Source organism: Salarias fasciatus, chromosome 22 (assembly GCF_902148845.1).
Source record: "Salarias fasciatus chromosome 22, fSalaFa1.1, whole genome shotgun sequence".
Lineage (NCBI taxonomy): Eukaryota > Metazoa > Chordata > Actinopteri > Blenniiformes > Blenniidae > Salarias > Salarias fasciatus.
The window spans coordinates 18839226-18958989 of NC_043765.1; the positions used below are offsets into that span (position 1 = coordinate 18839226).

Consider the following 119764-nt stretch of genomic DNA (forward strand, 5'->3'; position numbering starts at 1 on the left):
ATTGAGACCTTTTCTCTTTCTGAACAAAAGCGTACAGTTAAAATACATCAATCCCAGTGAGCTGTGGGAGCGGCGGGTCTGTAATCAGCTGAGGTAAATACCCATTAATAAGGCCGTCGATTGAACTCCTATCAGTATCAAACAGTCACATCACCTCCATGACATGTTTACACACACACTCAGTACTTAGGATTCAATGCTTTTCTTCTGCATTGCGTTGGCTTACATTCATTTAGAGACAAAATTCACTGAATTCAAACCTTGAACCATAATCCTTAGGTTATGGTGGGGTTGGCTGATGGGACTCAACGGTCAAGAAAAACAAGTAAAGATGCATAGATGTGTTTTTATGCAGACTTATTTTGAAGTCAGTTGTCACGTCTGTTGACCTAACACTAAACTTAACCTGAGTATGAACATAATCTGACCTTGGAACCATTTCATTTTCCCCATAGTGTCAGCGTGTTAACATATCTTGCTCCCATTGGGGATAATAAACATGCACTTTAAGCATTTGTCTCACAACCCAGTCTTTCACAGAAACACACAAAGAAAAAAAAAACTCAGCCTGCATGTGGATGATTGACAGTCTCCAGTTGTTGGCAAGGTTGTTGGCAGCTGCTGACGGGAAAGCGCAGCACACACGTGGGAAATTCCTCTCCCTGCCAGGTTCACGTCTGCGGTTCCTTTATTGTCACGTGGGCCATTTCTTGAGTCATTCAAAGGGACAAGTACACTCCACTTCAGTCACAGGTGGACAGATGAGTCTGAAGGAGAGAATGTTAAGTACTTATACAGCCGACCTTGCCCTTTCCTGCAATGCACGGCTGATAATAACATACTCTTAATGTACTTTTTGTCCTCTTGAACATCGTGTCATAGGCAAAGATTGTAATTACCAACTACCATAATATTGATGCCTCAGTAACCAAGCAACATTTAGCAGTGACAAATACCCGGCTTTCACCAGCTAAGTGACATCCACTCACTCCCTGATGCCCTGACTCCCTCCGGAGTGTGTGTGGTGTGTGTGTGTGTGTGTGTGTGTGTGGTGTGTGTGCGCGCACGTGGAGGCGCGTAGGCTGACATGCACTCTCCTTGCAGGGCTTTTTGCATTTGATTGATATCTTCCCTGCAACCTTTAAGCAGCGGCGCAATTGCCGGGTGACCAAATTGTTTCAGGAGGGGCCCATTTGGATGACGGACCATGTCACAGGCTGACAGGTTAAATGGGGGTCTTTGTCTTTGCCGATGAGTGGATTAGACCTTCTTCGCTCACCCGACATCCGTCTGGCTGTTTGTCTCGTAGCCCCCTCCTCCTCCTCTCCTCTCCTCTCCCTCGCTTCCGCTGCCTCATCGTGATTTACTACATCAGGTGTTTCATGTATATCATCAGTACAGGCATGTGGACTTTAATTTGAATTCATTTTTACATCTTTCATACAAATCAAAATAGATTTTGTTTCTAGATTTAGAAAATTACAAGACTAAATTCTATTTTTCAAGCCTCCGGATGACCAAAAGTCGGGTTCAATCCAGAATCATTTAACAGCAGAGCTCAGGTGTCGGGAGGTCCGGCCAGAAAATGGACAAGGTGACCTAATTTACATCCTCGGAAGGTGACGGTCGCTTTAAAAGGCACGCTCTGAGATGGTTCAACATTCTGCAAATAGTACAAAAACATCCACACTCATCTTTGTTTTGTATTTTTAAACACAACCAGAATGACGCGTCCATGAAAACCAGTTAATGAAAGTAATCTTCCCTTATTTGTGACAGCACAGTGCTGGTTTCCAAAGAAAGCACAGCGAATGAAGGGATAACGTAATCAATTTTGGGGTCATAAAATAGTTAAAGATTACATCATTGACACCTGCAGCCATGCTGGTGTACGGCCACTAGGTGGGGCTGTGGAGCTTCAAATTCATCCCCTTCTGCTCAGCCTCAAGAGGGGAAACAACCAAACTAAACAAAGAGCAGCTTTGGTTTGCACTGCTAAGGAGCATCTCTGACTGTTCTTATGTTTCAGGTGTGCGTGACTCAGTGATATCCCCCCCCTATAGAAGCAGACGACTCGTGCACTCGGCATAAATCAGCCTCCGTGCGCGAAGCACTCGCCTCATCCTGTGTTAATTAGTGCTGTTTCTTCTCCCAGACTGTTATTTGGAGTTGAGAAGAGTGTTGATTCGAGTGTTTGCTCACTCACAGGCCTGACTGCGCTCCGCGGAGGCTGATCAAACGTGGATATTTTGGAGGGGGGTTATTCTGACATTTTAATTAGCCGACAACGTTTTCATGATGCTGCAACTATAGGAACCGTCTTCAAAGGGAGGACGCCGTTCAAAGCTTCGGCGTGCTCGACTGAAGTGTCCTTGCACGCGGCTGAATCCCCGCCAGCGCCGGAGCACTCGATCTATAGCACTGCGCTTCCTGTAGAGGGAAGCAGGAGGGAAAAAAACGGAAGCCAATTTCCCTGTGGGTATCCTCAGAGTCTCATACCCCTATGGTTTTCATTATTATTCATGTGACAGTACCAATACCATCGTTTTGCCCTCCTCAGCTGAATTGTGCCATTAAGCTTGACTTGATTTTAGTGTCTCCAGTTAATGAATCAGACATTAGAGACACTTAATGACATCTGTCCATGAGGGGTTTTTAGATTAGCTTCAGTCTTTAGGAATTACCACCAACATATTTTGTTTAGTAATTTAACGGTTTGTTTTTTTTTAATACCTGCAATTTATTTTTTAACGTAGACATTTAGCATAAACTGACACTACATATAATCAAGGGAGCATAACATGCTGGAAATGAGCTTAAAATAATCTAGACTGTGACTGGAGTCGTGATGAAGAGCCAGGGAAGTGTGAAAATTGACGGCTGTGATCAGAAATGAAAATATAAAAGATTTCCCCAAAAAAAACCTGAAGATCCTGGAAATGGAGTTCAAAACACATTACCTTCTGCTGTTTGTGGCTTTTGTGTTGCACAGATGTGTGAAAATGGTCTATCCTGTGCAAGAGAAGTGCAGATTGATTTCGCTCCCTTTGTACTTTTCTATATGTGTGTGTGTGTGTGTGTGTGGTGTGTGTGTTGTGTGTGTGTGTGTGTGTGTGTGTGTGTGTGTGTGTGTGTGCATTAGGTAATCCAAATAAGCTCGTGCTGTTTTTTTTTTATGTGCATTAAACACCTCAGCTCTGAGGTGAGCTCCTCGGGACCTGAGCTGCGAGCTGAAGCCGTGACGAACAGCTTATCCTTTGTTGTGTGCAGGTGTCAGAGAAGGAGACGATCAGCCAATCGGCAGACAGTCCGGTGACTGACTTGGCCGTCAGCAGCTCGCACAACGGTCCCCTCACAGTGGTACAAGTAAGAGAAGCCTCACACGTCTGTGCAGTCAACTGGCTTAGATATAACACATTAACCTAAAAGTCAATGGCTTTACTGTCCTTTACATTAATTTACAGTATGAAGCCACATGTCATTGACATTTGCTCCTCGTCTGTTGTTACGCAGCTCGTTTGCGATCTAGCCGACGCCTTTGAATCCTCAGCTGTTGTTTTCGTGACGAGTATCCGTGTGACGTTATTAGTCATTTCTACTTCTGTGAATATTAAACACCAGTTCCAGAGAGCTGTAAATGCTAAACCCTGTTTCTGTCGATGCAAAAGGAAACTGTGAGACATGAAGCCGACGATAAAACTGCATCGCGACCTAATAAAAAGCACAACAACAAGCAGTTAATTCACCCCCGACTCCATCGTTTCTCCCTCCGCTGCACCAGTCCTCTCAGACACCCAGGACACCAGTCCCCAGCTGTCGGAGGAGATGCTCTCCAGCCAATCAGAGCTCAGGTCCTCCAAGTGTCCTCAGGACCGCGAGCTTCCCAGTATCCCTCCCAACAACGCGCTCATGGGGGACGGACCCCCGGCCTCAGGGGACAGCACTTATGAGGTCAGTGTTTAAAGTCACCTTTCGGCAGCAGAATCATATTTTTTCCGCAGACCGTCGCTTGGATGTGCCCATTAGAGGAGATTAAAGCTCTGACCGCTTCAAAAATCGCCGGTCTGGTTGACTGAGTGATTGATTGTGGGATTGATTGAGCTCAGGGTCAAAATATAGAGAAGGGGATTAGATCAGAAATCCTACAGTTTTTCACAAGTAGCGTTAAAAACGTATTTCTCCCATTTGGAAGCGTTTTGAAAGAAAGCTGTGTCTGTGGCGTCCAGGTGGTGAAGGATGGCGGCGGCGTCGCGCGACGTCAGCGTCGAGGACTCTCTGTACGAGACGGTCAAGGAGCTGAAAGACCCCCCGGCACACCTTGGCCTCCCCAACGGTACCGCCCAGCCCGGCCCCGACGACGAGCCCCCTCGCCACCCGCGCCGCCGCGCTCCTCAACGGCCACCTCAGCCCCGGCACGCCCGAGCGGGGGCCGCTGTGCGCCGGCGTGGAGTACGCCTCCGTGGACCTGAAGAAGAAGAGCCGCCACAGCGTCAACATGGAGGCCAAGCGGCGCTCCGACAACGCCGCCCTCCTTCCGAACAAGCCGGCGGAAGAAGCCGAGGAGGATCTGCCTCCGCCGTGCCGGAGAAGGTTCTGGACGAGAACGACAACCAGCCGGTGGCGATGAATGGGCTGGTGGAGGCCGGGCTGCACAACGGAGAGGTGAGGCTTGTCGTCCATTTTCAGATCAGTTGCCTCTGCAGCATCTGTTTTTTACTTAATTGTTTTTAGTAACTCTTCCTAAATTTGGTAACACAATTTATGAAGGTCCAGTCAGTTTTTCACAATATGTATATAGAGGATGATTATTTTGCGATATGTTGCGTAGCCGTTGGCTTTTCTATTTGGCGGCATTCTGTTTTAGCTGTCGGTGAATTCCAGTAGTGATGGAGGTTTTTAGATGTTGACTATATCAGCGTCCCATTGCCATACAGTGCCATCTAGTGGCTGCCTTATTAAAATTACTTAACCAACAAAAGATGAGTTATTGGAGGAAGCAATGAGGCTCAGGCTTTCTTCAAACTTCCCAAACTTTGAAAATCTTTGGTCCAGGGAAGCTACAAAGAAAAGTAAAAAGTTTATTGTGACTGCTCTTTTGAAATTGAACAGAGCTTTTCAGTTTTTAAATCTTTTTCACAGAAACTTTCCATCCTTAAGGTCATGATCCCCGTCTCTCTCGTTCCCTGTTATCCACATCCTAATAAAAGCCATCTATCCCTCCAATACAGCCGACGCCGGTCATCTAATTCGGCACCGCGGTGTAAAAGAGTCCTCCTTAACGGTGTAGTGGCTTGAGAAAAATACCGAGGGGGACAAAGAAAAAGGGAGATGTGTCTCTCCACCACAATTATCATCTGCTAAGCTGCCATCTCGGCGCTGCTTCAGCGAGAGAGTGGCAGACCGGAGGAAGAAATTTGAGGGTGACAGAGAGACGGTGTGGGAGTGAAGGGGAGGAGACGAGAATGAAAATGGGAAGCAGAGTGAGAAGAGCAGGAGAGAGTAATAGATGAAACGGAGATAAGTGACGGAGAGATGATGGGAGATTGACTCAAAAAAAAAAAAAAAAGAAAATGCTGAAAAGGCTGGGGTAGAAGGAAAGTCAAGAGTGAGAGGCGGCAAGATAGAGCGAAAGAAATGGAGGCGGGGGGGGGGGGACGAGAGGCCCGGCAGCATACAAATGATCATCTGTTACAGAAAAGGAAGCCGGCGACGAGAGGCGGGTGACAAAGGAGCAGCGACATTAGAGAGGGGGAAAGAGGTGACACATAAAGATGTATAGAGGACGGGATGGAAAAAAACAAGAGCAGAAGAGAAGAAGGTGGAAAGAAAGAAAAAGCAGTTGTGTGTCAGAGGCTGAGCGGAGCGGCGGCTCTCAGCAGCACGCTGCCCCTCCACATGTGGAAATCCTTCAGAGCATCACAACAAGCCGCTCCGAGCTGAGAGAGAATTGCATCAGACGAAACAGCACGAAGCGGCAACCGGTCCTCTGCACGCTCCCCTCCCAAGTCTTTCAGCTTGTTTACTTTTAGTTTCCACAGTTTTTATGAACTGAAGATTCTTGCTTTTTGTTAAATTTTTTTTTCCTGACTTTGATCCAGACTAAAAATAATAATCCACTCCAATTTTCTATTTATTTGGTATTTTCCATATCGAAAAGCTCAATGGCTGTTTATTAGTCTATAGAATTGTGGGAAATTATTACATGTTTGCTTCCAGGATGCTTCAGCGCAGCTAATTAGCACTCTAGACAGTGACAAATGTAAACAAGTATACCTGCAAAACATTCATGCGTTAGCTATAGCAGTGTTATTGCCAAACATAGCAATCCCATTGTTATTGTTCTCATAATTACATGATTGTGAACAGCGGCTTCAAAAACAGCTAAAATCAGCAGCCTGAGCAACGGAAATATGACCCATGCTGTAACAAAGCATAAATATTCTTTAATATCCTCTGTCTCTCTGGCCTCTCTCAGCCTCTGTCTACCTCTTCCCTCCTGCCTCCTCTTGTCTTTTCTTCTTCCTTCTCCTCACTCATTCCTCTCCGTCTCTTTGTCTGTGGTGTTGTAGCCAATTAGTTAATCACTGCTTCTCATTTGGACAGCAGGCGAGCGTAGCCTCAGCTGACCCCCATATCCGTGATCAAATCTTGATCGAGTGAGCTCCAGTGTATCTCCACACACACACACACCACACACCACACACACACACACACACACACACACTCGAAAATGTACTCATCTATACCACCACCCGCAAATGTATGCAACCCCATGCCTCTCATTTTTCCCCAGCCACCCTCCATATTACACACATTACACACACACACACACACACACACACACACACACACACACACACACACACACACACACACACACACACACACACACACACACACACACACACACACACACTCAGAACCGCCCTCTGACATGGCTGTGTTTACATACACTCTGCTACCTGGACACCCTGGGGCTGATTTAAGGTTAACCGTGGATGTTCCCGGCTCCCTGTGGTTTGCGCCCATGTATGACCGGGAGTCGTCTGTGATTTGTCTTGTCTGGCCGAGACCGCCTGTGCACGTGTGTGTGTGAGTGTGTGTGTGAGTGTAGTGTGTGCACCAGCTGGCCACCGTCACTCTGACAGTTAGTTTGGCTTCATGATGGATGATACGGGCTATAGAAACTCTCCCTCTCTGCATCCATCCCTCACATCTGCACACACACACACACACACACACACACACACACACACACACACACACACACACACACACACACACACACAGACACTCACACATTGTGCTTGTATGTAAATGTCTGAGAGGAATCCCCTCAGGTAGCGTCTTGGTAAATGCTGTTCTCCTATACGCAGGCAGGCTTTCCTATATGCTAGCATATTACATATTCATCCACCTGGCTTCTCGCTCAGTGCTGCAGCTCCACACACACACACACACACGCACACACACACACACACACACACACACACACACACACACACACACACACACACACACACACACTCCTCCAGCCTCTTTGTGACCTTTTATTGCCAGCCCCTCTGATCCCGTGCAGCTGAACAGTTATTGAACTGTCATAAACAGCAGTAACACTTGTTTGCGTTATTTGCTTGCCTGTCGCCTGCGGGCTTCTTATGAGGAGCAGGAAATGAATCTGACCCGGCCGCTGGGCTGCCGGGACGCACGCCGGGGACACGGTCCAGGGAAACCGCGATATTCGGCGCGTCAGCACTGCCGAGCTGCCCGCGGCTTGAAAGGAGCCAGTATGGCCAGATAGTAACATCTGTTTGTGTTCTGAGTTGCACGCTGCACGTGCCGTCGCCGTTTGGAACCGCGGCGGCGACCTGAGATGAAATGCAGGCGTCGCCGTGACTGACACACTGACACCTGTGCCATCCGTCTTCTGCGGCAGCTGTAATCGGCTTATAGTCATAATAACTGCGTTGTAGGTCACCGTATCTCCCACATGCATGCAAACACATACCCATAATCCTCTTTTGCATACACCTGTCATAATGCTGATCTGTCAGATGTAGCATATTGATGCGAAAACAAACATCCATCCGTACTTTTAGACATATTTTTCCTCAGATCCAGAGAAAGTAAGCAGCGAGCAATCGAGGAGTAGGTTACTGCTTTTTGTTAAGCAACATCTAGTAAATCTATCCATTTCAGATGTTTGTAGGTGGGTCAGTTTCGCAATTTTCCTTGTGGCAGCGCCTTTACAATATATCTATCTTCTGTCAGATTCCCCGGGTTTAATGCTGAGCCAATCCTAGGTACTTCATCGCCTAAAACTTCCTGTAATACTCCCCATACTCCTTCCCATAATCCCTCCAGCGTTAGACACTCCCAGAATATGTGTGTGGTCCGCCTCCTCCTGTCTGCAGAACCTCCAACACCTCCTCTGTTCTGGAACATGCCTCCCTTTTATCTTTGGGGTTATGAAGAATCTGATGATGTTGAACCGCCATATTCCTGACCCATTCTTCCTCTGTCATCTCAATTTCAAGTTCTCATTCCTACTCTTCACCAGAGCTTGATGCGGTGCTGAAATCACTCTGCCTGTCTTCCTTTATATGCATCCATTACTACCTTAATTGCTCCATTCTGCTCTGTGGCCATATCTGTTTTTATTACCCTTATATAATAATCCCTTGGCTGAAATCATTTTTTTTTTCCATCCAAACTTGTCTTTCAAATATTGAAAGCTCAGTATTTCCTCTTTTCTATCATTTTACTTGTTGCTGCAATGCCTTCTCTGGCCCATCCCTTTAAACCAGTGTCTTCTGTCTTTGTCTCTTTTTCTAGTTTCTGTGTCTTTGTTATTGTATTCCAAATATTTAGTGTAAATTTAGCGATTGGGTCTAACTGGGTTTTCCTCTGTCTTACATGTCTGTCTCCTAATATTTTTTGGATCTGCTCGTTTGATATCTTTCCATTTGGCTGCTTAGTTCTCCTGCAGACCTGATCTGAGCTGTAGAGGAATATTCTTTGAGACTTGGGACCGCCGTTCCTCCTTTCTCCCCTGGGAAGTTGTAGTGTCACAGGTGTGATCCTGCACTGCTTGCCTCCCAAAATGAACCTTGATATCTCTGTATCCCGCTCCATAAACTGACTCTGTGGTACAGGTATAGGTAAAACATGAATTAGCAACATGCGACCTTGTTTTCATATTCTAGATGAAGGTACTGCCAAGCCATGTTGGATTTGCAAGAAGCCGGCTTCAACTTTCTGCAATGTCGTTTTAAAACTGCTTTAAAAACACGCTATCGCTGTACTCCCCGTTAGCAGCGGGTGCCTCCGTGACAGTTTGGCAGTCCAGTTTGTGCATAAATGAAAGAGCTTTTGTTGAGCCGACTGATATTTCAGGTGCCGACTGGAGAGAGACGGCGCTTAACCCACTAGCTGTGCGTATCCCTGGTCCTAAGTGATTAAGTGTCGGGATCATAACGCCACCGAGAACATTCCTGCAGGGCTCCAAGCTGCTCTCCTTCACAGTCTGATGCCCTGACCAGTCAACCCCGGAGGAGTGCATGCATCAGAAGCAGTGTATCTATATAATGTGATTACCTCTGATTGGGTGACTGGCTAACTTCGAATTCTGCTTTCATCTGCAATAACACTTGAGCCATTGGTAAAGGGGGCTTCATATTAGATGCGCAAACATGGCGAAGCACGCTGAGAATGCAGCGGCTGAGCCAAGTCACCTACGTCCTTGTTTCATACAAACGCTCCTCCGGGGGCATTCCGCCTAATTGGCTGGCTAATTAAAGCGAAATGAAAAAGGCATCTGCTCGCAGAGTGTATGCCGGATCTATAAAAGTAATCATGTCTCCAAACAAGCCATATCCATAAAGTAATCCGATTGATTTACATGCTTTCAGAAAACGCCAGAGTAACATGGGGATGGCACTGCGTTCAGCTGCAGCCGGACAGATTGATGGATGATCCGTGCGCACCGACTCTTGCATGGAGATGTGTCCTTAAGTGACACCGAGCGCCGTGCCCCTCCGTTTTGAAACATCAGCATTACCCTCCGCACCTCCGGCCAAGGTTTAAATCTCAAATTCTGGCCTTGTACTTCGCCGAAAACAGACACAAAAACACCAAAACACGAAAAGCTGTGTTCTCCTTTCTTTTTCTTTTTTTTTTTCCCCCCTCCTCACATAAACTATTTAGCGAGTGTTGGCAGGAATATTGAGATTCTTGTTAGACTCCTGAGGTGTTTTGTGCTGCTGTCAGATGTGCTTTGTTGATTAATGACTCCCCTCATCGATCACGAGGCAAGGTGGACAGAGGCGGCGCTCAAAAGCGTCCCGCTCTCTGTCACTTCCCATCGACGTCCGCTCAACAATTTTTTTTAATGAATGGGTTATTATATAGAACATTAGTCCCACATGTATCACGGCAGAAACTGCAGATGCTGGGCGTGAGCCTCTCCCACTGCTTGGGGTAGTTCAGAATTTCACCATCGATCAGCCGCCAAGTGTTCACTCACATTCAGGGAGCCTTTCCGCTGGTGTGTATGTTTTTTTGAGAACTTGTCGATAATCTCTCCCGCATGTTTTATTAATACAGCTCGATGAGGAATACAACCAGAGTTTAATAGCATGCCCTCAAAGTCTTTTGAAAAAAGCTGCGTTGCTGCATAAACGGGGAGCCGACCGCAGACGCACGAGGAATCTAGTGTCCCGCAAGCTAAGGGAGAACATGCAAACTCTACACAGTAAAGATGGTCTAGAACCTGATCCAGTGAACGTTTGGCTCGAACTGGTTAACTTGTTGCATTCTTGGTACAGAAACCCTGTGATTCTGCACTCATACCTCAATCTATTGTGTTTTTTCTTCTTCTTTTCTCCTCTAGTTGCACTCCCCCCTGGCTTCTCCACCGGGCTTCAACAACCAGGTTCTGTCAAACAGTGAGGTAAGTGTGTGTGTGTGTGTTAATCTCCCTTATTCCCCAAACTGCAGTTTCCAGTCCCGAGACAGCAGCACTTTACCGTGTGAATGCCAATGCTCCAAACACAGAGAAGATAAAAAAAAATAAATAAATAAAATGAAAGACGGAACAATGGGGGGGGGTTGGCGGAGGCAGTGGAAAATGGTGAAACAGTCATACGATATCAGGCGAAGTGCTCACATGGAAAATCCATGCAGGAATATTCAGTTATGAATACATCAGTGTCTTGACCCTTCGTGTTTTTATTATCACTGCTGCTTTGAGGAGCAGCTTTTTGTCTGAGACATGAAGTAAATGACAATAATAAGCCACGTAGCAGCCGACTGCACAGGGACGCATTTCTGTAATTTCAACGGTATTTTACAGTAATGCGCCTGATGACACACAGTCATTACTGTGAAAGGCAAAGGATTGTGGGAAAATGTATGGTTACTAGGGTAGGAAACTGCTTTCCTGTAAATGTACGGTACTTGCAGCAATAAATGTTCCCATAACAATTCAAAAGGATCAAATCACTTTAAGAATTACATATAAAATGCCAAATATAAGCCCAGTATTTTTTTTTAATAAATTATGTAATTTTCCTGTTATTAGCTCAAAAAGAACATGTCAGCAGGTAACTTACATTAATGTTAATCATCTCATTATTTACCAGATCCAAAGTGTTCAAGAATATTTTTAACTTTTTATGTTTTATTTGTTATGATTTTCTCCTGAGCAACCAGAGTGCAGTGGGTTCAGTGTTTGACCTTGAGTGTAGAGGACCTTGATTCGAGTCCTGGTTGCAGCAAAAAAGGGCGTCTGGTGGGTTTTAACTGTGCTTTGATTTTTAGCATATGCAGGAATGCTGTCCCTTGATTTTATTTTAAAGGTGCATGAATAAGTCCAACAGTGTAGAAATGTAGAAGAATAGTAGAGTAGAGGAAGGTAGGTCCAATTCCCTTTTTTGTCCCATGTTAGAGCTTTTCCGAGCATTACAAGGTTTATATTCATCATTGTGACTAAATGGTGCAAAGCAGAAGCTTGTTATCACCATGGGTGTGAGAGTAAGTGCAGTGACTGCCGCACGTCTTTTATGAATATGTTCACAGTGTTAAAGAAGTGTGTTCATTCGAAAAAAGAAATTAGTTTTATGGCAATCCATGCATCTGAAGCTGCTTGATCTGTAAATGAGGTGGGCATTAAGTTGAAGTCACTGGAAACAGACAGTTCAATAAAACAGGTTTGAATCATTTCACGTCTTTTCTTTCTTGCAGTCGGAGGTGTACTCCACCGTAAACAAAACAAACTGTGACGACGGCGCCAGCGAGGAGGACAAAGAGCACGACTACAGCAGCATCGCCGAGATCAAGGGCCTGGTCCCGGCCTCCTCCTCCAGCGACCTCTACGCCACCGTCCGGGACATCTACGCCCAGCCCGACGACCCCCGGGCGGGAGACGACCCCCCGCCCGACGGCACGGACCCCGGCTACGAAACCATCCGCATCCCAAAGACTGGCAGCCTGGACGACGTGCGCAGGGCGGCGCCCGGAGCCGAGGGCGCGGACTCGGCCAAGACGGAGCCGGACTACGAGAGCGTGGGGGAGCTGGGCCTGAGCCGGGAGACCTCGCGACTCTGAGTCCCTGTCGCTCCCCCATCATGCTCCAGCGCCAACGCTTTTCCGTACAGACACCGCTGCAGCTTTAAACTCGCTATCAAGTGTACTTTGAGCACATGGCTTAGGGGGACAGACAACGCCACAGCATCCATCATCCACGCATGAGCGTCCTCATTACAGCCTGGGTACGGTTTATCATATCTGAACTTGACTGTTTCTAATTTATCAACCAGGGTGAATGTCTTTGGTACTGGTAGGCCTTAAAAACTCTTGATTGTGGACGAACATCAAATAATTAAAACAGGAATAAAGAACTAAATCCCAACAGACACGCAGCGTTTCAAGAGTAAGCTGGAGACATTATCAGTATCGGTTAACAAAAAGAAGATACGGGGAATTCAGTCAGTGCCATATGCTCGTGAAAACGTCACTCGCTCTTGCTCCACATGTGAAGGTAACATCTTTCTTATCCCCTCTTTCTCCCTCTGCAGCTGCTCGTCCTCTCAGCTTCCTCCAGGTGACTCAGTGTCATGTTTTATTGAGGTGTCAGATGATGTATTTCCAGGCTGTTCCTTGTCAGGTTGGCAGCTCCTCCACTGTGCATTCTTCCCTTTGAAATCCCTGTGTGGGTGTGAAAAAAAGAAGGAGAGAAGGAAAAAAAAAAAAAAAAAACTCAACCTGATCTGCGGCCAAATGGTTAGCAGAAACAAAGATAGCGTTTGATAGATGCTGTCAGACGGAGCTGATGGCTCCGTGGCTGCGCGTCCTTTGGCTACGGCGATGCTCGGCACGCGGATGAGCTGAAACGCGCCGCAGGAGGCGCGCAGCCGTCTTCACAACCAAAATGGAGAACACAGGGTGTGAGGGAAGAGTTATCACAGTCTATGAAAGGATCTCTAAGAAGTTTTTACCATCCATGTCAATATTTCTTTTTTTCCTTTTTCGTGGAATTCATATTTATTTGAAGACGCATATCGTTGTGTAATTGTGAAATGTTTCAGGACGTGTCTGTTAGAGAAGAGTAAATAGGATTTTATAAACGTTTCTAGCATTTTTATTGAGATACTAAATGGAAGTGAGTTGTGAGGACAGTTTGGTACGCTTTTCTCATTGTTTAAAAAAAAAAAAAAACTTATGCATACAGGTAGAAGCCAATTCAGAACACCTTTAATGTGACAACAAACCTGCATTTGTTTTGTGTTTGGTTGTATTTTTTATGTTTCTGTTAAGTCTACTTTTGGTACAAAGATCGTCAGTTGGCATTGAAGCACAGTGTTTGATATTACGGTACTGCATTTAAACACAGAGCATCGTCACAATCTAGCTAAATGTCTGCACAATTTCAGCACCTGAAGCTTTTAAGCAGAGAAAACCGTACTTATACGTTTGTAGCCTGTACTGACGACATGCCGACCGAGGCCTGTATATAGTTAGAGCACTATTTTAACCAACTGTTACTTGCTGGAAATTTTCTGTAAGCTTTTACTTATTTGTACAATGTCCAGAGTGGTATAATTAAAAACAAACAAGTGTGTTAGAGCCACTGATGTGCTACGGGAAGCTGAAACCTCGTTGTCGATAAGCTTTTTATATCTTATTGTTGCTCAAAGCATTTAATCTATAACAGGTAGTAAAACAGGAGACAGACATATGGTACATTTCCTTTGGAACATGCATTAAAAGAGAATTGCGGTACTTTTATTTAAGAGGGGGGAAAAAAAAGCTCAAACAAATGTTGTTTTACGATCGCCTTCAAATGAATAGCACCACGGCGTTTTGCTGTAAATATCGTTTTCATTGCTGCATTCTGCACCCCGTTTACAGCAGAGATTGTGTTCATCTGTTTTCCACCCACAGCAGATATTACAGCATCTCCGGCTTCGGTTCGTGTTTCATCCGACGTGCCGGCTTGTTTGTGGTCAACAGACGCAGCCACCTGCGCTGACATCTATTGGAGTCATAATGATAGACATTCAAAGTTATCTGAAAGTGTTGCCACAGTGAAACGGATTTTTAATGGATCCAACCCCCCCCCCCCCTCAGTATTTTAAAATGAGAAGCCGTTTTGAAAAAATAGTGTTAATTTCAGCAAAGAGTCATTATCACGTTATTTAAAACCATGAGCATGGCAGCGCTTTGTCCTCAGCAGTGACGGAATGCACATCACCTGGTGCCGTCACACACATTTGGCGTTCGCAGGGAAACGATGAATGACCTCCAAGGATGATCTGCCAAAGGGGGGGGATGTTTTAGTGCCAAATCTAATCAGGACAACATACCAGACACAGTTAATAGATACTTCCCTAAAATTACTTATCCTCTCAGGCTGCCTATGTCGATCACATAAACACACACACAGATATTCCCCTTCAGGGAGTGGGGGGGGTGTGTGTGTGTTTGCGATGCGGAGACGCTCCCCGGGCTCCACTCCTCCCCTAATGAGACCATTTGTTCCCCCCCTGCGACCAGCAGACAACTCTGTGGTGACACCCGCCTTTGATCAAAGGGCAAAGCCGGTTTTGGCAGTTATGTCTACATCTGTCACTCCCGCTCCGGCTCCCCATTCTCTGCATGTAAATATTTGATGACATGAATTGTTCTATTAAAATATATATGTAATAAATCGTGTCGTTTGTGTGTGTGTGTCCGCGGGGCCTGTCGTGCGGAGGGGTCGTACGCCCCGTGATTTTCTCCAAAACATTACGTCTGACATTAATTAGGTCATTGTTACTGCGATAACATCTTTTATATTTCTCTGCCACTCAGGGTGATAATTACGACAAATGAACCAGCCGGCCTGGTAAATCTGCTTTTATCAGAGAGCGGTGAACTTTCCAATCAGAGGAGACTCGTTCGTCATGTCTGTGTATACGTTAGAGAGCAACAACTTCAGACGCGATGAGATAAACGTCATTTACATGATTCTTTGCCTGTCCGTTTATATGTTTAGTTGCAGCTGTAGTAAATTCAGCTTGAGGTTAAACTGCTGTCAAGTCTTGAAAAAAAACACAACTGAAGAGAAAAAAATGACATATTTTGAGTTGGAGTGAGGAAGATGAGGCTTGCACTAGTTCAAGTCCAGCCTTGGGGGCCGTTATTTGTGGATTTTGCATGTTCTTCCTGTGCAGGGGTTCACTCCAATTACTCCAGTTTCCTCCTACAGAAACATGCATTTCAGATTAATTGGTGACTTTAATTGCCCATAGGTATGAATCTGTGTGTGTGTGTGTCAGGATGTACACTGCCTCCCCCTCTGATTGCCTCCAGCGCCCAATCCTAAGTTAGATAAACAAGTAAAGAAGATACTCCTTTATTCATATACGGTATATGCATCTTGACGTGTTTGTCTGGGGAACAAAAGAGATCCTACTTTTTTCAGTGCAATGCAAAACACTGTTTTCAAGGTTTCCTTTGGAAAACCATAAAATTAGAGGTGAATGAAACAAAACAAATCCACCTGTTTTGAAGTAGTTTCTATATGTTAACATGTAGAATTCTGCAGACTGAATTATTCTCATTACATTAATAAAGCCCCACAAGAGTGAAGTTCGCAAATATTTTCATTTTTTTTATTTGCACTTTGGAAGTCATGAATTTGCTCAGTATATAACTGCAGACGCTCATTCGGAACATATTAATGATCCGCCTGCTCAGCACCGAGGAATGTTCATCCAAAATAAATTCTGACAAAGATATGACACTAATCTGTGTGTGTTTAGTGCAACTGCTACTACTTCAGTCACAGCTGTCATGTGAACATTTGGTTCATGATGGTGTTTGTGTTTGTGGTCATCAGCCGGACCCTCTGCTCAGTGCTGCATTGTTAGATCGATGATTGTGGGCGATAAACAGTTTCTATCAATGCTCATCACAGTCAGTGCAGCTCTGAAAAAATGGCACGCTCCCAATAAATTCAGCTGCATAACCGATAATTTCAGACGCTGTCAGCTCGGCTGCTATTTTGAAACTCTCTCGGTAGAGGAGGAAATAAGTTATGGAAAGGTCGTCATGGAAACAACAATGTTCGGAAAGTGCATTGGACGGCAACTGCATAGATGGCAACTTACGCAGCACAAGTGTGAAAACTGTCAGAAGTTTCAAAGTGATAATCTGAAGTGGAAGCTGAAACTGCTGAACTTGTAGCACTGGCAGACCGGCCTCTCCCTGTGCATCGTGTCATAGTATCACATCTGAAAACGCTTTACAGTCTGACGAGCTGCCACTACTTTCTGGACAGCAACTGGAAACTTGAGTGACTAAACCATGAACACAAAGAGAACAAGCTCATTCTGCACAGAGAGACAGCTCAGATTCAAACCAGAGGCCATCTTAAGGGTAGAGTGCTACTGCTAACCACTACATTTTTGTTTTCCCAAACTTGGGAACAATCCAGTTATGTTTTCAGGTGAGAGAACTATTGTTTATTAGAAAACCTGAGGATAGAGTAATTTTTAAAGTCTTGATTTGAAAGAATTTTGTCATCTCAGGTGCAGGAAGTGTTTTCCACAGGTGTGTAGGAACTAAAAGCTGCTTCGTCTTGTTTCTTCTGACTCAGGGAACTCTTTCATTATCTACTAATAAACCAGAGATGTATTTAGGCCCGAGACCATTCAGACTTTAAAAGATAACAAGTAAGATTCACGTGCAGCTTCATCATGAATTTTTTTATAGTTTTAAAAATTATATATGCAACCAGGAGAGTAAAGGGATTTTCCCTCCCAGGACACAGATTTTCCTGTTTCGTGAGAAAATTAGGAACCTGTTCTTTACACATTCACAAAAGTTGGCCAGAGGATTCCACAGATTTTTTTTTTGGAAACCCAGACCATAGTAATTTAGAAGTCCCAGGGCACCTGAAAAGTAGGCTACATGCCTGCACAACTAGGTTATAGCAGAAAGCTCACTGTCTGGTTGAAGTTTTTTTTTTCTTCTTTCCCTAGCCTAAATTCCCACTTTCCTCTGTCTTCTCACCTCCCTATCCGCCCTCCTCCCTCCCGGTTTCTCTCCATCCTTGCGTCATTGTTTTGAATGGAGCATCCTCCGAGCTGCGCTCCTTCTGTCGGAGGGGAAGGAGGGAGCGGCGGGGCTTGTGGAGGCGTGTGCTGCGCGGGCCAATCACGGCGCTCCGCGGCCGCCGGACCGCACATGTTTACAGGCAGCATTCCGCCGGTGGAGGCTCCGCTCGGTCGGAGCAGACGCCGGAGTGGATGCGGAGGCAGCCGGCCGGACTCACTCGGCGGGCGTGTTTTTGCGGCTCCCCCGCGCGAACCTATCGGCGGCGGAGCGAGCGGCTGAGCGGGCCGCTGTTGTGGAACTGAACGTGACGGCCAGTCCGCGTGCGGGGGGCATTTCGGCGAAAAAAACGTTATTTCGTAAATCGTGTGCGGCGGTCCAATCGGCTCCGGGACGTCCGGATTCTGCCGCGTTTTCCGTCCGGCCGCTCCGCTCTCAGGGAGCAGTGGGGAAAACAAACAGGTCGAACGGAGGAAGATCGGTAGCCGGTTGGATGTGGAGGCTGTTTAGCGGCGGATGACTGTGTTCCGTGTCGGAGGCAGCCGCCGGGCGCTCTTCCAAAGTTGCTCCCCGGGTCTCGCTGCTGTTCGTCCGGGAGGCCGCGCGGAGTTTTCCCGAGTATGTTGCCGCTTTTCTAACATTTTGCCAGGGCTGTTGGAGGAGCGCCTCGTCTACCCGCTGCGGTTTCGTGTTTTTTCTCGACGTCGTTTGCCGGTTAGAATTCGACGCTTAATGGTCTAAATCGGCTCCGCACACCGCGAGACACTTTTTATTTTCTCCCCGACATGCATACGAGCGCCTGGTGAAGCGGTCGATCCTCGGCAGCCGCGTTTATGCGCCGAGCCCGACGGGGGACGGAGCCCCGGTGACAGGAGTGGTCCAGGCTGTCAAGCAGGAGAACAGGGACGTGTCGGCCGCGGGGACCCCGCAGCGTCTACACGGTGCTCATGCAGGACGGCAGCCTCAAGGAGTCTCCAGGAGGAGATAGCCGCGGGCTTCAACCACACCGCAGCCAAAGCACCGCTCAAGTCGCCTCAAGGTGTGTGTGTGTGTGTGTGTTGTGTGTGTGTGTGTGTGTGTGTGTGTGTGTGTGTGTGTGTGTGTGTGTTGTGTTGTGTGTGTTGTGTGTGTGTGTGTGTGTGTGTGTGTGTGTGTGTGGTGTGTGTGTGTGTGTGTGTGTGTTGTGGTGCGCGCGCGCGCGAGGGCCCCGGCCGGCAGGCGGGCGGGCGGGCAGCGCTCCACTGTTTTTGTTGCGGTGTTTTGCAGCGTTTAACCGCTTCCTGCACGGAGCGGAGTGAGCGGTGACACCGCCGCAGCTGCAGCTGCTCCTGATGGCTCCTCCGAGCGCCGGAGACAAAACACGCTCCGCGCACGGCGCCCGCCGCCTCCGTCCGACTCCGTGTAGCGGGGAATTAAGGACTGTCATGACATTTGGCGACATTCATGTATACATATATATGGGACAAAGGGCTCGCGAGAGCTGCGCAATGTTTATGTGGGCTAGTGGGTGGGTGAGATGAGGCAAACAAACACGCTCCGACTGCAGCGTTTTGGGCTGATGTAAAGAGCTCCTCTTTATTTGAACCACCGTTATTTTTATTTAACACACGATCTCGTGCATCCAGTCCCCGGTTGCACATTTGCACATCATGCATGTGCTATGTTTTGGGATTTTACATCCATGCATGCTGCAGCTTCTCAAACAGTGGGGTTTTTGAATGACTCCTTGTGCCATTTCATATGTGGTCGTTTAAATATAGATTATTTGAATGTCTCGTGGCATTTCAGTGAAAATAGTAAGTTTGGCTGATGTCGTGATGTAGACTTAATAAGCAATGACCTAATTGTTTTCAAGTCCAACTTGAATGTTTTCCTGTCACATGGGCTCAGATTGAGAAAGCAATCCAGCCCTTGGATGAAAATACTGTTTCTGGCATGGGGAAGTGTGTGTGTGTGTGTGTGTGTGTGTGCGTGTGTGCGTGTGTGCGTGTGTGCTGTCCTTTTTATAGAGAGGACTGTGGAATGCTTGTGACTAAAGAACAGCCTTTTATGCTCAGATTTTGATTTATTGGTGTCCTTGCATAATGCCGGTGTTTTGATGCCAGATATAGAGTGTCATTTCCACACAGAAATTTCGAGCCACGGCTCAATTCCACACATTTCCTACATCAACAACAGTAAAATTTCGCCCCATCGGCTAAAATGCATGCAAACCCAAAGTGAAGATGTGAAATGTTTAAATCTGAAACCCCACACACGCATCTAATCTAAACAAAGACAGATGCTCTGGTTGTGTGGAGAAACTGCTGATCTCTTGAGGTCTTTTGAGGTTTGAGGAAATGCTATATAAACTTTGGTTTGCACGGTGCACGTTTGTGTGTGCCGTGCAGCACTCCACAAAAGCTGTTGCACAAGACCGTTACAGTCACCGGTACAGGCTGGAGGAGTGCAGCTGAGGCCGAGAGAGTCGTTCTGTCAGCACAATGGTCAAGTCTCTTTCCAGCACGACTCAATTCCCAGTGAGGTCGAAAACAAGCCATAAAATGAGGAGGAGGGTCTCTGCTCTCTGTGTGCCTCTCTGTGGTGGATTCACATGTGCATCTGTGTGTTGCTTTGTGTGTGCACGAGTGTGTAGTCAAGCTCGGCTTGTGATTTTCCTCATTTGTGTGTTTGCACGTTTAATGGTGAGATCTGACTACTTTAATTTTGGAGTGGGGGGTTGTTTGTGGGCCTTGATGCCCCAATTGAGCAGCAGCTGTACAGCCACAAAGTGGCAGCTCCAGTTGGCAACGGGGCATGCTCCTGGATGCCTGGCGCTGTCGGTCCCGGATGGCAAACGATGCCCCCCTGTCTGCAGGAGGGGGGCTGCTGGATGCCACTTGTTGACTTGTGTGCAAGTTGTGCCGTATTTGAGCGAAACCACACCGGTTCCTCAATGCTGACAAGAGGCGGTCCCTGTTTTTGTTGCGCTGTCCTCGCTGCTGTTGGTGTTGATCGAACGCCAGCATGGGAGTGAATGAAGCAGGCTTGTTGACGACGACCAGAGTGACTCTTTGTTCTGAAGCGCTGATCCCAGGCGGCCGCTGGCCGCCCTCATTGTCGGCCGATCGGCATCAGCACGAAGCGCGGTGATCATCAAGTCGTATGCTGGCGCCCTCGTGGAAATGCTTTGCAATCTTTAAGAGTGGGTGAGGTGTATGTGTGCCATTTACACACCAAGAGCAACACACAGTTTTTTAAATGTTGTGCTACATGTGAAATGACATCCTGCATTTCATGAAGCAAAACAGAAATCTGGACTTGAATACTGAAGGAAAATCTGACCTTATTGCAGCATGATTCTTGCAATTACAGTTAGATTTCTATGTATCGTGCTGAATATCTAATTTTACTTTGAACTCTTCGCTACATTGAAATAATAAGTTACCGAAGACTTATGAAGCCCAAGACTGAGTTGTTAAGTTAAATATAGAATCATCAATGAATCTCAACTTTTTGGTGGAAGCTGTAATACAAGTGCTTCCTAACGTGAGAGCCACATGAGCCATCTGACACAGTTGGGATATTATGACATTCTTTATCATGACCTTTGACCTGTAAAGGTACAAGAAGCTTCACGCTTGGCGAATCGCAGCCCAAAGCAAGCGGGTTATGAGTATGTGAGCTGGTGAAAGAACAGAGATGAAGACAGCAAGGAGGTGGGGGGCGGGAAGACTCTTCTTTGTGCAGAAGGAACAGTCACATGAACACCAGCTTGACATATGCAACTCACATTTCACCACCGATTTGGCGTGATTCTCAATTTCCTGGCTCTGCGAAATGCCATCATTCATAAGCCTGTTGAAAGAATGGCTGTTAGTTTTTATCCGAGGAGCACACTCATCGTGCACACAACACCTAATCTTTCCCGAGCCGGTGTAATCCATCTTGTTGTTTTTACTCAAGTCTGTGTTCCTCGGTGCGTTTTGCGCGCCGTTTATGCGGCCGGTCTCCTTCATGAGTGATGCTGGATACTTATCTCTCTGTTTTTTGTTCTCATTAATCAATTAAATGTTTGCGTGTGTTTTTTGAGAGAGTGTGATTGACTTGGGCGTCGTTGCCTTTTCCACCGTCAAGACTAGCAGTGTTCCAGACTCTCAGTTGATGGTCTAGATTATCACATGTACACATGGACGCACAGGCATGCCTGAATGTTATCCTCCACAACGCTCCAGCGGAGTGGGCAGCAGTGTGTGTCACTCTGTTTGTGTTTTGGCTTTCACTTTGTTTCAAAGAGCCTGATGGCTTTGGTTAACCCCCAGTAGTGCACGTGTGTGTGCGCATAGGTGCAAGCAGGTATTCATGTGCAAGAATATGCTATATATCCCTGTTGTGTAAGAGAATAGATCATGTGGAACAGTTGGTTTTTTTTTTTGTACAGGTAGGCGTTTCAGAGTGTTGTGATTGCACCGATGCTGTTCCTTGTGATTGTGTGTTACTGTAATGTGAAAATGTGCATCCATTGCAGTTTTGCTGTTGTGTGAGCGTGTGCATGTTGTGTCTGTTTCCATGCTGGTGCAAGAGTTGCACCTCATGTCAAATTTTTTTATTGTTTTGATCGCCATTTTATTAATTCAAGGTATGGATGATTTTTACAAGCAATGTCTGGCATTAAACTTAATTTACTGGATTCGGAGGCTGCATATTTGGAGTAAAATCACAAAATAATGTCTGTTTATGATATAAATGCAGTTCTGTGAATGGTTTTAGGTAAATATGAAAAGTAGTGACATTTCTTTCATACTGTTTTTCATTTATTTTCAGCACATAAAAAGTCTCTGTAATTTCATTATTATATTTTTCGCTAAATTTAATAGTTATTTAGTATGAAACAAGCCTTGGCAGGCTTCTATCCACACATATATTGTTTAAACCAGTGTTACTTATGACAAAACTGAAGATTGCTGTTTTTTTCAGCTTTATTTACCCAGTTTTTCTCTTGTTTTGATACAGAAAACACTAAAGTGGTAATTTTATTGAGAAAAATGTGTGTTGCCATAGTGTTTTTGTACAGTGAGTGGAATTTTAATTGGGCCTCGTTTCTACAAGCTGGATGTTTAAATGCAAATAAACTGTCAGCATTTACTCACTGACAGCCGTACGCTTTTCTACAAATGTATTTTGTGCACTTATAGTGAAAAGACGTAAATATGTTTTGCAGAGACTGTTCTCATTTTCTCTGAACCTGGTAGGTAATGTATAAATCAGTCACACACAAATCATAATTTTTTTGGTTTGTGGCGCATGTATAATTTGGAAATAAATTCAAAACAAGAACATATAGATGGTATAATTGGCAATTTTCAAGAGATACTTACAATATTGTTGACACTTATTTTTTTTCTTTATCCATATTAAAGTAAGTAATTGAAACGTGAACATCAACAAATTGGAAACTTTGTTCACTTGCTGCTAACATTCTGAACCCAGATCATGCATGTTAATTTTACACTGCAACGATAAGCTATCTTCATTTTGCAATAATCTCCCTGCAATATTGTGAATTTTTGATAACTTTGTGCCACTGTTAATACTCTCTACAACTTTCCCTCATTGTCTGTTTTGTGACGTTTCTACATCGACTCTGCCTTAAGTTTCATAATGCTGAAGACTGTCTTTGCACTCCTCTACAGCACAGCTCGAGTAACGGCGCTCCAGAAGGTCAGAAGATGGAGGGCGGCTGCCTGAGCCCAGAGGCGGTGGAGGAGCAGCGGCTGGCTGACGGCAAGCGCCTCAGCCGGGACCCAGACACCCGATCAGTGTCCCTGCTGGAGCAGAAACGCAAAGTCGTGTCTTCCAGCATCGATGTCCCCCATGCCAGGTAGGACCATGTGTGTGTGTGAGTGACTGTGGGCATGCCAGCATCTGATGATCTCCCTGAAGAGATTTTGGCTTGAGTTCATTTATGCAAAGTTCATTCAAAGTTTATGACATAGATATGTCATCCCACAAATAGGTCAGAGTTTATATGGGCTGACATCCTTTTTTTTTTTTTTTTTAATATCAACCTTGAAGCCATTTTGACAGAGAATTGATTACAATGTAATTTGACAGGAGTCCACTTGTACTCCATCACATCTATATTTAATCATACAGTATAGAGCTGCACTTCAGCCTTGCTGGTGTTGAAGAACTGATCTGAATCTCACTCTGAAAAGTAGCTGCTTTGATTATATGTTTTTCAGAACTCACTGCCGCTGACATAACTCACTGAGACAATTATGGCTTTGGCATTTGAACAACACGGCCCTCATTGGTTTCTCACATTTCTGTGGAGCAGCACAGACACGGTGCCATGACATTCATGGTAAATCTCATCAGTTCCCCTCTTCAATGTCTTTCCTGCTCTCGCTAACAAAGGCACCACCGATTGACTGGATCCTGTAGCTCTGGAGCCAGCACGAACTAATCGGAACAAATATGCTTGAAATCTGTGCGAGAGAGCAAGCTATTGCTTTCATGTTTTATTGAAAGTGGGGTACATAATCCATCTGATCCTTCACTTCGCAAACACACAGCCCTCCACAACTGGAAACAATTATTATGTAATGATGCATCAGTTGTTCCTCTACTCCTCCCGTGGTTTTCTTTCCAATGTACACACACACACACACACACACACACACACACACACACACACACACACACAGAGGGACAGGAATATTATTTTTAGAAGGTCAGCATAATCCAGCCACCGAAGCGGGTTCACAGTGGGGCAATTAAACATTAATGGGCAGCAGTGTACAGCATTGAAGTGCCATGTAATAAAGAAACAACACACTTTCACTACTAAATGTGAAACACTAATACACTGTAAAGGAGCACACTCTTATTGAGCATCACTCCCCATTACTCGTCTCCGTGCCGGGCGGAGGAGTAGAATCGATTGCAACTTGCTGAAACGTACAGTAAAGTCTCCCATTCGAGCAGCTTCATCACTGCATCCTGAGCCACTGCTTTAAAAGTAATAGTTATTTGTTGATGAATCATTGATTGGGGTTTCTCTTGTTGCCCATTAAGTAGAAGGTTTTGTTTTATATTTAATCCATCATATAGATAGGACGGACGTTTTACACCTGTCACACTATAATTACCTTCTTGCATAGGAATAGCAGTAATATTGATATTTATATGGTGATGGTGGAAAGCCGTATCGATTTTCTTACTGCTCCTGTAGAGGCGTGTAGCCTCAGCTTAGGGACAAGAAAACTTGCTGTTTTTACTTCTAATTAGGCTATCAAACAACAGTAGCCGCCACGGGGGATGTTGCATAAATCAAAATGTAACCCAGGATTTAGTCCTGATGGGCATATTAAGATCTTTCACACATCCTAAAGGTGACAATTGTTTGCAGTAGTCCTCACATGTACGATGAAGACGACCAGAGGCAAGTGTAACGCTGCTTTTCTCCAGTATTTTTGCTTTCGTATCATTTGGTATCAGATACTTTCAGGAGTTGTGACAGGACTTTATCCTTTGAGAGCAGAGACATACCTGCTGAGATCCTTTATTACTTGTTTCCAATGTGTGCTCTGCTCTCACAAGTGAAGCTTTATCTCCCTTCCTCTGCGCCTCCTGCCTATCTCCGTCTGTCTGCTCGGAAAGCGAGTGGAGGTAAATGAAGGCCACCTGTAGGGAAAACAACAGATGTACAGCCAACCACATCCTGATTGTTGTCTGTGTTATGTGTGTTTTGGTTGTTGCTCCATATGTTACAGTGGAATGATAAAAATCCTACCTTCTTCTTCTTTTTTTTTTTTTGCTTTACTTGAGAATCCCAATATGTCAATAAGTTTGGGATGTGAAAGACTGTTAAGACCAAAAGACTTTTCCACTTCAACAAGTGTTGCAGTGAAGATATACGAGGGTTTATGCCTTCAGGATCTTGTGATAATCATGATCAATGAATATTCTAATGTCAACATAAAGTAACAAAGTGGCTTCATGTCTGTACTTTACTGAAATTTAACTCACATTATTTTACAAACAAATTATTCTATTCTGGAAAAGCCCACTATTCACTCAGCTATTTAATAAAATACATTTACAGTATGGATAGTACTGATGACTAATTTGTCAGTCAACCAAAGAAACATCTTAATTAATACGAGTTGACTCTGAGGCAATTCAAAACGCTCAGTGGAAGCATGTCCTGCAGAGATCTTCTCAGACCAGGATCATCTCCTGATAAACTGTATCAGCTGTAGTTAATGTGAGTTGTGAGTGATTAAATGGAAGTTTTCTTAGGTTTTCTTTTTTGGTCAACATGCTAAAATACTTTCTGTTGCTAACTCATAAGACAGCAGACATGTAATCATTTGCTCAACCGATCACTCATATCCATGATTTCAGTCATCTGTTGTTCTTGACAAGTACTGAATCAATCCGTTGCAACTGTTAACGCACAAAAAAAAGTTGATATATTTTCATCTCAGTTTTATGAACTGGACTTGCACAACAGGAAGATGAAAAGCTCTGCGTTGCCGCATCTCTGGAGAAGCCATGAGTCTGAGCTCTTTTCTTGGATATCGCTTCTGTGACCTCTTCAGTGAACACCGCCATTATTGGCTCAGGATTAAGATCCATGACCTCCCATCCTTTGCACACACTGCAAACCGATTTCCAGCCCTCTCGCTGGCTCTGGGGAAGAAATGGTGGTCGCCGCTGACCAGGGAGTAAGGCTTTATCTCTCACAGAGACAAGGGGGAAGAAACGCTGGACAGGGTAGGGGGGGGGGGGCTGCTTGAAGCGGTGGTGGAAGGAGACAATGGAGCACTCTGAAAAATGGGGTAATCTGTGTTAGTGTGTGTGTGTGTGTGTAGAGGAGAAGAAAAGAAGGTAAAAGAGATGGAGAGAGCATGTGTACAAGTATGTAGCTGTGAAGATAACAGCCAAAGAGTGAGGGGAGAGAACGCCGGAGGATTTTTTTTTTCCAGAGCAAGTCTCGGGGGAAGTTTGACCTTGAGGTTGTTAGATTGCACTCTGAAAAGTTCCCCTTCTGCTGGTGATTTACCAGGAAAACGTCTGGCTGTCTGAAGGCTCTCCAGACCCCCTCGCAGCCCAGCGTACAATGGTGTTCCCACCTCGCTGGAGTCACTGAGCACCAGTATGCCACTTCTGCAATCACTGGGAAAATAGAGGGAGAGTGACAGCGTGCCGTATAAGATGTTGGCCCTCGGGGACTCTGTGTAGCTACATTTCACGGCTCTGCCAGCGGGTCCACGCTCATTACTTTATCGAGTAGCTTCCTTCATCGCATTTGTTTACAGCACGTTTACTTACCCCGCTTTTTGTCAGATCTTGCGCCAAAAATCATAGGTGTCTTTCGGTGATTGACCTGTTTCTGCATTACTCCAACTCCCAAATGCCCAAAGAAATGGTGTCTTTTATGAAATATTTTTGTTCAATTTGCTGTGTCTTGGGATACAGGGGCTGAAATTGCTCACTGTAGCAGTTTCCGATTTGTTTACGGTCCGATTCTGTCTCCACTGTATTATCAGAGCTCTCCCTACACACTGTCGGGCTGTGGTCTGAGGCAGCTGCTGGCTCTGCTCCTTCCTCCCAGTGCTTATGTTTTCCTCCACGCAGGAAACAGTCAATTGTAACAAGAGCTGGCGGGGGCAGACCACTGGAAATGAATGGCTCGGGTTTTGACAAATAGTATTTTGGAGACTAATTGCTAGCATGGGAAGTGAAGTATAATCTTAGTTGAAAGGGAAATCAAGAGAGTGCTTTGGTTATTGTTGCAAAACCTCAAAACAACAGATCCGAGGGTTCAAATGCTGCGGTATTTGTATTGCTTGAGTAGATCCGCTGTTTCTGTAGTGCACTAAAGTTGCTCGCTTTTGTGTGAACGACTGGACTCCTGCATTAGTTTTGTTTGTTTGTTTTTTTTTCCCCTTCACATAAGAAAGTGACCACATGTGATTTGCTTTTATAAACCAGCTAACCATAAATCAATACAAGGAATCTGGAGGGGCTGGGCAAAACGAGTTCACTGCCAGAGGAAAACAATTTGTTATTGTTGATCAGTGTGTTTGCGAATCAGCCCTGTTCGGTGTACTGAGCCAGCCATGTGCTGCACCCGCGTAGCCCCGTCCATCAGCCAGCTCGGGCGTGGAACACGGCCAAAAGACAGAAAGAGGACCGGAGGGACCTTCAAATTATCGTTTGCCGCTTGATAAAGTGGCGTGGCTCGTAATCTCCTTGTTTACCTTCTGTCAGGGATTTTGTTTTCCTACCTTTTTTAGAGCACAGCCACAGCTCGTGGTGGTTTCGCACAATGTGTTTGTGTTTGCGGTGAAGGAGGGTGTTTTGAGTTTTGAAATAAGGAGGAGGAGGAGAATGGGCCGCATATTCCAACAGTTTAGAATGACAGAGAGAGAGAGAGGGAAAGGAAGGGACGAGAGAGAGTGAGAGTAATGCCCAGCGTTTGCCAAATAAAACAGTTTTTCTGGTCTGGATGCCAGAAATGACCAGAAACCATGAGATTACCATCTGAAAAGAGAGCAACAACAATCTCCCTCTTTCTGCCTCTTTCTTTCTTTCTCTCTCTCACACACACACACACACACACACACACACACACACACACACACACACACACACACACACACACACACACACACACACACACACACAATCTTCCTCTAATAATATCTGCATGCTATTATCTGATTGCATGTAGTTTTTTCAAATATTCCAACTAACTGATTGGCCTGATGAAACATAGCTGAAAATAGTTGAACTCTACAAGTACAAATATGTTTTTTTTTTTTTTTTTTTAAATCAGTCTACACCTGTAACTGAGTGCTTTGACTTTGAGCCATTATAATAATTTCTATGATCGATCATTATGACAGTTTTAAGAGGCTGTTTTCAACAGGACATGCTGTTTGACCTGAGTCGAAACTATTGGAGCAAGTCAAATATGTTTAAGAGGAAATAGAGAACCTGTTGTTCATCAAATTTAGCATCCCCCGAAAGTGTCCTCAATCTGTGATCGTATGATTCAGACGGCCTGCCCTTCTTTTCGTATTTCCCCCATGAGGAGGAGGAAGAGTAACCAGAACATCATCGGAGATCAATGTTGGATCAAATTCACCTCGCCATCACTACGATTAGTCATCACACAAAATGTTTGCCGTTGAGTGTATTCATATCATTTGGCCCTGCCTCCAGGGCACGACGGCCTTTGGGGAAGGCTTTAGGATGGGATTTAGGATATTCTACAGGTTTGTTCATCACAACAGGCTGCTTCATTATCTAGAAGCCTGGGCAAGAAAAGCCCCAGCTTTATAGCAGCCAGTGGGGACGAGCCTAAGGTTCTTACACTGGCTTATGGAGGGTTAAAAGGTCTCTGATTATATCTTGGGTACCAGGTGCATTCATGTTCTAAAAGGGATCAGCAAAGTCTTCCCATCAATTCTATGCGCATCAGCTAACCAGTGTAAACACGCTTGAATTAGAGTGATATGATCTAATTTGTGTCAGCGTTGCGCAGTAACTATCATGAGCATCGCTGTAATATCAAACTGGTTCTCTAACCTCCCACTTTTCATCTTTGGTTTCTCAGTGTGATATAACTCAGTATAATGAGACAAAATGAGATCTTCTCCGTGCTGGGAAAAAAGAACAAATGTGCAGGAGAGCAGAGACAAAAGCTCCTTCTGTGCCATAGGCTGTCATTGTGATTTTCAAGCGTGAAGGATTTTTTTTTTTTTCTCGTCAGAGCATATGTTATTAAACAGCGATCTACGAGGATAGTTTTGCTCTAGCAATATTTTCCCGGGTCGTTCTGTGGCAAAAACCTGGTGTCAACGCGTAGCTAAAAGCTCTGTTGACAAAGGCCTTCAAGAAAGGAGTTTGAATTTCCGTGTGCCGTTTGTCATGTCTGTTCTGTTCAGAGCATGAAAACCACCTAAATTGACTGTGAAAGTCTAATCTCCGATACAGCAGAGCATTCATGAATCCGCCCCGGCGTGTTGAGTAACTCTGCTTTAGATTTATTACACCTCCACTGCACAAAGGCAGAGCCCTTGCTCTTTGTCAATATCTGAGGTACATGAGCGAGAGCCGCATCGCGCTGATCTCCCGGCTCGTTCGACGGGGTCGGGCTCCCAGGAAAACAGCCACCTGTGATGCCGCAGGACAGGAATTGTGAGTTTAAATTTATATGCAAATTGCCTCTTTAATTAAGTGCGTGGAATACCCGTTAGTGTGAGTGGGACCATTAACCACGGATTAGTAGGCGGTTGGCCTGAATCGACCGTGATCTTTCGCCAAAGCTCCGGACCCTGGATTGTGTGCACCGGCACTGTGTTATTGTGATTCAGCTCCACAATAACTGAGATTAAATTTAAAGAAAAGGCTTCTAATCTGCCTTGAAGTTGACTGGTGTATGTCTGGCGTTCTCAGTATGACAACAGTAATTGACAATAGAAGCGATCTCGCAACACCAGCTGCAGAGAAAACTCATCGCTTGCAGTTTAAAGAACGTCCTCAGTGTGTGCTGTTTGTCTAAATAATGTATTTAATCTCAAAATGTCCGCCGCTGATGACTGGGAGTGCAAGCAAGCCATCATGTTCAACAATAATTTCCAAGCCATCAGCACAAATCTATTTCCAGTTATGGATGTCGTAAATAAGCGCAACGCTCCTCCTCGGGAGTTTGAACATTCTTACGACTGTTGGGGGAGCGTGACTAAATGTGTCGATGTGACAGCAGTGATGTCGTGAATCAACAGATGAATCAATGTAAAGCCTCATCGAGAGTGCCACCGAGATGCTAATTTGGCTGTTATATCTATGAGGGAGTTTTGAGCTCAGTACTTCCTTGTCAGTTATCTATAATGCATAGTCCAGGGCCCTAAAGCCCATGTTTATGTGACAGTTGGCTCTGTCGGTTCTCCGCTGCTCCGGACTAATCTATAGTCCCGGCTTTAATGGACTGATGGCACTGAAAGCTGGAGGAAAGAAGAGCTCTAATTGATTCTATTGATGGATGTGCATTATGGTCATCTGGAGTGTATACAAGGTGGCACTAATTACCGCAAGTGTCAAGTGTCACAGATTGTACCCAAACAGCAGCACTAATGACAGGTTGTTGCTGCGCTGCCTCATCCACGAAGGATTTGTTAACTTGTACATATCATCTCTTGAAAAAATCACAAACATATAAAATCGGCAAACTAGGCTTGTCTTATTGGTTTGGACTCATATCTGCTTACCCTATTTGTATTGTTTTTACTTTTTGGCCAAGAAGTTATTTTTTTACTTGTTGCTTTCTGTTAACATGAAACCGTTTTTTTTTTTTTCTTTTGTGCAGCAGAACAAAGACTCCAGCAGCAAAGAGTAAAGCTACAAATCTTGAGGTCAAAAATAAAGTACCTGAGGTTTGCAAATTCGATCATTTGCCACCTCCTGTCCGATGGTTTTGGAATTAATATTACCGCTTTGACCGAGGCGAAGTTTTGGTTTGGGGCAAAGACATCATGACACATCGGGGAGCCGACGAGCTTCTCCAGTCAAATCTATTAAAAAACAACCCCAGCCCTGCAGAAGTGCCCCCCCCTCCCCACACTATTTCTAATTATGGCCATCAATTTTGAAGCTCCATTGACCTGTCTGCTTTAAATTATTGATATCTGTCAGACTGACAGGCTTTATTAATTAAAAATGGAGATGTACTAATTAAGAGCACGGCATGAGGGTGTCATAATTGTAGCCCCTTTTAATTTGAGTGTCCACACATCATTTTTAATCGCAGTTTAGCAGAGTGGGCGCAGTGTGCCGGAGCGGCGATGAAGGTGGGGTGGAGGTGCCCTGGTTTGACTCCTGTGTTTGAGCGCGCGTTTAGCCCCGTCTCACGCTAACGTCCATCATTTGATAGCGCTTCTCCTTGGCACTCTGAGATTACCAGCACCGCCTTCTTCACCGACCAAGATTATAATGGTTTTCTTCTTTGTTCATGACCGTTTGCTTAAGAACCTTTGTTATTGTTTTTGTCATAATCTTGGGAGACGAGAGTAAATTATTATTGTTATAACAATGGACCCATCCAACATTGGAATACAGAAACTCCTCCCCTGAGTTATTTCTAGGTTTATTTCTTAGTTCTTTCCATTGGTCTCCCTGTTTTGGAATTAAAAACGGAAAAATGCAGTGTAGAGCTGCAGTGTCCAAACGGTGCTTGTTGGGTATACTTTCAGTCCATCTGTTCATCAGAATCCTCCGTAACTTGTATGCGTGTTCAGGGACATTATCAGGCGCCCATGTGTTGTGGCTGTCGTAATTTCACAGGAATATATATCGGCTACGCCGCGTTACTCATCGGCGTCCTCTCTCCCTCTGTCTGCCTCTCATGTGCTCCTCTCAGTCATATCAGGTCAGCACACAAGTGTCTTCCAGAAAAAAAGTGTTGGAACGCGCAGCCGCTGAGAGCAATCATACATTTCTCTCATGTGTCCTCAGTCGCCCGAGCAGAGCTTTGATTGATCGCCGCCATCCTCTGATGTAGTTAATAGCTTTTGTCCTGGTCCTAATGACGGGCGAGTTATTGACCACAATAGGACACAAATTACCTTCTCATTAGCCGTTTGAAATAACGGGATGCACCATCTTGCTTCTCAGAAAACTGACCTTGAATTCCCAAAGTGCTGTTCAATTTCCCCCCCCCCCAAAAAAAAACATATGTTGAAGCAAACAAGCAAATGAGTTTTCTCCGGGATCAAAGTGTGTCTAAAATGATTTAAGGTAGCGGATCAAAGTGCGTTCCTGCACGTTTACACAGCCAGGAAGTAAAGATAATTAGAGCAGTGGAGCACATTATTTGGGATTAAACTTTGCCTTCATGTGAGCCTAACATGTAACAAATCAAAACCATGATATCTACGCATGGTTAATTTCCAGATGTGCTGTGAACACACCTTCTGGACTAACAGATGTATAAAAGATACTCACACCGTGGGAGAGGCTGTAATGCGTTTAGCGCGGCTGCGTGTAATTTCACCTCAGCGAGAGAGGAGAAAAACGCGCTGCAGCTTTGTGTGTTAGAAGACCTTTCCACACAGATTAGCTTGATTTATCATTTAGTCTTTTTCTGTAGCAATGTTTAAAACTGGAAACAACATTTAGGCTACGGGGAAACGAGAGAGCCATTTTCATAAACACAATATCTCAACTGTGGGCATCTTTTAAGTTTTGCTTTTGTTTTTTTCATTGCTTTTGGAATCGTCTGTTCACTCATATAAGCCAGACATTCAGTCAAAACTCCACCACAGATGCCTTTCTCAACAAAAAGACCGTATGTTGTGAAGAGGGAGTGATAAAGTTTAATTGAAAGTTAGCCATTTGCTAGTCTGACATCTAAGAACCATCTGGTGCGGCTGATCTGCATAAACCGATGTCGAACAAGACAACAGCGAAATATCCTTTTACTTCATAATCCAATAAGGGGCCTCTGTGGTCTTCGGTGTCTCCAGTAAGATCTAAAGCCGCGAGCAGGCACCAGACCAGAACTGTAAATAGGAGGCCAGGCTCTTCCAGAGGAAATGTTAGACGTGATGCATCATCTGCTGGCCGACTCCACTGCTTCGTGCTGCAGACTTGAGCCCAACAAGAACAGCAAATATTTTTTTTGAGGAGAAAAGTTTGTGGCAGCTTGAGACGTTTGCTGTATGCTAGCAAATAGCATTTAGAAAGTTTGACGCATCCATTCGTCTTTGATGTATGCGCTCCTGTTATTTGTGTTTGGAGGTCTGTGTGACTTCGATCTGATATTTCAAAGCCTTGAGATGCATGAAGCTCCCTCTGTGGCGGTAAAGGTTTTAATGGTGGAACCCAGCTGCACCGTAAACGTACCCAAACATAATTGCCCCTTGTCGCACGCAGCCCACTCTTCAAATGAGATAAAGCTAAGATTGTTGCATCAACTGTCTATATTCCCTGTAATATTCTCTCTCTCTCTCTCTCTCTTATAACTCACTTTTCTTTGTCTCTCTCCCGCTTTCTCTTCGCCGTCCTTTGTTCTTCAAAGACATTTGTCATTAGCTTCACTCGCTTCACCTGCAAGCTGGTTACTCAACACACACACACATACACACACACATGCGCATGCACACAAGCCCTGAAGGCAAAGGTTAGTTTTTCACAGTTGTGCTTCGCTTCAGGTTGTCCCTTGTCGCTGTTCAGAACAGCTTGTAGGTGGATAAACAGCCAGCGGTGGCACCATCAGCTTTGAGGTAGATTATGAGGGGTCTTTGTGTGTGTCGGCCCATGTTTGGTTGGGGTGGTGTGGGTGGGCACACTGGAGGTGGTGGTGGTGGTGGTGGTGGAATTCCGAAGACAGCTGGTACATTTGCCCCCCGAGCCAACCCCCATTTGGAGAGGTTGTTGAGACCATCTCCTGTTTTCCTCAAGCCACACAAACACACACACACACACACACACACACACACCACCCCCACTGCTGCGGAGCTCTTAATATCAACAACGCTGCAGTTTGGCCAAACTATAGATTCATTACCTCCCTCCCTCCCTCCCTCGCTCCCCCCTCTCCCTCGCCCTTCCCTGTAAACAATGGGAACCAGTGGCTTCTGTCACGTGAGCCGGCAGCATCTGCAGGCGAGCTTGTTATCCTTTTGGTTTGGGTTCCAAAGACTGAACTTGACTTTTTAAGGTTTGGGACTCCAGTGTTGTGCCAAACTTAAAAGACTGTGAAGCTGATGAACTTTGTGCATGGTTTTGCATGGTTGCCTGCGTGTGTTTTTGTGTGTACACCATGGTAGCTTTGACTGCATTACCTCACTGTAAGCTGAAAGTGGATGTGTTTACCGGGGACTTTTCTCTTTCGCCCTTCTGCTCGCTCTTCTTTCCTCCCGCTTTCTTCATATCTCTCTCGTTTTTTTTCTCTTTTGCAACCATTTGAAGCTTGAAGGGAAATGTAACACCCCCATCAGACACACACACGCACACACACACACACACACACACACACACACACACACACACACACACACACACACACACACACACACACACAAAATCATCTTGAGTTAGGTCTGCAAACGTGCACATGAGACACAGACCATGTTGCACAGCTACACTTCCATATGGCATGCATAATTCATGACCTCCCATTGACATCTATGTAAACATGGGTGCTTCCTCCAGCTTCCCTATAGAAGGTCTTTGAAGAAAGGGTCTTTGAATTGAATAAAATACTTTAAAATTACTCAACTTCAGCCACACAGTTTCATTCAACACAACTAATTTGATAGAGGTTATTGTTTTTAAATCCTTTGCAGACTTATCGCATGATGCATTTCAGTCCAGTCTTCTCATCGTGCAGTTGCTCTTTGAACTGGTCAGCTTTGATGGCTGCTGTTATATATTGTATTGGATCAGCGGTAAACGTTTTCCCGTGTGGGAGATCATGTATCACTGATGTTCTTCTAAAACAAAGAGCAAACCTCCTCCTCCACTACCTCACTCGATCGCTCCATGCTCCCTTTTGTCTATTTACACAGTGCACTTTTCCCCCTTACTGTCCAGTCCTCTCCCCTCTCCCTTTTATTCCCTCTATCACTCTTTTATTGTTCCTCCTGGCCAGTGTTGCTTTGTCTCACATTCTTTTTTCCCTCTGCTGCCTCCACCTCTCCTAACTCACTGTATCCTTCTTGCTTTCTCCATCTCTGTTTTCCCGCTCATTTCCCCCTTCGTCCCCCTCATGATCTGTGTCTCCCACCCTCCCACACTCGAGCCCTCCCTCCCTTCCTTTGTCTCCTCTTTCCACTGCCTGCTTTGTGAGAGTGTGTGTGCGTCTGTGTGTGTTTGAGTGCGCGCAGCGTTTTCCTCTTGACTGACAGAGAGAGATGTTAGCCCACTGCTGAGCCGTGTGCCGCTGATGTGGAGTAGGCAGTATGGCGAAGTTAAACCAGCATATAAAATCAGTAATGACAAACACTGTGAGACACGTACAAGATGATTTATCTGAGCCTTTTTCTGACAAAGACCTGTTGTGCAACAGAAGAAAGCCTCTTGAGCCCAGATTTTTACTTTTCCCTTCTGTCCAGTTGGGGAAACGTTCATTATAGGGATAAGCATGCAGAATACTGAACATGTATGCAGATCGTATCCACACAAACGCACGCAGAAATGCGCACGTGCATTTACAATTAAGTATGCAAATATATCCGTCATTTGCAGTTAACCCCCACAGGAAGAGTTAATGATTTATGATTTGAGCGCAATCGCCCGTCTAAAAACTGATTATTATATCACAAACATACAGCAGAGAGGCATCCTCCACTCATTCTCATGCTTATACGCTCAGTTCACTTTGTTTTTGTTTACCTTTTGATTGCAGAGCGTTGTAAGGCGAAGGCGTGCGGCGCTGACCCAAATGCTAAGTGACAATTGGCACGTTCGCCGGCTGAAACTGTCCATCAATCGGTTGCCTCGCTCGCAGCGGCTCGGAGCGTCGGTACTCGAGATGTGAGCGGCATAATGATGCATAGACACAGGTGGTGGGAGCGTAATTCAGAAGTCCGTGCACTTTTGTGTAGCTTAAGGGCTTCCCAGCGCTGGAATTTAGAGGCACGTTTTGCAAACCTTCGCGTATTTTGAAATGGCTCCATGCATGCTTTGTTTCGCAGAATGCTGATCTCCTGGATAATTACAAATGATCAATGAAATAAGTACAGTGTGAAGCACTTGTGTTTGCAGGACTCATTGATTCTTTTGTCGCAGCTGTTTCCATTTCAGCATCACTATACCGCTGCCTATTCTTTTTGACTCAATGCCACACTGAGAATTATATTTGGCACGAGAAGTGATTCTTTCTTAAATTGATACTCCAAGTAGTCACAACATACAAAGTGCGGTAAACATAAATGAAATCAATACTTTGTGTTTGTTTTGTTGTTCCTGCTTGAAAATAGGACTGTTTCTCTTCTATAGATTTGGGTCTGAAAAAGTTTTTCTCTCAGACAAAAGGGTCATTTTCACTACAACCACTTTCAGTAATCGCTGTTTTCTGTCATCCGACTCTGATACAGTGCAGGCCTGTATGTTGCATGTTTTGTTTTTTTTTTGGAGGGGGATTAATGCACTTTAAAAAACACTCAAAGGAAGACAAGAAACTTAATTGATCAACCTCACAAATTCATTTTCACCCACCACTGGTTTTCTGGTTACACTGGATGTGGGTTCTTGTATACATGTGACAGCCTGCCAGTCACAGTGCAAGGCATCAAGGGACTGATCCACAAATAATACGTTCATGTAAGCAGGGTCATACGTGATCCCTCAATCAAAGAGAATTCAAATAAATTGACACAAAGGTGACTGCAGAAACACAAAAATACATACTAAAAAGTTTAAAAAGTAATCATAATGAAGCAAATGAGCATGAATATATTGGTGTATTCACACAAGCCGACATGGGATACTGGAGCAGAGCGGTCTTTGTGTGGACTTGTTGACATGGTTGAGAAGAAAAAGGGAGGGGTGGTCTCTCCCTCTCCCTCTCCCTCTCCCTGTCTCTCTAGCTCCCTCTCGCCTTTCTCTTGGTGTTTTCTTTTTTTTTTCCCCTTTCCCTCGGTCACGGCTGTCTCTTCACGGTTGGTGTCACATCCTCGTACCACATAGCAGTAAATTAATCAGAGATGATGCTCGCCTGATGGAGACCTTCCCCCAAAGCGCAGTCTTCTTCCTGCTTCCCCCCCCACCTTTCTTCACCTCTGATTGTTTTCCTTCCACAAGACCAAAAAATGTTGACCAGCTCTTGATTTATGTTGACTTTATTTATACTTTACCCACAGCTGGTATGAGGACAAAGGGAAAGGCACCCGTTTGCTGCTTCTTAAGTGTAGTGGACACAAACAATAAAGACTGCAGATACACAATGCACTTACCCTGAAGGAATGTTCTGTCATGGTCGACACAAAAAAAAAGCACATCTCAGTTGCTCATTTCATAGTAAAAAAAAAAAAAGTTAAACATTACACAAAGAGCAAAGAAATGAGGAATGAAGAGGGCTGACGGTGAGGGGGTGAGAGTGAAGGGGGAGGGCTATAAGTAAAAGGCCTTTAGGTGAATGTTGGCGAGTGGATCCTTTGTCCTGCCTGGAGGCTGTGTGAAGCGATTGGACCAGCTGATAGGTCTTTTATAATGCTCTCCATCAGCTCAATCTCCAGAGGTTTTATGAGCACCTTCAGCAAACACACACACACACACACACACACTCACGTGCACACTGACATACACACAGCTTCTGCTAACCCCCCCCCCCCTCCCTTTCAAAGTGTAATTGGGGGAAAAAGAGGGCCCCTTACGCCGGTGTGTGTGCATATCGCTCTCCTGGGAGCAGAGGGGACGGAGGTGTGCACGGGAGCGTGGGCGTGTGTCCGCCGGTGCCTGCTGTGGTTACAGCCAAGGTGTTTATAATCAAGCCCAGCAGTGATAAAAGGGTGCTTGGGTGTCTTTATGTCTGCGGTTTATGGCACTTATTGGCAGGTTGTGTGTGTGTGTGTGTGTGTGTGTGTGTGTTTGTGTGTGTGTGTGTGTGTGTGTGTTTGTGTGTGTCCGGAGGGCAGGTGGAAAGAAAGGAGCACTCAGGGGCTAAATCGTGCTGCTCTGAGACCCCCTGCTATCACTGCTTCTCTCATCACTAAATACCATAATAAGTGCGTATATACACACACACACACACACAAAAGTCGGAATGGAGCTGATGGCGTGGATTCCCTGAGTCCTCGGTCCTTGAAGGAGAAATAGGAGAAGAAAGACAGAGGTGGAGAAAAGGACAAAGGAGACTTAATAAAAAAAGATATTGAAGTTGAAGTTTAGTTGGAAAAACGTGACTGTCAGCAGCTTCAATGTAAATCAGAAGGATGCCCATAAATTATTATTATGACTCAGGAGGAAACCCGTTCTATAAGTTTTCATTGATGCTCATACATTTTTAATTATTTTCTTATTACTTAAATGATTTTTTTCATTATACATTCCTTCTGATGACAGAATGTGCTAAAATACTAAAACACAGACCTTAACAAATAAAATATAGTGGGTGATGAACTTGAAACGATTCATGGAGCCCTGTTTTTTTTTCCATTATGAAGTCATTTCAAGAACAGTGTTACTACCTTAAGAAATCAGTTGTGTGCTGATTTGTTAAAGCCAGCAGTTGTCTTGACTGTCTTTTCGATTGTTTGTAGCTTGAAATGTACAAGGATCACAGTTTAATGTCTCAGTTAACAGCTTTGACAGAATGCTATGTCTGTTCTGTATTCACACTCCTTTTGCTTCATGACAAATAGCTACTGTAGATACAGTAGATTTTATTCTCAGGCTCCTTTTTGATCACTGCCTGTCAAATGTTTCAGCGATTGGATTTATTAAGTTACCAGAGTCAGAACCCAGGTAAAATAAATCATGGTATACCACAGGCGGGGAATAAAAGACATAACAGAATCACATAAAAAGACCTCCTCTGATGTTTGTTTTTCCTGCCACTGCTCCACTCTTCATTTGCTCCATTTCTGACACAGGGATCAGATGCTCCATTCGCTTTGTTCCAGCCCTTTGTTTACTCCAATGCTATATGGATGAGATATATATATATATATATATATATATATATATATATATATATATATATATACTATATATATATATATATATATATATATATATATATATATATATATATATATATATATATATATGTATGTATGAAAGAGAGAGAGGTGGGGCTTCCTTAACAGAGCGAATGAACGGAGGAGTGAGATATTACCTAGCCGGCCTGCTCTAAAGGTTGACCTGACTCGTAGCTGCTCCCTTTGTTCACATCAGCCGACTCTCTCGCTGACTCTCCCATGTTCATATACATTCACATTGCCAGAGTGTGTTCAGGAAGGTACACGTCTCACAGAGAGTGACTCTCTCTCACACACACACACACTCTGGCACGTGCACACATGAGGCCAAATGAGTAGCTTGAAGCTGTGAGATCATGTGTATTCCCTCCGCTCATTAGGGCATATAGCAACATCAATTCAGGGGAAGCCCATCACTTGTGGTGTGTGTGTTATGTATTGTGTGCGTGTGTGTGTGTGTGTGTGTGTGTGTGTGCGTGCTCCTCGTGCATCGAGATGACTTATCCTTGCTCCCACCCCTCTACCCCTCTTTCTTCCTCCATCTCCCTTGTCTTCACTCTTTGCATTTTAAATGTGTGTCCATCACCTATTACGCCCATTGTTATCCTGCTATCATTAGAAATATGAGAGCCTAATTTTAGAATATTGGCTCAAGGGTTTTCTGCATAATTTATTTTTTAATGACAAATTTTTCTAAAGGTTAATGTTGACTTGTTCCCATTGAGTCAAGACTTTTCCTTTTAATGCTTATTGTGTTTTTCATTCATATTTTACAGATTAAGGAAAAGACGGTTGTGGTTCTCAGTCCAGTAAATCATCAGCAGATGTCTGAAACTGTCGTGCTACAGTTCTAGTTTTGACTTGATTACCTTGAATTGGCATTAGTAGTTTGCCGTGAATCTAAAAATACAAAAGATGTCTTCCCTATGTCTTCATCAGAGTGAGTTTTCTTTAACAGTTGAGAAGCCCAACACTGTACCGCTCCATCACTCGTACAGACATTGCTTGCAACCTGATCAAAGATTTAAACCCTCCCCTGTTAGACCACCTGATGGAGTTATTTTTCTTGTGCTTAATGCTACCCGACAAGAGATGCTATTAACATTTCACACAACAGTAACTATTTTGGGATTTTTGCATTCCGAGTCGTTGGTAATCCAGTGTTGTGTTTGCTTTGTTTCCAAGGGCTTCTGAGTGCACAGGTTCAAGAAGCAAACGGATCCAAATCACAGCTTATGGAAGTTACTCATGTGTATTTGTGTTGTGCAGAGACTCAGCTGCATCTGATGTTGGTGTCTCACAGCAACCCTTTTGTCAAGGTGCTTTTTTCCGATTCTGCGGGAAAGCTCGCTGAGATGCGACGAGAGCGTTGTCAGCAGGGACGAGTTCACTGCGTATGTATAAAACCAAACGGTCCACAAACAATGGAGCCCCTATCCTATCAAAGCGAATATGTAGATTTATTAATATAAATCAGCATTATACATATTAGGATCAGGCTGAATGTTGAATAAATGATAGAAATGGGATTCAGTACAAAACAGTTTGCCTCCACTGGGAGAAAACATCTATTGTTTACAAGTGTCTTATTTACCTGCTGTTCGCCCTCAAATGCTACTCTAATATTAAAGGAGACCTCTGCTAGTGGGGTAAGTGCTGCATGTGTGTGTGCGCGTGTGCGAGTGTGCATGCCTGCCCCAGAGGCTTCAATGTATATTAGACCTCTAACCTTAAAGCACCGATCTAGGGCATCACCACCCCAAGTGTGCGTGTGTGTGTGTGTGTATGTGTGTTCACACTCCTCCTAAAGACGAGGCTCGAGACTCGGGAGCGCAACCTATAGTGCAAATCTAGGCCAAACTCCTAATGCGTGCACGAGTGTGTCAATCAAAAAGCACATTAAAAGGTAAAGTGCAGCAGAAAGCACAGATGATCATTTCCCCTCGTCTCTGTTGCTCAAGGGGTTAACTGTCTTTATGGTGGTGAAATGAGAAGAAATCAGGACTTATATACATCAACCTGACATGCACACATCCACTCACCGACGGCCTAGTTCTCTTCCCCGCAGCACTTTCTCTCTATAAACACATGCGCTCACTACCTGGAGGAAGCATTATCCTTTCCCATACTTAAGCACGTCTGCGTCTGAGCCATTAATGTGTCACTGTGCCTTTGTCAATGTGAATGTTTACGTTACAGTTCAAAGGTAATGCTTTCACGCAAAATCGTTTGACACGGGGTCATGAATACAACAGCTCTGCTGGTCTCTTTTTATGCTGCCCATTTTATCAGAAACATCTCACCTAATAAAGAATATTGACGAATTTTATGAAGTTTAGTTAATTTTTCAAGTATGGAGTCAATATATTCAACAGAGACTGCTGATGGTTGGCTGTAATCTATTAGAATGTGTGACTATGTCAGATTTATGGTTCAGATGAATATTTTTGCTCAGGTTTCTTTTTCTGATGCTTGTAAGAGGAATGTATCTTATTGATATGAGACTTGATGTTGTGTAGGTATCTAGCTACTTATTGAGTCCATAAAAGTAAGAACGCGGCTGCCTGATGGGTAAGTACTGTATATAATATTGAATCGTTTATGTGTTTTTTAGTGATAGCAATTCTCTGTTGTGAGAATCACACTAAAGACACAAACTTCTGCTTTTCTGCTGGTTGATGTTTGCAGATGACGATTCATGTTCAGACTATAAATCAGCAGTGAGTGGCACATGGAGGTGCTTTCTAATTTTTTAATCAGTAATTTTGACGCTCTACTGACTTATTGAGAACCCGTGAGGGTGTCATTACTGCTTTAAGATGGATAGTTTCAAATTATGTAAAAATGCAGACAAGCTATCAAAATAAAAGCCTAATCGCCTTTTAACTATATTTATCTATACATTCATCAAGCTGACTGTTATATCTAAGTGGAAGTAATTGCCTTTCCCCTGTGTATGTGTCTCTGTTTACATGTATGATCTAATTTCTGGCGTGGTGTGTGCAGGGGTGTGAGTTTTTTTTCCTGCGTGTGTGCGCGCATGCACTTTCAGTCTCCCAGCGGTGTGGCGTTTAAACGCTTATTTGATTAAAGTAAAGTAGGCTAAAGAGCAGCACAGAGGAGGGAGGCTGTTTTCTGTGGTGTTCCAAAGTAGATCGAGCGGGAGAGACAGAAACACACACACACACACACACACACACACACACACACACACACACTCTTATCTGTTGAGCCGTACACAGAGAAAAGTGGATGTGAGCGGCCGTGTGTGTCAGTAGGTCTGTGTTAACTTATTTATCTATTTACTGCACGGAGCATGTCTCCTCCGCGCCTGGTGCATTAGTGTCAGGCGGGGGGACAAACGCTGATCAAAACATGCGTTGGATGTGCGGATACAAAGTTCCTCTGTTGATCTGCAAATACTTCTGCTGTACAGCTGCGACTGTCTGTACACAGACACACGAGGAAGTAACACACACAGACACACAGTCAGGGTCTTTGGCTCCATGCCCAGCTAATGTACGCCGCACCCTGTTTTTCTCCTGCCAAGGGGCCTAAAAAAAAAAAAAAAAAAAAAAAAAATCCGGAGTGTGTTTGTTGTTTGGAAAAGGAGAATTAGCAAACACTGCGCGCCTTTTTTCCATCTTCATATACTGCCATGTGCTTGTAGCGTTGTGAGTGTTTACCATGTTGTGTGTCGGTGTTTGTTTAAAGAGCACGCAGACAGAGAGGCGAATAGCTAAAACATGCTAATACACAATCAGCTAATTAGTCAGTCACGGATGCCAGGGACGGGACGCAGTGTGGCTTTCAGCAATAATCCTGTTGATTCTTAATGACTTCATCATCCACTCTAATCTATACGCGAGCGGCTCTATAGATTCAATAAGACATCCTCTGCAGCGAACGGCCCGCTGCATGCAGGATTTTCAAGGCTTATTGCAGGCGTGGCGAGGTGTGTGCCGTTGCATTGTTTTAGGAATATGATGAGAGGAGACTTTGCCTCTTGAAAATGGAATACTTAAAAAAAAGAAAAAAATCATACCGATGCCGTGTTCTTCATCATGTCTGCAGAAGAGCCTGCGTTCTTTTCCTTTGTGCGATATTAATCGTACAAAGCCGTTTCTTGAACATGCTTCTGTTCCCGTCTTTCATGTTGAAAGCTTTGAGAGTCGACAGTCACTCATAATGATGTCTCACTTCACTAATGAAAGTGAGTTCTCGAAGCTTCACAGCACAGACATCTTTTGTGAATCCACCAACCATTTTGTTTTTTAACCCTGAAGCAAAAAGTCACCATGAAGTTGCCTCACACCATCTTTGAGGTTCTGTATCTTTAGCTCGGTTCAGCCTTTCTTAGCGCTCGTCGGCGGTTGACTGAAACTCGGCTCAAACTCTCACTGTGAAAATAAAAATGAAGTGATTCAAGACATGAGTTCTGCTATAGATGTGTGAAAGGGGAACTATGACTTTGTTTACACAGTGAAAATCAATGGTGCAGCGTTGTTACCGTGGTTGTTGGTCTATTGAAATATAAGATGACGGTATGGCCTCGCACACTGTGTGTAGTTTGTATTTCAGGAAATGGACTCCAGCCTGTCAGAGCAGGAGTGAGTTTTGAGCTTCCTTCAAATTGAACAAATATCAGCGTGAAAGTTATTTCAGTATATTCCATGCCTACATTATGCAACACACAGAAGGAGCAGAAAGCACATCGTACATGTGATGTGACGGCGTGTTTCTAGCCTGTAACCAGGAATGTGTGTGAAGGAATCGTCACACAAGGATCTTGAAGTCGATGTATTAAAAATAAAATAGTTTGTGGGGTTTTCTACCTTGTAATTTACTACATACTCCTGTCAGTAAAAGCTCATGTGTGGAGCTCCTGCTGCAGGACACAGCTGCAGACACAGGTGCATCACTGCGAACATGCAGATGGATTAACTCTCGTACAGGAGGGACGTGAAGAGCCAAGAAAACATTGGATCGTGCGAAAAATCAGTCAACGCAGAAGAGTCAACAGGCAATTACAGCAATTTACAGGAAAACAATGGGATCTGTAAATTCTCAATGGATGATTGTTGTTTGACTTTCTTTTTTTTAAACAGACATAAGATCATAAACATGATTAGTGTTGCTTGTCTCTGTTACCATCTGACTGTTTTAGATGCACAAATGCATGGTATAAATATCAGTTTGTAGTAATTGCTGCTACTGCAAGTTCAAATCCCAGTGTGAGGTCTTCATTAAAAAGTAAAGGATGGATTTCTCCCTGACAGAGAGACTGATCTTTTCAACATAATGTTTTTCCAAATGTTTCCACTGAGATGTATTAATGCAGATTGAGAACTTTTCTTTTTTTTTTTGCCCATTTTTCAGCATGGGAGAGCCTGAAGTTAAAGCTCGAGTTACAGTGAGTCAGATGGAGGTTTGGCACCGCAGCTCTAAAGAGCTTAAGCAGAGTCTGTGTGACGGGAAAGATGCCCATGGCTCCTATTTCAAGACACTGGCTGCCAGGCCAGTGCATATGTTGTTATGGCTAGCAGGACGACTTGGTCTTTTGGTTATATGTCTGTGTGGGAGTTTGTGTGTCTGTATGTGGAGCTTCCAGAACAGATGTTCGGCTCACAAACACTGAAAAGCCGACACGCGCATGTATGTGATGCCATGTGGAGGTTTACAGTGTAACTGATACTGTGTTTTTATGGCATCAATCAAAGTTTTGGTACTTCTCCCTGTACAGCCAAGTGAGTCTTCAGCGCCATTGAAAGACAGACAATCGATTAAATTTTTTGTTTATTGAAACACGTGTGAGTGAAGGTAAGTCAAGGTTACATTTTGCTCAAAATGTTCTTTATAGATTAGATCCAGATGTTTAGCTTCACTCCAACTTTTTAAATTATTTAGATTGTGATGACGAGCCAACCAAAATTAAAATAAAGAAAAGAAAAATTGCGAACTTCTGCAATTATCTGATTCAACCATGTTTGAAATGTGTGAAAGGAATTAAGACAAAAGCTGAACCACATTGACATCGGTGTTTATTGTGACACTGAACTTTTTCCTTGCAGGAGAACTCTGGCTGCATCGAGCAGTCAAACCTAATTTCAAGAAATCCAAATTGTAAAGTGGAGCAGATATTAAAAATGCTCACACACAGTCCTCAAGAGTTCTTTTAGCTTTTTGAAAGAAGAAATAGAAGATCCAATGGTGATGATGTCCAAGAGCTTTAGTCTGACCAACAGAACTGAAGAGACGTGCTTTTAATTTGTAATCATATCAGAACAGGGCGCACAGTGATGCAGTGGTTTGCATGTTCTCCCTGTGTGTACAGGAGTTTCTTGGTACTCTTGTTAAAGATGGGTGACTTCATACTCTAAATTGCTTCATATTTGTTAATGTGTGTGTGTTTGTGCCCTGTGGTGCACTGGTGAGGTCTCGTGTGTGTACTTTATATTCTTCCACAGTCAGCTGGGATTAGTTCCACTGCTCTGCCACTCTTAGTTGAATTACGCTGTATAGAAGATGGATGGATGGATGCATAAAAGCCCATATAATCTTGACCTCTGACAACAAAGGAGACAGGAGCCTATGAGATCAATACAAAAGTAATATTTTGGAAAGCACCTACACCTGAAGAACTATCTATTAGCCTCCATTTCCATCTTAACTGTTGAGCAATGGCACTTTGTGTTTAGACTTTGAGAGTTTAATCAATCATTTGAATATTTAAAGATATTTGGAAGCTCCCTCTGTGTTGCGTTCATATAAATGGGCCCTTCTCATAAGCCTCAGGATTCAAATTTATGAGCTAAATGTCATTTTGCAGCTCAAGTCTGAGTGTCTTGACTTCTGTGTCAGAGGTGAAGACCCAGACCGACGCACCTTTCACAGAACAATAGTCATAATACACTCTGCAAAATTTAATGAGTGACTCTCTGCCGTGGTGTGAGTCTTTGTGCATCTCAGGTTTGGAAACACCAGAAGTGTTTTCCAACAGAAAATGACTTTTGTTTACACCTCTGCATATCAAAGAAAAGCGCCTCAGTGCTGCCCCTCATACATATCTGCCAATCAAAGGCTGTGCCCTTCATGCATGTTAGCTCCATGTCATATGCAGATTCCCTTTGTTATTTTGATACCGCGCGTGTGTGTTTGCGTGCATGTGCATGTGCATGCGCACGTGTGTGTGTGTGTGTGTGTGTGTGTGTGTGTGTGTGTGTGTGTGTGTGTGTGTGTGTGTGTGTGTGTGTGTGGAGGAGAGTGGAAGAAATCAGATAAGCACATTGTAGTGGAGGAGCTCTCTGATTTATAGGAGCTTATAGAGGAGGAAATGGGCTTCATAGTCCAGTGACTGTTATAAACGAGTAAACCTCCCCGCATGGCATAGCATCAAAGAAACAAGCCAACCCAAACACACACGCGCGCACGCACACACACACTCACACATAATTTATTGCTGTTGTTGTTGTTGTTATTGTTTACTCGTCTTTGTTGTGCTGTGATCAGTGGCAACAGAAGTCAGAAGAGCTGGAAACTAGTAAGAGAAACAGCGATGTTGACAGAGAGAGCAACAGAAATGTTGGGCGGTGCAGCAGGGGTGGAGGGAAGACGAGCGCAGGGAGCGTAGGAGTCGGGTGTGCTTGGCAGCGCTGGCCCGTGTTTCAGGGGAATTCCACCAACCCACCACACCTTCCAGCAGCCCTCATTAGGAATGACTGATTGTGTTTTTGGGTGACATGGAAACTTAAACTACCGGGGCTTCGTACATGTTTGTGTGTGTGTGTGTTTGAACAATGACCTCGGCCAAATTAGTTTGGAGAGAGAGCTTGTTAACCAAAGATAACAAAATTTAAACAGAATAGGGCCAGTGTTGTCTTCAGTGAAGCATCAACTGTGTTATGAACTCTGTGCTGGTCAAGAATGCGAGCTGATAGTTCTGTTTTCTCTCACCAGATGTTTTCTCTCATTAAAAAAAATCTGTCTGCAGCCAAATAAAATCATTCTAATCATTAAGATTTTATCCAGATTCCTGTGTTTGTTAATACTCCATACATGTGTTTGCTTATATATTACATTTTACAGCAATAATTACTGAACAAGATGAGAATTCAGTGTTTTAAAGTCAACTCCTGTCTTATCTCTTGTTGACGATGCTGATGTGACTTTAAAGAGCAACATCTGAGCCAGCAGACACTGGAACTTTCCACATTGTCAGATCCTGTCCATTCATATTTTAACCCATCTTTTCTACCTCTCTATCCAGCTGAGGATGGTGGGACACTGCAGTTCATCACAGGCCCGCACAGGGAAATCATGCAAACACTTTTAGCGTTTACTGGGAGTGGTTGGCTCAGGCGTATTCAAATGGCTGCATCCAGATCAAACGGCAAACCTTCAGTCACTTCTTGTTTTTCCATCTTAACAAATAACATCTTTTTTTGATTCCACAAACAAAACTTAGAAATGAACGGGGGAAAAAGAAAAGCAGTCCTATGTTTCATTGGCTCCCACAGAGCTGTCAAACCAAGAGGTCCAGAGTAACACGAACCCTCATTTTCTCGCTCTCTCTCTGTCTGTCTCTCTCTCGCTCGCCCTGCCCTCTCTTTTGCTTGAAACTGAACACGGCCTGTCCCCCACAACGGTGGCTGCTTGACCCTGCCGCCCCACTCGCTCGTCCTCATGTGGCTCCAGCTACAGCACATCTGGCAAAAAAAAAAGAAAAAAAAGAAAAGTGCAACAACTTTCATCACCCACTGCAGGCGCACCGTTTACTCCCATTTTGGCAAACAGCCATTCCTCCCACCCAACCCACCGAAACCCCTGAAGAGGGAGCTGTTGTTTTACTTGTCTGTGTACCCAGAGAGAGAGAGAGTTAATGCCATCTCGTTGCTGTTTCTAATTTTAACTCCTCCAGTTTCTCATTTCAGGGGTTTTCAACATGTGTTCATGATTTTCTCAGCAGCCAGTGAGTGATCCGCTGGTCTCTTTTATCTTTGAGATGTTCAGTAGCTTTTGAATGGCTTGGTAACACAAGGCCCTGAATCAACTCGGTTCCCCCCCCCCCCCCCTCAGTTCTTCTGATACCTGCTCTTGTTTTTGCTTCTTGAGGGCCACGTCGACCAGCCTAAGCCTGCACTTTCCCCTTTATTTAGTCTATTCATAGAAAATCAAGGGTGAAAGAGGAATGTCAGCTGACCTGAAGCTTGTAGTTTGTTTAATTTGTTGATAAAGTTTAGCACACAGGTGTTTCCATTCCAGACCTCGGTGCCTGAAGCCTGCGTGGGAGTGTGTAGGCTCTCCTCCGATGAGAGGGGAGAAGTCACGCTCTACTGCTCTGAACTTCTACCTGTGTGGATTTAAAGAGGCAACAGAATGATCAGTCAGAAAATCAACAAATTTTTGTAGCATCTCTACATTGATTCTGAAATTAAACCACACTGCAGCCCAATTTTCAATGCCAGCCTTTCAAACACATGAGCATTTGCTACTTTTCTCTTCGTTTTGAGCGATTGTGCAAAATCCGATTTCAAGCGTTGATTTTCAGCAGGACAAAACAACTAAAATGTTTTGTTCTGCTGCGGTCTTATCTAAAATTTTACTGTTACAAAACGAATAGGCTGTTTTGATGTTGATGTTGGAAAAAACCCATTATGTACCAGCCCCGTTTTTTTTTCCATTTGTAATTAAAACCTGTATGCCAATAAAAGTGCTTAAATATGGAGCTGGGAGCAGGCTGGAAGATAACAAATATTTAATTGCTCCATTACCCTAATTTCAAATAAAGTGTTGTTTATTCACTAGCAGTTGGTTGATTTATTATTTTCATGTTTTTATTTTATTGTAATTCATTTTTAATGTCACATTTTTCTCCCTAAAAATTGGTCCAAAAATCTCCTCTACTGTTTTCTGATAATCCTGCTTTTTTTTTCTCAAAAGTCATTTATTTGCATCTTTTTAATTCCACTTGGCTTGTATTTTCTCGTCGTTTGGCTGGTCTATATCTGTTTATTACTTTGCTTTTTAATGTTCATTCCTGTCTGTTAAAGTGCCATAGTCTTTGTTTCTGAAGATTCTTTATAAGTGGAGTAACCATTATTATTATTACAGTATGTAACTGTGAAATTAGCTCGTAATCAGAGTTGTTTAGTGGATTACTGTTTGCCTCATTTGAATGGAAAGGCTTGAGGGCAGCTGTAAATCAAATGCTGTGCTGTGCTGCTGTACCAACAGAATATGTATCAATTAAGGTGTTTGTGGCCCCTTTTCAGGTCGATTAGGAGAAACCTTGGCAGTGTCCTAACATCATTAACGGCTTCTACAGTGGAGACTCATTTTCCGTTTATGAATAGCCAGCAGCAAGATGAAATTACGTGTATCTATTTCATGTAATCTGCATTAGTAAACACGCTCTTGACTTTCCCGGATACTTTTGTGGTGATGCAGCTATATGCCCACAATAATGTTCCTCTTAGGGAGCCTCGGGGATCAGATATGGGAAGATGTTTTATTGCAGATAAGTGAAGTAAGAATTTTAAATGGCAAACACACACACAGAGAAGACGCGCCGTCTCGCTCACACACACTCCACACACAACATGCCAACAACCGAAGCTCGTTCCTCAGAATTCACTTACCGATCCATTAAACATCCCACCACGTCTCCGGTGTCACATGTATCATGTGTTTTAACGCGTCCCCCTCCAACACACACACACCCACACATATGCTCCCACTGTGTGTTAATTATAGCCATAATAAGCACTTGGACGGAAACTAAGTTTGATAAGGCCACTAATGACGAATGCAGTCTGGGAAATTCCCCCCCCCCCCCCCCCCCCCCCCCCTTTTTTTTTTTTTTTTTTTTTTTTTTCCCCGGCTCTCTCTTCCCTCCGTCTCATGCATCATGTCTTCATTATTACTCTTCCTAATGTGCTTTTCTGAGATTTACTCTTTCATATTTCACCACGGACAAATCTTACGGTAATTATTATCTGTCACTGTTGCCACGGAGACGATATCTATAGTCACATGATAGCCTCCCAAGGTGACCAGGAAGTGGTTTTTACGGCGGCGCAGGATTGGGGGGGGTGGTTATGGGTAAATGTGGCAGTTGTGTGCGTGGCCTCTTTCCCTGATTTATGTGAGGCCTGTAATGACATCATATTCAACAACAGAGAGGGCGCCATAAATTAGACATCAGCTAATGGAGGCCGAGGCTTTCTCTTTGTTAGCAAACTCTTCTCTTCTCTGCTCTCAGTCTTCACTCTTAAAACGTTTCTGTTTACGTTTTTTTACATTTCAGTCAGGCTCTATTAATCTGGATTCATTGCTTATGTTTTTTCATGTTCCTGTTTTTTCTGTTTTGAAAGTGTAAACATCCCCTTTTCGGACGTGCGTCTGTCGTAACGCTGTACTGGCCCGATGTGATGGAGAGGGCTCTGAGCTCCAGGACGAAGCTCTTTGTTCACGGTTTGGTCCACATCCCCAGCCTGGCTGATGCTCTTGAACTTGGGGTTGTGACCTTTCCTCTACAGGGCGGCGGGTTTCGGCTCTCCGGGAGAGACGAATAAATGGACCGCAGTCAAAGTTCCTCCGAAACCCTGAAAACATATTTTAATATGTTGGAAAAAAATGAGATGGTACATCTGAAAAGGTTTTTCCTTGTAAATTAACTTTTAACAACAACATATGAAAATTTGCATTTCAGAAGAGTTTTATTCATATGAATAATGATTTCTTCCTTCTTTCTTTCTTTCTTTCTTTCTTCTATTGAAACACAACAATCCTTCATTCCTTCCTGGGTCTGTTTCCATTTAGAGGAGTGTTCTGGAAATTCCCTTTAGCTGTCCTCAGCTTTTTATAACTTAAAGTTAGTGAGGCCTGGAAACAAAAAATAAAACCCCACATACTGCCTGTGGAGAGTCAGAGTCTCTGTTTGGAACGACACCTGGGTGGTTTTCACCGTAACATGGTAACAACCATTGTTTACCACATTTAACTGATTGTTGTATCTGAGACCAGAGATGTAATAATGAGCATTTTGAAGGCAAACAGCATATCGGTGCCTCCCCGGTTTATTTTCTGACTGGCAGCTAGACGTCTCAGTGTTTCCACGTCTGAACAGACATGAAGCTGTCAGCTGCTCATCAGTTCAGACAATGAACAGCTGCACAGCAGCTGCTGAGGCACATGGGCAGATAGGTATTTTTATCAACAGTTTCATTCCGTCGGCAGATTGTGTTAAATGGTCAACAGCTCAGTGCTTTTAAATTCTATGTGTTTGGATAATCAAATCACAAAATCTTACTTTTTTTTTTATTAACTATGGCTTGAAATTGTTTCACAGTTAATGTGGTTTAATGAACTCACTGTGCTCCTGGATCCATTTACATTACTGTTCTCAGCTGGGATGAAATAGGAAGGGTACTTAACATGGTGACTAATTCAGGTGTTTTGCCATCGTCTCAAATGTGCTTTTTATAAATAAGAGAAGACTGTTGAAAACAGTTCAAGTCAGATCTGGTCCTTCACTCTACAAGTTTTTCTGTTTGTGCGTTTGGTAAATGTTTGTGTTGCAGATTATGTTCTGTTGTCCTGTTGAAAGTTATCACATGTGTCCCCCCTGATCTCCAGCAGCCTCCCAGATTCACTTGTTTTATTGCAGTCATGCAGCAGACAGTAAACTGCAGTGTTTCCCAAGGAGCTCGGAGTAATTTAATTATTTACCTCTCTATCTTTGATCCCAACCTTTTTGCAACCACAGATTTCTGCAGTGTCTTTTTTTCCCTTCACAATGTAGTCATCAAGTGCGACAGACCTCCTTGTAGATTTTTTTCCTATCATATTTTATTGATTTTTTAAAAAAAAAATTTTACACATCGGTTGTCATCTGAAACTTTCTGCATCAATAGATTCCAGAGTGCATTGATCCTCTCGTGAAGTCCTACAACTGAAGATGTGAATTTATGAAACATCTTTGGCTCAAATGCACAACTCCATCGCTTACAAACTAAATAAATCACCATCTGTTTGTCTCTTTTCACAACTGCATTTTTTTTCCCCCCCTCTGGCCTCCCGTTTCATCCTGACAGCCATTGTTGTTTACAGTTTAATGCTTTTGGTTTTGAAAGAGTAAAATCCATAAATAGCCTTTTCCACATCGCATTAAATATTGGTGGAAATACGAGCTGTCCCAGCACATTTTGCATGTCTGTCCGCTCACTTCTCTTTTCAGAACAAAGTGGGCATGTGTTTGTTTTCTGACAGTAATCTGGAACGTAAGAGAGGGACTTGTTTATTTCAGCAGCTCGCTGCCTGCTCGGTATCTCCACACCAATTAAGATGCAGCGCGACCTGCCGTTTGATCTCCGCTGCTGTGATAAGTAGGCAATTGTTGATGCCATGTTCTTTTATGGCACCAGAAGATTTCATCATCTTTATTGAATTGACTTTGATCATTTGGGTTCTTTGCAAAGTCAAAGCCTTGCTTGCTTAGAGACCACACAGACACTCACACATATACACACAGTTTGTCACTTTAATAGTGAGCGTGTATCGCAGGTATATTGTCAACAGTACAGCTATTGACACGTCTTTGATCACAGAGATTGTCTCTCTCGGTGGAAAACACACGAGAGGATTAAGACGGCTGTCTTCTGGTCCGCACGCTCCGCTTCCCAATTAGAAGAGACGACTGTGTGTGTGTGTGTGTGTTGGGTGCGACTACAGTCTGTCACGTGGATTAGTTGGAGCATGTACTCCACAGCGTTGGTGTTTATTATATCAGCTTTAGGGCTTCAGTACAAGACCAACATCAGTCCGCTTTAGTTTTTTTTCTTTTCTTTCTTGTGGTTGTTTGGTCAGAATTGTATCAGTCAGAAAAGAAGCTTATGCTGCAGTCATTACAGCGGCAGACAAAACTGAGCATCTGTATACTGGATGAAAAAAATCAGCCTGAGGACAGTTAAGGAAGTCAAGTGTTCTTGAGTCGAGAGTTTTCTGTCTAACTCTGCAGTGTATTCTGATTGAACCCTGTCAAAGAAAGCATGGAGGAGGTTTTTTTTTTTTTTTTTCATCTCAAACTAGCTGAATTTTTCTTTGACTAATAGAGTGTACTGTTTTTTTTGTTTTATTTTTTTCCTTTGTCCTCCAAAACCTTGATCCTACTTCCTCAGCAGAAGGTGTTCAATAAAGTTCTTTGTGTTCTTCTGCTGTGTTTTGACAGACGGTCGGAGGAGGAGGTGGATATGGACAAGGTGACGGCCGCCATGGTGCTGACGAGTCTGTCCACCAGCCCGCTGGTGAGGAGTCCGCCTGTCAAAGTGAGCGGTGGGTATCCTGAAGAGACACAACAGGTCAAGATGTCCTGGAGACCACATCAAATGCATTTTTAAACAGGCAGTTTCTATGGTTAGGAAAATGTGTGAAAGGAGCAAATGTTACATATCATGATCTATTATATTTCAATTTTTTTTTGAGAGTGCAAAGAAATGTCAAACAATGGCGACATGAGAGAGTGTCCAACGAACTTGAAAAACAACAATTTAAAAAGAAACAAGTTAGAAGCCCCGTTATCGAAACACCAGCTTAGTAACATAACTTAGACATAACAGAGGTAAAGAGCTGCCAGCAGTATAAGAAATGTTGAAAAAAAACATGTTCAATACACCGTTTAAAAGGGATACATACGTCTTCAGTCAGACATTAGCAGGAAGGTTAATCTGTTTGATGGCTTTCATTTTGTGACTGTCATGTTTCAGGTTTAATGTGGTTAAAAACACCATTATCCAGTACTTGTGTGACGGAGATACTGTGCGTTTGCAGTTAAATCTTATTAGTTATTACCAACAAGTCTCCATAGCCACTGACAGTCAAATCAGTTCAGAATTTGAAAGATATTTCACCTTTGTTTGGTTGTATCTCCTCTGACGGCCAGAAAACCTTCAGCTCAAAACAGAGTTAGGTCTAAATCTTGACTTTTAGTGGAAGAAAAAGCACAATCCTTTTTTAAATGTTCACTCCAAACTCCAGCAAAAGCAGTTATACTCTACTAAGTGAGCACACAGTACTTACTAAGCCTCAAACAATAATTTGTGTACTCTGCTATACACATTTTTCACCCTCTAACAGCTTTTATAATGCGGGAGTTTACACTGATAAATTGCAGCCACCTGCTGTGTTTGTATCGTCTCATCGATGAGTTGTGTTGTGGGCCTGGACCCGTGCCACCCATCTGATGGCGGCAATCCAAAGCCCCCCCCCGTACCTGTAATCACTTGCAACCGCTCAGATAGTCTGTGCAGCCATGCAACTGTCCATTCAGCCAGCCCTCCCACCACGGTCGCACATCCCCGTGCAGTCAGATGTTAAATGTACATCACATACATCATGCACCCGTGCACAAATTGGATTTTAAATACCAGCAGTGGTGTTGTTTTCACGGTGTCGTCGTACATGTGTTTCACTTCATGTATGTATGGCTGCGATCGCAAAGGAAGATTTTACATCAGTGCGCTCGGTAGATTGTGAAGCATGTTGCACACATCGGGCCACGGTTCGATTTTCCTTGATGATCTGACAGTTTATTGTTCAAATGATGGAGCTGGATTATTTGAAGAATGCTTATTGTAAATCCTTTAGAGTTTCATTCATATGGCTTTGTCTTCCTCTACCGCAAAACCACAGATAGACTCCACTCTTGTCTTTGTTGATGAACCTTTTCCTTTTTAATGTAAAACACTGTTTTGAAGATGAAAGAAAAATGTGAAAAGCGAGACTGACAGCCATCAAGCGGCTTCGTTAAACTCAACAGTGTCTCTTAAAAGAACAGACTTTATAAAGTTTCCCCCAGCTTGTGTCTGCACAAAGTGAAATACTTTCTGTTGCTGATATTCAAAAGAAATGTTTCTTTGATGTTTTTTTTTCTCTAAAAAAAAAAAAACAAGACCTTGAAACTCTCTCAATGGAATCACACAACAGGAAGGCACGGTAACCTTTATTTTCTGTCACAGGCGGCTCAGCAGCAGTTCTGGGAGACTCTTTTATCTGAAGTACAAATAAATCTGTCTGAATCTAATAGAATGTCTTGATCCTCTTCTTTTGTGGTATCGACTCATATAGCTAAAGATGTTGGACGTATTGTCAGATGTTCTCCAACGCTCTGCTTCTGCCGTCCCCTCCGTCTTTCCAGAGGCTCTGAGCGGCTCGTGGAAGGACAACGGCTCGGCGGGACCCTTCACCCCGTCCAGCAACAGTTCCTCCGGGGGCTACTGGAGCTGGTCCGCACCCAGCGACCAGTCCAACCCCTCCACGCCGTCCCCTCCCCTCTCCGCCGACAGCTTCAAGCCCTTCCGCGTGCCCAGCCTGGGCGGCGTGGGGCCCGGCCCCGCGGGGCCCGAGGACCCCAGTCTGGACGAGCAGGACGGCAGCAGTCTGCTCTTCGACGAGCCCATCCCTCGCAAGCGCAAGGTAAATACTTCCGACCAGGTGAAGAGATGGAATGCAGGGCCGGTTCTGATGTGATGTCTGAGTCCTTCTCAAGTCGGATCAGCCAGCTCAGTTAGAAAGACTGATAAAAACCCATCATTTGCCAGCGTACATGCCCAAATCCAGCAATACTTGTGGAACGACACTGTATCACATGGATAGCGTCCATAAAAGCAGAAGTACTCCTAACACTTGGGTGAAATTTGAGAAAGTTTTGGACAACAGAAAGTTAAATCACTCCATCACTGTGTCAGAATTGTTTTCCAAAAGCTCCTTGTTTCTTTTTTCGGGTTAAAATCCCAGGACAAATAAACATTTTCAGACTAAACAACTTCAGACTCAACAAGGTTTGAGAAGCTTTTTGCAACAAACTGGCCGAGCGACGCCGTCTGTTTTCTGTGCTGTTGTGTTTAACTCGGGGTTGGATCAAGCAGACGAGTTGTGGACAGGTCAGACATTTACAATCACCAGTTAGTCTCAAAGCCAGGTTTTGCGGAAGTTTACAGCCACAGAAAACGATCCAATCCAACTCGTTAGGGTACACAACACTTGATGAAATTCTTTCGTTCTATTTGCACTTCTTCTGCTCAGAGACAGCTCTCACCGTAAGAAAAAAAGGTCAGGAAAACGTCACATGCACGCCACCCGCTTAATTTCACCTCTCAGCGCGCCGCCGTTTTGACCATTAAGGTTCTGGATGTAAATGACTCCGAGTGACTGATAGGTGGAGGAGACTGTGGGACAGGAAAGGACAGAAAGCCATTTATTCCACGGCTGGGTTTGTCTTCCCTGTCCAGATGTTGTGACCTCAGCAGACAAAGGCAAACACTCCGCATTGTTTCCTTCTTCCTCACTCATCATTTCTCCTCATCTCATTTCGACAGCTCATCACATCCACAGCTTCACTGTCACTCATTATTTTTTCAAATGTATATTGCACCCCTCTCTCTCTCTCTCTCTTCCTGTTTTGCTTTATTTCACTCACTCTCCTCATTTGTGCCTCTACAGTGGGAGCGAGTTTGCTGATGGTATCATTCATCTATCCCTCCTCCTTTCATTCTCCATCCCTTCCCCCCCCACCACCACCCGCCTGTTGTTGTCTCTCCCCTCTCCGTGCCTGTGTCCTCCCCAGACATTTGCCCTTCATAATTACTTCTCAGCCTTCACATTCAGACGCTCCGCAACAGCATTAATGATTTTAATACCTGCCACAGCAAACATAAAGATCCCGCCGGCCTCACGTCTCCACAGCCGATCGATAAAGGCTCCTTGGGTGAGCTCCACATCGGCACACGGCGCTGTCTTAATTGGGGGACTTATCAAAAAGAGCGGCGCTCAGGGAAAGAGACATTTAGCAGTGCGGATTAGAAAGAGAGATGATGGTTATGAATAAAAAATGAACGGAAAACTAACAGGAATTAGAGGGAAAAGGACAAGAGAACAGAGCTGGGATAGAGATGGAAAAACTGTTTTTTTGAATCGTAAATAAATAAACACACACTCACAAATCGTACACACAATACCAGGGTTTCATACGAAATTATCTCGGTTGCTCCTCTTGTGCTCTCATTTTTCTCTTGGCAACACAATACCGTTTGAAGCTCCCCATTTAATTAACTGTGAAATGTTTCTTTAAAGGGAATACCCCCCCCCCCCACACACACACACACACACACACTCATACAGTTGCTATACACAAAATGGGCTTTTGTTACTCAAAGACAAAACAATGCACAGGGGACAGATGATTGTTGTGTGTGCTGCTCGCCTCTCCTGAAAGGAGGAGGGGAAAAAAACAAAACATCGTGTCAAAATTAAATCAGCGCTGCTCAACAATAGTTTGATAGACGGGCCTATAAGCGTATTTATAATGGCTCAGACTGGGAGGGGAAGGAGGACGAGAGGGCACAGAGGAAGCTTAGGGCTTTTTTTTTTTTTTTTGCACCTTGAAAACAATATAGAGTCTCTATAGGAACCCCGAGGTGTAATTACAGTAAACTGAGAAAACACGGAGACGCGACAAAAACATGCTGCTAAAGCAGCAGGTCTGTTTTATACATTCAAACTGTGGGAAACATAAAGAGGCAGGTAAAGCCGGGTTGTTATTTTTACTGGTGTATTTCAGGATGAGAGGCTCTGGCACACATACGCTACAGTTACATGAATGAATAACCACTTTAAAAGCAGAATTTTAATGGTTCAGCATAAAGACCGGAAGTTTTATAATTCATTAGCGGGGGCTGAGACAAAAGACTGCCTGAGAGACATCAGCCTTCATCATGCAAACGTTTCGCCTTGCTCCTGCCGGCCGGCCTTCACAGAGGCTAGTTATCATGATGGTGAAAGACGGAGATAAAAATACAGCCTTTTGATGAAGACCCTCAGAAGAGAAAGAACAAAACCTGTTACTTTACGGGTTGAGTGTTTCCTCAGTTTTACTGCTTTAAATAAGCATGTCGTAACAAAACAAGAAAAAAGTCTTGTGGGCACATTGTGTGAAGAAAGATTACAACGTCCTGTAATTGTATCGTCAGCATAAACTGGTTTTCTACCTGAAGTCGGTGTTTGTAGCTTCATCTTATGAAACACCCGGGGACAATTTTAGAAAACCCACACACGCACAGGGAGAATGTGCAAACTGTGTGCAGAAAAGCCTTCAAACATAACGAACTGTACGTTGACAGGATAAGGTGAGACCAGCAGCTTTCCAATAAGACACGCGTTTATATTGAGCAGCATTGTCTTTTATTTAAAGGTCAATCCTCCACAATGGTTGTCGGTTTTATTGCAGCTCCTCAGGACGATGTGAACTACTCACCCTCGCCTTTGGCTGTAGCTCACATGCACACTTTGATATTTATTCATTATAAGAAATATTGTCAGTGCAAAATGCTTTCCACATGATAAATATATAAAATAACCTCAGTTTATCCCTGGATGTGAGCTTCATCGTTATGTATGGCATGCATCAGAGGAAACACACATAATGAACATATCAACTCTTGGATGTGTGATTATTGATCTTTTCCCCCTGCTGTGCCATTAGCTGAAGATTTGACACAGTAACATAATGACATCCCAGCAAGTTGAGGGGAAACATCAGCCGTATTCTTCTCTCTTGCAATGAGGAGTTGAACGAGCAGCTTGTGGAGTCTTATCAACACTCTTTTCGTGGCGTCGGCGATGATGACGCCAGATAAGGAAAGGTCACATCCAGAGAAGTGAGAATCTTGCTTTGTGAGGATTTCTTGTTGTTTACTCTGCGGGTTCAAAGGACGGATGTCTGCTTTGAGGTCTGCATCGGGGCGATGAGTGAAGCGCTGATGTTTTGTTTTGTTTGGCGTTGGTCTGCAGAACTCCATGAAGGTGATGTTCAAGTGCCTGTGGAAGAACTGCGGCAAGGTGCTGAGCACGGCGGCCGGCATCCAGAGACACATCCGCACCATCCACCTGGGGTGAGCCAGACGCCCCGGTGCGCCCGGAGGCCGGCTCCGGCCGCCCCGCCGCCTCGTAAACACGTCCGGCACTTCCTCCACGACTCCCTTCAGCCTGCTCTGTTGTCGGAGCAGGAGATTAATGGCTTATGGATTATCAGCACACCGACACGTCCCGCTCGGGTGGAGGGAGGGGGAGGAGGTGACAGGTGATGGGAAAATGAGCGAGGCGGCGAACAATAACGCCCAATGAATTGCACATTTATTCTGACATTTAAGTGGATATTGACCATGATATGGAGGGGCCGGGGGTGATTGCATTGGCACGCTTTGCATCACAATCTGCAGTCGCAGGCAAACATCGCCTCGTTTATTTATTTATCAGTTTCCAGAAAGGTTGTACCTGCGTGCGATTTTTTTTCCGCTCGGGCCGTCACGCCTCACTGTCTTCTGTCCCAGGCGGAACTGCGACTCGGACTGCAGCGACGGCGAGGAGGACTTCTACTACACCGAGATCAAGCTCAACACGGACTCTGTGGCCGAGGGGCTGAGCAGCCTGTCCCCCGTGTCGCCCTCCGTCCTCTCCCCCCCGCCCCCGCCCCCCTCCCCTCTGCCGCCCCTCGGCCAGCTGCCGGACTCCCACAGACCCCAGCAGCCCCCGGACACCAAGGAGCCTCACGCTGGCGGCACCACCCCGCTCAGCCGCTCGGCGCCCAGCGCCCTCTACCTCATCCACACGGACCACGCCTACCAGGTGAACTTTGAACTCTTCTCTTTTTAATTTGTAGGTAATTCTGACCTTGATGTTTTCCTGTATGAGGTTTTTTATTTTGAATGAGTCGTGCCGTCCTGTGGGAGTTTGATTTAACAGGATTACAGATTAACTGTCTTCAGTTACATGCCTCCTTTCCACCGTCGTCCATTTTGATGGAAGCAGAAAGTAATTCCCCCCCCCCTTCCTCCTCCTCCTCCTCCTCCTCCAGGCCACGGCTCCAGTGTCGATCCCGTCCAGCGGCAGTAACTTGGCCGGCTCCGCCTGCACCAGCTTCACTCCCACCAACAGCTCCAGTTTCAGCATCTCCTGGCAGTCGCCGCCCGTCACTTTCACCGGAAACACAGTAAATACAGGAGCGCCCGTATAAATATATAGATATGATATTCACGTTCCGGCTCACACAGGTGTGTCCCTCCTCCTCCTGTCCAGGTATCTCCCAGTAAGAGCCAGGGATTCGGTGAACAACGTTCTCAGACCATCGCCGTGCTCTCGTCCCCTCCCAGAGCCACCACTGCCCTCAGGTACCAACCCCCCCCCCCCCCCATACTAAAATGCACTTAGCTTTTTTTTTTTTTTCTCACCAAACTACAACATGCATTTAAACCACTGCGTCTAATATAATTTTCCACTTGAATCAGACCTTGCTGAGTCAACATTACCTCCTGTGGTGAAACATTAAAGATGGAATATCGACTTTCTGGAATTAGCCTTTTAATTAGACACGAGCCATGATTATTCCGCCCGAATAAGGCTTTAATTTGCTTGATACAGCCGATTAAGGAGCCACACTGTTTTTCTATAGCGCCGCTGAATTAGAGCTGTTGTATTCCAGCTGCAGTGGTTCGTTAAAAGAAGGCAGAGATCAGACGTCTCCAGGATCTTCTTAATGATGGTTCCTGTTCCTCCGTCTCTGCAGTCGGAAGGTGCGCGGCGAGGGGAAGAAGTGCCGCAAGGTGTACGGGATGGAGAACCGCGACATGTGGTGCACCGCCTGCCGCTGGAAAAAGGCCTGCCAGAGGTTCACTGACTGAACGCATTGCGCCCCTGTGATGGTCGCCACTTCAGGAGGCACTCAAGTTTCCCTATTGTTTGTTTTATTTTTTTTTTCCACCAGAGGAAGCGGGAAGGGGCATAGTTTTGCATGTTCTTCTTTTTTTTTTTTTTCCCCAGCTCAAAATCACAACTGTCCAGCTCTGTCTCTGTTCCTGACCCTGCCCGCTGCTACCCCCCCTCCCTCCCCCATCCATCCAGCCTCCATGAAACCTTTCCACATGCGGAAGAAGCTGAAGGACAGCAGAGTCGCCGTTCATGTTGCCGTCCAGGATTCCCAGTATTGCCTCGCCATCCCCCCTCATTCCCAGTTTTGGGGAAACCCCAGTGCAGCTAAACAGTGTAAAAAAAATTTGATCTGAAGATTTCTGCAGTTTTTATTTGTTTGTTTTTTGTTTTTTGTTTTTTTATGTTGAGTTCAGTGTTGCATCTTTCTATGTTTTGTACAGCTCTGGTTTTTAAAACGAAAGTCTAGTCGAAGAGGGGGGGTTCCGAAAAAAAAAAAAAAAAGGGCCAAAAAGCTTTTTTTTTTGTGTGTTTTGTCAACAAATTTAAACAAAAACTTCACTTTTTTTATCCAAAAGAAGAACAGACCTCTTGGCTGAACTATTGGAAGAATGAGGTAACGCTCTCAGTTTTGGTTCTTCCTTCAGTGTGTTCATCCGTTTCGTTCGGCCTCCGGACTTCTCTGGAGGGCGATCTTCTCGTCTCGTCGCAGCGTCTCCCGGACCCTCGCCTGTCCTCCCGACGTACCCCCGGGGAATGTACGACGGAGGGGCAGGAAGAAATACGGAGGAGAGACACACGGGGGGGAGTGATCAATGCAAAAAGAAAAACAAAACAAGATGCTATTTACAGTCAGGGAAAGCAGGTGGACCGTGTTTACCACATGAAGCATCCACAAAACCACAGGTGTTTCCCACACAATCAGAGTCTTTTTCTTTGTTTTATCAGGGATGCGATTCTTAAGAAAGCAAAAAAAAAGAAGAAAAAAAACCAGCAGCTTCAACTTGGGGTTAAACTGTATGCAGCACGATCTCAACAGCTTCTCTCTTTTATCACACATGACAACTTTCCAACCAAAAACTCCTTCATCTTGTTCTTTCATCTTCTGGGTTTTTGTTACGGTGCCATGTTTAATGTTGCTGATGGAGTTATTCCCTCTGTTTCTTTCTCTTTTTTTTTTTTTGTTTGACTGTTTACCCCCCCTCCTGCTAAACAGTGTGTGTTCCTGACAGCACTGGAAGTCAACCCGCATGTGACGCCATTAAAAGATCAACATCTCTCGCCACATACAGAGAGACAAATCGCCCTCCTCCTCCAACAACTTCTACACTTTCCCAAAGGGAAGAGAAGGAAGGAAAAAACAAAAAAAAGCGACTTTGTGTTTACATTCGCGCCATAGAGGCGCATCTTAATAATCTATTAACCAAAGGGGGAGGGCTATAAAAAAAGGAAAAGAAAAGAAAACCAAAAGTGAGGCACTTTCACTGTATGTGTGTAACAGAGTACTTGGTACTGTTGGGTTTGCTTTAGAAAGTTACTGCGTCCGCTCCGTTTCATGGGAGTTCACCACACACTCCCGGCGCTCGGCGACACGCCAGCAAACCTTCCTGAGTCCACTTTTCACGACGGTCCATGTGGCGATTCCTCCCGAGTCGGCCTTTCTCACCCAGTCATCTGTAGACTGTTGATCAGAGAGAGGAGGAGCGTTTTGAGGCTCGCTTCACTGGAGATTTGTTTATAAAGCAACCAGTTCATTTAATATCTGACAGGAGAAAACGCCACGTGGACCCGGGCCTCATGAGCACTTAACTTTGTTACTGATAAAAGAGAGAAAATTGGTTTAAAAAGAGATTTATTTATCTGTGTTTTTGTCATTTTGAATTTCAGCCTCTCGGTTGGCTCAGACGTGGGAAACGGGATCATGAATTGTTTACAAAGTGTGGACCAACTCTTCTTGTTACCTTCTTTTGTTACGATGTTGTGGAAGAAAGTGTTCGGGACAGGATGTGTCGACCCAACGCGCTCCGTTTGTTCCCGCTTTGTGTTTCTCTGCTCTCTGTGACCTTTGTTCAAGCGCACTCAGAAAACACACTCCCACACACACACACAGCAGCTTATTATTACACAGAGATCCAAAACCAACACCAGCTAATAAACTCACACACTCACCCGTTTCAACACACACCTGCACATGAAAGTCGTAGCTCTCTTAAGCTCTTTTTATTTTGTCTTTTTTTTTTTGTCCATGTATATATGTAGTCCATGTACTCGCTCAAAGCTTCTTTTTTTTTTTTTTTTTTGATTGATGACCGATCCCGGGGTCAGGGGTCATGACATCTGCCACCTTACGAGCCCGACAGGTTGGAGTTGCGGTGTTACGCGAGAAAATAATGTACTGCTCGGCCTGTGGGGCTCCTGTTGTTTCCGAGTGTAGGGCTAGCCTTAAAGTCACTCTCTAAAAAGATCTTTGTGCTTCTTCTGTGTCATTGCATCGATGTCTAGCTAGTCTCAGAGCTGATTTGCCATTGTATTATGTGAACAAATTATTGTTTAAGAAAAGACAAACCTATATAAGTAAAGAAAAAGAAAACCATTTAAATTCAAAGCAAAAAAAAACAAAAAAAAAAAAAACAAGAAGACACCGATTTGGCTTGTTTTTATTTTTCCACATATAAATATATGAATCTATATACTTTCCATGGATTTTGTTTTCATGTTCTGCTGAAGGAGACGGTTGTGGTTCCTGGCAGGAGGGAAACCCCGGCATAACTTTCATCACACCCTGAGCTGGTTATGCTGTGTTTAATTGAGTGTGACCCGCATGCTCCCGCCTCCGGCTTCTTCACGTCACGCCCCTCGCTGCCGGCGCCGCTCCGGGGTCGGAAAAAAAGCCAGCGCTGATTAAAACCTTTATCTTATTTCCAATTCTCCTCTCCCTCGTGGTTAACGGAGAGGCCGCCTGCAATTAGTTTGATTGACATCTCTGTGAGGCGGCGCGCTCGCCAACGTGAAGGGGCCCCGCGGCGGAGTGTGTGCGGGAAGCTGCTGAAGCGAGGTGCCCTGGAGCGCCGCCGGGGCTCCTCCCGACGCTTCCTCACACGGCCCGTGGCGTTTCCTCCGTGCCGGTCGAGTCTAGCCGGGGTTCAGACCGGGTTCCGGTTGTTGGTTCTGTCTCCACGCACTCCCCCCCCCACACTGCCCTCCCTCCATCACTGTGGTGCTCCATGTCGTGTTTGGACCGTCCTCCTCCTCGGAGGCTGCGTCACGGTCCAGGAACAAACCCCGCATCGTTCGCAGGTGCTTTAAGTCCGCGTCTCTGAAGTGGCGACATTTACAGGCAGCTAAACCTCCTGGAGGTTCTCCGGTCGGCGGCGTTCTCATCAAGGTGTTGTTCACGATTGGGGTCACGATAAGCTAATGTCACGCCGTCCTTTAAGAGCTGAACAGAACTCCGACAAGTATCCGCTGCCATGGTTCCTCCAGCTTCTCCTGGTGGACCAGCGAGGACTGGGCGGGGTTTGTTCCTGGACCGTGGCCCGACGCCGTCTCTGTCCCGTTCGCCGCCCGCGGCTCAGACGCGGCCTTAGCGGGAAGGTGCTTTCAGAGACACTCGGCCCAGGTCTGTGTCCGCTTCCCGTTCCATTCCGGCGCTGTGGCCTTGCCGGGGTCCTGGGACGGGGGACGGGGAGGGGGGGTAGTGGTGCTATGTACCCCTGCAGTCTGTCCTCTCATCATATTAACTCCATTTTGTACACCATGTTATTGCTGTAGAACATGAAAATAAAAACACCCTGCCTCAAGTCTACCAAGTGTCCGGACACCAGTTAGTGAGCAGATCATCCTGAGACCCTCTTCTTTTTCTTGTTCTTGTTCTTCTTGTTCTTCTTCCTCTTCTTCTTCTTCCTCCTCTTCTTCTTCTTCCTTCCTTCCTTCCTTCTTCTTCTCTCTTTCTAATGTTTCTTCATTCAGTTTCAGAGCTTTTATTTTGGTAACTCCAGCTGAAAACACACATCAACACTCCACACCTGCAGAATACCTTAACCTTGGGTACATGAGGTAGTTTAGTTGTGGTTCAGTGTCTTGCTCAAGGACACTTCGGCAGGCAGGGGATTTAACCTGCAACATCCCAATTAAGAGAGCCACTGTCGCCTGGTAAGAGGAGGTCATGAACTCACTGCAGAGAGTTTTAAAACGATCTGCACGACCAGGTGAGCAGTATTGACTTTAAGACTTAATCCACACTAAGATATGAGAATTTATTTACTCGTCCTTGTCGTTCTAAACCTTTTCCAGTGTCATCTGTGAAGTAGAAACACGGAGTGCGTTTAAAGTTTTACCCTCGTTTCATTAGAGTTTTACTTTGGAGTGGAAGTATTTAAGTTCTACACCGCATTATTTTCTTCCACTGCTGATGGGGACCAAATTCTCCAGAGACGGTGCAAAAAAACCCCAAGTTTTAGACAAAATTGCCAACATATCCAATCCAAATGTATAGTCACAACGAGGAACAGATTTTATTTTATTATTTTTAATTACTTTAATTTTAAGCACTACTTCCATGTTCTGAAGCTGTGAAGCATCAGTTAACGATCAGGCGAACGTGGCCGCTCGCGTGTTCGGCGTGTCGGTTAATTCACTTCCTTTCGGGCCGATCCCGGCAGACAAAAGCCGCGCTCATCACTTGACTCCCAAATTGACAGCTAAACGCTGCCAAGCGCGCCATATGGCCCCATCCTCCTGATCTGGTGGCCTAACTTCTCCATATTAAAGTGATCTCTGGCTCCTGGAGGCGGCGGAACAATGGGCCCAGAAATGCACTGTTATTATAAACATGTGTTCGCACAGTGGAATTAAAACCGCGGCATCAAAGGCCCACAATAGGCGGTCTTGCTGCTGTAGAGAGAGTGATATGAATACTTATGAGGACTTGGGTTTTTTTCCTTCCTTCTTCTTCTGTTATTCAAACTGAGCGGCGGCGGCTGGTCCGGCTTTTGTTCTCTGGCGTGTTTACTCCGCCGCCGCCTATTAAAGGGCTGAGCTTCCAGCCGTGATTTATACGCTGAATAAAACAAGATAGCATTATTCTGCTTATGGATGATAATAAAATCAACTCTTGTGAGTTACGAGGGGCCCTCCCGATATATGTGTGTGTGTGTGCGCGTGTGCAGTCCGGTGTGGTTACCGAGCAGCGAAGGCTTTAACAGCAGTTCACGTGTGAACAGTTTTATAAGAAACGGCTGGTTTATGTACCTGATCCTCAGTGGGGTCAATATTTCATACATGACGACGCTTGTTTGTGGCAAGATGCTGATACTTAATATCCCTTCTATGGTCCATGTACAGGTCAATATATGCTACAGTATATACGGAATAAGCTGCAGTACAGTATATCTAAGCTACGGTTACGCCGTTCGTCAGTATATCGGTGTGTTTTCCACGACGTTGATGAACCTCCTGCCTGTTTTTTTTTTCTTTGGTTTTCATCCACACTGTCAGCGGGTTTTTAAAGAGAAGTGACGGGTTGTGCCTTTAGTCAGGAGGCTTTCTCCACCCCTGTTTTCTGTCCTGCAAACCTGTTCAGGGTCACAGGTCAAAGAGGTCGACGGCCTCGCCGGGCAGAGACGGAGTAGCAGCGTGTTTTTTTTTTTTAACAAAGCTTGTTTTGACCGGCAGGTTTTATGCATCCCGTCGCCTGTCGGCCGGCGTTGTCGTGTGCGACAGGAGGAGGAGGAGGAGGAGGAGGAGGAGGAGGAGGAGGAGGAGGAGGAGGCCCCTCCACCGGGCCTTCATTCATTCAGGAATGTGAATGAGGAGGAGGAGGAGGAGGAGGAGGAGGGTGGAGAAGCTTCTGCAAACACTCTGGGGCGCGTCTCTCCTCACGATTAATGATTAAAAGAGGGAGAAACCCTTCGGTGTTTCCAGGACCCGCTCCGCTCTCCTTGCGGTTTTCTGCAGGAGGATTATCTGAATGTGCCTTGATGAGTGGAGCTTCTGGCTGCAGGAGCTCCGGCGGTGTGTCGCTGTGACCTGGAGGAATGTCTCTGGTGCTGGCTAGTCCGAGTTCTGCTTTCTGTGTGTTAGAAATCAGAGTTTTCTGATGCAAAGACGAGTCCCGTGAGCTGCGCTCTGAGGCCCTTTTTGGCCCCCAGTTTTTTCCCTGGTTCCCGAAAAGACGTTTCGAGATCGATAGCGACTTTTTTTACGCTTTGCTGTGATAACTTGCAAACTGTTTTTTTAATTTGATCCAAGCTCCTGACGATGCTGTGTTTCAATGTGTTTTCTGTCTGAGCTTTTTCATTTTCTTTGTTTTCCCAAACATGACCCCCCCACCCCCCCTTCCCTCTTCCCTTTTCCCATCCCTTTCTTTACAAGGGCTTGTAGATAACCGTCCGTCTCTGTGCTGAATCACTGTTGTGGTGCAAACTTTAGAAATGTTTGGGAACTCAAGGAAGCCTCGTTCAAGCAAGCAGCGAGAGGAAGCAGACGGCGAGATTATCCGTTTCTAGCGTGGAGCCGCTCAGTGGCCGCCGACACCCTGCCAGGAGGGGTGCAGTATTTATCTCCTAAATTACAATTTAAAAAAAAATTAAAAAAAAAAATGCTCGATTATTGGATTTAATCAATATGGAGAATTAATTGGCTAAAGATTCCGAGCAGAGCTGAGTTCATTGTCTGAGGGTGTTTGTGCCTCCGCTCCGTCAGCTGGAGCCTAAATATGCAACGCAGAGACTCGCTCTGCTTCCCGAACCGGATCGTCTCGCCCGCCGTTTCCTCCTGATCACAATCATGTAGACCTCAAGAACTCAACGACTGTCGCACTGGATTTTTACACTTTTTTCAAACAGTTATGTACACACTGCTCTGGTTTAACTGTATTTTTTAAAAAGCTGCATGTGCATGCAATTATAAGGAAAAAAAAAATATGGGATACATGACTTTATGTAAATGTGCTCTATCTGTGCTGCGGCGGCCATGACGGGGCCCAGAGGGCAGCCAGGAGAACGGGACAGGATTTCACCTTTCAAATCGCCAATAACACTCCAATTAAACATTTCACGGACGCATCTCAATCCATCCGTTCCGCGGCTGCTCTCCCCACCCCGACCCGGCCGCCGCAGTCTGTTGGTGTTTTATATCCTTTTTGAAGCCTCTAAATGTAAATGTTTTGATCTGTGTTTCCAGACTGTAAACTTAAATGCTAGATGCAACACATGTTCACCTCTCCAGATGTGTCCAGCTGCTGCCGAGCGGCTCAGGATGTCTGAACGAACGGGTCTGTTCGGCCTTCAGTTCAGTTCCTCTGCTCTCTTTGCTGAGAGTCATAGGAGAAAAAAATGTTTTAATTGGTTCTTAAAAAAAATAAACACTTGAAAATCTGGAATAAGGTTAAAAAACTGTTTTGAGAATGGCAAACATTCTAAAGGAAGAGTAAAAAATTCCATTTTAAAAGTTGTGTTTAGTAGAAGAAAAGTTGAAATGTTGGCGATAATGCCAGTGACGAGGTTACTGAGGAAATGTTCAGAAAATATTCATCAAAATAAAAAATAAAAAAGATTTTTTTAACTATAGTTAAGATTTTATTAAATTATCTTTATTTAAAACCAAAAACATCAATAGTAAAGAATGAAATAGGAGTGAAAATATTAAACAGAGAACTAGGTGTTGCTCAGCTACCTGGCATCAAGAAGCCCAGTGACGTTTTTCCCCAAAACTTATTTTTCAGGCCCTGATTTTAGTGTAAATTGGAGAATTGTATCATTTTTTTCAGAGCAAAATAAAGCAGGCAGACTTGAGGCCGAACGCGACCCTGTTCTGAGCATCCTGAAGCGTCCAGTCAGCGTCGTTTACGCCACATGCAGAGACACGGCGGCCTCCGTCCACCGCCTCTCCTCCACTCACCTCATATCATCTGTGAGCCGCGGATGAGAGTGAGCAGCTATTAAAAGGCCGGCTCTCCCCGGGGTCATCGGCAGTAGCAGTGTGGCGGTGTGTGTGTGTGTGTGTGTGTGTGTGTGTGTGTGGGGAGGCAGGAGGGAGGAGGCCGTGTTTACCATGATGCACTGCAAAAGGCTGAAACTGATTTTGGAAATGAGGTCAGACGGTGTTTCCGGGTCTGCGGGGCCCGCTCCATCTTTTCTCCAGTGTCTGCAGCTCTGGCATCAATATGCAACCTGAGCATGGAGGACTCGAGCCCATATTACTCAACACACACACACACACACACACACACACACACACACACACACACACACACACACGTAGACGCTTGATGAGTGAAAGAGGTGTGAAGGCACGCTGGGCTGGATCCTGTCGTCGGGGCGATGCGCTGCTCCACATATGTCCCCGTGGCTGCAGGTCTCGTCCTGGGGCGCTGCGCAGAGCTGGCTGATGGGAGATGTTCCCGTCGCAGCGGGACGCCGATCCAAAGGCTCGGCTCTGTTAAGGAGTTGTTAGCGTTAGATGAGTGTGTGTGTGAGTTTCCAATGACCGCCTGAGGTACGGCCCATCTGCTCCATGTAGCGTTTACGCCTCCTCCTGTTAGTCTGTGTGTTTGCGTCGGGAAAGTGAGCACACAAAGCTTCATTAGTGTGTGACACACACACCTTCTCGTCCCTATAAAGCCTGATCAGGCCATTCCTGCAGCCATAACTGCACATTTCCCCGTGCAGGCTGTCGTACCTCATGCATTATCAACTAGTACATTGACATAACATCGTAAAGCTCCCCCCTGCTGCCAGGCGCCGGCCTGATTCATCATCGTAAACGCCTGCATGTGCAGCTGAAGGGATTCCGCCGTGGTGACGCCGAGCGCGTCTGCTCCGAGCCTCCGGCGCTGATGTTTCTCCAGCTCGCGGGCTGCGCTGCAGACGGAGGCCGCTCAGCGTGGCGGCGGAGCCGCTCCTTCAATAATTGATGAGGACAATGAGAAACAAGCGGGCAGGCGCATTGTGTGACCTCCGCCGATGAGACGGCGAAGCCTTGCTTCGCTGTGAGGGAGGAGGAGGAGAGGAACAAAGAAATCAGGTCTGTGCAGATGATGGAGCGAACGCTGGAGAGAGAGAGCAGCAACAGGTTGACCCATAATGCACCTCTGTTAAAACTCAAACCCTGACTACGTCTATCGTCCTGTTAGAACGTCTCTGAATACGTGTTCTTGACTCCCTTAAGTCCGTGTCCTTCAGCTGTGGACGTCCCTATGCTGAGCTCAAAGCCCCATTGTTGTGACTGACTTCAGCGATCAGCTCCTCGTGGGAGGAATATGCTCTACGAGGCGGATGCTGGTGCTTCTAAACTTAGGAAGACAAAACAAAAAACAAACAAAAAAACCCACAGACGTGCAGACAGCAGCAGAGTACTGAGGGGCTTTGCCTCCAGAACAGGCAGGAAACAACAGCTTTCAGTGCTAATGCTAATGCTAATGCTAATGCTCCTCATCTGTGTGTGTGACTGACGCTACCAGGATCATTCCCACCCCAAGTAACTGTAACTTTACTCTCAGAGTCTCTCTGCTACTTCATAAGAACAAATTCAGACTCGTTTTGACAGGAAGCCAGGTGCACTCAGAGGTTTCTGTGTTTTTACAGGGTGCAGCTTTGGTCTCGTTGAAGATCGATCACAATCCATCCTCTTGTTCACAATATAACCAAGAGTTTATTCCAAAATGTGATCGTGAGCGTGTGTTTGTTTGTTTTTTTTGGATACTGGACCTTACACACACACAGAGACACAGACACACACACACACACACCCCAAGCCATGTTTTGAACTGAATGTTCTCTCTTTCTGCACATTTGAAACAAAGTTCATATTCACAGTGTCAGACACCCTGTTTGATCTTTATTACCACACACACACACACACACACACACAGCACCTGCAATATGTCCTGTGTTTCTACACTCCTCGTATATTTTACCTAGTGCACCAATGATGTTTCTTAACTTCTTTTCCTCAATCTTATCAGATGAATTCTATCAATATGAGACGGTTCCTCTCTCACGAGGAGAATCGATGCACACTGACTGTTAACTCCTATTCTTTCCTTATCTGATCTCTGTGTGTAAGAAAAAGAAAAAAAGGAAAAAAAAAACTGCCATCGTTCTTGTTGTAAATGGTGTTTACTGACAAATGAAGAAACTATTGCGTTCTGGTGCTGTTGTTGTTTGACTCGATGTACAGTTTCGACCTTCTCCAGAGTGATCTGTGTGACTAGAACATTCTGCAGACGTCCGGTTCCAACTGAATAAAGATTTTTTGGCAGCTGTTTGTTAACTGCTGTCATGGTGTCTTTATTGGATTATTGAACTGTTTACTACACCGAGTATTGTAGAAATTAAAAAGAAAAAAAACCCTACAGATAAAGCCGGGTTTCCATGAGATCATACTTTAGTTGAGGCGTTTGCTGCTGGTTTCACTCATATAAAATTGTAATTAATTCTGTTTTTCCAGAGTATGCTCTGTGTAAAACCCAATTAATTTGTAATTAGTCTGATAATATTTGCCATAATAATCAGGTTTGAAACATACACAAACCCAGATTGACTCAGCAGAGTGTGAAAGTGTGTGTGTTTATGATTGTTCACTGAAATGGATGGTTTCCTCTCTAAATTCAAATATTTTTATGCATTCTTCTAATTATTATTATTGTTTAGGGGTTGTAGTTGTAGATATGCAGGTCTTCCACCGACAGGGGGCGCTGCAGCTCCTCCTCCCACCGTCCACAGACTTACAGCTGAGGTTAATTAGTGTCTTTAAATTGACCAAAAGCACGAGGGTGTATTCTCCCTTGTCCACGTGGTCACCTGGGATGAGATCCAGCTCCATATTTGATCAAATACATATCATAGTTAATTTTTTATCAGCTGGTTAATGTTTAATATTTTGTTTTGCAGTGAAAATTGAGCCTGTCTTTGTCTAAAAGAAACCACTTTATTGTTCGCTTCTTACAGGACAGCAGCGCTGCCTTGCATGTTTATTTAAGTCTTCCGTCTTCAACAAGCCCGCATGTGAAGCCACCACCACTGACAATCAGGTGAGTTGCAGCAAGGACACCCCTAAATTATGCAAAACAGGTCTAAAATTAGCATATATAGGATGCATTAGACCTTGGATTAAAGAATGATGTGTAATAATATTATGAATTTCTCGAGCATGAGCTGAGGAGTATTTGTATATGTTTTATTTATGGATTAAACAGCTCGTTGTAGGGAAAGGATCCTCCTCCACAGCATTCAGCTCTGCAGACAAATACAGACATCAGCAGTGGAGTCTCCTCTCAGCGCCCTCCTGTGGTCAGATGCGGTACTGCACCCAGAGGAGCTCACTTTCAACCACAGGCGTCTCATCACTGTACTTTTTGTTTTACTTTTTATGTGGTGTATTTTCAGCCTCTTCTATACCCTACGCCGACAAAAAAAAAAAAAAAAATTCTTCAGCTGTTATCTTACAAATAACATTTTAGAAAACCCACTGTTAAGATTTAATTAGAAATTATAATTGATTTCTGCCGTCTATGATTCCAAATAGAAAATAAAACAATTTCTGTAACTTTTTTGGTAACTTTTCTTTTTTAGGTGTCTGTCCATATTCAAAAGTAACTATCTACTTTTTGCAAATTTCATTCTTCAAACTGACGCGTTTGAGAAACGTCTCAAGATTCAGTGAAGTGAAAAAATCAGCTGCTAATAACAAAATGTCAAAACTTCCTATTTCTTTGAAAAAAAAAACTAACTGGAGTTTTAAAATGAAGATAATACTTTTTCTTTCAATCGTTCATTTTTTGATTCAAAGTAGTGCTTGTGTAGATGTGCACATTACATCTCGTGTCTCACCGCCAATAAGGTTCAAGATGCTTTAAAAAAGGAATCATTTATCAATGAAGTTGAAACATTTATTCTTATTTATGCACTTGAGCAATTTTCAGGTGAAAACCTTCAATTAGTCCAGCAGTAAAAGAGTCCAAACTCCAGGGGAGCAACGTTACATGAGGAGATGAGACTTTATTCATGTTGAAAAACAGACAAAAACATGCAAAACAAGACAACATTCAGGAGTGCTGCTGATCCGCCGTCTGTGTGGCGACTGAGATGATTCACCCGGGTGTGTGTGTGTGTGTGTGTGCGTGTGTCTGTGCTCGTCTAGCAGCAGGGAAGAAGCAGTACCAGGACTCTGCAGCCAAATCTGCGTTACCCCCATGTGTCCTTCACATAGCTCACTGTGTGAGTTTGTGCCAGAGGAAACCTTGACTGTGTGTTCAGACTGCCTCCGTTTGCACTCGGAGGTAAATCTAACCTCCATCAGAACCATTTAACCTACGCTTGATCCAACTCGGCCCTAACGTGTTTTACAAACAGGACGAGTTTGATGAGACACCGAGGATTTGACCCTCAGCATGGAAATAAATCTGCTCTCGAATGTCTTCGAAACAGAAAGAAAATCCAGCTTTTGGGTTGGATTTCCATCTGGACCTGATGAAGAACAGGTTCAGAGAGAAACGGGGAGAAAGGAAGGTTCAGCTGTGAATGTTTGATAGGTGACGTCAACACTCCGCTTCTGAAGTTACACTACTGTGCATCTCACAATTTAACGGTTCAACGAAACTTTCACAGCTTGAAGAAGACAGAAATAAACGCCTTCATGCTGTAAATAAAGTTGTGTGTGAACCTCCTCGGTTCCACTGTCATCCCGTATCAGTTGACTAAAGCGACACCCGGTGAAGAACGACCCCGCTACGCCTCTTTTCTCCTCTTTCTTCCCCCCCGTGTTCCTCACGGGGTGGGCAGGCACGGCGTTGCCTCCCTCGCAGAAACAATGGCCGAGTGTTTAAATATTGACTCTGGCTCTGGAAGAGACACATGTATTTCACTCTGGGCCCGGGTCAAGGCCGAGCCCCGACGCCATGTTGGCCCTGCCTCCGTTCTGCTGGTCTTGGCTGTTTTCCTGCAGCTAGCTGAGCGCTGAGATCACTTTCTGAGAGGGCACACTCTATTATGAAATTCAAGATTGTGAGTTCATTGTTCTACCGATACCACGTGGCGTACCTTCATGGCACAAAAAGGCGTACATTCAAACTCCGAACAGTGTTATGGACTGAAATTACTGGAAACAGTGAGGAAAACAAGAAGGAGGAAGCCAACAGTTAACCAAGAGTAGGGCAAAAAAGGAGGCACACCAAGCAAGTGCTTATTATAACAACATATGATACAAGTTTCATGCAAGACAACATCCGTCTGGCTCACATAGAAAGTGTAAATTCTTTTTTTTTTTTTTCTTTTCTCCACTCAGATAAACATTGAAGCATGAATTCCATAAACAATTAATTGGAGCGTGTTTTGGCATCTGGGCTTGTGCTGGTTTAATAAAGGCAGAGAGGGAGAAGAGAGGGAGGAGAGGAAAGCATTTCTCCCATCCGGAGCCCAAACACGCTAAAAAAAAAAACAACAAAAAAAAAAACATCCACGAAGGGCACAGAAGGCCCTCCTGTCTGCATGAGTCGAGTTTCCACACTGGTTAGGGAGTGAGAGCGCGTCAGGAGACCGGAGCAGACAATTAGATCACAGGGAGGCCGATGGTGAGTCATTTGTTTGCAATAAAGAGCGACTGGCACACGGGAGTTAAGGAGGTGAGCGGCGAGGGCCCGGGAGGGGTTAGAGGGTCAAGTGAGGAGGGACGAAGGGGTCGGAGGGAGGTTGGGGGGGGGGGGGGGGGGGGGTCAGGCCGCCCTCAGTGCATTGGCAAGTCCTTGGTGGGCGAGTCCTGTGGCTGAGGGAGCAGGGGGTCGCTGGTGGGAGGGGGGCCGTCGTCCTGGTTGGCAGGGTCAGAGCTGGATGCTGAGGGAGACATCTTGGTCTGGAACAGCGAGAAGAAGTCACATTACTTACTCACCATGTTATTTATACACATCTAGAGGAAAAAAAAAAAACAAACTCAGATCCATCAGATAAAGAACCTAAAATATTAAAATACAATTCAATCACTTTGACAAGAAACTGATTGGAAGAGGAAAAAGTAACTGATTATTCATCCTAAATGCAAACAATCACATTCATAATTCATGCAGCGAGCCTGAACATTAAAAGCCAGATCATGGCACCATTTCTGGAGTCATCAGAACATTGAAGTGATCATGTAAACAATTTGTTTGTGGAATGCTTCATCAGATAATGGCAGTTATGGAAAATTGCATTAATGCACCGAGAATTCTCGTCAATCCTCTTTGTGTTTGGTAATCTGACTCGGTCCGCTCTTTTATATCTGTGGTTGGGTGAAAAACAAATTGTACAAAACTGCAGTGACGAAGCCGGGATGTTATTGGAGTACAGAATACAACAAAAATGATCTGCAGCGTATGAAAAAAGATGATCAGGCTTGCATGGACTCCAAAGAAATCCAGTAACAAGCTGAAACATTTCTGAAGTGCATGAAAACACACAGACCTAATTATTGCCATAATGATCTGATCTGATGATCATCGTGTAAACTGACTCAGTGGCATCTCTTCTTCCTCTTAAAAACCTCAGAAACACAAAAACATCTGCTCCCATCCAGATATTTATACCCAGTGAACGGTCGCTCGCTGTATATTTTCTCTTTTACTGGACATTATATCTAAACCCTGGAGATGGCTGTCGATGAAAATCCCGGTGGATCAGCGGTTTGTGAAACGCTCATCCTGTCTGGCATCGAGTTTCTGTCACTGGCTGATAATCTACCTGCAGTGGCAGGTGAGTGTATTTCTGTGTAATGTGACGTCTCTGTCGTTCCTGCTTTCTCATCTCGTTCACCGGCCTCCTCGTGGTTCGCTGTCGTCTCTGAATTAAACTTGCATTTCTGCCACATTTGTTCAATAGAAAAATGATTGTGGTTGATTTATTGGGCCTACATCCAGTTGCTGAGCTATGTGGCTTTTTCTGCAGTTTATTTTTAAAGAACCATCAGATAAAACTTGAGGAAAACACCAAGGAGTGATTCAGTGTGGCTCTGCAGCCGTCTCCACTCCACAATCACGACATAATCCCACTCAAAACATTGATTCAGATTTCCAGATGAAGTGTGAACTGGCTGCAACCTTTGTAAATATTCATGGGGTTTAAATCCCACTGAGGGACAAGCGGAGAGAGGCCCCTGGAAGATTAGCACAGTTACTGAAAGATTAATACTCTAATCTGGGTGTAAAGAATTGTGAAATGTCTCCTGGGCGTCAGAGTCGGTCTTTCCATGTTTCAGGTCGGAGCCACGTCTCTAAACGATCCCGTTGTCGGCCTGCTCCAGTGCTTTTGTCGTCCCTTACCTTCAGCGTCTCGACTCTCTCCTCAAAGGACTTGAAAGTTGGTGCGTTCCTGTGAAAGGACAGAGCGAGAAACAGTGAGTGACCGCCTCCCGATCGGACCTGTACCGATTCAATCAGCCTGATTTCATCAGAGGTTTGGGGAAAACAGACATACAGACAAACTTTATGTGTTTTTAAAGAGGGGGGAAAAGGCGCTGGACATCCTGTGTAAGCTCGAACAGGTCCTGCTATCTGATCCTCCAGACACACAATGGAAGAACTTTCTAAAGGGACCTCATTGGGTTCAGTTACACTGAAAAGGTGCAAACTGAAGAAGGTGAGAGTGGAAAGTAGATCCCCTGTTTAAACAGGTCAAACATTTAACTTCTCTTACAACTCTCTGTTAGTGATAGTAATCTGTTGATTTAAGATTTTCTGACAGTAACTCCTTACCTAAACAATCAGAAGGTTATTAATAAGTAGTCAGCACATACGTTCCACAAAGAACAAATAATTCAGGCAGAGTTGGATCCATCACTCTGGAAATGATTTATTTTTGTGTGCAGAACACAGCTTGTTTGGTCCTTTGTGAAGTGGGAGTTTCTCGGCTCACAGTTCATAAATGCTGCCTTGACTTTTATCTCCAAATTTCTGCTCGACCAAACAGCAGCCTGGCTGAGTGAGATTGCCGAGCGTGAAGCATCACTGATAGTGAGGCTTGGAGGAGGAGCGGCTGCATCTTCACGTGATTAGCATGAAAAAGAAAACATCAAGTTCTCCTGTCTTCTCCTGCACACGCAAATACTGACCAGACTTTATTTCACTTAAAATCAACATTTGCACAAGACCTGCGTGGACAGACGCGTGGAGGCCCCTTACCTCATGGCCGGCATGCTAGCAGAGTGTTGTAATGAATGCATGCTGTCCGGCAGCATTGTGGGAAACAAAGGGGAGGTTAGCGGTCCCTTCAGCGTAGCAGCATAGTGTAAAGTTTGATACACACACAAAAAAACAATAGAAAAACATGCTCCCGTATTGTACAACCCCTCATTTATTGTACCAAGTGAACAAATCCTACAAATCCCACTTTATCCAATTAAGATCGATTGTGTATTAACACAGTGTGCATCTTGCTAATCCTGCGTATTATGGGTGAATATAATGTCATCAAGCGGACGCGCAGAAAACCACCGCAAAGCACGAACGTGCGCCGACATGCAGCGCCTCCTGACCCCTGTCGGGTCACCCTTTGAACCCCGCCCCCACTTTGAACCGGCTTTGGCCGGACCGAGAGGCTGCACTTCTCAGCATATTGCGGCTTCTGAGGGGGCTAATAATCTTGTTTGCAGCTCAGTAATCCAGAGAGAAAGAGGATGACAAGGGAGAAGACAGATTAGGAACTGGGAGGATCAGCGAGTGACACGTCTCATGTTACAATCTGCTGTTGGCTTCTAAAAGCCGCGTGTAATCAGGAAATATTAAATGAAGTGCAGTCAGATACGGCAGTGGAAGACTTTGGCAGTTTGAAAGCAGAACTGGAGGACCTCTTGTCACAGGGCGCTGTAATTACAGTCATGTGATAAGAATAAAGGTCATCTGCAGTTTCATATAGAATTTACTGAATGGTCTTTGTCACAATAAACAAGATTAATTTTAACAGTACAGAACAGATGTAAAAAAGCTAAACAGTAGGTTAGAAGAGAATGGAATAGAAAAATAGATGAGTTGCACTGAATGTAAACATTAAAATTCAATTTATGCCTAGGTGGCAGTGTTGAGTCAGTCTGTTGCTGATCTTGTGCTTCTTTTATTGCAGTGGTTCAGATTAAATCCAGTGGGTAAATGGCTAACAGCTGCTCATCATGTCCACCACTCAGTCTGAAACTGTGATCAACATTCCACCGGTGGAAAGTTGGGGAAAGTCCCTTTCAACATGATCTAATATGATCAAAACAGAGCTTCAAATAGAGATATTTAAGACATGAAAGTCCTATAAAATGAGTATTATCTTTCCTTCATGAAAAACATGACTCCTTTGTAAACGGGATGCTCACTGTGTGACAGCAGGACTGTTGTTTTCTATCATTCTGTTTATTACCGATGGTTAGGTAAGTTTTACATACAAAGAAGATGTTGCAGCTTTAACAAACATTATCTCTGTATTACTGTCATGTGCATGTTGAAAAACAAGTGCGAACAAGGCAAAACACACATTTCTCGTGTTTCTATTGTGTGTATTCTGAACAGAGGGAAACTAGTTGTTTCCTTCCAGCTTGAGGCTGGCACGATGAAATGGTTTAACCCGTTTAACCAGTTCAACAGCAACCTTTGGAGAGACTTTTGGATCATGTCAAATATAAATTAGGAAGTAAACAGTTTGATTTTGGTCCTGTCAGAGGAATACTTCCTGAGATCACCCCAACACAGTAGCTGTTTCTGAGCAGTCAGTGCATAAAAACCACTGTTCATGTTCTGATATACAGGTGTGTGGGACGGCCTGTAAGCCGGTCTCGGGGTTCAGATCATTACAACAATATGCCCAGATTCAAGTCCAGGTTGGGCTTTGGGGCTTTTCACTGAGGACTCTGCATGTTCACTGTGTGCGCTTCAGTTTTTTGTCCCGTGACGGACTGGAGACCTACTTTACCCATAGTTATCTGGGATTGACTCGAACAAGGCCTGACAGCATTCGGCTGATTGCTTAAATCAAACTGTAACGAGGCGAACTCAGGTTTTTAAAGCTGCGTCTCTCTCCAACTCACCTGACATCTTCGAATTTTCGGCTGATGGCTGAGCCCATATTGGTGAAGGCTGCCGTGGCCTTTAGACCCGCCTGAGACAGAGTTTCAGAAGTCCTCCTGTAGCTGAAACAGACAGAGGCAGTCAGAGGGGGATGTGCTGGAGACTGGCAGCCAGAGGGAGGATATGAGAGTGATCAGATTGAGACTGGAGGATCAAAGGCTGCAAAGAGGCACTGAGGTCAGAGCGAAACTTTTTATTTTTCCACTGTAGAGAGCCCGAGAACATCAGAATGCTGCTCATTTCCTGGAACATAAAACCCATCAAAGTCTCACACGGGCTACAGGCAGCCTGTCAAGAGAGCTGACAGCTTATTCCTTATAAAGCAGCGAGGAAGCCCTCGTTTCAACTCTGCTGACAGTTGTGGGTAAGTTGAGGAAATTATAGGAAAAAGCTGGTCGAAAAGTTTCTGGCTTTATTTATTTATTTATTTTTGTCAGCCAAAGGACAAAATGCTACATAGGCGTTCAGGAAAATCTGCGTCCAGTCACACTGAAACGCTGGGAGAACTTACGCAGTGGAGGTGGTGACCTCCTGCCAGGTCTTGGTGATGTTCTGCTTCAGCTCATTGAGAGGAGTGATGCCCAGCTTCCTCTTGATCTCCGCCAACTGCTTCTCCTTGGCTGCCAGCACCTGGGACAGAGTCTGGATCTCATCTTCAACCTGGACACACACACATACACGCAAACATACACACTCCTATTAGATCGCACATCAATGAAATTGATTCAATCTTAAGACTGGATCATTTATAGTTCTTGAAAGAACAGAGAACAGTAGAAACCAGCAGAAAGCGCCAGAAGTTGTATCTATCTGTAGAGTCAACAGAGCTTTCATCAGTTAATGCAACTTTAATATGTGAAGCTGCTACATCATCTAAGAATAACCTTCATCTTGTCGTACATTATCATACCAATAACTGCTTCCTGAGCTGGCTGTCCCCCACTCACTCCACTCGCAGTCTAAAATCATGCAATTGAGGTTTTAAAATTGTCCATCGGTGTAAATGTGAGTGTGTGTGAGTGTCTGACTCTGTGCTCGCCCCGTGATGGAGTAGCCCGCCACCAAAAGTGTGACGCTGACTCATCAGCTGGGATCCGCTCTGGCAAACATGACTGAAACTTGGCTAACCTTTAAACTTCAAGCCCCCATCTTTACTCTGTGTCTATTTGGACAAGACACTGCACCTCGTGTTTCAGTTGCAGTTGTTGAATGTGACTCAGAGTGTGAAGCACTTCGACACTGCCTTGTACGTGAAGTACGTTCATCATTCACTTCCTCAGTTACTCATATTCACTCATTCATGACCACGTGGCTGCTCGCCCTTCGTCGGGAGCGTCTGCCAGTGGTGTGAAAAACCCAGGCCGACCTTGGCCAGCTCCTGCTGCAGCTCCTGACGCTCCTCCTCCGTCATGGCGGGGGCAGACGGCGGGGGACCGACGGACGCCATCGCATCTTCTCCCACCTCTGGGACTGAGTCCGAATGCTCCTGAGTGCCTGGGAGAGACAGAGAAAACAAACCATCAGCACCTCGGACCCGTCGAGGCTGTAGAGGTGGTTGTTGTTTTTTGTTTTAATCATCTATTTTTAGTGACGTGTAAGAGTGCTCATGCGAGCTGAGTGACAGCGGACAGGTTGGCATGAGAGGACGGGCTGATGTGGGCTATCGGTTAAAAACAAAGATACAAACCAAAAAAAAAAAAAATCTTGAACGAAAAACACACACACACACACACACACACACACACACACACACACACACACACACCACACACACACACACCACACACACACACACACACACACACACACACACACACAGTCTTGTATTTCTATCCTTGTGGGGACCGTCCATTGACTCCCATTCATGTCTAGCCCCTAACCCTGACCCTTACCCTAACCCTAACCCACACCACAACAAAGCCTAACCCTAAAGAAATGTTTTTGCACTTTTACTTTTTTCAGTAACAACAACATGGTCAAGAAAACACAGTTTCTCCTACTTAGGACCGGAAAAAGGTCCCCACAAGGCACGTCGTTCCACGTTTTGCTATCCTTGTGGGGACATTTGGCCCCGACAAGGATAGAAATACAAGAACACACACACACACACACACACACACACACACAAACTGAACCCAAACAGTGCAGGTGTAATTGAAAAGAGAGAAACTTTTCATGTTTATGAGCATTCACTGCTCCTGTGCACCACAAATACACAGCTTCACACATATGTACACACTTGTCTTTGATGCTGCTGTCTTTGACTGAGCTGAGCCGAGCAGAGCATCAATAATACAGGAAACTTTTGAGAAGGATACTTCCTGAGTTCAGACAGTGTGTGTGTGTGTGTGTGTGTGTGTGTGTGTGTGTGTGTGTGTGTGTGTGTGTGTGTGTGTGTGTGTGTGTGGGGGGGGGGGGGGGGGTGTGTGTGTGTGGTGGATGTTGAGGATCTGTGAATGAACAGGAGCTGATGATGGGGATGTTCTGGGCCAGGAGCGAGCTGGAACACACAAATCTGTCTCAGAGGTCACTTCTCTTTCTATCCAGTCTGTCCGATCGTTTGGAGGAAGTGAAAACACAGAGACAAAGACTAAAAAAGCACAGTATTAAAAATAAGAAAAGGGGGAAGCCTTCAGAATGAATAATAAAGCAGTGGTATGGGTAGAAGTTGGAAAAAAGGAACTAAGTTCATTGATGTTCTTTGTCGTTTCCCCCAGCAGGACAGTGGGCAGAAGTATAATATAAACTGAGAAGAGATCAAAATACAACCGAACAGTCAGCATCACCACCAGCATGACAGCAGCGGGAGAATTCTGGCTTCACACCAAACAATACCCTCGTCAAAATATAACAGATTATCATAAATTAGGACTCGCTTTTAGGGTGAATATAAACATTCTTATTTTCCAAGAGAACTGAGGCAGCTGTTTCTGAATATTCATGTTATGCTAAGCTAACCACCCGGCATCTACAGCTTCATCTGCAAACTACTAAGGAGGACAGAGTCCATTTCTGTCCCCAGAGGTGTGATCTTCACAAGTGAACTGGAAGACAATTTATTGCACATCAATGTAAGCAAGTGCACCTTTCTTCACATGGCCTGATGTACAGATAAACCCTGCAAGTCAACATCTAAGTTTCATCTTCCTTACAGAGTAATTTCACAACCACATGGAGGGCCAACTGTTGCCTGAAAAAAAAAAAAGCCACTTGGAATCAATTTTCCTCTCCTCTTCCTCCCAGCTCATTCCAAACGCTTGGCTCCCGTTCATTGTTCTGAGCTACAGACAGACGCTTTACAAAACAACATGACGGAGGCTTGAGTGAGGTGAGGACATAGACACAAACATCACAAAAATCCGCTGCTCTACTCCCATACAGGCTGTGGAATTTCCTCCAAACTGTCTGGAAAGCCCAGAAAAAAAAAAAAAAAAAAAGCTCCACATCCTTTCAATCAAGCATCCATCCATCTTTAACCAACTGGTGGGATGCTGGAGACGAAGGCAGCTGACTGTGTGTGAGGCAGATTACCACAGGACAGATCCCCAGTCCATCAGAGAGACACACAGTCCCAGACACACCATCTCAGAGTCACACACACTCTCTTTTTGGATTGACGGGCTGACGCGAGGGAAAATTGGCATCACACACAGGTAGATCATTTAAACTGCAAACATTTAAAAGGCACACAAGCCTGAAGTCACTGCGATAGGAGAGTGCCAATCACAAACACCGATCCATGTCAAACACTGAATGCTGGACTTTCCCCTCATTCTAATTATTATCATGAGAATAAGACGAGCTCACTGGACCTGTTCATGATCAAACATGCTCAACTGATAGCAACGGAAACTAGCGACGAAAGGAACGTTAATGAAGTGAGTAGACACAAAGGAAGAAGAGTAATAGAGGAAATGCTGCTTCAGTCTACATATCAGTAACCACCCCCGCTGTTTCTCTGAAGCCTTTTGCTTCATTTGCGCCAGAGCTCTCTCTCTTATCTCTTGCTTGTCTCACATTTGCCCTCACTTTCCTATTAGTGGTGTTCAGCACTACAACACACACAAGACACACATACACACCTGCTTACAAAGACAGTATTGTGTAACAGACACTTCCTCTTACATCGGCTGTCCTTGAGTCACTATTTTCTAAGTCCTCAGTGTTTTATTCTCATAACCGTTGGTATGTTGCTCCAGGCATAAGATTGTGATCTGCTTTTTCTTTAAGCACCTTGTCAGAATTATCTGCTATGTAAAACAAAAAAAAAAAAAAAACTAACTAAATGTATTCCTGCAGGAAGCAATGCAAGCGGCTCTGTCTGAGTAAACTTAAGGCTTGCAGCACCACTAAGTGCTTAGAGAACAGAAGTGTACATGTGAGTGTGGGTAGAAGTTTGGCTCACAGCGCCAAACTCCATACCCACCCACATCACTACCCAGTCCCTCTGGTTGAGCTCATTTCCTGTAACCAACCTCTGCCCTGTGGCCTCACTGCTAAGTGTGGCTGTAAAATCTACAGGAAAAAACATCAACAAATGGAAGAAAAGATAACTTAAACTTTCTGCTGAAGGAAGGTTGTGATTAAACTCATTTCTACTTCATGATGCTACTGCAGTGCTGTCACTATTTTGAACAGGATTAATCACCCAGAAAAATAAGGAAACTATGGATCACTCTGGGCAAAATCACAATGCACATTGAATTTTTTTTTTTTTTTTTTTTTTTAATAGAAACCAAGACAGTGAGAAATCAATAAAAACATAACTGGAGATTGCCCATTAAAAGTTTGGCATCTCCTCAAGCCAGTTTAAGGCCCAATCACAGAGAAAGTTAAGTCTCCACTGTACCTGCCTACTTTTAGCATGCCCACTGGCACACATAAACAGGAAATACAATTATACAATACTTGTATACTTAAATATATGTTCTGTGTCAATGCCCCATATTCAATTCCCTGGCACAACACTGTAAAAACCATCTTACCTTTGAGTCTTGGATGACACTGTCTGAGCCAAGAGAAAACAGCCAAACTGAATATGATCCATTTCCATCCCTCCCCCATCAATCTTTTATAGTTTCATCCACCTCTGGGTCACTCAGTGCCAGAGCGAATAATAGAGCACGCCATGGACAGGTCACCAGCCCATCACAGGGCATACGCTGGAGGTGAGAGTGCTCACCACGACACAACAGTGTCGAGGAACTAATACTGAGAACAAACCTGCTGATGTATCCCCACAATCTATAACACAAAGACAAGATCTAAAACTCCATGAGATATACAATGAGCTTTAAATAAAAAAGGAAATAAACAGTGAGAACCACCTCAATAAAGGCCAGAAATTAAATAATCAGAGCGATGGGAACTTAAACATGAGAAATTAAGGAAATTCATGATTAAACAACAATGAACACAGGCTGCCGGTTGCCATTCTACACAACACTGACGATTACCATTTGCACCCCGCCCCCCCTGCCCTCCTCCCCCCTTGTAGTTCAAACTCCCCCAAATTCTTCCCGGTCAATGAACCAAACCGGTGTTTTGTCTCGTTTCCTACACACACACACACACACACACACGCACATGCACACGTCCTCCACTTGGCCTCTCCCTTTCCTCCTTGTGATTACCTCTGGCTCTGCCGGCGGGCGAGCTGGGTGGCGTGTCGCTGTAGGCTGGGGAGAGGTAGAGGTAGCTGGCATTGACTCCTTGTTCAAAGTCAAACGGAGAGTGGTATTCCTCCAGTGGCTCCATAGTCAGTGCTGCAGCTCAGAGCGACTCCTTCCCCCTCTGCCGCCGCCGCTGCCGCCGCTACCTAAGCAAAGTGCTGATTGTCTGCATGTGATCCAGGCATGTGCTGGTCGTCCCTGTGTTCTCCTAGTCCCTGGTATTGGATGCGGTAGAGATATACGCTGTCCGAAAGTGAGCGTGGGCACGAGGGGAGAAGTTTTGCAAAAGCTTGTCGAAAGTTACCTTGTCGGGCTGAGATTAGAGTTTATTATGTTGTGTCTCTGTGTCTGAGACGACATGCTGAACGCTATCAGAAACCTTTACTGGCCGTTAATGAGTTACCTGTTCCCTCAAGCAGCTGTTGAAGCAGACACACTCACTCCTGCCTCCTCTCCACTGTAATCCCAAAGGTCAACTCCCAGTCCATCCTCCAAGCAGCCGCTTGTGCAATCAGTGGCATTATCAGGAGCTAGCAGCTGCTAGCAGAACCTGTGCTCCCGCTCTAGTTATGGTCGTTTCGGGTCCGCCTGCCAATTCCCATCCTCATTCGCTTTCCACCATCTCGCCTGCCATCCAAGGAAGAAATAAGAGAGGTCCCATTTGTGAGGGCAGGTCATGTGGTGTGTGCATGTGTGTGTGTGTGTGTTGGGGGCGCATTAGATGAAAAGCATAATCTGCAGTGTCCCAGATTACAGCTGAGCGGTAATCCAGGGTGGACGGTCCAGCTTGAAGCAGCAGTAATGCTAGTCAGATAGAATGGAGGGGAGAGATGTGCCAGAGGCTACACTGTGCATCATGTATGCATTTGAGGGAAAGCGCTGCGTGAAAAAGAGAAGACACTGTGAGTGTTTACGCTGTAATATTCATCACTGTAAGGTCACAAGACAGAACAGCTACTGAACCAGAAGCTTCCACAAGGCACAAAAACAATGCTTCAATCGAAAACTTTACCCCAATTTTTTAAGTAGTCAGGGTGTCATAATAAACTGTGCGCCCCGAAAATGGAACCAGGTTAGTGAACTCTACATGGAAAAAATAAATGGAAGAAATTCAATGTGCTATTTCTTCAAACACAATTTGCACATATCAAAACACCTGCTGCAATAGAAGGTGGCGTGGTGGACAGGAGGACAGTTTTCCTTGTGCATGTGTGGCTTGTCTCAGAACACTGAACTTTCCTTAGTCCTAAAACCTGTATTTGAGGCTAATTGATGGCACTCAATGGCCCCTAGTTGTGGTCGCTCTGTGAAAGACTTGTAACCTGTTCATCGTACCCCGTCTTTCTAGATTACAACTTCCACTTTCAGGTTGTAGGGAACCAGATCAGCATGTCTGCGTCACCCTCTCCAGGAAATACTGCACATTATGAAACAAGCACCGTTCAAAAAGAACTGAAGCAATGGGGAACAAAGTTCACTTTCAAATAAATTGACCACGCCTGTGCTGCTCACTCATTTAGATTCTTCTCCAATAAACTGTTCATCAAATGTGCTACGCCATCATCTGGATAATATGCAGAAACACATTTATATTTTTACATACACCAGATACTGAGGGGGTAAAAGCACTAAAGAAAGACTGTACATGCATGGGTGATCGTATTGCAAAAAACACTGCACCCACTGGTGGCACGAGCTGTAAAACTACAGTATTTAATCGTTCCGGTGCTTCTGTGTTTACAGCGGTGTATGGTTCGTGTGTGTGCGCGAGACCCTGAACATGATCTTGAACTTGGTAAAGTGGCATAGAAGTTGGATTTATAGTGTAATCTATTCTCAAGTGGTTTATGTTTTTGATTTTGGGCCTCGGCTCCTCGAAACACACCGATACTGGCAGGGAAGCAAGGTCAGTGCACTGGAGAACAGAAAAGGCCTCGTGGAGACTGCAAAAGAGTGAAGAGAAGAAAAGTCGAAGACTACCTGTAAGTATAATAAAACCTTTGAGTGAAAATAACTGATTAATACTCCTGTTCAACAGGCATAAAACATAGAAAGCAACTTCTACTCTCCAGGTTTTACACTTGAAAACAACTCATTCTTCAACAAAACATCAAGTCTCTAAAAGACTACTAGAAATACCATTAAATAACCAAACTATAATCAAGCATTGAATCTGGACTGAAACATACCGTTACATATTTGAGGGAGCAGCCAGTGACTGATAATCAAAATAAGTAGCACTCTAACAATAGTGACAAGAAAGCCCCCTGTTCCAAATGGCAGGCCTGTTTAAAATAAGAGAGATCCTACACAAGGAGATTTCGTCCTACTAATTTCAGGTCAGGCTCCAACGTAAACTTCCATTCAACAAGGTCAGTTCAAAAAAGTCCCGCCCACAGTCCCTCATCACATCAGCACACAAACACATCCTGCTGATCAGGGGCTTGACTCCCAAAGTGAATTTCCATTTCGATCCCCCATCGTGCGTCGTCCAACTGTAAGACACGAACCCTGTGAGCGGGAGGCTCATCTCCACATGAGAACCCGTGCTGTAGCTAAAACTATTTCCTACAGGATGGAATTAGTACTCCAAACCCTCACCTCTTCTGACCAGTGGATCCCCTCCTGCATGGGAAGCTGGATTCATGTGACACTTATTTATCAGAAAATGACAGCCAAGCTTGAACTGGATAAATCATAGAGCGTCACAGTCACAAACTGGTCAGCCCACTCCAGTGACAGTTTGATGCTTGGCATTTGAAATATTAACCAAAACAGATGAGAACACCAAAAACAACCCGAGCTGCCTGTTAACACTGTAAGCAGGAACAAACAGCCATTCTAAACTGGTTAATGAAGCACAGCGTGAGATCAATTACCTTCCTATTCAAGGCATACGCCGTCACATGATCGGTGTAAAACAAGAATCATGGGACGGGGATGATTGTGAAAGCAGTGACTTGGCCCACCAGGTTCTCATGAGATGTGCATCATGGGAAAACAGTAAGAAAGGCGTGGAGGGAGCAGCCCTCAGAGAGGGAATCGATAGTGTACATGTCTATCTAATCTATCAAACTGCGCAAACAGGCCTTCTGGAGACAAAGTCTGACATTTTGGGAATGTACGCCCCCACCTCTCTAGAGAGTGGCATCGCTCCTCTTGCCAAGAAAGGAAAGAGCATATTTCTCAGAGAACTAAACTACTGTTTACAGTTGCCATGATGAGTTATGGCCTTTTTTCAATCATAATGTTTCTGACTCCAGTCTTCATCTTCCTCTGTAATGATAATCATCGCTTGAAAGGTTCCTTGGTTCATTTTTCAACTGTCTCAAAGCAGCAATTCCACAGGATAATTCAAAAAATACAGTCACAGTTAATCTACAAAATATAGCAGTTTAGAAGTATAGCATATCAGAGACTGTGATTATTACATAAAAACATGTCATTCTATATTGTTACATTCCAATGAGATTTGTTTTGGTTATGTGTTATTCAGGCTGATATTATAAAAAAAAAGACCCAAAATTTCATAAGATCAGTGATTACTTAGTGGCAAAAACCACTAAGTTGAAAAACTATAAGACATAAAAATATATTTTAAAGCAAATTATTATTAGTGAGTACACATAAAAAATCTACAGAGATGAGGACAAGAACACCTCTTTATCCAATCAGGGGAAAAAAATACTTCACTATATTTGAGATAAACATGCAGTTCACATATGCACTGTGCTCCATTTGACAGAGATGCCTGAAGTTTCTCCCTGCAGTGTCATATAGGAAGATGGCAAAGCTGCTAGACAGGTGAGAGCACAGCCCAGCCAAATCTCACAGGTTGATGAAACATTCTCCATAAAGCTGCACTGAAAGCAGAGGAAAAATGAGCTCCCAAGTCTGTAATAAAAAAAATTGGATACCTTAATTTTGCTTTGATATAATAACTATTCTCATGTTACGATCATCAACTAGAGTTGGATCGCTGAATCTGCAGTAGTGGGACGGACAAAATATTTGGGGGAGCAATCAAGCAAAATGCAGCAGCTCTAAAGCTGAAATACCAAACATCAGTTATGACACATCATATTTTATTCTGCTTTTGCTCAGATAGCTATAAGCACAAAGAAAGTTCTGATGTTGGAGTGCCAACAAAGTTTCATTGCAGAAATGCACTGACAATAAAGATCTTCGAATCCTTTGATACTTCTCTTTAATCTTTGGGATGAAATGTATAAAAATGCAAAAATATTTTTCAAAATAACTTTGATAAAACGATAAAGACATCCATCTTCAAAAATAATAACATCCTCTGTACTCAACACACACCATGAGTGCCTTCAGGAGAAGAATATATGTGAAAAGTAAAACTAAAAGAGAAACTAGAAGTTCTATTAGAGAGAACCAAAAGGTTGAGTATAGAAGTAGACAGAATGTGGATGAGATCTACAATTTTACCTCCATGACAAACAGAAAATTATAATTCTAGTGTTGTGTCAATGTTTTCTTTTTTGTTGTGTTGCTTGTGAGTAGCTGTAAACAGGCGAACAATTTAGCAACGTTGTGCAATTTGACGAGCCTTTGAAACATATATTAAAAAAAAATTCCATCTCATCTTTCATCCTGGACTGAGCAATATTGCAAAGTGCATGCTATTTTCCAAACGATGGTACTATGGGCAGCAAATCTCTAACCTAGGGCGGTATCCAGACAATCAGTTATTTAATCATGCTGATGTCTGATAAGAATGAAATCATACCTTAAAGCAGGGCAGGAGGTTCAACTTTTTTTTTTTTTTTTTTTTAATCCATCTTTTATTTTCCATAGCATGTGACAAATCGCTCATGTTGAGAGACAGAGATTTTAGGAATTTTCCATGACAATGTTGATGTATAAAAACATATGAGAGCAATTTTTGAGAAAATAGGATTTTGTTCTGCTAAATGAATTTCTGGCTTGAACAAATCATCTGTACATCACTGGAGGGGATGTTGTCTGTGAGAGACTTCCTCAAATAACTAAAAGCGCTCAGTTGTGCCTCATAGAAATCTAATAAAGCAGAAACATTGGCCACTGCTCATGATCAATCTCATTAGAGAAGCAAATTGAAAAACAAGACGGACGTTGCCATTTTTTAACTGATTTGAAGCACAGCCAAAAGTTCCTGACCAAGAAGCGAAACAGTAAAAACAGACACCATCCAACTCTATAGCCAAAGGTGCTGGATAAAGACAGGAAGGATGTGAGAACAAACAACACATTTCTTTTTCAACACTTATGTTTATAACCTGGAACAACAGTAATGTGTGAAAAAGCTTTTCACCCCGAGGTCTCCAAGTACTGTACTATAGAAGTACTGCAATTTCCACAGTATGTAGAAATCAAACATCCTCTTTCCACTGTGTACAATTAACACAAATGCTAACAAATTCATCAAGTTACCCACAAACAAATTACAGAGCCAATACTGTGCGCGAATACCCACAGGCTGCTTCTCCCATCGGCCACAAAACCAAAAATAATAACTACAAGCAAAAACAACACTCATATGATCTGAACTCACTAATGGGAAACTTGATGCAACTGGAGAGGAACTTGTTATCAAGAAGGTCATCGACATACAGACGCACAATCAGAGGAGACAAAACACAGCCCTTTTAGTGCCTTCGATATGAACCGATATCTGCTTCAACCTAATAGACTAGCTCTCTCCTTCTCTTCTTTGTGCAATTCCCAAAATGAGAAACTGACAATAGGATGCAGAAGTAGACTTAAAATTTCACTGAAATATAACAATGAAAAACTAAAATGTGTAAGAAGACCAATTTAATAGATATTTTTGATCTGAAATACTGATGAGTGAATGGGCTGGAATGCAACAGGTACCACTGGCAAGGTGAGCAATTGGGAAGGATGCTGGTACATATGGTGGCAGGATGCAGCTGCCATGGATACCAGCATGCAAATGAGACACTGAAATGAACTCTGCAGTCTGTTGCCATGGCAGTGTAACTATAAAAAAGAGACTATAGTTCCTATGGTTGAATATAACACAATAAAGCATCTGAAGGTAAAAATGTGACTTTTGTCAACTACAATCCACACAAAAACCTCCGCAATACTGCAGTAAAGAGTATGAATAATTCCGGAGGCTTTCCTTATCATATGATCATTGTATTTGTATTCCAAACAGCAGGTTATTTCTGCACATTGATGCCACAAAGGGGCACACAGCTGTGTGCAACTAACTCACATTATGAGAGGAAATATTGCTTTCAAACAAGCTCTCTGTTTTTAAGCTGGCTTTAAAGCTACTTAAATACAGTCACAAAAAGAAAAGTCATGTGCGGTTGCAGATTGTCGACCACCTGCGCACACGTTACAAAATGCAATGCAGAAAAGGAAAATCTCAGTGAATAGATAAAAGGGAGTGGAGCCAGATCATCTGGTTATTACAGATGCCACTCTGATATGAATTAAATGCTAATTATTGTCCAGTATTGGGTTATGTCTGCTGAAAAACAGTTGTTTCAGACAACAGGATATTACTCCTGTGAAACGTGGGGGATGAAAATTGTTATTTGTAGAACAGAAATGAGGTCAGAACGTCTTTACCGAACACACCCTTGAGAAAAACAAATAAACCAACCACTTTACTCAGTCCAAATGGGGTGTGTGTGTATGTGTGCATGTGCAAAGAAAGCTGTGAGGTGTGTTTAATAAACTTGAGTTCTAAATACAAGCCTGATTGTTGCACACTTAGAGGATGAATATTTGCATTTGTATGCGAAGCCTCTGTCACAGTAGTGAAGTACAATCATAAAGAGGAGTGAGACAGCAGATGAGTACCTAGGAAGAAAAGACAGTACAGGATGACCTCAGGGAAGAGAGGAAGCAGGAGTGACAGGTAAGGCAGGATGCATTCACAGCATTCCTAGGGTTATTGCACACGACTGTGCGTGATTTGGCAGTTTGAAATCATTGATGCAGCTGCTTTGGTGAAGGACGGAAGTGTGAAATTGTCGGATAACACTTGATTTTGAGAGAAATTGTTAAACTGAGAGAAGACATTATCAACTCACTGAAGCACATTTTATGGTACTTTGCGGGACTTGGAATTAGTTGTCAGACGGGTGTAGCCTCCGTGTGCAGGTACAACACGTTTTCCCCCGAGAACTACTGACAACGAGACAAACTTCTTGTTTTCCTACTTAAACACTAACAGAAAAAACTTGCTTGTTGTGTTGTAACTCAAGCAATTCGATAGTCAGCCCAATGCTGAAATCTTACTGAATTATGCTTCCGTGTATTTTTTTTTAATTAAACGATGACAACGAGTTACATTAATATCTCACATAGATTCATCCTCTTCCTAAAGTCCCTGTGTTATTGCCGCTGTCTAAAGATGTGCACAACTGACTTCTTTCAAACTTAAAAAGTAGCATATGTTTCAGAGCCACGCAAAGTTAGCAACTTTGCTAACTCCATTGAGAGGAAAAGCAGTTGAAAGAACAACAATGGAGCAATGACACACTCGAGGAAGTTGTTTACCTTTCTGTGCATCCTCCATTGTAGGGCAGACGGTTGTTTGTAGAGCCTTAAAGTCCAGAGTTTGCAGGTTGTTCACTTTTCTCTGATCTTCCTGTTCTCTCTCCAGTGCGGTTGCCAGGCAGCGCGCCGTGCGGGGTGGGGCTCCGCGTGACGTCAGCACGCACCAGTGTAAACACAGGCAAGCACGTGGATCGAGTTTTAAGGCGTCAACGGCACTCCGCTAAAAAGACACGTCATTATTTGATCATCATTTAACACGTTTTACTATTTATAGTAATACGATTGAAAAAACTATGTGTTTAGCGTTTACTTTCACTGTCATTTATTTTGCACTGTAACTGAGATTTGAAAACTATGTGGTGTTTAATCAAGGAGGAATCCAAGACTTTCAAATGACGTTCATACAACAAATATTTACATTGCGTTTGAATGTACAAATTTCTTCCAAAAGACTGTGGTTTATTTCAAAAGTGGGACAGCTCTGTTTACCCACTTTTGACCTCACCTGTTCTTCTTGCTGGTGTTTAGAACAGTTAAGATCTCACTAAAGTGAAAACAGCTTCTATCCTCCAAACAGCCAACCTCACCTGACTTCCATCACAGAAGACTGGGACTCTAACAACCCTCTTTCTCTCATTTTGTGAATTTCACCCTACTTGTTTTGTGCAACATATTTTATTATATTTCCATTTTATGCTCATTGCGCACTGCCAGTTGCATGTTGCTCCTGAGATCAATAATACCAAAAGCCCACTTACCCATTATTTCCTTATGGAATTCAGATATAATAATTGCAAAGTATGTGATCTGTTCAAACGTTCAATTCATACATCGGTTTGGTGTCCTTTATGTGGGGAGAGCCAGTGAACTTGAAAATGCCACTTCTTAAAAATCATCTTGAAATACTGTCTCTGCAATATCTTTATATGTAGATTTTTTTTTTTAATTGAGCATTTTTAAATGTTTTTTTTCTTTCTTTCCCTATTTCAGGTTTTCACACATTGTGCTGTTTCCTTGATGTAAGTGTGATTTTAACTGAGGTTGGATATGCCAAATGTTGTGATGTTGAAGACATGCAATAGTAATATCATGTGAGCACTTTCAATCAGTAATGCAAGTGCAAACTGATTTTCAAATGAACTAGTGATAGACTGCACAAAGATATGTTTATTTGGTGTTGAAAGATTTCTGAAATCACAAGAACTTCCCTATGGCTGTATTTAGTATTAATGTTTAGACGACTGCCTCAAATAAATTTGATTTACCCTGCAGGTTGAAATGTCAAACAACATCATGTCTTCAATGGGTGTGTACATTTATTTTGTGCTGATGTATTGGCACGGGCAAGTCTGGTTTTGTAGAGTTCAAGTGAGAGTTTTCCGTGTGAACTATAAAATCTATAGTATATTCATATTTCACACACATGGAATGATTTAGCAAATTAATGCTTTGAGAGGAACCTTTAAAATGAGAGTCTGGAACTTAGAAGATACACTGAAAATAGCTCAAAGAAAAAAAACTCAATCACATTTATACACATATTCAAGATATTTTCTTCTATATAGATTTGCATGTAATTGTGTTGTTTATTATAGGAAATTCCTGTTTTAGGCCATTAGTAAAATCAAGTTAATTGCGAGTACTCATGAGAGACAGATAGAATAAATAGACACACTAATTGTACACAGCTTGTTTTAACACCCCTTTGGGAATTTACCCATTACAGCTGGATACACAATCCTCCCCCATATTGTAATCAAAACCTGGGTTAAATCCTCTTCTTGTTCACACGCTGTGTGCAAAGCCCTTAATTGGAGAGCTCTGAAACTATACACCCAACTATGTCAAGCATCACACTCAAAACACACAAGTAAGACGCTCACAGGATAGAGTGCCACCTGCTGGTTTTAATTCTAACCACAGGAAACAGAAAAAAAAAAGACTTGGCAGATGGTATAAGTGAGAAAAATCTCACTGTAAGCTTTAACAACTCATTTGTCCCTGAAAAATTACAGTTTGTGGTAAAGCACACGCAGTTTGTGATTTGTTCAAATAGATGATCTGGAAGACTAAATTTCAAACTTCGATTTGCCTGAAAAAAAATCTTAAAAGTCTTTAAACACCTCATTAATTGAAGCAGAAAAATGAAGGGACTCACATACACGTCAGTCACAGAAATTACCAAGTTATCATGTCGAGTTCTTAACATGCATCATGTGATTGATTTGTAATTGATCTTGGTATGACAATTCAAATGGCATGACATATTTTCAGGTGCTTCAAATGAAATAGCATTTTATATCATGACATAAGTTACATTGAAATGATATGAATAATAAACGGGAAATTATGTGATAATCGTATGAAATATGACGATAATAAATTACATTGTTTAATTTTAGGAAAATATGAAATGCATATATATATATATATATATATATATATATATATATATATATATATATATATATATATATATATATATATATACATATATATATATAATTTTATTTTTTGCGCACCCTGTAATTAAAATGCGATAATGGCTCGTAAAGTTTCAATGTTCAGTTCCACTTCACGGTTGTCTTGCAGACATAATGTTAGTATTATTCTGGTTACCCCGCTCAGCAGGAGGTGGCACAAAAGTCGACATTAATAGACTGAGAGAACAAGCCGAGTGAAAAGATGAAAAGCATGCGGAAAAAGGGTGCAGCTCTCTCACACAAAGCCCCCTCGCTGATCCAGCAGCACCCCCATCTTCCTTTAAAAGCCGCCCCCTCCCTCCGCGCCCCCCCTTTCCCTGCTCGAGGTGCATTGTGGGGAGGAAAGTCGTTGCCATTCGACCTCTGCGGGGCCTGCGCGGACGCAGCGAGAACCCTCAAATTCATTATGCCTTTAAAACCTTTATTTATTTCCGCATAACCTACATACTCTCACCGGGAGGGCCAGGCGGAGAAAAGAAGCGACGACGGTCCATCTCTTTCGGGAAGATACGGCGCTCACAAGTACATAATTCTCGTGTCGGAGGAGGATACAGTTGAGAAAGTGAAGATTCAGATATATATTGAGAAAAATGTCCGGTGAGAGAAACCGCAGGTCGCTGGCTTTCCGAGGAGGTGGATTGGCTGGGTTAACGGGCTCCAGCGGCATCGGTGGGGGGAACTGTAACAGCTGGGAGGCCCCGGCCTGTCAAGACCGACATTTTAACGGGAACAGGCCGGATCAGGAGGAGGACAGGGATCTGGGGGCGAGAGGACCGTCGCAGAAGCGAGGAGTGGAGGGCGCTGGGTCTGTCAGCGACAGCACGGAACCCGAGGCGGAGGAAGAAGAGGACCCGGAAGGGGGCAGCTGGGCAGCCGGGGACGGCGACGATCGCGTCGGCTCGGTGGTGGAAGCGGCGAACGGGTCCCGGGAGGGGAGCAGTTGGACGGAGGGGAACGGTCCCAGCAGCGCCGACGGCCCGGATAGTGGAAGCGGGGCGAGGGGGGGCGCCGAGCCGGGATCCAGGAAATCTGGGGTAGAGATGAGACCGCAGACGCTGCTTCAGAAACACTCACTTTTTCACGCTTCGTGGTTGCAAGAATTTCCATGGCTGAAATTTTGCCAGGAGACGGGACTCATGTCTTGCTCCTGGTGTCACAACATTGCCACTAAAAACAGCGACGAGCTGGTGAAAGGGAGTCGCAACTACAAGCGGGCCTTGCTGCTGAGACATCACCTGTCTTCTGAGCACGGGAGAAATGACCCCACCAAACAGGTAACGTTAGCTCCGCGACGTGACACCCAACACCCGCCGCGCGGCTGCTTCGTGATGTGTGTTGGCCTTAAACTGTTTTTCATAACTTCTGCCAACGGTGAATGTGGGAATGAGGGTGTTACTTAAGCTCCACAATCCCTTCTCCGGGCTAATTAGATAGCATCGGGCTGCTAACCTGCGCTAATGGCTAGCTTAGCTTCCAACAGCCGCTCGGAGTGGGGCTGTCTCGCCGGCTGTAGGTGGCCCAGAGGCGGCAGTGGAAAGCCCCTAGCGAGGCTCCGGGGGTACTGATAGGCGAATACGATGAGCCACATATGAGTGTGGATGCGACGGACCCTTTAGATCTGTGTATAATGTCAATGTGTGTCCACTCTGTGGCCAACACGTACAGACATGTTCTCCTGTTTGACACCTGCCAGCTACTATCCCCCAGAGGCTGTTTCTCTGCACCGATGGCTTTCTTACAGCAGCTAAACCGCTTATCATCCATTCTTGATTGCCTGTGAGATAATAGTCAATTGGACTTTTATGAAATGTTTTATTGTATGCACGCTGTACAATAACCCATGTTTTGTTGGGTCAGCAGTTGTCTTGATTGCTAGCTTGCTAGAGGTCACACAATGGCAAGAGCTCGACCCTGGCAGCCTTTGGGGAACCGCACCCCTTCCCAACCCCCCGCCTCTCAAGCAGTTCTGCTGCCTCGCAGTCCCGGGTGACCTCTGGCGCATTTCTTCCTCCTCCTCCTCCACCACCACCTCCTCCCTTTAGGGAGCTAAATTAGAGGCATTGTGCGAGAATGACCCCCCAAAATCCATAGCTGGTGTCATTTGCAATGCTAGACAAGAGCAGGAGAGTAAATCATGCTGCCCGGCATGTTGCCCAGAGCCTGACAGCTTGCTTGCCCAGAGGCAGCCTTTGAATAGGCTTGAATGAGTGAAACAGACTTGGGTAATAAAATGACACACAGACTCACCTGGGTCTCCATCTGCATTTTTGCATCAGTTGTAAGTGGCTGATTAAGTTTATTGCTTATCATAGGATTAGAACTTCATCTTCCATCTGAAAGACTGAAAGAATTAGAATAATCACCCGTGCTACGATATATTGACTTAGTGTTTTACAGAAAGTTTTGGTAGACATTTGTTTTATAGTATTTGAATATTGAAAGCAGATACACATCCACCTCATTTGTAAAAGTGAATTCAGCCTTTTTTGATATGGATGGGATGTTTTATTGGTTCATTATATTTATTGCCATGTAAGCAACACTTCTAATCTTTCAGTGACCTCATAAAAACAGGGAGGGCAGATTTACCCATACAATATGGTGTCAAAGGGCAATCCTCCCGTCAGTGCCATATTAAAAAAAAAAAAAAACCCTACACTGTCACTTACAGTTCCCTATGCGCTGTCATATCCTTCCTCATATCCTGGCAATAGTCTGAGCTGTCATGAGAATTAAGAGCGAGATGCTATTTGACTCTAATTTGTGCGCGAAGAGGATTTCACCACTACATTTAGTTCCTTCCTTTTGTACACGCCATCACTAATCAGAATGACTTAAAGTGATCCACTAACTTGTACACATCTCTAATTGGTAAGGAGAGGAGCAGGAGTGGATTAGGGGCTTGGTGTGGCTTTTCCCTAGCAACAAGGACCCCAGACACTGTATCGAGAGGTTAACCAGGCCATTCGCTCAAAGGAGAGTAGTGCGGAAAGAGAGTCCCATTGCAGCACTGTTGGAAAGGATTTCATTCTGATTTGTTTTGTCATTTTTTAGTGTTTCAATTTTCCTTTTTTTCATGTAACTGAATTCAGTGTTTATCTTTAAAGACAGCTTCTGTAAAATACATTTGTAATCTTCATACGTACAGTGCTGTTGAAATAAAGGGCAGCACTGTAAGGAAGTCTGCATTGTGAGGCAGTACATTAAAGAGGAATTATGGTGTTATGAGGCAACGTCTTGTTCTGTTCACCCATTCCTGATGTTAGTCAGGCCTCTGCTGCATTTGTTGAAGCTAACTCAATTACCCCTTGCACACCAGGGCAGCTGTGGTAAATGTGGGTATCCTTGGAGAAGGGGGCTGTTGTCCTTAATTCACTAGACGTAGTCTTGTGCTTAGATTGTTCCCTATGCTTGCTGGTTAAAGGTCACAGTACAGCAAAAGCCTCTGACATAGAATCATTTAAATAGTGTAGGATCAGTAAATCAAACCTTGCATCTTTTTTTTTTAAGTGTTTTATTCTTTTGATATGTAAAGTTGATGTGTGTTGAAACGCGTCTTTGGTCAGCTCCTTGTCGTGGTCATTTATAGGAACGTACTTCTGTAATAGTCGGCCCATTTATATTATCACACACAGTGCTACATAGTATGATTACCACATGAAACTGCTCTTGGTTTCAGTTCTCTACGGTGAATATCCCACTGTAAGCTCTACTTCTCATTTACAAATCTTTTTCAGTATTTGTCAATCATGGTTATTCCACGATCATCAGTAACAAATGTGAATTCCTTCTTTTATAAGCACTTAATTACCACACCGCAACATACAAGTCAGGATAGTAAAGTCAGGTCAGATGATGTTTGTTGACTTGTTTATTTGGTGGATAAGCAAATGCTCAGCCTATATTACTGTCAGCTTACATTAAATTTAAAGTAAACAAATGGCACTTTAGTTTTAGAAAAAGAAACACCAATATGTTAAGTTGTTTCACTTTTTTCCTAACACCACTTTCATCGTAAGGGAGTCTCCCCCAATGGGGAAGCGGACCCACGCATTGAGGCTTGGTGCCTGGCAAATAGATGGGATGTTTATTGGGGGCCACAGGTCAGGGAAACGGGTGGGGTGGAGCCTGAGGGAGAATTCTTCTCGTTGATTCTGCCAGCGACAACCCCCCCAACTGTTTAGCATTGTTACGAGGCAGGGAGACACTCAGTGCAGCCCTCCCACACCTTGGGCCAAACGCACACTGCGGTATTGTTTCAGTATCTGGGGACAGACGGGTTGGGTGGGAGAAGAGGAGTGGTGGGGGGGGGGGGGGGGGGGGGGGGGGGCTGAGTGAAGGATACATTTGATGTGGGGAGTTAAAGAGAGACTGGTTGAGGATGGCCTCAAGGCTGGGCTGGTCATGGGACTGGATTGATACTGGGTAGGGGGCTGATTTAGTAAATGAGGAGGAGAAAAACATGCGCATGGAAGGTAAACAAAATGTGGCCCCAGTGGGTCATTATGTTTCATGGGGACTGTGTCGTATCACATGATCTCTTCGAGGTGTGTCTCAGTGCTTGTCGTGGATGTGATGGCCTTGGGGCTTCGCGGTTTGTTTGGGTTTGTGGTTTATTTTGTTGAAACACTCTTTTGGAACCAAGTTGTGGCATATCTTCACTGTATAAGCGCTGCATCCAAAAACTTGAATTTATGGCCATCTTGGTTTGTTTCATCCACTCCACCTGTAAATCTTGCGTTGTTGGCCGTTCACTGCAGATTTTGAAGCCTTTTTGTTTGACCTAGATCAAAGAATTCCTTTTCCATAGCGGTCTTTTGGGTTTTGTGCTCCCTTTCTGCCTTTCATACTTCCATCCCTGCCATCTCTGGCTTGAATAAAAACCCAGCCACGTCATCACTGGGGGTAGGATAGGCCGATATTGTCCCCGCATTCTCTCTTGGCTGAGCTCAGGCAGGTTTTTGCCTCCAGCATCTGCTGTGCAGGGTTGATCTGCTGGTTCTCTAAGCTCCCCGCTCACACGTGGCACATCTGGAGAAAGGATGATGCTGCTGATGAGGAGAGTGTGGAGAGCCATGCCCAGTACCAGGCTGTCCGAACCTGACTGCTGTAGGTACTCACTCATAACTTGTAATAGCCGTTGATTGTTAACACAGACATGGTAGTCTGGTGTTTGGATATTGATGAGTGATTATTTGAAATTTGAGATGAAGTTATTGCATCTCTTTTATTATATTTTCACACTCGTCCCTATTTGTGTGTTTTAGGTTTACTGTAGATTTTCAATTAAATAAAGGGCCGTAGTCAAAAAAATGTGTAAACTGCAGGCGCTGACAATCAAAGTTGAAAGCATATTCGGTGCCTCTTGCAGCAGTAGCTCTCCTGCCTTTCACCACTCCAATATATTTCACCACAGTACTCAACATGATGACCATGTCCCTCCAGAGGCTTTGGTGTGTATATCATGGAATAATTTTTCTCCCTTCGCTCCTCATCCTCTTAGCCTCACCCACATGCACGATGGCTCCTTTCTATGCTTGCGAGTGGGAGCTGCTGTGTAATAAGAGAGTGAGTGCCGAGCCTTTTCACAAAGGCCCACAGTGAGTGGACAATAAGCCTCGGGGAGAACATGGGCTATTGTGCAGGCTAAAATGGGGTGACCCAACTCCTTCTCTATCACGCTCGCTTTCTGTCCCCCTCTGCTCCACATTTCCTCTCCTGCCCTTTTTCCTCAGCGCTCAAGGTTTTGCTCTCTCTATCTCCTCATAAGTCTTGGCTTTTGTGTGTCTGTGTGTGTTATCAGGGTGCTCACAAACCACTTTTCATGGTCTTTTCAAATACCATGCTGTCAGTTCTGTTTCTATAGGTTTCACATGTCTTCATATTTTCCATCTTTGCATCCTCTTTTCATTTTGAGTAGTCTTTAAAGCATGTCAATCCTTTCAACTGTCTCATTCTGCCTTGCGTTTTATTCTCTCCCATCTCTCTCTGCCTCCATCTCTCTCCCTCCAGCTGTGGCAGAGGATGATAAGCCCCCCTATACTGTCCTGTGTGCCCAGGCCGCCTGGACAAGAGCTGCAGTGTGGGGGGAGAAGGGGTGGTGGTGGTGGTGGTGGGTGGGTGGGGGCTGGGTGGGGACCTCAGAGAAATGGATTTAATCTGAATTACTCGGGCTGAAACCCCAGCTGTGTGTATGTGGAGGCAGCCTGGTTCCTGTGTGTTTTTGTGTGCGTGTACATGCATGTGTGTGCAGTGGGCGGGGGCAAAAATGCAGGGCTGGAGCAATGTGAATTATTCTGGATTAGGACATCTGCTCTGCAATTCTAAAATGACCCAGAGATGTATGCCCCGCTTGTGTGTATTGTGTGGAAAAGCTATACCGCCTTCTACATATTCTAGGTGTTGGTGCATCTTTGAATTGTATTTACTGGTGTATTTGGTGAGCTTGTGTGCTTTTACCTCAGCCCACACCTTATGGGTGCCACATATTTTGTAAGCATATGCTGGCATGTGTGTATTTCGCCCTGCTTCTGCTCAGTACCAGGTTGGCCCATTGCCCTCCCACCCCCCCCCCTCCTCCCCTGATCCTCCTGTTATGAGGGAGTGGGGTCTGTTACAGGGTAGTTCTGTTCCTTTGCCAGTTCCTCCCGCGTTCAACACCAAGTTGTGTCCTGCTTTAGACGCTTATCAGACTCTTCATGCATTTATAGCCTGCTTTATATTGAGAAATTAGAATGGCATCACTTCACTGTTCAGGAATGTGTTGCTAATGTTCTTTACGGTCTAAATATGTGAACATTAGAATATTTGTCAGTCAATGTGAATTATTTGTGCTCGCTCTCAGTTCTCTTCTGTTTTGTGATGAAATTATAAAACTTTGCTGTTGCTTCACAGTGAAGAAGAGCTTTTTCAGAGCGTAAAAATAGTGCTTAAGAAGTGTCCTCGGTTTTTTTAAGGAATCTCTATCGTCCAATCTGAAGTCCCTAGACCTTTTTGATGTAGTGGTTTTAATTTATTTTTACCCTAGTATGCTACCAAAATCTTGAAAGGAACTGAATCAATGAGCTTTCTTTCCACAGAGATCTGCTGCAATTTGTTCCCCATGCCACTGTCTAAAGGGACACAAATAACCTTAAAAGTCATTATCTTACTAGTAGTAACTTTTGATTCTTGTGTTGTAAGCGCTTTTCATTTTTTTCAGTAATAGAGTCACAGCTTGTGCAAAGAAGCCTCCTGCTGAGGTTGTCGCAGTGTTAGTTTCTAAAAAGCCATTAGGATAAGCTTTTACTCGGGGTCTGGGTGTTTGAATCCTGGTTGCATTGGCTTGCTATGATGACTGTGTTAGAAAGGAGCCACCACATAAACTTTTGTTTTGTTACATTTGATCAAAAAAGTTGCATATCCTCTCCTTGGTACCATGGCCTGAGTTTAACTTTTTGAATGCTGTGGCTATTTCCTACACAAAATGCTGTCAGTATGAAGAGTCACTCGATCATTGAATGTTCCGTTGTTGTTTTTTTAAGCTTACTTTTTGTCACTAGAGCCATACAGTAGTTTTCATAGCCGAATCAAACTGACTGTAAGACAATATAATGCCACTCAGGCTTAAAGTGGTACGCCTTGCATTACCTCATTCCCACCTCCCCCTCGACAGAAGCCTGTCAAACCTGTTTTACCTCCAAGGCAGGTGCAGTGCTCTCACACGAAGAACCCAGAGGGTGTATGTATGTGTGTTTTCACAAAGCCAGGACGACTGACATGCAAAACACATTTGTGTGTAATTACGTTTGTCCTTTTCTTTGAAGTTATTTCTGTCTGCACCCAGACAATAATTTTGTCTCTCTTTCTTTTACTTTAAAGGAGACGGTGAGGCCCTCGGACAGTGCCAGCCCCTCCACTAACTGCTCAGAGGAAGACTACCGCAACAAACCCAATGAGAACTCCTACTGTTACCAGCTCCTCCAGGAGTTGGACAAGCAACGCAAAAGTGGAATCCTCTGTGACGTCAACATAGTCGTCTCAGGCCAGGTGTTTCGTGCACACAAGAACATCCTGGTTGCGGGCAGCCGCTACTTTAAAACCCTCTACTGTCTGACCAAGAGTGAGGCCCAGGACCAAGCCACGGTCACACACCTGGATGTCGCTGCTGTGCAGGGCTTCTCGGTAATCCTCGACTTTCTCTACTCCGGGAATCTGCTGCTCACAAGCCAAAATGCCATTGAAGTGATGTCCGTTGCTAGTTACCTCCAAATGACAGAGGTTGTACAGTCGTGTAGGGCTTTTATAAAAGATGCTCTGAATATCAGCATCAAACAGGAGGCTCCTGATTCTGTCGTGGTGGACTATAACAAAAGGCAGATGGTGGCCAAAGAGGGACAGCGGGGGCTGGACCGCAAACCAAGCAACTTTTGGGCCACGAGCATCCTGTCGAAGCTGTCCATCAAGGCCAGCACCAACCAAGGAAAGGAGGCCATGGAGGAAGATGACGAAACTGGCAGGGTGAAGGAGGAGACCAGTGATATAGAAGTGACAGTGGCGGGGGGTGAGGGCTGTGCCCTGGTGACCCCCGGAACCTCTGGTAGTTGGACCCACAATGACAACTCATCCGATTCAGCAGAGACCAATGAAACGCGAACAGCGAGTGGCCAGACGCAGGTCTTCGTCTGGAACGAGCCGGCCACAGGTGGCACCGCCGTGGCACCCGCAGCGATAAAACGAGAGGCACCGGACGCCGCGGCTGGAAGTGGGAGGAGGAAAAAGCAGACCACCACGCGACGATTTGTCTACAACTTCCCACCAGAGCCAGAAGAAGGATTTGACGAGGGCATGTTTATTCAGCCCTCTGCCTCCTACCCCAGAGAAGACTTCTCCTCCCTCTCCGAAAATGCCGGTAAAGCACACAATTATGCTTTTGAAACACCTCATACAGTCTGCACTCAGTCATTTCTCAGATAATGGTTCATACACTTAACACATCAGTAAATGGGTGAAACAGAGGTGTGTTTTAACGTAGAGCAGTGTGTTTGAAAGATCTCTGTGACTCATGGTCCATGCATAATTTGAATGCAATTTTACACACTGCATGCTAATATAGACCCCAGCACATCAAAGAAGAAGAATATTAACACAGACACATTCTGGTGCTACCTTTACAATACTATGGCCTCAAGTGTGCAAACTGGGTCAAAAGCTGCTTCTCGTTAAAAACATGTATGCCAAATAATTTTATCATCGAGCAAGCTGCTTTTCTGCCTCTAATACATCTCCACATCATGATCTTTTCCAATACCTGAAACAAAATTGGACAGAATAATATAGTTCCTCTAACTAGCCATGTTCCATATAGCATATCTGTTTGCGTTGGTAACTTATAAGTGGTTCAGTCGGTCTTCAGTTTGTGTGTATATGATGCTTTTTTGAGGGAATCGGTTACATAGACATTAGCTACATCCAGTAAGTACAGTGTTCACAGATCCTGACTGTTCCATCGCTGATTCATAGGTTGAAACTAGAAATATGCTGGTCTGAGATCATGTGGATGCTTCCAGGATATTTCCCAAATGAGTTAAAGCAATACATGCATTTTTGCCTGCCCCTACAGCTAACGCTATCAAGGTACAGTTATCCAATTATCTGAATTGTTTTTTACAAAATGTTGTCTTAATTTACACACAATTTTTAACCAGCTGCAGCTTTACAAATTTAGATCTAGTAAATAACTAGTCCCTCCAAGATGTGGAAGAATTCAAGTGTGATAATTACGTTTATACCAACTATAACATTTTAACTGGTTTCCTGGAAAGAGTGCCATGTAATACTTTTTTTTTTGCCTAATAATCACTCATGTAATCTCTTGCTTTAGTCATAACATTAGGTAATTATTTTGAGCAGCCTTAAGTAGTTATTTTTGCCGGCCGATGAAGGCATTACCTCATCCTCTAAAACCAGCTCACAAGACGCGACACTCACTTAATTGTGAGAACCGTGTTTTTAAGGCAGAGGAATGGTGGGAATGTTGTAGCCCCTGCAGATATTGCTGAGTTTGCTTTAATTTATGCATTTTGAAGATCCCAGTTTTCAGGAGAAAGTTTAGCTTTACACATGTGTGTGATCAAATTTAATTTAAGCGATATCTGTACTAAAATCCTGTACATGTAGACTGTTGACCCCAGATGTACTATTGGTATTGATCGCTCCACCGGGTGGGTCAGTGGGTTTGGAGAGGACAGCCACATCGGGTCATCTGGTTTCAGCATCTGATCAGCTGCCGGCAGCAGCAATCCCAGATTCATATGAATGATCTTTCAGCTCTTTTGACCTATCTAATCATGCCCAACATGTAATCTCCTCACAGCTGATCGATGCCCACAGAGCAGAACACTGGCATGGCCACTAGTATTCAATACCAGATAAGGATTATAAGCAAAAAACATTCAAGATTTCTAACAACGCCAAGCTATCACAGCTAAAATCGAGAACATTTGTCGTCCAGATGGCAAAGATCAGTGGGTTGCTGGGCAAATCGTGACTTTATTTTTTCGTCTCATTTTAACGGCTGATATTAAATATATAGATGTCCAAGACAGATAAAAATGATTTATGCCAGGCATTAATTTTTGAAGGCAATACTTAATTCTGTGGTTGGCACCAGCGTCGGATCCGTTTGACCTTTGAAGAGGTTCCACATAATCAATTTTTCAATCCTCTTTTTCTTGCTTGATGAAATCGCCCCATCCTCTGCATATTTCCTGTCTCTGTTCACCCTTTGATACCTTCCCCTCTCTATCTCTTAATCTATCTCCTGCTCCATCCATCCATCCCATCCCGTCCCATAGTGCAGTTCTCCTGGTAATCTCTCCTTTTAGCTGCAGCCTCCTCGGTGTTCTGTTAGTCCCATTAGGGCTGCACTCCATGTAACCATAATGATATCGCATATTAAGTGGAGTGTTATGGAGAGGGGGAGGGGGAAGTGTGTGAGGCGCACAGTGTGTGTAGAAATGGAGAGCTACATTTCGTGTGCGAGTGTGAGAGAGAAACTCTTGGTGATGGAGGATAATGTAGGAAGTATCGAGGAAGCGGTTCTTCCCCCAGGCCTCCCTAAATGTTCTCGAATGCTCTTAGTGCCTGCAGCCCGTCCTCAGGCCGATTTAGGACACGTTCACTCCACCACTGTTTGGTCCGCACCAGAGTTTGTTTCGGGGATAGTCTGGTTCGTTTGGGCAGGTGTGAAAGCCGCCACCTCTCCACCCCCCCATGCCTGAAATATAAATATTTGAACATATGGTTCAATTTCCATTTTTGTAAAGCATGAATATTATGAACATTTGTCTGAAGGGAATGTTTAAAAATTACATCTTTTCAGTCGAGTCCCTTCACTGGAATAGTAAAGAACAAGGAATCTCTGGAAGTGTTTGGACCAACTTTAAGCCAAACATATGAGGGTGTTGGTGTCCAGACGATTCAGAGCTGAAATGAGCCCCAGATTATCGCAGTGCTGTTAGATGTTGGTTCCAGAGGGCGGCCTCTCGCCAGTATCATTACTACGCCAAGAGAACAAAATGAACAAGTCAAGCCAGTTACATGTTGAATCATACATCGATTTATCTTCTATTCCAACTTTGTTTAGTTTACGGCTTTAGGAAGGGGGTACCTGTCCCAGCAGACATTTGCTTGATGGTGGGAACGAGGAAAATTCCCTGTCAAGGAAAGTCACATTTCCCAGTTTTTAGCATTTACATAACAGACAACTGCAAAGTTTGTCCCTGAAAACCTGCAAATAAAATGCAAACATCTTAATCTCTTTGGATTAATGCAATGGAATCTATGCTATGAAATCATATCGGTTTTAATGATCACTTTTACAAATGTTATAGCCTAACTCTGTAGATGATTGCTGGTTTTCCTTATGTTCATCATGTTCACTAATTATCTAGCAGTGCACCATGTCCACCCTCAGGCCATAGTTTACCCTGAGAAATTTTAACCTGGCCCCTTCTGAGAAGATGTTTCCACACGGCTTTGCTGACGTAACACTTTGAGCCGGAATAGATGGTGTTTGGAAGCAAAATTCATATTTCAGCAGTATTTTTATAATCTGCTATTTGTCAAAAAAAAAAAAAGCTTATCTATTGGTCTTGATCAAAATTTTTGTGTAACTGACAGAAATTATCCACCCAAGATATCTTTACTTCATGTAGGCCTGAGGTGCTTAGAATTTAATTTTTGGCATTGGAAATCCAGCTTTTCTTTTGACTGAAGACTTATTTTGGATTTTAGATTGTGATCATCTACACAGAAAGCAGTCAAAATCATATTATTGCCATTTTCACCCCAGCAGTCCTGAACCTTTTATAGACAGAAACCTGTTTGTCACTACTCTTTACAACAGTCTTTCCCACAGTCTCTTTTCTGGCCATGCTTGATTTATCCAAGCTTTGCATTCAGTCTTCTTTCATTTTGTCTCTCTCTTGATGTGACTGTCACATGATCACAAAAATGTTTGCTATGCTTTACTAAAATGCTTCATGGCAAAGTAAAGATTAGATGCAGTGATTATTCAATCTGCACATGAGAAGGTTTATTTGCTCATCTGCAAAACTTCTCACCAAAACTTCATTTTGGGTTATTAAATGGTTTATGAAGCCGCTCCGGCTTCTTGCCCGACTTGTCAATTGGCATATTTTTTTTTCAGCGCCCGTGTTTTGCCATCCTTGAATATGAGTTGTCCCAGTTTCCAGTAGTGCCGTCACGCTGTCGGCTTTCTACTTCGCTTCAGTTTGATTTCTGCAGTCATGGTTCAAGGATGAAAACACAGCAGCCCAAGTGGTGGCCCTCTTTTTTTTTTTTTTTTTTTTTTATTGCATGGTTCACCACCCTGGCAAGGTTTTCTTTCTTTTGTCATTGCAGATTCAGATAAAATGTTCAGGCACTCAAGCCATTTTTTAAATTATTTCCAATCACCTAGCGAGTGAAATACACTTGCTTTTCTGTCTGATTTTAAATGGTAAAAGATTTAAAAAAAAAAAAATCAAGCAAACGCTCTCAGAAGTTGTGAAGGCAGCTGATGTTGGAGGTGGAGTTGTTGTGGAAAGTCGGAGCAGATGACGACTTTTGAAAGTGGAGCCTGGTTGTGAGGATGTGGGTGCTTTCCTGCTGCTGTCTGAACTCGAAGCCAACATGTGGCCAATAAATTCTTGGGTCTTCTCCAAACAGGACTGTTGGATTGTTTAAAGGGTGGGTGCTGCACACACACACACACACACACACACACACTCACAAAACAGGTGAAAATGAATTTGCATGTTCGCTCGTCTCTGCCGAAGCACACGCGAACACGCCCGCGCAAAGTAACCCCTCCAGCTCCCCCTCAAACCCACCCCAACCCCCCCAACCCCCAACCCCACCCTCTCTGAGAGGTGCAAAGCCACTAGGGGCAGACCCTTCCCTCCCTAATCCTCGCTAATGCACCGGGGCTGTCCTCACTATTCCAAATATTGACCCAGGGAGCAGAGACACACTCACTCACACAGGGGCGTGTCTTTAATGGACTTTCAACGTTGATACTTCAGGAACCGGACACACACACACACACAGGTGCTCATGCAACCACTTACAAAAGCAGGGTGTAACATGAGCTGGTGTGAGGGATTTAGTAATTAACCCCCTCCTCACTGTAGGACTATATTAGCTTTTTTGGGGGAGGGGGGGTTGGAGGATGGGGAGGGTAACACACTGCTTTGCATACAGTGCCTGTGTGTGTGTTTACCTGTGCTGTTCACTGAAACTTCCATTGTTCACATAGAGGGGAGGGGAGGGGTGGGGGGGGTAGCTGTGTTCAGAAAACATTACGAGGTGTGCACCTCCTCACCCCCTCCCTCCCCCACAGGCACTCAACCACCTCTCATCTCTCTCTCTCTCCCTCTTGCTCCTCTTGTCCCCTCCCCCCTTTCCCAGAACTGGCCAATCAGATCCAGTATAGCATCATCCAAGACTTACAGCAAGGGGAGTCCTGGGAGAATGGTAAGACGCCGCACGCAAGACTACAGCTTAGCGACCAGCTAAGACCAATCTAGGAAATCCTGTTATTTTTCATTATATTGTTGCAATGATTGTGGGTGGTCTGTTTATTGTGCATCATCTTAGTAAGATCAGATAAACACCCCATTCCCTTTGAACGATTCAAGGAATAGTAGTAAGATTGTAGCTCTGGAAAAGCATTACGATGAGCACATACCTAATGCTAAAATCTCCCTTTGGCATCAGGGAACAAATATTTATTCATCTGAAATTTTGCACCCAGAAAACGTGTAATCTTTGTTTTGTTAATGTCACTGACAAAGGAGAACATTTGGTTAAATAAGAAGCCATCTAGCACAAGGGTGGGTGTTCCTGATCCTGGAGGAGCTGCAGTCCTCCATATTTTCAATCTCCCCCCTGCTCCAACACACCTGAATTTAATGGATCAGTACAGAACTCTGCAGAAAGCCTGATCATGAACCAGTCATTACTCTCTGGGGTGTTGAAGTGAGGAAACGTTGAACCTGTGGAGGAATGTGGCCCTGCAGGACCAGTAGGTCCCCTGATCTAATCTTCAGTGGTCCTCCTTCTACAGTTCAGGGTAATGTAACAGACAACATGTCCTCGTAACAAAAGCTGTAAGAACAACTTGCATTAGGTGTGATGCTGAAAGCTAAAATGTCTTCCATTCTATAGCTTAAAAAAACAAACCCAGTGAATTCAGGCTCCCGCAGATGCAAATTTATCAGTTTCATCAGTGTTATTATCAGGCTACACTCTGCAGTGTGGATTTTATAAACCTCAGAGTGACAGGAAGTTTGACAGATGCTACAGAATGCTATATACAAAAAGTGGCAGTTTTATCTTGTACGTCATGCCAGCAGCTTCTGGAAATACGTGACGCAAACCACAAATGGAGCAATTGTTCAAGTAGCATTTTACTGCCAAGGACATTTTGCATCATTTTACCCATTTGGGAATCTATTTATTATTTTTGACGGCGTCTTTTTGATCATGACTTTCTGCAGCGTTTCTCTTGGTTTTCAGCTGTAGCTCGTAGCTGTGCAGCGTAGTGAGATGGTGTTGTTGAAATTTCTCACACTGTCAGGAGATTATTTCAGGCTGTCTGGGGTCGCACGACAGCCGCCGTCTGAAAGTCTGTTTCACTTTACAATGCGAGACCACAGATTTCCAACCAAGTCTAGAATGTGAGCAACTCTAGTCAATGGTATGGATTTCTTTTGCCTAAAGACAGGAAAGTAACTGAGGCTGATCGCACAGTAACTTTGGGAGTCAATGTTTTACCTAAAATTAAATAGCTTCCTAAAAACCCCAGCAGTAAGTAAAGCGCATGTCGAGTAGGGAAGAAGAGAATGAATGGGTGAGTGAATGTATGCAGTATGAACGAGTATAAAAGTGGTGGACTCTCACTGAGAGGTAATTTTATAGGCAACGCAACGCCCTCTTCCATAAGGTGCTCCTCTGCCGTTTTCAACGTACACAGCGAGTAAACACTCAGGTGACCTGCTTCTCATCAGCCCTCCCCCCCTCTTCGCTCTCCCCCTAGCAACCTGCCTTGACGACGCCTGTGTTGTGTTGCTCCCTGGCTCAAACAAAAGGAACGACCCTGTTACCCCACTCAGTCGCACAGGCAGGCCGGCCGGCCGGCCGTTCAGAAGCTTTATTAAAATCCATAAATTGCTTATCTGTTAGTAAAGCCGCCCGTTCGCTCTGGCCTCTGTGTGACAGCAGTACGGGAGCGATAATGAGGAGAGCAGGCATGCAAGGACGAGGGGATTTCGGGTTCTTCTTTTTGTGTGTTTGTGTACAGTAATAGAAATAAGACATGCTTTTTAAAGCTAATCTCAGTGGAAATTGCTCAATAATTCACATATTTAAAGAAACTCTGATTATTTCTGGACATTCATAGTTTCTTTTGAAAAGCTTGCAGTGTTTAATAATTAGCACGTGGATGTTTGTCACTAGAGACGTTGATGTGTTTGCTGAGTCGTTTTCACGCAGACATTTTCAGACGTGCACAACAAAGGCCTGGATTTAGCAATGTACACACACACCGGCAGGCAGGGCCGGCTCTAGGCATAGGCGAACTAGGCGGCCGCCTAGGGCGCCACGTCCCGAGGGGGGCGCCGCGGTCGCACAAGGGGCGCCACGACGCTCTGTGTTCCGTGTGCCCCGCTGTGCAGCGGTCCGACGCACCGCGCTCCTCGTCCTCGGCGCTGCCCGGCACTGATCGGTATTGTTCGGCATCGCTACTCAGCCCCCCCCCCCCCCCCGCTCAACAAATGTCGGGACCGCTCGAAAAACACGCTTCCAAGGGGCGCTCGTCTGGGGCTCGCCTAGGGCGCCTCTGAAGCCCGGGCCGGCCCTGCCGGCAGGGTTTATGGTTCAGGTAGTGTCTTTATTAGACAAACGTTTTAGTTGCTCTCGAAATCCACGTGTATTGTATTCCACGTCTACTATGAGGATTCTCAGTGTATAGTTAAATTTATCCCTTTTTTAATCCATATAGTTTGTTACTGTGTCTCATTTGATTCTCAGTGTGAAACTAATCGCCTGAGGCCAACGGCACATCTCTCTCCATTACGTTTGTGTGTTTCTGCCTTTTAGAGCTGAATGCCGCTTTCGGTTTCCTGCATCTGTTTCTGCAGATCCCAAAGCCTTTAATATGGTTTTGAAACTGGCTGTATGTGTGTGTTTTTTCCTTTTTGCTTATCCTTTGCAATATGTCCATGGTGAGCCCTCCAGCTTTATTAGCCGGTCACTCAGCAACAGTCACCACACTCCTAATTGTGTAAAACATGGCTGCTGTGAAGTCGTTTGCGTAGGTTAACAAAGTTGCACAGCACTGTCTCGAATAATATTTGTTACATCTAAATTTGTGGTTCTCAGTAATGGCGACCGCATCCTAAACTCTGATTTTATAAACAGGATATCGACACACTGCTCTCTCATTAGAGGATCTATAGACGGAAATGTAGCTTTTATGATAATTATCTTCTTCCATCTCGGCGTTATTGCTTTGAAATAACTTCCTGCCTGATGAAAACTTCCCTCCCAGTTTGTTCAGGGACTGAGCCGCTCCTCGCTGACCGTCCTCCGTGTCTCCATGTTTGTTTTTCTCCTCCCAGGCGAGTCCGCACACCTAGCCCTCAATAAGCTTAAGTGCCCGCACTGTAACTACATCGCCAAGCACCGGCGCACGCTCAAGAGGCACCTGATCATCCACTCGGGTGTGCGCTCCTTCAGCTGTGACATCTGCGGCAAGCTGTTCACCCGCCGTGAGCACGTAAAGAGACATTCCCTGGTGAGTTCACATATGCCCCGGATCTGCTTCTCCCTCACCAGCACCACTATCACCACTACCGCCGCCGCCACCGCCGCGTGATGCAACTCCTCCAGCTCTTGCCAAACATGACTACACCCTCACATCCCTCCGCCTGTTGACCAGCTCTGGCTCCAAGACTGCAGGAGAAATATTTGGCTACAATATCTATTTTCTAATCGAGGGAGTGTTTCCCTGGTACAAAATGCCACAGAATAGAGGAAGATCAGATAAGAGCAGAGCTTTATTTCATAGGAAATTAACTGCTTTGAGGTGACTGAGGTGACAAAACGTATATACTTAAGCACATATTGAAAGAATAAGCAGGCTTTTTTTTTCTCGATGCTCAACAAAAATGCTAATGAAGATGATCACAGGCCAATAACAATCATGATCACTCTGATGGATTATTAACCAGTTAGCTTCAAACGTGTTCTTGAGCTGTGATTCAGCTGTGCTAACCGCTACGCCGCCGTACGAGCCTGAAGCAATCCAAATTTTCATAAAAGCTCACAAAACCTTCAGTCATGTTTTTTTTTAATTCATTAAAAATGCCAGAGAGTAACTCCTGCAGAAGTCGGGGCTACAAGATGTATGAGATGCTCTCAATTGACCACAAACACTTAGAAATGCTCTTTACAGATTAGTCAACAAGTTAAGCCATCAAAAACCTTTATTGTAATAAAAACAAATCAAAAATATACTAAAAACCAGCCTCCTGTTCCCCTCTGTTGGCTCTCAGTCCAACATGTATTTACCTAACCCTGAGGTCTGCAACCTTCACTTCCCAAAAATCCCTTTTTTAGTCTAGTATTCAGCAAATAAACATGTTTCCCTTCAAAATGAAGATAAAAGAGCTTATAACGGTTGTGTTCGACTTTGGTATTTGGGAACATTCTTGCTTTAGTGAGCGTGACGAACTGGTGAAATTTTATTGCCATTATCAGCTGTTTGAACTCTTTCATAGCGACAAATTAGTGCTAACAGATTTTTTTTTAAGCAGTAAAACCTCCACCACTGACACTGAAATCAAACCACATTGAGGGAAACTCCTCCTCCTCCCAGGCAGAAGCGTAACAAGCGATGGAGTCAGATCCCAGACGTTAGTCACCTGCAGTGAGCAGCGCTCAGATAATTGGATGCCATCTATATTTCACATGGTTTTCTTTATAATTACTTAACCCCGTGCTGAACTGTTGAGCGTGTGTCCTGCTGGTATCGACTGCCGGCCCCTGTGACCCTGAACTGGATAAAGCAGGGTAGAAAACGGAAGGATTATTCAGTCACCATAGCTGTAAGATCGCAGTACGCTTAGCCACCATATTCCCTGAGTTATTGACACTTTGACCATAGCGTTGGCTAATTTTTTACCTCAAACGCCCTCACTGCCGCAACTGGAGTTTGAACCCGGCTTTCCCACACTTCTGACGCAAGGCTGAACCAAACGCACCAGGAACAGGACTGTAACGCAGCGAGAGGCAGAAGGCTCGCCGCACATTCAGTTCCGAGGTTTCGGTAAATCCAAGTCGCTCAACCTGCGCCTCGCCGTCTCCTCAACGCTCTCTTTCCTCCGCAGGTGCACAAGAAGGACAAGAAATACAAGTGCATGGTGTGCAAGAAGATCTTCATGCTGGCGGCCAGCGTGGGCATCCGCCACGGCTCGCGGCGCTACGGCGTGTGCGCGGACTGCGCCGACTCGCACCAGGCCACCCAGGAGGGCCTGGAGGGCATGGAGTTTCCCCGGGACGAAGACTTTGACGGGGAAGAAGGGGAGGAGGCGGAGGGGGAGGAACCCAACGACAACGACCAATCAAATTGGGGCGAGGGCAACGCTGGTGCTGCCCCGGAGGAGGACTGAGAAATTTAACAAGCTTGAGAAACAACAATTAAACAGAGAGAGAAAAAAAAAAACAAAGGTTGATGTTTAATATATTATGTATACAAAAACTAGCTGGTAAACAATCAACTCCAAAGTGCTATCAAACCTTGAGGTTACTTAATTGTGCAAGTATATGACAAAGATGGATTTTTAAAAAGAGCTTTGTTAGAGTGCAAACTCCAAGATGTACAGATTTTATTATGTGTCCAACTCTGGGTCCTGCGCCCACAAGAGACGATTCTAACGACGAATAATATGATGAATCAGGTTTTTTGGTGATGTATTTTTATTTTTATTTCCTGTTTTTTTTTTCTTTTTTTCGGGCAAAGTTGGGCAGGGTGTTTTTAGTTTCTGTGTTGAGATAGGCCAATCATCTAAACAAAGAAATGTTAATTATTTAATTTATGAAAAGAGGTTATTATGGTCTTATCAAATGGTCTAATTTTTATTATTTTGTGTGTGAGCGGAGCTGCAGTGACTGTTGCAGCTGCCCTCGGCTCACGCTTCACTCTGAAAGTATACTGCTTGGTGCTTGTAGAAGTACACAGAAGAAGAGCATTATTGTCCACAGGAAGATTTTATTTTGCTCTGTAGATCTTCTTTAGATGCGCTAAATATATTTTCTTTTTCTTTTTCTTTTTTTTTTTTTTTTTTCTTTCCCTGCACAAATCTTGGAACCAAAAAATCTGTTTTGTGACTCTGATGTATCGCAGCCATATTTATGATTAATTTAAGAGCGCTGTGATATTGTGCCAAACAGACCGCACACCAAGATTGAGCAGGAAACAAGAACTACTGAATACGCTTAAGAGAAAAAAAAAATAAAAATAACACGTTGGGTTTGTTGTTGAGTGTTGGGGGGGAGATATGAATAAAAAAAGAGAGAAAGTACAAGGGGAAATGTTATTGCTAGCTTTATACAAATCACAGCGTCACAGTAACACTTTATTATTATTAAAACAGAAGCATTTGACTTTCACTTAAAGCTTGAATTTTGCCAAATGATGAAACGTTTGGTGCTGTAATGCTTGTTGCAGAATACTGGACCTACAGGCTATATATGATGTTTATAATCATAAAGCTTAAACTGACTCAGTTATGCATATGTAATCAGCTTAAACTATAGAACACTGTTATGCTACGGCGACTATCAGGTATGCTTTGCCATTATTTTTAAGCTTTTTATTTTATTTAATGCACACACACACACACACAGACACACACATGAACATACCATTTTGTAGAACTACCGGCAGTACTTGTAATTGACATTTTGAGGACCTAAGCGGACATCATTACATGTATGCGTTTGTTTATATTTGGTACTGAGGTTTTAAAGTAAATACAGTATAAATATATATATTTTGAATCACTTGAACGTAGGCTGCGAGGGAGGAGGAGGAGTGCAGAAATCATGATGTGTGTGATGTTTTAAAAAAAAGTCTAAGAGAACTCCATTTTTCATTTGTTGAAAAGGCAAAACGTCATCGGTTTTAATTTGATACGAGTTTGTTTTGTTTTGACTTTTTTTTTTTTGTTAGGTCTGCCAGGTAGAAAACACTTTGTTCCACAAAAAGTGAAGCTCTATGGCACCTCATAGACATGCACTTAACTTTTTGCGTTCATGAAAAGAAATTTCTTTTTATGTTTCTGTGTTTCCCCAAAAGCGGGTCTGAATGGAACTATATGAAAACTGTTGTCTTTCTTCCAATGCGCAACTTTTTTTTTTATTATTACTAGACGTTCTTTTTGTTTCTCTTTTTTTTTGTTATTTAATATTATTATATTGACTCCAAAATGCAATCAAGACTGTTAATTTCTATTTGTCCAACCAAAATTGTTGTTTTTAATTATTGTTGAAATATAATGTATGAGAAGAAGCCAGGTGAATACTTGCTTAGTGTAGAAGATCCTTGCTCGTGTCTGTAATTGTTGCGATTTTTACGTGTTTTTATGCTCCAGAATCATTCACTTTACCCTCGAGACATGTTCGGTTTAATTTTTTTTTTTTGTCCTTTCCACAGATGTTACCTTTTGCTCCTTTGTTCTTTCATTAAGCACATATTTCCTAAAAGAAACACGGGATTGTTTGCGGGTTAAAACCTTGGGAACAGCAGTATATCTGTTCGTATGCAGTGGATTATACAGTTTAACGTGCTGAAGCTCTGAGGAGACGGAAGACGTGTGATTTCCCCTTTACGCTCAGTGGAAGAAGATATATTTTAAATCATAGAGATATTCATCCTCTTCGTGTCACTTTTACCTTCAGATCACTGTGGGCGGGGTTATAGTGCGGATATATATATATATATAAGTTGAGAATATATGAGATAAATATATATATATATGAAGAATATATTATTTAAGTAGTGGATTTACTTCATGAAACACATCGACAGTCAGCTACAAACCTCTGGAGATGAGGGTTTGTTTCCGTGAACCTAACCTTTCCACTTTCTCTCTCTCTCGCTCTCTGTTCACGCTGTGTGCTTGTCCATCACACCATCCTGTTGTCTCGTTTGTTCTTTTGATACTATTTACCATCCTACTGATTTTACTGTAATGAATGAAACTCAAAAACTATGATGTATCATTTTAGATTTTATGCTGTATTTGTTATATGGACAAGAAGAAAGAAAAAAAAAAACCACACAAAAAAAAAATAACAAAGCAAAAACACTACAGATGTAAAGCAGAGGTTTTTTTTTCCCCAGCTGTATTTTTTTACGCTGTTGCAAAAAGGTTGTATTTTTCAATTTCTCTCAAACTTTAACAGTGATGCAAAACTCGGGCCGCGCCTCAGTGCCCACCGAACACAGAGCAAATTCAGGTTACTCTTTTTACGTTTTTATCAAAGGTTTTCAAAGATGGAACTACATTCTCCTTTTTTCTGTCTGAATTGTACTACTGTTCCTCTCTATACTACATTTTAAGAATAAAACTTTGATATTGCTTTAAGCCTTTCTTTGTCCGCTTGTTTTCTCTGGAAGGAGCAAATGGATTTTCATTAACATAAAAAAAAAGAAAATCTACAACTTTCTACAACTTTGAGTCTTCGTTTTGAGTGAAGTGTTTCTGAACAGTTCTAAACTCAGAGTATTCATTAACCGAGCGGATTACCCAGCAGCGCTGTGCGCAGTGACACAGTAACTGTGTCACGGCGGAGGTTGAGTGTGTCACAGTTCACACCGACACACCTGTAGTTAAGGGATAACCACAGGTGATAAACAGCAGGCAGACGGAGAGAAACCCGGGAGGGTGTTTTCAGAGATTTACTGCACGCTCCCCCCCCTCCTCGCTTCAGGTCAGGTCAGGTCAACAAGGAAAATAAACAAAAACACCCTTGTTTCACTCTGGTCTCAACCCACCGCCTGCATTTCGGTTCAGGGAATATATCTGATTATGTAGAATGATTCAGCACGAGCAGTTTATCACTGGTAGTAATGTGAGGAATGTTCTGGACCTGCTGATGTTTTTTTTTTGTTTGTTTTTTTTTTTTTAACCTCACACATACCTTGAACTCATCCCGAAAGCCTGCGTGCTGCCCCCTGCTGGCAGGGCTCGGTTTGACCCTGCTTGGTGTGTTTGCAGACACCAGATGGCAGCACGTGTCTGCTCAAGGCAGCGAGGCCTTCTGCGGGGCTCAGTTTTTCACAAGAGTTGCTCAGATTTAGGAAATAATCGATGCCTTTGGTGAAATTTCAGCCTGGTCATGGGAGAACTGCTGAGTGGAATTTGCATGTTTTCCCTCCAGTGAGTGTTGGCTTCTCCTGCCTGGCGGTGAGTGCTCTGCTTTTATCAGCTAATGCATTCCGAATTGGTGATTTTATTTACTTCAGTCAAAGCAGTAACTTGATTATCGGTAAGTCTTCTATTGAATTTTATGGTTTGATAAAGCTGAAGTAGGAAAACTAAACCTTTAAACCCACACTAGTCAACCAACAGACAGAACAAAAATGTTCTTTATTATGGTGAAATATCAAAAGAGGCCAAGACCCTTTTCAACCCTTTATTTATTTATTTATTTATTTATTTGTTACTCATTTAGAGAGTAGATTTTAAACTCACAGCAGTAGGTCCCCAGGTTCAGCTCAGGCTCCATCCTCCCCTTGCATCTGTGCTTGTGCGTGTGCATGCATGTTGACCTGTTCAGGGTCAATTCTCCCTTATAGGCTGGTGGAATCAGTCCTATGCTGGATAGACCTGAATCTTGGAATTTTTTTTTTTTTTTTTTTAAGTAGAAAATGTTTAAATAAATTTTTTTAAAAAAAGACATAAAGCTTGGTGTAATGATGAAAACTTAAAGGACTTTCAGTTTTTGCTTTCATTGCCACGTCCAAATTGAAGAAACAAACAGTTGAGTATTCCTTCTTTTCATGCATTTTATGCAGCCAAATCTAAGCAAACCGGGACACGGGATGAGAAAGGCGTCCTTTTTACACAGACAGATTAAAACATTTAAACTTTCAGCTTTCTGTGACAATTTATCTCATCTCATCTGAAATCCTGAGCGCAGTAAATTCCTCCAATTTGGCACTTTAGACTGCGATCAGACTGAAACAAATGCAAAGAATGCATTAAACAGTGCTGTGGAGTGGTGTGTGTGTGTGTGTGTGTGTGTGTGTGTGTGTGTGTGTGTGTGTGTGTGTGCCTGCTGCCCGTCCCGGGCTACGTGCTGCTCTCACAGTTTATTACACTGTGTTTGTTTCCTCGTGGGCAAAAAGCACCGCTGTGTGTTTGAGTGTCTGTGTACACACACCGAAGTAGTCATCAAACACTGGCATTGCAGGCAACCACACACTGCCCTATTCTTTTCTCTGTGTGTGTATGTGTGTGTGTGTGTGTGTGTGTGTGTGTGTGTGTGTGTGTGTGTGTGTGTGTGTGTCACGAGCGTGAGTGTGTGTGCACAGGCCTCCTTCCCCATTCACAGGCCCTTTTGTGTGGGTGTCTGTCAGCGGCGTTGTCTGCGGGCAGGCCCCCATTGTGTTCAACCACTGCTCCTTATTGACACAGGGCCCCTGGCGCTCCATGTTCCCATGGCCCCCCAGCCACGGCGGACGGAAGGCTGAAACCGGAGCCCCGGACCTGGGGACAGTTTGTTTGCACTCCCCCTTTCTCTCCCCCGGTGCTCCTGAAGCCTGCGTGCACAGGGCCGGGAGTGTGTGTGTGTGTGTGTGTGTGTGTGTGTGTGTGTGTGTGTGTGTGTGTGTGTGTGTGTGTGTGTGTGTGTATGTGTGTGGCTGAGGATAACATAAAGTGGACAAACGGGTAATCATCTGGTCACAGCTGCAGGGGAACCCCGTTGCCACCCATTGCGTGCGTATGAAACCATTACGTGTGTGCGTGTAGTGTGCGCGTGTAGTGTGCGCGTGTGCATGCGCGCGCGGGTGTGGCTTTGACCTTCGGGACGTATCGGTCACGCGCCGGCCTCGGCCATGGCTCCAGGCTCACAGGTCAGCGGGAGAGCGGACATTAGCGGAGCAGATTATTCCCCGATCGGCGTTATCTGTGCCGCGACCCGCCGTGACCCCGCGCCGGCGCTCAGGCTCAATCTGGCTCCCATGTGCAAAGTGCTGCCAGCCGGGCGCCGAGCGCCGCGCCGCCGCACATGGCCCGCATTTACACTCATGCTTTGAAACCGACTTTAAACGACATAACAGCAGTTTGTACATTTTGAACTGTTGTCAGGCACAAACCTCAACAA

General features: G+C 44.2%; 3 protein-coding genes and 1 pseudogene across 6 annotated transcripts; 3 read left to right on the forward strand and 1 right to left on the reverse strand.

Annotated features, from left to right (window-relative positions):
• The first annotated feature begins 1207 nt into the window (after positions 1–1207).
• Positions 1208–14221, forward strand: LOC115409814 (phosphoprotein associated with glycosphingolipid-enriched microdomains 1-like; annotated as a pseudogene).
• A 3768-nt stretch (positions 14222–17989) lies between these two features.
• On the forward strand, positions 17990–63942 carry LOC115380930 (zinc finger protein 704-like). Its single transcript, XM_030082237.1, has 9 exons — positions 17990–18216; positions 23271–23458; positions 53527–53630; positions 55492–55769; positions 59142–59242; positions 59681–59975; positions 60205–60339; positions 60426–60517; positions 60913–63942. Exons 1-9 carry the CDS (start codon positions 18115–18117, stop codon positions 61025–61027), a joined length of 1410 nt encoding a protein of 469 aa, XP_029938097.1. The 5' UTR covers positions 17990–18114; the 3' UTR covers positions 61028–63942.
• Positions 63943–73031: 9089 nt separating this feature from the next.
• Positions 73032–92487, reverse strand: LOC115380931 (tumor protein D52-like). Of its 4 annotated transcripts, none has more exons than XM_030082239.1 (6): positions 92340–92487; positions 80489–80616; positions 79634–79782; positions 79083–79184; positions 76342–76390; positions 73032–74900 (listed from the first exon to the last, which is right to left on the reverse strand). In XM_030082239.1, the coding sequence occupies exons 1-6, from the start codon at positions 92356–92358 to the stop codon at positions 74775–74777; spliced, it is 573 nt and encodes a 190-aa protein (XP_029938099.1). In that variant the 5' UTR covers positions 92359–92487; the 3' UTR covers positions 73032–74774. The 4 variants fall into 4 exon arrangements, with proteins under 4 accessions (XP_029938099.1, XP_029938098.1, XP_029938100.1 ...); XM_030082238.1 differs by lacking the exon at positions 92340–92487 and adding an exon at positions 84756–85132; XM_030082240.1 differs by lacking the exons at positions 73032–74900; positions 76342–76390; positions 92340–92487 and adding exons at positions 77181–77241; positions 84756–85131.
• Positions 92488–95134: 2647 nt separating this feature from the next.
• LOC115409366 (zinc finger and BTB domain-containing protein 10-like) lies at positions 95135–116730 on the forward strand. Its single transcript, XM_030120515.1, has 5 exons — positions 95135–96096; positions 102683–103712; positions 108776–108841; positions 111988–112163; positions 113758–116730. Exons 1-5 carry the CDS (start codon positions 95413–95415, stop codon positions 114037–114039), a joined length of 2238 nt encoding a protein of 745 aa, XP_029976375.1. The 5' UTR covers positions 95135–95412; the 3' UTR covers positions 114040–116730.
• Positions 116731–119764: the final 3034 nt, after the last annotated feature.

Coding starts and splice junctions, on each gene's coding strand:
- LOC115380930 (XM_030082237.1), top strand. CDS start 18,115: ATGACTGTGTTCCGTGTCGGAGGCAGCCGCCGGGCGCTCTTCCAAAGT. Junction 18,217..23,270: donor GCCGCGCGGAGTTTTCCCGA/GTATGTTGCCGC, acceptor ACTCCTCTACAG/CACAGCTCGAGTAACGGCGC. Junction 53,631..55,491: donor TCCGCCTGTCAAAGTGAGCG/GTGGGTATCCTG, acceptor CCGTCTTTCCAG/AGGCTCTGAGCGGCTCGTGG.
- LOC115380931 (XM_030082238.1), bottom strand. CDS start 84,879: ATGGAGCCACTGGAGGAATACCACTCTCCGTTTGACTTTGAACAAGGA. Junction 80,617..84,755: donor GCCCGCCGGCAGAGCCAGAG/GTAATCACAAGG, acceptor TGTCTCTCCCAG/GCACTCAGGAGCATTCGGAC. Junction 79,783..80,488: donor TGCAGCAGGAGCTGGCCAAG/GTCGGCCTGGGT, acceptor GTGTGTGTCCAG/GTTGAAGATGAGATCCAGAC.
- LOC115409366 (XM_030120515.1), top strand. CDS start 95,413: ATGTCCGGTGAGAGAAACCGCAGGTCGCTGGCTTTCCGAGGAGGTGGA. Junction 103,713..108,775: donor CTCCCTCTCCGAAAATGCCG/GTAAAGCACACA, acceptor CCCCTTTCCCAG/AACTGGCCAATCAGATCCAG. Junction 112,164..113,757: donor ACGTAAAGAGACATTCCCTG/GTGAGTTCACAT, acceptor TTTCCTCCGCAG/GTGCACAAGAAGGACAAGAA.